At 36.3% G+C, this 144179-nt stretch overlaps 4 protein-coding genes across 6 annotated transcripts in view; 1 reads left to right on the top strand and 3 right to left on the bottom strand.

Annotated features, from left to right (window-relative positions):
* Positions 1-20365: 20365 nt before the first annotated feature.
* dgat2 (diacylglycerol O-acyltransferase 2) lies at positions 20366-42218 on the bottom strand. Its single transcript, XM_056466345.1, has 8 exons — positions 41878-42218; positions 39965-40093; positions 37284-37391; positions 37129-37199; positions 31437-31641; positions 29493-29667; positions 27044-27246; positions 20366-24874 (listed from the first exon to the last, which is right to left on the bottom strand). Exons 1-8 carry the CDS (start codon positions 41915-41917, stop codon positions 24720-24722), a joined length of 1086 nt encoding a protein of 361 aa, XP_056322320.1. The 5' UTR covers positions 41918-42218; the 3' UTR covers positions 20366-24719.
* A 7629-nt stretch (positions 42219-49847) lies between these two features.
* Positions 49848-75995, bottom strand: mogat2 (monoacylglycerol O-acyltransferase 2). The gene is made up of 6 exons (XM_056467059.1): positions 75768-75995; positions 67009-67187; positions 58291-58495; positions 57609-57783; positions 55770-55969; positions 49848-52067 (listed from the first exon to the last, which is right to left on the bottom strand). The coding sequence occupies exons 1-6, from the start codon at positions 75958-75960 to the stop codon at positions 51913-51915; spliced, it is 1107 nt and encodes a 368-aa protein (XP_056323034.1). The 5' UTR covers positions 75961-75995; the 3' UTR covers positions 49848-51912.
* Positions 75996-79076: 3081 nt separating this feature from the next.
* map6a (microtubule-associated protein 6a) lies at positions 79077-116673 on the top strand. 3 transcript variants are annotated; one of them, XM_056466883.1, is made up of 5 exons: positions 79077-80078; positions 94694-94907; positions 97943-98157; positions 112680-112790; positions 116195-116673. In XM_056466883.1, exons 1-5 carry the CDS (start codon positions 79393-79395, stop codon positions 116325-116327), a joined length of 1359 nt encoding a protein of 452 aa, XP_056322858.1. In that variant the 5' UTR covers positions 79077-79392; the 3' UTR covers positions 116328-116673. The 3 variants fall into 3 exon arrangements, with proteins under 3 accessions (XP_056322858.1, XP_056322859.1, XP_056322860.1); XM_056466884.1 differs by lacking the exon at positions 112680-112790; XM_056466885.1 differs by lacking the exon at positions 112680-112790 and having other exon boundaries at positions 97943-98120.
* Positions 116674-125506: 8833 nt separating this feature from the next.
* The window catches only part of umodl1 (uromodulin-like 1), a 29909-nt gene continuing 11236 nt past the window's right edge, over positions 125507-144179 (bottom strand). Inside the window, exons 9-17 of the mRNA XM_056467269.1 lie at positions 143546-143658; positions 141179-141398; positions 140538-140675; positions 137787-138190; positions 135868-136004; positions 131243-131482; positions 127358-127517; positions 125807-125891; positions 125507-125714 (exon numbers count right to left, since the gene is read on the bottom strand). Coding sequence (XP_056323244.1) covers positions 125527-125714; positions 125807-125891; positions 127358-127517; positions 131243-131482; positions 135868-136004; positions 137787-138190; positions 140538-140675; positions 141179-141398; positions 143546-143658 — 1685 coding nt within the window. The 3' untranslated portion in view covers positions 125507-125526. The remainder of the gene's footprint in view (positions 125715-125806; positions 125892-127357; positions 127518-131242; positions 131483-135867; positions 136005-137786; positions 138191-140537; positions 140676-141178; positions 141399-143545; positions 143659-144179) is intronic.

A 144179-nucleotide genomic window follows, 5' to 3' on the forward strand; every position in this document is an offset into this window, starting at 1 on the left:
TTGGAGGTTGGGCTGTCAAGGTCTGACGAGGATTCGAACCCGCTCGCTCCCTCCGGGACTTTGAGCGCGGCGTCGAATCCAGAAGCAGACTTTGCGGCTGTGCTTCCCCAGGCTGCTTCGGCCGTGGTTCTGGAGATGGTTTATCCCCCAGCTCCGCGGCCGGACCGATTAGAGGGGTGTGATGTGGAGGATGAAGGCAAGACCTTCTAAGCCTCCCCATCCCCTTCTTCCTGGATGGGCACAGTAGGCTCACGCAGTGTGCTGCGTGCGCCTTCCCCCTCGCCATGCACGCTATGGCCACCTACCAGCGCTACCAAGCGCAGGCGCTGGCCCGGCTGCGCGAGGATGGTTCTGACCCAGGACTGAGCATGCGCTCCGCACCGCAACCGACTATGCTCTTACAAAAAAAAAAAAAAAAAAAAAAAAAAAAGTCGGCTGTGTGTGCCCTGGGAAGGACGATGATCACATCCGTGATCCAGGAATGCCACCTCAGGCTAAACCTGGTGATGTGCGTGACGTTGACAAAGTTCGCTTTCTTAACTCACCCATATCCCAGGCTGGCCTGTTCGGCGACACTGGCGGTGAATTCGCCCAGGAATTCACGCCGGTGATAGAGCAGTCGGAGGCGATGGGCGAGGTCTCTATCGGCGGGATTGTATGACCGCTCCCCCCCCGCCGAGCCATCCACATCCACTGCTTTTTCGCCGAGGACGCCCGCCCGCAGCTTTGCTTCGCCGCCCCCGCCTGCGCCTCCGGCCACGCGGCTGCGCCGAGCATCGCGCCGGCAACCAGCGTCCCCCGCCCAGGGCGCCGCTAAGTTCGGTAAAACGGACCGCGAAGCGTCCCTGAGGCGGGCCATCTGGGGAGGAGGGAATTTGCTCTTTCCCCGCTGGAGGGCGGGGCACGTTATTTAAAGGTGTAAAAAAAAAAAAAAAAAAAAACGCCATCAAAATCCTCAGTGAAAGAGCACTTTTCCCCTCCTCCGGATGTGACAGCCCGAACACTGCCAGTCTGGGACGCTATGCCTTCCAGCTTGCAGGATCGGTGCATTTCGCCAATGGCTCATGGAGCACGAGAGAACGGTCTCCTTTCTCTCCACTCCCAGCCCCTCTCCTGGAGTTTGAGTGCGAGACGAGAACATCTCCTCTCCTGCTCTCCTGTGGGACCCCAGCGCTCCCCGGATGAGCCCACTCACTCCACGCTGCCCCGCCGCTGGCACGTCAGCGATCGTGCGGGTGGGACCATTTGCGGGGGCTCTGCCTGCCTGGTTAGCGCGGGCCAGCCCATCGCAATGGCTCATCCATACGACCAGACTCGGCTATGCGATTCAGTTCGCTAAACGGCCTCCCAGGTTCACGGGCGACCAGGGTCAGTCCTGCGTCCGCCCCTGTCTTGCGAGAGGAGATTGCTGTCCTCCTGGCGAAGGATGCAATCGAGCCGGCCCTCCAGCCGAGATGGAGCGCGGGTTTTACAGCCCGCACTTCATCGTGCCCCAAAAAAAAAAAAAAAAAAAAAAAAAAAAAAAAAGCGGTGGGCTATGGCTAATCCTATATCTGCACATTTTGAACCGCTGCCTTCACAGGCTGCGCTTCGGAATGCTTACGCAGATGCGCATCACGCGATGCATTCGTCCTCAGGATTGGTTTGCAGCAATAGATCTGAAGGACGCGTATTTTCATATCTCCACACTTCCACGCCACCGGCAGTTTCTGCGGTTTGCGTTTGAAGGTCGAGCATGGCAATACAAGGTCCTCCCCTTCGGGCTCTCTCTGTCTTCGCGAGTTTTCACCAAGCTCGCAGGGGGTGCCCTCGCGCCCCTTCGGCTCGCCGGCATCCGCACGCTCAATTATTTCGATGACTGGCTGATTTTTAGCCCACTCTCGGGAGCAATTGATTATGCACAGAGACAAGGTGCTCCGGCACCTCCGCCCGTTGGGGTTTCAGGTCAACCGAGAAAAGAGCAAGCTCGCCCCCGTGCAGAGCATCTCCTTTCTCGGGTTGGAGCTGGACTCGATCACTATGGAGGCGTGCCTCTCACGAGAGCGCGTCGAGGTAATGCTGAACTGTCTGAGAGAGTTCGACAGAAAAAAAGTGGTCCCCCTGAAATTATTTCAGAGGCTCCTGGGGCATATGGCATCCGTAGCCGCGGCCACGCCGCTCGGATTGCTCCATATGAGACCACTACAGCATTGGCTTCACGATCGGGTCCCCAGACGCGCATGGCACGCGGGCCCACACCGAGTGACTGTCACTGCGCTGTGTCACCGCACCCGCACCCCCTGGAAAGGACCCCTCCTTCCTACGGGCCAGTGTGCCCCTAGGTCAGGCGTCCAGGCAGGCTGTCGTTTCGGCAGATGCCTCCAGTATGGGGTGGGGGGGGCCGTGTGTAGCGGGCATGCTGCTGCGGACCTGTGGAGGGGAACCCAGCTGCATTGGCATATCAACTGCCTAGAGCTGTTGGCAGTGTTTCTCGCTCAGCGCCGCTTTTTACCGGTGACTGAGGGGGCAACACGTGCTGGTCAGGACGGACAGCACGGCCGCGGTAGCGTATTCCATCCGGATGGGGGGGTATACGCTCCCGCTGCATGTCTCAGCTCGCTCGCCGTCTGCTCCTCTGGAGTCATACGCGGCTGAAGTCGCTGCTTGCTATTCACACCCCGGATGGGCTCAACCGTGCGGCCAACAGGCTCTCACGGCAGCTCCTTCCCTGGGAGAATGGCGACTCCACCCCGAGTCATGCGTAAGTATGCACTCCCCCCAGTGAGCCTACTCGCGCAGTTTCTGTGCAAGGTCAGGGAGGACGAGGGGCAGGTCTTGCTAGTTGCGCCCCTGGCCCAACCGGACCTGGATATCAGAACTCTCCCTCCTCGCGACGCCCCCCCTGGCGAGTCCCTTTGAGAGAGGACCTACTCTCTCAGGGACAGGGCACCATCTGGCACCCTCGCTTAGTTCTGTGGAACCTCCACGTGGGGTCCATAAGACGCGACGAGGAAGACTTAGGTAACCTACCGGTGGCGGTGGTTAATACCATCACTCAGGCTAGTGCACCCTCTACGAGGCATGCCTACGCCCTGGAGTGGAGTCTATTCACTGAGTGGTGCGCTTCTCGCCGAGAAGACCCCCGATCTTGCCAGATCAGTGTTGTGCTTTCTTTCCTTCAGGACAGGTGGAGCGAAGGCTGTCGCGCTCCACACTGAGGGTTTACGTGGCCACCATCTCCGCTCATCATGATGCGTGGATGGCGGCACCGTGGGGAGGCATAACCTCATCATCCAGTTCCTCAGAGATGCGAGGCGGATGTTTTCCCCCGCCCCCCTCTCATACCCTCTTGAGATCTCGCGGTAGTGCTACGAGCCTACGTGGGGATCCCTTCGAACCACTCGACTCAGTATCCTTGAGATTTCTGTCCTTGAAGACAGCTCTGCTGGTCGTGTTGGCATCGGTTAAGAGGGTTAGGTACCTGGAGGCATTTTCGGTCAGTGACTCGTGCCTAGAATTCGGGCCGGCCTACTCTCACGTTGTCCTGAGACCCCGGCCCGGCTATGTGCCCAAGGTTCCTACCACGCCGTTTAACAATCAGGTAGTGAGCCTGCAAGCGCTGCCCGCGGAGGAGGCAGACCCAGCCCTTTCATTGTTGTGTCCTGTTCGCGCTTTGCGAATATATGGGGACCACACTCAGAGCCTTAGATCCTCTGACCAGCTCTTTGTCCATTACAGTGGTCGGCAGATGGGAAGTGCCGTATCTAAACAGAGGTTGGCCCACTGGGTAGTGGATGCCATCTCCCTCGCCTTTGGGCCAGGGTGAGCCGTCCTCCTGGGCGTTAGCACGCGGCGCCTCTCTGACAGACATTTGTAGAGCTACGGGTTGGGTGACACCCAATACATTTGCAAGGTTACAATCTGCGAGTGGAGCCGGTTTCCTCAAGGGTATTAGGCAACCCTTGGTGATTGAGGAAACGATTCGGTTGAGGTGTCGAAACACGCTTGCTGCGCCACTCTCCCTAACCCGGAGATACGTGCGCTTTTTCAGCTTTGTCAGTTTAGTTCCCCATTTCTTTGGCGAACCCTGCAGAGTTCCTCCGAGGCCCCCAGCACCTGACTCAGCGGAGGAGTCAGGTGTTGGCCCGTTACGTTGTCGGCATGCCTGCTGGTCAGCCCGCGTTCTGGGTATAGGTGCCTGCTATGTGTGATCCCCGCTGGCGATCCCATACGTTCACACAGCCACGGTATAGTCCCCCCTTCTAGGGCAGGCTCGTGTCTTCCCTCCCCGCTAACCATCCTTATGCTAGGACCCCCCCATCTCTGGGCTGGTCCATAGATTGTCACCAGGTCTCCCCTCTGGGTAGCAGGTGAGCTCCGCAGCGTCCTCCCTATCGGGACTGAACGCTTTCCCAACGTACTGTCGTATCAAAACCTTTTTACAGGGTTATTGCGACTCCCCGAAAAATATAACAGTTTCTGAACAGGTAAGTGAGGGCCAGGGGACACGTTGGAAGACTGTGTCTCGGGGCGTTGTAGGTGCGCTTGCTCTACTGCGTGGCACACCCTTCGCCAGGGGCGCAGTAAGGTTCTTTCGTTGTGGCGTTTTCCATAGATTTCCCCATAGTGGAAGTTTCCACATAGCATTGGAGTTCCCCATCCGAAGGGGAACGCTACGGTTACTAAAGTAACCCTTCGTTCCCCGAGGGGGGGAACGGAAATGCTATGTTCCTTCGCCACAACGATTGTCCCTTAGCTGTTGAGCGTGAAAGTCTCTTCAGCTAGAAAAGGATGTCGAGCATGGCACTGGCTGCGTCTTTATAGCATGACTGATTGTCATTGACGCCAGCTGTGCACGCTGACGCTGCCAACTCATTGGCATTTCATTGGCCCGTTTTTATACTCTTTCAGATGATTGGATTCTGACGAAATCCCCATAGTGGAAGTTTCCACATAGCATTTCCGTTCCCCCCCTCGGGGAACGAAGGGTTACTTTAGTAACCGTAGCGTTCTCCACTTAACAACTGACAGTGAACGGGAGCGAACACAAAGACACAAAACATCATTGTGAGTCTCACATCACTATAAAGCCAAGTCCTTCTGACTGAAACATGACATCACACAGGCTGCACATCGAGCACAAATCCACCACTCTGAAGAAGCCAAGGGAAAATAGTTGCTGGAATAGGATGGAAATATTTACTTTTTTCATGTTTATCTTCATTCGTTATCATGTGTACATCGTTGACCACTTCACGTGGGGTGCACTTGACTTAAAACTTTCTATACAGTCTGCATGAGCTGGAAGTTTCTGAGACTTTTATTTCAGTATGTTGATGTACTTCCAACTGAAATTGAATATTGAATAGGGGGAGGGGCTTTCTTCTTGCACATCATTCCCTAATAGCAAACTAACGATAAGAGGGAGGCGGTTAAGAAAAGTGTCTGAAGCCATCAAACTGACGTCAACAGAGAAGGATTGCTACTACAAACGCGAAAAGACATGGTCAGATTTTGACTGAAGATTACCAAAACAAGTATTATATTTCAGTGGATTAACTCACTTTTATGTTGGATTGTTCACCAAACTTGTTCCTGGAGGTCCGGTATCCTGCAGATTTTAGCTCCAACCCTAATCAAACACACCTGAACACACTAATCAAGGTCTTACTATACTTTAAACACCCAGGCAGGTATGTTAAGGCAAGTTGTAGCTAAACCCTGCAGGGCACCGGACCTCCAGGAATGAGATTGGTGACCCCTGACCTAAAGAATAACAATAAGCACAAGCCAAATAAAGGTTGTTTGTTTTGATTTCACTGACTTTATGCAAATGGTTTTGCAGGCTTTTAAAATGACAGTTCACCAAAAAAGGAAAACATGCAGTTAATCTATCATCCTCATTCAGGTCATCCAAGACGTTTTTTTTTCTTGAACATACTATTAGAGGGCCATGAAACCTCCCTCTTTCGGTTCAAGTTTTTACCATTTTTATTATTTGTTTTTATTTCTCTTATACTCGTTTCTTTTATTCCTGTTTATGTAAAGCACTTTGAATAGCCACTGTGTATGAAATGTGCTATATAAATAAACTTGCCTTGCCTTGCCTAAATGTGATTTTCACATGCTTTCACATGTAGCAGCAACACAAAGTCTTGGAAACAGCTGTCTTGATTGGAGAAAATTATCTTGTATTTCACTAATAGCCTGATTAAATAACCTTGATTATAAATACATTATTGCGTAGCTTGTCAGTGAACAACGAATTAGTGTAGTAAATGATGCTCCATCTGAAAGCAAGTGCTAGCGACGTCATGCTGATTACAGAACTGGATTTATGGACAAAATGCACAACATTCATTCAATTTCCTTCGGCTTAATCCCTAATTTATCAGCAGAATCACCACAGCGAATCAACCGCCAACTATTCCAGCATATGTTTTACGCAGCGGATGCCTTTCCAGCCACAATCCAGTACTGAGAAACACCCATACACTCTCACATTCACACCCAAATTTAGTTCATCCAATTCACCTATAGCGCGTGTCTTTAGACTGTGGGGGAAACCGGAGCACCCAGAGGAAACCCACACGAACACAGGAAGAACATGCAAACTCCACACAGAAATGCCAACTGACCCAGCCGGGACTCAAACCAGCGATGTTCTTGCTGTGAGGCAAACAGTGCTAACTACTGAGCCACCGTGTCGCCCAAATGCACAACAATCGCCTTCAATTAACCGTAATTGTTTTTAGTCAGAATACAAACAAACACAGTAAAAACATTACTACTGATGTACTAATGCCTACTTGTGGCTCCTGAAGATATATTGAGGTCTTATGAAGTGAAAGAAACCGAAGTCTGTGCAAGAAACCCATTGACTTTATTGAAATAAATAAATTCAGAAATAGCAACTCTCTAGAACATGAGATGGAGAGAAAACAAGAGCCAGATTTAAGGCACAAAGCCACCGCCGTTTCAATGAAACACTTCATCTACAAGACTTCAGCACACTAAAGTCTTCACCTGACCAGCTTTCATCACGACCAGCCACAGAGAGTTTCCAGCGCCGCCCGTGAGGCATTAATTAAATACTAAATCTAAGTCATGGGATGCCCCACAGGATTATTGCAGCAGCAGAAACAACACCACACTTTGTTCAGTTTCCCCCCCATTTCTGTCTTATTTCAAGCAACAACAAAAAAACTCTGTGGAACATTCAGAGTATATTCAGTCCCATAGAGATTGAGTAGTGAAGTTTAGTGGGTTAACAGGCTACTTAACAAGCACAGGAACAAATAAAGCATAGCTAGTATATGATGCATTATCCCTTATTAGGCATTTTAAACAACTAAATGAAACCAAAACACTAAATCAAGCATGAATTCACCCTTAAGTCAATGAATCATATCACTCTGAACCAAAAACAAAACAACTCTTCTTTCTTTAATGCAAATGAATGGCATTTAATGGTTAGCTAGAGGTCATCTATGGTACATAATCCTCCTTTAAGACTCATAAAAGCAGAGTGTCACAAGTGACTGCCATCATAATCATTCTCAGTAAAATAATTCAGACAGGTGTTACAAGCTCTGTCAAGCACATGTCATGTGATAATGGGGACTTCACATTTGGTTTCACATCTCAGCTTTTTTTTTTTTTGGTAATGGCATCTTCTATTTTTACCAGAAGCAGAACAGAATATTAGTATCATGACAGCTAAAATATCACATCTATAATATCAAAAGTGGAGCTTTGATGGCTTTCAACCCAAGTCTAGCTTAAGGTTTGAAACAGACTGCAGTTAATCTGCAGCGTAAGATCCGAGTTGATCCATTGGCCACACAGTTAGGCAGGCGTGTGACCTCAGGATAGACTTCAAAGATTAACCATTACAAATGAAAGATTGACATACACAAAAAAAATTGCTGCTTGGTCAAAGTACTTATATATAAGGAGCTAAATAATCACAATTATTGCAATTTTTTGGGATAATTTCATTGTTTTATGTTCAATCCACTTCAATTTGTAAGAACAATTAAGTCGATTTGTGTTTGAATGAATGTATTGTGTGGAAGCCTGCATATACATATATTTTTACAGTGTATTGAACCCCATTTTCATCACAGGATGTATCTGATGTCCCTGTAATTGTGAGTTGGGATGTTATTCCACAATTTGAACTTTCAGAGGAACGATAAGTCTGAATTGTAAGATTTGCAAGCTTTAGGCTTTAATAATAAGTGATGTAATTGTACTACACAACAAATAACTTTGTTTAAATTTTAAAGCTTTTAAAAGTGCTTGGTTTTTAAGTATCTAAGTATTATAAGTTGATGCATGCAGCATTTTTAATTGCCCTGAAACTATTTCACAATTCTGTTTTATTTTCAATTGGCCATAAAACCAACTAAGCATATGGATATTCCAAGCATTTTGACAGCACCTGTGTCACTATAATAAACAGCAGAAGTAGATGGACATATTGTAAAATATATCACATAATAGGGCTGAATCATTTCAAAATTCATATTATGCTGCTCTATCATTTATTTGGTGGTGCTACAAAAACATTGTTCTTGGTAATACTTTTCCATTATTTATATGAGTGCAATATTACACGCTATTACAGGGATGCAAGCTCGCTTACAGGCGCGAGCTCGCTTTACCTGCACATCAGCGGCAAGCAAAGTGCACCAGACAAAAACAACGAACTGTGTGCAAATAGTGCAAAAAGACGTTTGCTTACACTAACAGAACAACGAATATGATGCAGCACAGTGAAAAACTACTGTCACAGATGTCTATACGCAAAAAACTATTATTAAGCCAAACCACGCTGACCGGATGATTTGCTGTTCCGCTTTCTCCTACGAGTGCTACAGAGATCACACACTGCATTTTCAGTGAATGCGTGAAGATGTTTTTTTTTTCAGACTGAAAGAGAAAGTTGTTCTGTTACAGAACCAGGTATTAGATCCTTTATCTGGATCAGAGGGCCTATTGACCACCTTGGTACACAGCTCTCTGCTTTAGGAAAGTCTTTCCTCTCCACACCAGCCATCTCAGTCACCAGTGAAACAGTTTTTTTCATTGTAAATGTGCAAAGATCTCAGCTTATGCCAAAAAACAGAGATATGCTGATATTTCTTTTAAAAAACATGTAAAATCTCAGCACAGTCACAGTTTTAGTTTGTTTGTATCAATGGCTTGTATTATTCTTTTTTGGGGGAATTTTTTTTTTAAATAGCAATTTAGTTATGGCAGAAAAGATTTAATATTTATCAAAAAATGTCAAAATTAAAGGGCTCTTCACCTTAAATTTGATTCAAATAATTTTGTTTAAAAAAAAACGTGAATCGTATCGAATCGTGAGTCAGGTGAATCATTACATCCCTAAGAGAAATGGTACTATATATTTATATAGTATATATATCTATTTATTTATTATCATAATATGAGATGACATATCGTGATATGAGATTTTTGTCATATCGCCAAGCCCTACTACATAGTAGACAATATAATATAAACTACTGCAGTTTATACCAGTAAACATTTTATATAAAACAACAATACATAATGTATTAACTGTAATAAACATTTAATAAATGACATATTCCTAAAAATTATTTCATTAAAAATAAAATAACTTGTATCTAAGGCTGCACGGCACTGGAAAGATATGCGATATGCAATATTGCTGATGAGTATTGCGATTTATTACAATTTAGCATTTCCCTTGAAAATATTAGCTATGTCATCAAATCATTTAATGACATTAAAAAAAAGAGGGTAAAATATATTTTTCATATCTAATTAATTCTAAAACTAAATTGTAAGATTAATTCAGACTAAAAAACATTGTGCAAACATTTAGTCTTTAATACACTATGAATGCGTGAAAACCTGCGCAGATATACTGACTCTGAATGGCTGTTGTTATTTTTTCTCTTGTCTCGACTCCCACAATTATTTACCAGTATTTATTTTCAGCTCCAGCCAATACCAAAACAGCAACTATATATGGAGAGGCAGGTATGAACATATTAAGGCCTTATAAGATCTAATTTAAATCATTTAGACAGATGCATAAAATAAATGTAATTTACGATAAGTATATTGCATACACTATCGCAATAACTATCATGTTGTGATCTATTGAGCAGCCTACTTATATCTATATAATATCATGCAAATTCAAAGTGCGTTCCTGCCGTTTACATAAAGCCATGACACAACACATCTCCAGCATAATGTTTGCAGCATTAGGCCAACATTTCTCCACAGAGAACGCCAAGTCATCAACAGACACCGCTTAACAGAAAAACCTGCGATCCCCAAAACACTGCAGGAACCAGTGATGCGATTTAACAGACGACTGCTGCAGGACATGACTATCATTCCACATAACTGAGGTCTACACTTTCGGTTAGGACAGAATCAGGGCAAGCATGTGCGCATTACAACAGTGCAATAGTTACAACACACACAAAATCACATCTACTCTCTAATGTCAATCTCAAGTATTACATCAGCTACAGTACATTCAACGTCTGCCTAAAATGCCACGTTTCAAAAGCTGTACTTGCAAAGATTTTTAATAAAGTAAAAAAATTATAATAAGGAAATGTCCCATTCTGGTATGTGAGCAATGTGATTTTTTTTGTGATGTGATAGATGTGACATTGCAGTAAAAACTTAAAACAGAGAAACTTATATGTTAACAATATATTGAAACTTCTGTTTATATTTTTCAAAACAACTAACCAAGAGTAATAGGATAAGAATAATATTAATCTGTAAAAAAATTTTATATATTCAATGAGGAACATAAACATGTGTTATGGATCATGTGACCAAAAAAGTTTGCGAGTTCACAGTATACAACATACTTTGCAGAAATTCTGTGAATTAAACAGCACAACCCAAAAGACAGCGCTAATCTATAAAAACCCTTGATAAGAAATCAGCTCAATTTCACCATTGTTCAATATTAAAGAAATATAACCTGCTTAGTTCGGAAAATTGTATTAAATATGTACATATCTGTTTAATGTTTAAGACTTTACATAACCTGACTTCACCACTAAATCAGTTTGTGAATATTAGAACGACTGCTCACCGACCTACTAGAGGTGGTGAAAGAGGGGATTGTATTATTTCTCTCAAAAAAAGTCAATTTCGTCAGTCAGTATTTTCAGTGAAAGCGAATGGAACTCCATCCCACCAACAATTAGAAGATCACTTACTTTTTGTTCTTATCAGTCTCTTGTTAAAAATTGGTTAGTGACAAATCAGCATTAGTACTGTTTTCTTGACACCTTTTGTCCTTTTCTGCTGCCATCAGTCTGTTGTTTTTTTACTTTTTAATTGTATTTTATATATCAAAATGTATTTTATGTTATTTATTCTGTGCTTCTATTTTAGGTGTGACTTCTTAACATTCTGTAAGGGGTCTACAGATGAAAAATAGCCATTCTTGGCTAATTCTGGCATATTTTATAGTAACGTTTATTAATGTGCATTGACCCTGTAAACAAATAAACTAAACTAAATCAAAAGCATAGGAGTTGGTTGTCTATAGAACAAACATGATTGATTTTATTTTAGTTTACATTTTTGCATTTATGAGGAAAAATCTCCGTTATGGATGTGACAGATGTGAAATTGGTACTTGTGTGATTCTGGTCAATCAAATATAATTGTTTCAATTTGAAAACCTTGACTGAGACTTTTTTTCAGTACTGTAAAACACAAGCCCAAAAAATGTTCGCTATTTATTTATTAATAAATATTAGCATTTCGCTACTTATGTGAAAACTTTATCTTTTTCATGGCAAGTTGACATTTGCATCAAATTAAGGGGATTTTTTAAAGTGTCTGTTTCGGATATCATTTGTTAAAATAAAAAATGCAAAAAAGTATGGTTGAAATTATACCACATTGTTATTCAGAATAACATATATTTTCATGTGTGTGTAAAAATAAACAGCATACTTGTTCTGATCTCTACTTTTTAAAATGAATAAAATAATGAGTGACCATAAGTGACCATACTTTAAAGGGCACCTATGATGAAAATCATCTTTTGTAAGCTGTTTGAACAGGACTGTGTGTAGTTATAGTGTGTCCACAGTCATATTGGAGTGATTGAAACACAATAAGTCTCTTCTTTTTAATTTTTTGATGTTAAAATAGGATCCAAATCCCTCCCATTTTGAGGCCGACAGCAATGTGATGTAGGAGTGCGGTTTCCCCGCCCACTGAATTGATTGACAGCTGCGTCTCAGCATTTCTCTGTAGTAATGCGTATAATCATATCAACAAGGAAAGAGCCCACAAAGAAACCGGGATTAAAAGATCTGTTCAGCCCTCTGTGATCATCAATCATCATCGAATGTGATCAGGAATTAGTTTTAAAGGTTAAAACGTTTTTAAAATAGTGCATGTTTGTAATGAATTGCAGCGATCTTATCATCTTTACTTCATCACCACAGTCGCATGTCAATACAGTTATAAAAGAAGACGCTTCAATCCCGCTTTGTGGATGTTAAAACAGGTTCATTTTTTATAACATTATATATTTTTTTTATATAACATTTTTTTATTACATTAACATAATGGATGCATGCGGTCACATTTGCTGTGCAAAAACAGTGCAAAGTTAAATGTGCACGCGTGTGTGTCTGCTCTGTATGTTTGTGTGTGAACTTTGTAATGACATTGTGTGTGACTTGTTGCAAAAAGGCTTAAATTAACTCCACAATAAATACATCAAATAGTCATTGGGAAAGTTCTTACTGTATTTTCCACAAACGTTACATGAGATCTGCTTCCTTCATGTCTGTCACTGTGCTGTTTATCTGAAGCAGCCGAGGCATGGTGGGCCTGGAGAACTAGCAATAAAGGCACAGGCAACAAAAAAAGCTATGTTGTGTTCAGAGCAGAAAATTCCAATATTCTGAAAGGTTCCATAAATAATCTGATGGGTGTTTTGAGCTGAAACTTTACAGACACATTCTGGAGACACAAAAGACTTATCTTAAATCTTGAAAAAGGGGTAAAATAGGTACCCTTTAATACATTTTATTATTTTTATATCATTACAAACTGGCAAATGTTACAATTAATCAGTATTTATGTTCATACATATTACATTATGACAATGTCTATTTTAAATATATAAACTAATGTTATCCTTAATAATATATTGGTTGATGTCTTCTGTAATCAGGATAAATGATTTACAACTTGCATTACTCAAAGATACTTGATAAAACCGGATATATTTTAACAAAAATTTAAGCTGTAATACGCTTTCATTGTTTTGATGTAGAAAAACAGCTTTTCTTCTGTGACCCTTAAACTTATTCCACTACAAAATATAAAAAACACCAATAATATAAATATAGGGACACTTACAATAAGGTTGTTTTTATATATATATATATATATATATATATATATATATATATATATATATATATATATAGTTGAAGTCAGAATTATTAGCCCCCCTGTTTATTTTTTTCACATTTGATCAGTGACAACTTGTGACATGCTCCCTATATATTGTTTACCATGGTACTTTGAATATTTGGTCTGAAAATCTCAAGTAAGTATGACTTGAAAACAACTATTTCTTTGACTGTGAACAATGTTGTATGTTCGGCAAATGTTTGATAGTCATTGGGCTAATGTGCTAATATGATTTCACCATTTAGAATAAGCTGAATATTTTGAAATTTTATTATTAGGGAGGGGTGACAAGGTGGCTCAGTGGTTAGAAGTTCACTGGTTCATATCCCAGCTGGGTCAGCTGGCATTTCTGTGTGGAGTTTGCATGTTCTCCCCGTGTTCGGCATGGGTTTCCTCCGGGTGCTCCGGTTTCCCCCACAGTCCAAAGACATGCACTATAGGTGAACTGAATAAACGTGTGTGTATGTGTGAATGAATGTGTATAGATGTTTCCCACTATTGGGTTGCAGCTGGAAGGGCATCCGCTATGTAAAACATATGCTGGATAAGTTGGCGGTTCATTCCGCTGTGGTGACCACTGATGAATAAAGGATTAAGCCAAAGGAAAATGAATGAACGAATATTATTATGGAGTATTATTATGGATATTATTATGAACTTTACTTCAATCAATGACATCATTTACCGCCATTCACGTCAATGCTGTCAAAAAAACTGCAGTTTACGCTATAGGACAGCAGCACTAACACCTTGCCAAACAGTTTTAAACATGAATACCAAACATTACTAAGCTCTGTTGTCTTATTTATACGTGTATGTTTATTTTTACACCCATAATAACAAGACCAAGCAATAACAAGCCAAACATTGCTTCTATAAACCCACACTAGCATATCAAGCAAACAACCCAGCGCTTTATTATGAACACAATGCTTCGGAAATAAACCTCATAAATGCTGACCTGAGCTGGACTGGACATGGAGGCCCAGTGTTATGATGATCATCATCCGGTGACATGTGACACATGCACGCACAGAGCCGCTGCACATTTACACATTATAAGCGCGCGTAAAAAAAAGAAATTACATGATGCTGCAGGTGTACCTGTTGTGATGTGAGCTCCACATGCAGGACTCTGGAAGATGTCGCTCCGGGGTTGCTGCTGACCGATCCCGCGGACACCGAGAGATCCCGACCGGCGATGGAGTTCATCCTTTTACGGTACTACGGGCTAACCCGTCATTCAGTCAACACAGCTCAGCCCAATAGGCAACTTAACAGTATGCTGTCCCAGTCCGAATATGCTTCCCAAATCTGTAAAGGTCTACTAAAAAGCACTATAACCACGCGTAAATGCGACTGCTTGTGTCCCAACGGCGGTATAAACAAAGTAAGTCCTGCCTAGGAAGCCATTACCGCGACCTTGATCGGCAAACCCTCGCGCGACGCCTATTGGCTGAGGAGGCTGTCAATAAAAGAGATGTTTGGGGACGTTGAGGGATAATCTCATTCGATTGGTGCTGGGCTTGTCGATCACAGGGAAAGGGGCGGGTGGAGGCCTTTAGAAACTCACGCTGCGCTGTGTTCGTACAAATATGAGGAAGTAAGGGGGACGTGTTTGAGTAACGTGATCTTAACGGGCGGGTTGTTGAATATAAACTGTTTTCATTATTTTGCCAATATTGGGGATGATGAGCATATTATTGATACGAGCGTAAAATGTGTGATGTGATGTAAGACTGTTCACTGTGAGTTACTTAAACGAAAGCAGCATGGTTCGCTGAACAAAGAAAGTAGTTTTAATTGATATAACCATGCTAATTAGTGAGTATATAGTTTTATATCACGTTATTAGTAGTAGTAATAGTAGTTAATTAAATAAATAAAATATTAATTAAAAATAAAAAGAATCTCTATACCACAAGAGAGCGCCATTGCCTAAGCTTTTTTTTTTTTTTTTAGATTAGCCGTCTATGGCATGAATTTTTGTTTTAGGGTGAAAAAAAAAATTCACCCTATTTTTGGGGTGCTTGGGGGTCTTTTATAATGAATCAGTCCTCCAGAGTTCGATCACCCTCCTTCAATGGACCTTCGATCCAGATGCACATCAAACTCAGTTACTGGAGGGCTGCAGCCCTGCAGAGTTTTGTTCCCTGCTTTAACACACTTAGCTACATGTAGGTTTCAAGTAAACCTGAAGAATTTATTTAGTTTAATCAGGTTTGTTTAATCAGGGTTAAATATACACTGTGCTTAACTTTGGCTTTTTGAAAGTTTAATTTGCATCTTTTAATGGAAACATACTGTAGCTAATGTGACTCTTCAAGCTGTCTGTCAGATGGAATGAACCTAACTACTCAATCTTGTTCTTTACCTGCATAAAATTTGAGTAATAGTGTACAGTGAAGAAAAAATATATAGAGGGTTTATACACATTTTTACCACAAAAATTCCATAAATTTTCCAGGAATTTCAAGTAAATTTTCATGACTTAATTAATGTCCATGTGGTAAATCATAAACGTTTTTTCACTAATAATGTGAGAAAAGAAAAGTAAAAACAACTAACCTCCATTCCAATATACAGATATTTGTCAAACTAATTTTACAAAATCTTATTAGTTTGTTAAACTAGTAATAAAACTACTTCTATGATAAAACCGTGGTCACACTGCACCTTTCGCTCCATAGACTTCCATTCATAGGCATGTGAATGTGGCAGACCAGAAACGCAAAGCACGGGTTTCGCATTTCACTGCATTCGAAAGTTCAAGCTTGATGAATTCTTATCTGCGAAATCACATCAGGTAATTGCGTGTGACCAATAGAAGATGATTTAAAATAAGAAATTAAAAATATGGAGCAATCGCTCACTTAAACAAATTGTTTAACCCCGCCCCTTTTTGCACACTCTACGACAGAATTTTGCAAGCACAAGCTCTAGTGCAGGGGTCACCAATCTCGGTCATGGAGGGCCAGTGTCCCTGCAGGGTTTAGCTCCAACTTGCCTCAACACACCTGCCTGGATGTTTCAAATACACCTAGTAAGACCTTGATTAGCTTGATCAGGTGTGTTTGATTAGGGTTGGAGCTAAAATCTGCAGGACACCGGCCCTCCAGGAACAAGTTTGGTGACCACTGCTCTAGTGACCACAGCTTAAGTCACTTTGGACATAAATGTCTGCTAAATGACTAAATGTAAATGTAATTTCCATGACTTTTCCAAAACCTTGTGGATTTTTCTGTTTTGTCAAAACTTTTTCAGGCCTGGAAAATGCTATGTCAACATTCCATGACTTTTCCAGGTTTTCCATGACCGTATGAACCATGTATATATATTATTGTGATAACTATACATTTCTGCACATTTCCTTCTATATGATGTTATTACAAAAGTGGTCTTAACTAATGGTGCCCTGTGGCAACAAATGAAAAACTACCATCTTAGAACATGGATAATAACAAAAAGTGTCTTTTCTCAATCAAATATGCTCCTTCACATATCTATGTACATCACACATATTGTCAATATAAAGATATTTAAATTTAAACATGTTAAAAAGTGAAATCTAGCTTACGTTCTGATAGCAGTGTGCTCAAGCAGGCTATAGTCCAAAAATGGCTCTTTTATCCCAAAAAGAAATGTCAAACCCACACCCACCTCAAATTTCATTGGTCACCAACTTATTATTAGACTTTTTTGTGATATTTTACATAAAAAAAAAAATTTAAAGGAGGGTTTTGCCTGAGGGCAACAACATGCCATAGAGGGTTGGATTAGATTCAAGGCAATGAAATGCAGTTTAGGTCTAACCAGGAGTGCAATAGCAGCAAGTGCAGAATATAGGTTAGTTATAAAGTGCAGTTATACAAAAACTATGGTGATATTTACAGATGGATATACTATGAACATTATATAGTACAGGTTGTATTCATGTTACGAAGTACAGGGTGTTTGGGGGGTACTGACCCCCCAATTAACACTTGATCCCCCTGAAGGACATCAAAACAAGATGTACCCTGTATGGGGGGTCAGTGCTTTAAAAGTAAGAAATAGCTTTCTCTGATCTGTATCTTAAATATTAATAATTAAAAATGTATAATATAACTAAATACACATTTGACCCCCCTACAGTTTATACCATTGTGAATGCATAATCCACCAATCAATGCTAGTAAAAATATCATTCAACAATCTGAAACTGGCAGTTCTAAAGCACCGGTAGACATCCTAAATATTCACAAAACATGTTTCTTGTAAAATAGGTGTTTATATTTGCATGTAGCCTAAAAAAATAAACATTCGACACTTAATTTGAATAGTCTGATCGACAGTAACCTCTAAAATAGTTACTAAATATCCCTCAAAACACTGAAATGTATGCATTTTATTAATAAATGAGATGTAATTTAAATAAATTCGTAAATTTGACTCGCTGAAGCATGTATTACCAAACTACTACTAAAAATTTGACCTTCTACCATACCCCCGATTTCGTTTAAGACGAAATGCAGCCATCTGTAGCTACATAATTTGCGATCTCCAGAAATGTATATAGGGCTACGTTTTCAGAATGAGCCTAAAGTATGTTGGTTTTTTTTGGATGTCCTGCATGGCTTGAAGTGGGGTTCCTGTGATGTGTTTTCACCACCCACTGCAGTGCCGTATGCTCAGAAACAGAGCAGCTGTGCAAGTGGTATGGAAGCAGCGGGGTGGATGGGGGGGGGGGATATGTCCCCCTCACTTTTAGAGGCAGACCATTTAGAAACGGGTGATTAATAATTATATGAACGTAAACCTTTGGATCTCATACAGCTGTCCTCCCCACTTTTAAAATGTCCACTACATCCCTGCATACCAGACTGACGCAGTTGGTTAGGATGCTCTCTATTGCGCAGCGATAGTAGTTCACCAAGATGGCTGAGGACAGCTGGCTCTTAAGTTGCCTTAAGAAAAAGAGACACTGGTGAGCCTTCTTGACCAGGCTGAAGGTGTTGGTGGTACAAGACAGCACCTTTGAGATGTGGGTCCCCAGGAACTTAAAGGATGAGACAGGCTCAACAGCCATCCCATTGATGGGAATGGGATCATGTAAGCTTATTCGTCCCTTCCTGAAATCCACAATGAGCTCCTTGGTCTTAGTCGTGTTAAGGAGGAAATTATTGTCTGTGCACCAAGTGGCCAGATGCTGTATCTCCTCACTGTAGGCAGTCTAAAAGTCCTTACTTTTCTGTCTTGTTAAAAAAACCTGTAATTACGTCACATAATTAAATTTAATATAATGTAATGCAGTCTATATATTTAGCAAAAATAATTGTAAATGTAAAATGTGCATATGCAAAAACATATTAAATAAAATCATTTGATTAAATAAAGTAAACTAAAATTAATACTTATTATTATTATTTTATATATCTAATATATAAATCAAAAGTTGCAAATTATATAATATTCAATTCATCTTTATTTGTATAGCACTTTTACAATGTAGATTGTGTCAAAGCAGCTTCACATAGAAGAGATTATAGTGAATTGAAACAGTGTAGTTCAGTTTTCAGAGTTTAAGTTCAGTTCAGTTTAGATTAGTTCAGTTCAGTGTGTTTTAATATTTACTGCTGAGAGTCCAAACACTGAAGAGTAATCCATCAATGTCCAGCTCTACAAGCCCCGAACTATGAAGGCCAGTAGCGAGGAAAAAAAACTTCACCAATGGGCGAAAGTGAAGGAAAAAAAACTCAGGAGAAACCTGGCTCAGTTGGGCACCACCGTTTCTCATATGGCAAAACGTCTTGTGGAGAGCTGCAGTCTAGGCGCCGGAGTTTGGAGAAGGCAGGACGTCAGCGAAGACTCGGCGGTCCCTGGAGTCTCACAGGAATCAATCTCAGGCTCTCTACTTCTCCATGACCACCACAGCAGCTGCTACGGCCTGGTCCGGGGAATGTGGAAACCTTGGGATAATCTCTTCACAGGTCTTGGATCGATTCAGTGGCACTGCAGAATCTCTGGGGGCCTCGGGATGAGTATTCCCAGGTGGAATATACATTTTAACATAATATTTGTAATATTTTAGTAAATAATAATCACAAAATTGCACACTATACTGCGTGAAGGATTCACTATGAAGAGTGCCATCTGAAATTTTCTTCTAAAATTAGCATTTTTCTCAGGCTCCTGTCTTGATTCAGTAATTTCACTTTTATGGCAAAGAATAGGTTATTTTCATCGATTTTAACATGAAATGACGTAATTTAAACATGAGGCAGAGAAAACTGCTCATTGTAGAAGAAAATTCAGCATCTGAACTCTTCATATGTACTGTATACCAGCATGAAATCTGTAAATAATAAAATCTTCAAGTATACATATTACACAATCATTCTTTTTACAGAATTTGATATTTGTGAAAGAAATATTTTAGCATAAGTCAGCAATCAGTGACCCACATCTTTCATTCATGCCCGTTTTAACCACCTCACCGATATAAGCCAATCAAATAAGAGCTTTCTGTTACACCTCTATTTCTGGGCCCCAGATATTGATTTCTGTACACACTATGAGCACAGGTTGATTTGTTAAAAAGGCCTACGAATATAGCTACATAAATCTGTAATAAATCTTATAATGTGTCTAAAAGGCATATTATTTGTATTTTCAAAGGTATATTTGAACATATTTAAATTTTATAGCCGCTATTTGATTTTGTGGCCTTATCTATTGATTAATTGTAACACATCTTACATGACCCATGAACTTTGGACTAATAATCTGTAACTGTTGCATAAATCTAAGTCAAAATCTAAAATCTCAATCTAATCAAAAACTATGACTGCATTTAAATATACAGAGTAAGCAAACATTAGCTGTTGTGTCAAGGAAAGTAACTCAAAAAAAGACAAGCACATCATACTTTTCCATAAACATTTATTCAGAAAATATATAAAAGTTTCATTTAAAGAATCAGGATTTGAAAGAAGGCTGATATCAGAGACACACACTGCGGCATTTATTGCATATTCACACAACATTAAAGGCAATAAGTCATAATCCACAGTAAATGTCAGCATGTAATTGCTTATGATCCACCAATAAAGAGCTGCAGATCTCCTGAATCCTCTTAAATACATATTCAACATATCAACAATTGATTCTCTCAGGTTAAACATAAGATCGCATATATACATTTTGGCACTTGAATTCAGGTTATTTGTTATTTAACCCAAAAAGGCTTGTTTGATTTGGCATTCTATTTAAAAATAAGGCCGAACCGAATGTCATGTAAGGAAATACTGTGAAAAAAATGAAATATTACTTGACAGTAGCTGAACAAAGCCTGCATGTGCAACTTACAGACACAAAATTAATACTTCTGTGGTAAATTATCGATTCACTTACCGAAAAAAATGACCAGCATTTATTAACATTCTGATAATACCATCACACAAATATTCTTCATTTTCACCTTCTGTTTTACCTTCAAGTTATGATCAAATTCATTTTCTTAAAAACTAAACACCCAGTCAAAATCACTTTGGCTTTTTACAACAACTGAATCACGCTTTGTTTTTAGAAGGCCAAAAGTCACTCTTTGGTTCCACTTTTCAGTGAAGCAAAACACAATAATTGCATTGCTTGTGCATTTTAAAATATATAATGGGGCAAACAAAAAATTTCTTTTATCTACATTTCATTTAAACCCTAAATACATTAATTGTAAATACATATCAAGTAGGGGTGTGCGATATTGACAATAAAATATCTATCTAATAATTACAATTGAATAATATTTAGCAGAGTGTTTTTGTGCTTGTACTTTGTCTGGTTTAGGCATCTTGTGGGTCAATAAATATCACAATAAAACTGCCAGTAGGTGGCGACAAGATCCTATCTTAATGAGGGATTTACTAAATCACTGATTCAAATGATTCATTACAAACAGCTGCATCTATGTCTATATTCTTACTATATGCGATATTAAAACAACCTCAATATTTTTGGAGGGAATTGTTTATAGAACAATATTTAGCAATGTTTTTGTGCTGGTACTTTGGCTGGTTAAGGCATGTTCTGGATTTATAAATATCACAATAAAACTGCCAATAGGTGGCGACAAGTTCTTATTTTAATGAGTGATTTACTAAATCACCGATTCAAATGATTCGTTCAAAAGAACTGTTTCATAAAGACTCAAAGCAACGGTGCATGCAAAATAACATACTTCCCTACTACATATGTCCCTACTTCCCTACTAAGTATGTCGCAATTCATAGTATTTGAAGATTCTGAGGTGAGCACCTAACTGACTCTTTACTATTTCATGACACCACAGGAGAAGATTTATGAATGGGAGTGAATGACGCAACTGACCCAAGTAGGTCATGTGATATTGATAAATGTTTGAATGTTCTACGTCTAAATTCTTACTATATGCGATACAAAAAAAACTCTGTATTTTTGGAGGGAATTGTTATTAATAATGATAAACAATATTTAGCAGAGTGTGTTTTTGTGCTGGCACTTTGGCTGTTTAGGCCCTTTGTGGATAAAGAAATATCACAATAAAACCACCAGTAGGTGGCGACAAACTCCTAACGAGTGATTCACTAACTCACTGATTCAAATGATTCATTCAAAACAGCTGTTTCATAAAGACTCAAAACAACGGTGCATCCAAAAATCACATACTTCCCTACTATATAGTATTTGGGTAAAGTATGTCGCATTTCATAGTATTCGAAGATTCTGAAGTGCAAATCTAAATTGACACTTTACTATTTCATGATGCCACAGGAGAGGATTTATAAAGAAGAGTGAACGACGCAACTGACGTGGACAGGTCATGTCATAAATGTTGGAATGTTCTAGATCTGAATTCTATTCGTACTACACACATTCATACTATATGCAATACTGACAAATAACTCAATATTTTTGGAGGGAATTGTTTTCAATAATGATTATTGAACAATATTCAGCAGAGAATGTTTATGGTGCGGGTACTTTGGCTGGTTTAGGATAAATAAATATCACAATAAACCCACCAGTAGGTGGCGGCAAGCTCCTAACAAGTGATTCACTAAATCGCTGATTCAAATGATTCATTCAAAACAGCTAATTCATACAGACTCATTAAAAAAAACAATAAAAATGTTAAATATTTTGGGGGAATTTTTGTCAATAATGATACTTGAACAATATTTATCAGAGTTCGTTTTTGTGCTTGTACTTTGGCAGGTTTAGGCATTTTCTGAATCAATAAATATAACAAATTGCCAGTAGGTGGCGACATTTTCTATCTAAATGAGTGATTTACTAAATCACTCATTCAAATGATTCGTTCAAAACAGCTGATTCCAGCAAGAATTTGGTGTGTGCATCCAATGGACACTTTACTATTTCATGAGTTCACAGGAAAGGATTTATGAATGGGAGTGAATGACGCAACTGACATGGGTCATGTGATATTGATAAATATTAGAATGTTTTACATCTGGACTTAAAGTATAAGCGATATAAAAAAAACTCAATAAAAACTCAAGCTCCTAATGAGTGATTCACTAAAGCACTGATTCAAATGATTCATTCAAAACAGCTGATTCATAAAGACTCAAAGCAATGGTCCGTTTAAAATCACATACTTTGTATGTGCAAATATCCATGCTAAAGATTTCTTAAGTGATCTAATCTTAGCATATCACTTCAGTTGTGTCTGTACATTGTTTTCCAATTACATTTAGTAATAATTTCTGTTATTTATTTAGAATAATAATTGTATACTAATAATAATAATTGTTTTAATTTGTAATAAATATATTTCTAAAAGTATCTATTTATATTTATTTTTATTAAATAGTTAAAATATCTGTTTGGGGTAGAGGTGGCGATATAATTGATGACTTTGCAGCAAAAAAGGCAAGAAAGGTCCAGATGTAGAGAAACATTAGTAACATTTCAGTTTGTTTGTATGCTGTCTGAATTGTTTGTTTGACACAATTACATGTGTTCCAATGGGAGTAATAAAAAGTCAACCACATAGTTTCTATATGGTGCTTTTTTTGGGGTGGGGTAGATATAGGTATATATTTTTAAAACGGTTATAAAGTAACTTAAAATACAAATGTAGAACCTCCTCGAGTAGTATGCAACTTTGGACAATCAATGAATGATTGACTCACTCAGTTTGTTCACTAACAGATTCATTTAAAAACAAAATGGCGTTGCTCTGACTTTGCGGAAAGAATAAAAAGTCAAAATTAACATCTTATTTGTTGGACTGCTGTGTAAGATCACGTCTGTCTGCTGATATTTGTAATAATGGCACTCTTGCTTATGCGATGTCACATTACTGTATCATATATAAATTAAAATCCAAACAGGAATATATCTGCTTTCTTTAACTTCATTATGGGGTCGTTCTAACTGGAAAATAACAACAAAGATATTTTCGTCAATGATAAATTTCACACACCCCTAATATTAAAGAATATACATTATCCACCAGCTGTGAAATCTAGACTGTCCACCTTTTTCCATACACTAATATTGCATTTCAGATTATGGGTTGCACTTCCCGGTTCTGGGAACTTCCTTTCAAATGATAATAAGAATTTTGATTATTAAAATTGTGCTACAAAAAAATCCACATTAATAGTGAAAGTGAGTGAGATTAGATCTGTGCTTTATTTTTATGCTTCATGAAAATAATGTTAGGCTTGGTATTTTAAAGTAACATTAGCATCACAAGCATATCTGTGGCCAAAGCTCTTGTGATTCACTGTGTTTTGTTCCTCAAGGTTATTTTCTCTTTGTATTCTCTACAGTACAGTAATATTCAGTTCTGTAATATCCAGTTATAATATTTCTGTGGAAAGTTTTTGGAGTTTTTGGGGTCATTCATGGTCTGCTGAAAGTAGTTTGATAATGTTACTATTTAATATTTAATGGGTGTAATGTGAGGACACCTCATTGTACAAAGTTTAAATAAAAAATACTTAAAAAAATAGCTGATTATTTACAGTTTAGCAGAAGTTCCTCCGATAATTCATGCAAAGCATCATGGGGCGTAAGAAAAAGGTGGATATTTGGCATCAGTCTGTGCAATAATTAGCAGAAGTAGCAGAAGTGACGTAGACTGAAATCACTGCAGCAAATTTCAGTAGAGTTACAGTATTGAATGAAGAGAAACAGCACCTTCTTTGAATGGGCATTTGAGTTGGCTGAATGATATTCCAGGGTGTTCTTTGGACAGTTAACATCATTCCTCATTGAATGATAAGAGTATCGCTCTCATTCAGACCAAAGCGGGTCTTGTAATTGTCAAAGAGAGATTTGAGGGACCTGATGTACATGGCGTGGTACATGTCTATGACATCCTGAGTCGGCTCCTCTATCTTTGGCACAGTGATAGGTTCACCAACTGAAGAAAAGAAAAAAATATTATTATTATTTTTTTTTTCAGTACTGGGTTGTGGCTGGCTCGCTGTGTAATACAAATGCCGGAAAAGTCAGCGGTTCATTCCGCTGTGGCGACATCTGATGAATCAGAGACTAAGCTGAAGGAAAAAAAATGAATGAGGATTATTATTTTTATTAATGTTAATATTATTATTATTATTATTATTATTCATTCATTTTCTTTTCGGCTTAGTCCCTTTATTAATCAGGGGTCGACACAGTAAAATGATCCGCCATTATTATTATTATTATTTTAAACAATATATTATTGTTAATAATAATAATTATATATATATATATATATATATATATATATATATATATATATATATATATATATATATATATATATATATATATATATATATATATATATATATCCCTAAACCTAATAATAATAATAGTATAATAATAATAATCAAGAAAATGAATGAATGAATATATATACATTTATGTTTATTATATATTCTAATTATTTTAATATATTAAAAAAATGAAATATATATTATATATTATTAATAATATATCTTTATTATTATATTTATTTATATATAGCAGTATTACATATGGTGAAACAGCAGAAGAAAACAGAGAAATACTATATTTTTACATATATGTTTATTATATATTGTAAATATTATTATTATTATAAATTTGATCATATATTATTAATAATATGTTCTTTTTTATTATTGTATGTGTTTTTATATAATTTTATAGTTTTTGGCTGTAAAAAAACACAGAATGCATAGATCTAATTCATTAATAAAATAATTCTAACAAAGTATTGTAACAGACGTATTACACAAACAGCAGGTATATATAGTGATAAAGAGGAAAAAAGAGAAAAGTCCATCCCAGAACACTACTTAAACCAAGATCATGTCAACAAAAGACTAAATTTTAACCATTGATGTGGATTTGATGTCAGCAGATATCGAGCGTATACTGAAAGAGCTGCTCTTTAAACACAGACCCTGTCCTTGAACTGATTTTCACAAAATTTTGGCTTTCTGTTTTCAGACAGTTTCCAGCTAGGAGGACTGGATGTAAATAAGTGTAAAGGTTTTAAATGCTGTAAACATTATATTGAAATATATAAAAATTGTTGACATTATGTATTATACACACAAACTCTTCAAAAATACATATACATATATACTGTATACTGATTTTTTTTTTATATATATAATTTTATATAATTATGTATTTGTAAATTATATATATTTTTAATTATTTATTTAAGAAGTAAAGTCTTCATGATCTATTTGATAATATAATATTAATATTTCCGTTATAACATGTATTTTTAAAAATATATTGATGCAAAAACAATTTATTGTGCAGCCCTAATACACTGTAAAACCCCAAAAGTTAAGGTAACTCAAACCGTTTGAGGAAACCGATTGCAACAAACCATTTAAGCTCAAAAACTAATCCTAATGAGTACTGTGAACTTAATGCATTTGAGTAAACGAAGCAATTTGAGCACAGTGAAACTCAATAAATGAAGAGAACTCAAACCAACTGAGCACTGTAAAACCCAACAATTTAAGGCAACTAAAACCGTTTGAGGAAATCGATTGTTACAAACCATTTGAGCTAAAAAACTAATCTATATGAGTACTGTGAACTTACTCCATTTAAACTGAAGTATTGAGGTATTTAATTAACTCATTACCTTCATCACTGAGTTCAAAACTCTTTTCAAATCAGTAGAATTAGCTTTCAGTAAAATTGAGTTAACTACACTCATTGCATTTGATACAGTTGGCTGTTAGGTTTTACAGTGTACATATATAAGGTATTTATTAATATATACTACATTCATTCATTCATTTTCTTTTCGGCTTAGTCCCTTTTTTAATCCGGGGTCACCACAGTATGAACCGGCAACTTATCCAGCACATGTTTTGCGCAACGGATGCCCTTCCAGCCACAACCCATTACTGGGAATACTAGATACATACTGTTTATTTATATCATTTATTTTACTAGATATTTTATTCATTTTCTTGTGTTTTTTTTTTATTTTTTGTTTGTATTTTATTAAATGGCTAACAAAAAAAGATTAAGAAAAAACATCATGGCCATAACAGTTCAGGTTGGAGGCAAATATGTCGTTACTCACCAACAGTAGTGATGGGTTTGCAGTAAGGCACCAGACCCCAGGACTCTGGGAAAAACAGTCCACAGCCGTGAAACAAACAAGGGGCAAAGCCCAAAATCTTCTGAAGCTTCCTCTGAATTGTACGCCACCAAGACCCTTCTTCAAAAATCAACTGTTTGTAAACCTCATTCTCCCCAAAGGAGTAAACGGGCACCAGATCAGCACTGAGAGGGAGACAAGACGTTGAGAAGTTAATAAAATAACAAACATTTGAACAAAAATAGTTACCACCACACTTCCCCAGTTGAATTAAGGATTGTAAGCCCTTTTTGTTTGACACTTTGAACAAAATGTTGTTTAAATATGCAAACGAGGTCTTATTTCCTTAAATAAGTGCTAATTTGCATATACTTCTAGCACAAAAATCTAAATATTGCATGAAGTAAGATTCAAAATTATTATATTTTTGACATTCATTCATTTTCCCTCAGCTTAGTCCCTTTATTAATCAGGGTTCGCCACAGCAGAATGAACCACCAACTTATCCAGCATATGTTTTACACAGCTGAAGCCCTTCCAGCTGCAATGCAGTACTTGGAACCACCCATACACTCTTACATTCACACACATTCACTACAGCCAGTTTAATTGACTTAATTCACCTATAGCTCATGTCTTTGGACTCCGGGAAACAGTACCACGCGGAGGAAACCCATGAGAACACAAGGAGAGCTACACAGAAATGCCAACTGACCCTGCCGGGGCTCGAACCAGCGACAGTGTTAGCCACTGAGCCACTGTGCTGCCTTATTTTGACATATTAGAGTCAAATATTTTTATAGAGGGGTTTTGAAAATTCTACAGCAAGCGGAATATAATGTAGCATATATGTTGTATTCAGTCATGCATATTGTGTATGAACATATCCTTCAGTAAAAACCTTTATAATATTGATATGAATATAACTGTGAAGTCTGGTGTATAAATGCTGCTGACATTGAAAATTATGGAGACAAAAAAACTCTGAGAAAACGATCTTTAAAAAAAGTAATATAATCGAAAACTTCAGACACAGATTGATAAGTGTATTTAGTATTTACATTAAATTGAAAAGCATAAAATCAGGTGCATTAAAAATCAATCTTTGCTTGTCTTGCCTTCCACTACACTGTTAACGACTTGGCAACATGGTGGCTCAGTGGTTAGCACTGTCGCCTCACAGCAAGAAGGTCACTGGTTTGAGTCCAGGTTGGGCCAGTTGGCATTTCCGTGTGGAGTTTGCATGTTCTCCCAAACTCCCTGTGTTCATGTGGGTTTCCTCCGGGTGTTTCCCCCACAAGTCCAAAGACATGCGCTATAGGTGAATTGAATAAACTAAATTGTCTATAGTGTATGTGTGTGAATGAGTGTGTATGGATGTTTTCCAGTACTGGGTTGCAACTGGAAGGGCATCCGCTGTGTAAAACATATGCTGGCTAAGTTGGCGGTTCATTCCGCTGTGGCGACCTCTCGTGAATAAAGGGACTAAACTGAAGGAAAATTAATAAATGCATATTAACGATTTTTTGTAAAATACACAATATTTACTGTAATATGAATTGTATTTTACTGTAGGACAGTTATGCAATATATTTAAGTATATATTATATATTAAAGCTTCTCAATAGTCAACATTGCGAAAGCTAGGCTTTATGATATTGTTGTGGTGTTTTTTTGTTGTTCATTTGAGTATTGGTTTTTAATTTTAATTTGTATTTTATTAGTATGACCTTTAACATCTTACTAAGAGACCACCAATGAAAAACAGTCTTTGGGTTAATATGGATACATTTTCATTCTGGGGAACAATGCTTAAATGCACATTGTCCCTTGTTGTCAAATAAATAAACAAATAAATAAACAAATGCAGTATGTTACTGTATTTTAAAGTTGCATTGTGAAAATTACTGTAAGGATATACAACACTGTTAAAATATAGCAGCCAGATACATTGTGCTGTAAATGTAAACACTGTTTTTTTACTTTTTAACAATGTAAATCTTGTGAGAGGCAGGTCACACTTCAAGAATGTGTTCAGAAGTGTTCGTTTATCCTGTAAGCTTCTTTGAGATTAGAATAGTTGAGGATTTTCTGTGTATTACAATTGCTTTGTAATGATGCAGCTCTACTCTGAACAAAGCTATGGGCAGAATTTATGTTGTTTCTCCACATCGTTTTGTTTCTCACAAAATACAGGCTTAATACTCCAACACAGCCTTATTTCTGAAGGCTTTGTGTTGCTTCACTTGCAAAAGTCCTGTTACTGCAGGCCAAGAAAACCTAGACAGAACTAAAGGCTTTCAGGAAAGACAATCTAACATTACAGCACTGAACTTCATTGATTGGTTTAGTGGAGTAAAGCAAGAGGGCTCAAGCAAACAGTGCTTGTGAAGTGGTCAGGGAAATACTGTAATCGTTACGGTTTTCTCACCCTTGCTTCAGAGCCAGTTTCACAAAGCCTTTGCGTTTTTTCAGCATGACAGAGTTTCTTCCTGGCGCACAGTCCAGAGATTCTGCAGCTCCTCCGATCACGATGACCACAGCGTTGCCTGTACCATTTCTTGAGAGGAGGTAGTCAATGGAGTTTTGGTTTACTGGGCAGATTCCTGACAAACAGAAGGCCACAGGGTCAGAAATGTGGTCAATAGTTGTGATGGAGTCTATGAATAGGTCCTAGAAATCAGATAGTTGGCAATATATGTAAATTTCACGGGTTCACACTTACAGATGTTTGAAGAACATATTTGCCGTGCTGTCCAGGGGGAGGGCTCTGAGCTCGGGAAAGACACCCCAATTCATGTTATTCCCCTTGTCAGGAAAAGGAGAGATATTGGGGTTCGAGTGAAGTGTCTAGCCCGGCCCCAGAACGCCACCCCCTAGGGTAGATAGTGTTTAAGAGGTGAGGTGTCAGTGTGGTGGAGGGATGCTAAAGTCGTGAGATAATGCAGGTAGGACACTTTGGTATTTTTGGGTGTTTGTTCTAATGCTGATTTGATAATGGAATGATTATCAGTGATGTGTTAGAATTGTTGAAACATCTGCGCATCCTCCCAAAATTTGTTTACAAAATATCACTATATATATGAAATACAGTATAAGATCATATTTGGGTTATATATATATAAACTATATATTATATATGCAACGTAAATTTTGAAAAATTGCAAAAAAATGGCTGTTTAAATATTTTCCAACCATTGGAATTACAAACAAATATATGATTAAATATAGACCATTTCGTTGGCTCATAAACATTTCCTGCTATATAGTATTTCATAACTGTAACGAGGCAATTCAATCATCACTTAATGTTAAAACAGCTATCATAACATTATCTATCATATGTGGCTCTTTTTGTATTCTTGGAAGCTATACAAATAAAAAATGTAAAACAGGAAATATGGTGGGACCATTGCTTTTGTTTACATCCCTCAAAATGGTTTATATATTAGCTATAGTTTATTATATATATATATATATATATATATATATATATATATATATATATATACATTTTTTAAACTTTATTTTAATTTATTTAGCTTTAATTTATTTTTATTTTATTTTACTTTATTTTATTTTATTTTTTTGTATTTAGTGTAATTTAAATGACTTTTATTTGTTTTATTTTATTTTTTTTTATTTTATTTTATTTTATTTAGTTAAATTTTTTTAATTTAGTTTTATTTTATTTTATTTTATTTTTTAGTATTTAGTGTTATTTAAATTACTTTTATTTTGTTTTATTTTATTTTATGTTTTTTTGTGTGTTTTATTTAATTAACCTTTATTATATATTTTATTTTATTTAGTTTTATTTTATTTATTTATTTTTTTTGTTTTATTTAATTAACGTTTATTATATATTTTATTTTATTTCGTTTTATTTTATTTATTTATTTATTTTGTTTTATTTAATTAACGTTTATTATATATTTTATTTTATTTAGTTTTATTTTATTTTATTTAGTATTTTATTTTGTTTTGTTTTGTTTTATTTTGTTTTATTTAAAATATTTCTATGATAGTGAGATTAGAGTCAAAAATATTGGCGTTTGTTTCTTAAAAGAGACTCAAAGAAAAGCCTATCAATTGAGTCTCTCGATCAGCAGGTACAAAGGGCAGGTTTCAACACAGGCTCTTCACAAAATATTGACATCAGCACATGCAGGGCTGTGTCTCTCTTCTGCACAACAGGACAAAGCTCAGAGGTCTTTGATAGGATTCTTATCTACACACTGGACAAGCGTGCTCCTTTTTTTGAAAATCAGCCAAAAATGAACTTCATGCATTGAGTCAGTTTGCTCCTTCCTCAATGATGCAACTGCAGGCAATGTAACTTCGTAAAAAGGAACAAATATGAAGTTATAGGTACCTCCGCACATCAGATATTCCCTGAACATTGGCAAGCGAAAGTTCCCAGCCAATGTGGCCAGAGATGGCTTGATTCCTGGGAAAACCTTGGTGAATCCTGTGGCCTCTGTGCCAAAGTTACAAAAAGCCCCAAAACATAAGATACCATGAGGGTGGTAGCCAAAAATGTAGTTTCGGCTGGGAAGCAGGTTATGCGTCTTGATAAGCTGCAAATAAGCAGAGAGGAGAGGAGATTATTTCAACTGTGAAAATAATTAAATTAATAAAATTAAATATTTTCAGTATAATTATATGATGTAGCGCAAAATTAAACAACTTAAAGGAACAATTTAGCCAAAAAAAAAATATTATTTCATCATTTACTCACCCTCCACTTGTTCTTTTAGTTTTTTTTTTCTTAAGCTGAACACAAAATAATAAGATATTTTGAAAAATGTTGGAAACCAGTAACCATTGACTTCCATAGTATTTTTTTAAAAAACTTCTACAATGGATGTCAATGTTCCCTGATTATCAACATTCTTCAAAACATCTTCTTTTTTGTTCAAAAGGATAAAGAAAACCATAAATGTTTGGAGTAAATAGTGAGCAAATGTTCGTTTTTTGGATGAACTATCCCTTTAATTTGAACTAACAGCTATAGTATTCCAATTCCAAATTTTCTCAATTTAATTCCCTCATTAGACAGTCATTGCATTACTTTACTACAAAGTAAAGTCAATAAACCTGTGCATACATTAATTCATTAAGCACTTATCTGCTATCCGAATATATACAGTATTCTTTCCAGGAGATAATCAGGGTCAGAAAAAGGCCGGAAGAAGATATTACAATGGGGCAACAGTTAGCAGCTCAAAAGGAAGCAGATGCACTCCTGTGAGTATCCTGTGTACATAAGAGCAGCTAATCAAACAGGCCGGTGTTGCATAATTACACTGATAGATGAAAAACAAAGGGTTTAAGATGCTGCATCAGCTGGGATGACATAACCATCTGAAGTGTTGTGAGGGGTTGCCTGGACATTGCGTTCACATAAGGGAAATTTTAAAGGTTAATAATGAAGTCAGTGGTGTTGCATTGTCTTTATGCTGGGTTCACACTAAGTGCAAATGTATGAACCACCAACTTATCCAGCACATGTTTTACGCAGCGGATGCCCTTCCAAGTGCAACCCAACACGAGGAAATCCGGGCAAGTATATTACATCCTAATTCAATGCTAATGCATGGATAGAGGAAAATTAATGGCAGGTGTTAATGGAAGAAATTAAGTGGCCTCAATCTCGTCTTCTGCGCATACAAGTAAAAAAAATTACTTAAACAGAAACTTTTTGGGGCAAAAAAAACATCCCGTGAGTAATCTAGAGCAAGTAATGTGATTCTTCATGTCTGGTGTGAACAGAGAAAAGCTACTTCATATTTTTGCTTTTTGTTAGTCAACACGACCAAAATTCATGACCAAATTGAACATGTACACTACCTGACAAAAGTCTTGTCGCCTATCCAAGCTTTAGGAACAACAAATAATAACTTGACTTCTAGTTGATCACTTGGTATCAGACGTGGGTTATATGAAAGGCAGAGGCCTCTACATTATGCTTATTTTACCTAAATAAAATCATGCCTTGATTATTTTATTTTATAATTTAATTAGAACAGTAAGGTCTGACTTTGCTTAGACAAACGTCTTGTCACCTAACAGAAATAATGTCCAGTATAGAATATAAAGTCATGGTGCAGTGGAAAAATAATTAATATTGTGTTTGACTCCCATAAGTTTGGAGGACTGCATCCATACATCTCTGTAATGACTCAAATAACTTATTAATAAAGTCATCTGGAATGGCAAGAAAGCAATCTTGCAGGACTCCCAGAGTTCATCAAGATTCTTTGAATTCACCTTCAATGCATCCTTCTTCATCTTACCCCAGACATGCTCAATAATGTTCATGTCTGGTGACTGGGCTGGCCAATCCTGGAGCATCTTGACCTTCTTTGCCTTTAGAAACTGTGATGTGGAGGCTGAAATATGAAAGGAGCGCTATCCTGCTGAAGAATTTGCCCTCTCCTGTGGTTTGTAATGTAATGGGCAGCAGAAATATGTCACTTTTCCAAATGATCAACTAGAAGTCAAGTTATTATTTGTTGCTCCTCCAACTGGGATCGACGACAAGATTTTTTGTCAGGTAGTGTGGTGAAAAATTTGTGTTGATAATTATCTGAAGTCAGCATGAAACATAAACTGCAGTAGAATTTTTCTCAATATTTCCCAATAGGGATACTTTTTAAGCCTTTGTTAAAGTTTTATAAGTCAGATCAAGCTACAAGTAGAATCAAACATTCCAAACTTTGATTTAAAGCATACAAAGTATAAAATATAAGATACTTTGTATAATATTCAACTCTATTCAGAGCAATGGTCTCAAAATCAATATTGTTATTTGTGGGATATTACATGACCTTTTAACCTTTATTTTTACTTATTTTTCATTTATTTTATATACTTTATATATTGGACTCATGGTTACTTGCCCAATAAAGGGTTTAAAAATAAAACTAAATGGAAAGTTAAGGGGTTTTATAATGCAGGGCATCCTCAATGATATTTAGAGCATTTCTTTGTGGTCGGGCTGTTGCTAGGTGTTTCCCTCAATTGAAATTAACTATAATATTTAACTATAATATATTGTAAATAAATTATCTGATTTGAACTGTATCAAGTTCTTTTTTCCTCCATAAATAAGTCTGATTGCACTCATTCTTACACCTTCCAACTCTTCAACAAGACAATTAATCACACTGACCTTATAGTTCTACTCAGACTTATCAGAACACAGCTGGCACATCATACACTGTATCACTAGGCAAAGTGATGATCTTATCATGATAATAAATGTACTACGTGTACTGTAAGGTAAACGTCCAAGCCAACGAGCAAACACAGACAATTCCTTTGTGAAAATCCACTGTTTTATCATGCAGATATTAGTTCTATTCTAATCTGCATATGATAGTAATGTGCTCATGAAGTTCCTGTTTCACCTAGATGTTGTACTCTGGTTGAATATCAGAGAAAAGACCACAAGATAAACAGACAACAGAACAGCGCTCTGAGATTAACCGTCTACTGATCAGGATGAGCAAAGTCTACTAGTTCACGTACAACACATATCGAGATCCACCCAACCCAACTGGAACATTATCAATGCTTATTAACACATTTTTATATCAGCCGGAATATGGAAAGTCCTGTTGAAATGTTTGGGGGTCAAAAGATTTTTATTCATAAAACTATTATTCAGATAAACAGATGCACTGAATTGATCCAAAGTTACAGTAAATACTTTGATATTGTTATAAAAAGTCAAATTAATGATGTAATGTTTATAGTAAAAGGTCACAATTTACAATAAGGTTTCATTAGTTCCTAAGTATGTAACAATGCTCATACAGAATTTATTAATCATACTTCAACATTTACTAATGGCTTATTAAAGTCCAAAGTCATGCTAGTTAACATTAGTCAATGCACTGTGAGTTAACAAGAATTAAAACTGACAACTGCTAACGGTAACACTTCAGTTTAGGTCACAATTCACAATTTTAACAAACCATTAACTAACACTACTATAGTTTATTAAACTACTGATTAGCTGTTTATTTATAGTTAGTAAGGTAGAAGTTGGGTTTGGGTTTTGGGTAGGATTAGGAATGCAGAATAAAATCATACTTTATTACTGCTAATGAACAGTTAATAACTTAATAATGGGCAGGTAGTAAGCCAGTAGTTAATAGCATTAATTGTGACCTAAACTAAAGTGTTACCCTATTAACTAATGTTAACTAACATGAACAAATACAACTCCATTGTAATGTGTTATAATAAAATAATACATAGATAATCACAAGAATTTGTTTCTTTAGCAAAATGAGAGTTTTATAATCAATACTGAGTAATAATCACAGAATAAAATTCCATTTTAAAATATTTAGAAATAGGAAATATGTTTTAAATTGTAAACTGTAGTAACATTTCAGAACATTTGTGTTTTTCTGTATTTTTACAAAAGAAATGTCCAAAAACATAAAAATATGAACTATTTAGTTTATATATATATATATATATATATATATATATATATATATATATATATATATATATATATATATATATATATTGTTTTATTATTGTTATATTATATGTTTTAGGACATTTATTTAAAAAAATGTCCATTTTGGTCACATTTGTTCCCCACAAGTGAGGAATACAAGGTACACACTAGAGTTGGGTCAATAGGCGATGCCATCGTCTATTGCTGATAGCCGATAGACATCACGATGAGCTGGCATCGTGATCCTCCGCCCCTACTCCGTCGCAGCAGCAACCCACTTGTGAAAAATACACACTCAGACCCCTTTTACACTAATACGTCTTAGTTTTAAAATGGCATTTTAGAACGAAAACGATCTACGTCCACACTGATGTTTCATCTAGCATCTCCGTCCACACTATAACGCTGAATCGCACATCACAAGACCACACACACACTCTGGCATTCGCTGCAGCATATGCGCACGTCTGAGCTCCAGGCAGTCAGCGGGTGCTTTGAGCACAAAACCCCAGAGAGCAGTGCACAATGGACAGTTTATCAAGGATGTACAACTGGATGACATCTCACTATTGTTGTTAGAGGTGATATTTAATTAATCTTGTCTCTCTCTATTGACTCTTCTGTCTTTTGAATCTATCAGGTGACATGTCACAGCATCAGTACACTGCTTCAATCTTTCACTTTCACGCTTGTACTAATTTTAGTGAAAACCTCAGATACTGTAGGTTGGTTGCTGTTCGTTGCGCACCTTTTTTACCAGCCAAGTTTGTCAACGCCATTATAATGACACAGATCATTCTGCCTATTCATGCCAAAGTCCCGCAGAAAAAGTAATTGACAGGTGGTAAATTGTGTGTAACTTATCTTTATTTATTTATGATTTGGTTATGGGTCAAACAAAGACCATGTGGGTAAGATAGTTGAAATGGTAGAATTAATTTGGAATTAATTAATTATTCATAAATAATTAAATTAACACCGCTTACGACGACAATGTCATCGTCCATCGTGATGTTACATATTAGACATCGTACGATGCCAAATTAGTTGATATCACCCAACCCTAGTTAGCACACACAAAATTATTATGTGTTTATTTACAGAATATTTGTGTGTGTGTGTGTGTGTGTGTGTGTGCCTTGTATTTCTTACGTTGTTACCAAATGTGACCAAAATGGACATTTTTTGGTCCCCATTAGAAAAACGGCTCATAAAATCACACAGAATGCAAGTATTTTGCAAGTATTTTCATAAGTATTCAAGTATTTTGAAGTAAAATGCTGATTATTTCCTGTAAGGATTGGGTTTAGGGGTAGGAAGATAGAATATACAGTCTCTATACTCTTTAAGAATCATTACATCTATGGGAAGTCCCCATAAAGATACCTCTACAAGTGTGTATCTCTTTAAATCTATACATAAACACTGTAGGACTCTGCACCTTCAGATTAGCAAAGTCCATACATTTCATAATTCTATATTGAGGATAATCTTCATATTTACATAACTATTAGCTATTCAGTGACTAAGCCTTCAGTGTTTGTATATCTTTAAGTGATTGTATAAGCAGTAAGTCACTCACTCTTATGGGAAAATAGTCTCTCATGTATTTCCACACAGTCCAGTCTCTCACCCAGGTCGATCTGCGGCCTCCTGAGATAAAGATGTATGAATATTAACACAAATGCACATGCAAAAGCAGAAACAACAAGCACCCTAGATGAAGAGATGATTTACCTTGTACAGGGGTGTTCCAGTCATAGATAAGCCAGGCAACGTAAAGCACAGAAATGACCCAGAAGTCTGTGCAAAACATGTACATCAGCAGCAAAGAGCAGGCAATGCCTAGAAGAGCAAAACAGAGGATTTAGAAGAATGAAGATGATCATGAATGGGACAGGTTTATCCAAATATGAGTATTGTCATCATTTACTCAATCCAAAAACTGTTGTGCGTTCACCTTTTGAACATTAATGAAGACTTTTTTATTTAAATCAGAGAGAGAGATGCTATTCCCTCAACTCAGACTATTGGCATAAATCTCTGATGGTTCTAAAAGGAGATTTAAAGGTCCCATGAAATTAAAATAAAGTTTTTTAGATGTTAGTACTATTCGTTTTTAAAATGTCTATAAGCTAGTGTGCTCCTAAACAGTGACAAAATTTGTGTTTAGAAGATATAAAACTCATATACACATTTAAAGTTAGTAATTTGTCACTTCCGCCTGAATGGATCAACGATTTTATTCACGTCAACCCGAACTACAGTTTATCACATCATAACCAATCAAATGCTCTCTAGTATCTGACATGCCCCGCCCCTTTTAAGTCGCTTCTCATTTGCTTCTCATTTGATGCGCTTGATCTTAACCACTCTCACTGGTAGAGTGTGAGAAAACGAAACGCTATTAGTGTCTTTTAAGGGGAGGAGCTACACTATGTCCCACCCTCTCTTCGTGTTTCGGTTGAGATTACGTCAAACATCGAATAAAAATGCACATTTCAAAGCACTTCACAAGATTTCTGCAGCTTAATCCAAGTCTTTTTTTCTGTTTTATAATAATTTTTTAGGGGTTTTCACCTTTATTGTATAGGACAGTAGAGACTATTGACAGGAAAGCATGGGGAGCAGAGAGAAGGGAAGGATCGGCATAGGACTGCGAAGCAGGAATCAAACTCAAGTTGCCGTGAGCACCGGAGTGCATGTGTCGATGCACTAACCACTACACCACTGGCGCCGACAATCCAAGTCTTTTGAATCATGATTGTCAGATTTAATTCATGCATTCACACTAAAAATAATATAATAAGTGCACTATAAATACCTGGATGATGCACTTATTCAACAAATACAAAGAAGTGTGGAAGTTTAAGCAATTCACACACTCAGCAGTCATAGATTTACTCACATGACAGATGAGGAGGTTTTATTACTTTATATATTTTGGATTGTAAGCAAAATTATCTAAAGGAGAATGTGGTTGTATGACAAGTATTATGTGTTAGTTTGGTACCTTATTGGTCTAATTTGGCAAATGTTCAAGATTTAAAAGATTTTAAACTCAACTCAAAACCCCCATCAGATTATTTATTAGACCTTTCAGAATATTGGAATTTTCTGCTCTGAAAAACCATGTAGCTGTTTTTTTGCCTGTGCCTTTAATGCTAGTTCTCCCCACCCACTGTTCCCAACTGACTGTCAGATTGTGCCTCAATCTCCGCCTCGGCTGAGATTCTCATGTAACGTCATGAAGCAGATCTCATGTAACGTTGTGAGAAATACTACAGTAAGAACTATACGACTGATTATTTGATGTATTTCACAACGATGTCATTCCAAAGTTCACACACACAGCGCGCACATTTAACTTTAAACTGTTTTTGCACAGCTAATGTGACAGGATACACGTTAATATACACTGCTGTATGGATATCAGTTATGTTAATGTACAAAATAAACCTGATTTAACGTGCTGCTGTGGTGATAAAGACGGTAAAATCGCTGTAATTCATTACAAACATGCACTGTTTTAAAAACATTTTAAACTTGTAAAACTCATTCTTAATCACATTTGATGGTGATTGATGATCACAGAGAGCTGAACAGATCTTTTAATCCCAGCTGCTTTACGCAAGTCCTGTCTTGTTGATTTCATTATACGCGTTACTACGGAGACATGTTAATACACGGCTGTCAATCAAATCGGTGGGTGGGGAAACCACACTCCTACATCACGTTCTGGTGGGTTTCAAAATGGGAGGGATTTGGATTCTAGTTTAACATCAGGAAATTTAAAAATAGATTATTGTGTTTATATCACTCCTATATGACTGTGGACACACTATACCTACACACAGTTCTGTCCAAACAGCGTCCAAACGATGATTTTCATCATAAGTGCACTGTTTTGTGTTTGTGTCCAATCTACTTAAATTTGTAAAAACTATTATGTTAACTTATTTGATTTGTGTTGGGACAGCATCAAGAAATTGTATAGAACCCAGTATTTTTTATAGTGTACTTGTCTAGTTTATTCTTGGTTGCTAGGTTACCAATACTACAGTCAGCTGCTCTAACAACTTGATGGAAACGCACCTAAATCAAGTTTTCTTTTTCTTTTCTTTTTTGCAAACTTGAAATAGATTAACTTTAAGTAAGGAGGAAAAATATATAATGCACATACATGAATAAAAGACGTTTATCGGAGTGATAATGCCTCTTTAGAAGCCTTGATTTATTTTAAAGCATTTATCTTCGTTTTTGATATAGCAAATAAGATGAATGAAAGCCTTATGGGTCTGACATGAGTGAGTAAATGATGACATTTCATTTTGGGATGAACTAATCCTTTAGCAATCATAACCGTTGAAATCAAGTGGAGCGTATTGAACTGTAAATTCTCCGAGCCTTCCACTCACCCATGGTAAGAAATGTCATGATAAACTGCAGCACGGAGATGACCTGCAGATGCTTCACCATTTTGGATCGGGTCAGCCACGGGACGGTGGGCAGGTCGTGTAAGGCAGAGAGGATGCTGGAGCCCGAGCCTACAAAGGATTTAAAGGAGAACTGGAATTAGCCAGCTTAATGTTACAGGAATGCTTGTCCTCAACACTAAGGTCTGTCTGAAACCAGAAATAATGTCATGCATACTGTGACTATATCGATGTCTATCAGAGAGTTATGTCTTTGATAATGTGACCCATTGACGTACATGTATTAAGTAATTACAACAAACAACTTTGAGCTTGCATTTTCGACAGAAAAAATCTTGGATTAATCAGAAACCATTTCCAACATGATACCTCGAATTCATTATTCATGAAACCCAAGCACATTTTACACAGTCTAAGTAGCCGATCAGAAAATATAAGGCATGAAGTACTGAAGCAGACAGACTTCAGATCACAAGACAAACTTAATCCCATCTTAACTGACTCAAAATAACAACAAACATTGCTGCAAAGTCAGACGCTGATGCTCATGTAACGCTATTTTCTCTCCCATTCATTCGATCAGGAATGAGCAGTAACCGTAACACTGCTCTGACTCTCACTCAAGTCTGAAGAAGTTCTTTCTAATAAAAAAAGAAAGACAAAACATTTATTTACTTAGAATTTAAGTATCTCTGGACTCTGAACTGTTTGGTAATTTTTTTTTTGTTTCATTCTGTATACTGATTTAAATTTAAACTCGAATTTCACACTTTATTCTATATTAATTAACATAATTGTTTTTGTTTTACTTCAGAAGAGTTAAAAATGCAATATTTGGTGGAATAATGCAGATTTTAAAATATATATTTAAAAGAAATGTTATCAGACAATTAAAGTAATACAAATAATAACTTTTTACTCAAACAAACATTAATAAATGCACTAAATACGGATATATATTCAAGTGGTCTCTTCATTTATTCCATATAATTGATGATTTCATACTATATTATTAAATATATTAAATCAAATATTACAAATGCATACACAAACACACAAGTATGACTGAACTCTTTGAGTAAAACTTTTTTGTTTTATTCTGTACTATAGTAATTAAAATTTAAACTCGAATTTCACACTTTATTTTTAATCAACATAATTTTTTTTTTACTTCAGAAGAGTTTAAAATGCAATATTTGGTGGAATACCGCTGGTTATTTTTAAAAACACAAATATAAACAATTGCTATTCTGACCGATTGGCTTTTAGTTAAAAATAAATCCTCTAAATGAAACTTTTTGTCATTTAAATTTAAAGAAAATGTCTAATCAGACAATTAGACTAAAAATAATAACTTTTTACTCAAACAAACATTAATAAATGCACTAAATGCAGAAATATTTCAAGTGATCTCTTCATTTATTCCATATAATTAATTGTTTCATCCTATATTTATGTGATATATTAAATCACATATTACAAATGTACATATGATGTACGAAAGAATAAACAGAAAATGCAATGCTAATGATCAATGTTGAGGAAAAAGTAATATATTACAATCTTAAATAACTTTTTTTAACTAACTAAACACTGAGTAAGCAGTAAGATAGGCTTAAACTTGGGTCACACTTTATTTTGATGCTCCGTTATTTGAATTTAAGTTTACATTGCATCTACATGCCAACTAATTCTCACTAGATTTTAAGTAGACTGTTAGGTTGGGTTTAGGGTCAGGGTTAGTGTACTTCCAAAGTTTCTTATAGTCAGTTAAATGTCTGTTGAAGGAGCAGTATCAACAGATAATAAGCAGACAGTGTACTAATACTAATACTTTTTAACCAACGCTGCTAATGATGATATAACACAACTATTTCACAAAATATCTTACTCACCCTTTTTGACACCGGAATATGCAGCGAGTATGGTCTTCATGGTTGAGGCACGAATATTAAATTAAGGTAAAGTAAATAAATGTGTGCTGAAAGTTCAGCTGCTCTACAGCATCTCTCTCTGTACTGGCGACGGCCGCGAGCTCACAGACGCGCGCCTGCCATTTAAGCACCTCTAGGGGAGGAGCGTAAAACACGCTGTCAGTTAAACAGCAAACGCCTGTTAAAAGAGCTATTGTCGGACTTTATTAAAAAAAGGCTATTCTGTCTGACAGATTTCTGTCTGCAGCAGCTGACTGGATGTAGTCACGGTTATGCCTGACGCTGTGGGCTCTGACTGCTTATCGCATCATCTGATCAGAAGGTTTTAAAGGTTTGTGAAGGTAAACTGGGCGCTCTGCCAATCAGATAGAGAATACTATAGCCCCTCCCACAGGATTTTTTTCGACAAACACTGATTATCTGTGTCCACTCTTCATAAAAAAACAAGAATTGCTCCGTCCCTTTATTAACTTATTTTAAATTAATGTAGTCTAGAATTAAATACTTTAAATTAATAAAGAATAAATCACATGACCTTTATACATTTTTCTTGAGTCTTGAGAGCAGTTCCAGAATTGAGAAACGAAGGGCAAAAAGTGAAATTGAATATCCATTAGGGACATTAGCTGTTTCATAATGTCCCAATTTTTCTTTTTCCCAAAGCCAAGGCCAGTGTTGCTACTGCAGTGACCTTCATTACCCTGTTCTTCATGCCAGGCTTGGCCAGCGGTCAGATGGCAGACACCGCTTACCTTTACTGCTGTCCGGTCTTCAGCTCTGTTATTTATTAACAATAGCCTATATTGAATATAATATGCTATACAGTATACTCTCTCAGACATAAAGCAAAGCTAGCTGTCACTGGGACAGTACCTTTTCAAAAAGAATACCTTTGTACAAAATACTGTTTAAAAAATGTAGGTTCATATTAGTTCCTTAATGGTACCTTAAGTTAAATTTAAACTTTATGGCCTGTTTGGGTTCTAATATGGACCTTTTTTTGACCTAACGCAATTATTATTATTACTCTTTCATTCATTAATAAATTTTCTTTTCAGCTTTATTAACCAGGGGTCACCACAGCGGAAAGAACCGGCAACTTATCCAGCATATGTTTTACGCAGCGGATGCCCTTCCAGCTGCAACCCATCACTGGGAAACACCCATACACTCTCATTCACACACACATACACTACAGACAATTTAGCTTCCCCAATTCACCTATAGTGCACGACTTTGGACTTGTGGGGGAAGCTCCACACAAAAATGCCAACTGACCCAGTCAAGGCTCAAACCAGCGAACCCACTGCGCCACCACGCTGCCCTTATACTCACTTGGCTTAATCCTTGCTTTATCAGGTGTCTTTGCTTTATCAGGTGTCACCACAGCAATTACTCTGGCAATTGTTTTGCCTGTGGATGCCAAGATGTGCAACCCTCAGTGCTGGGAAACTCCCATACACTTTTCCTTTCACACACTACGGCAAATTTCGTTTATCCAGTTTACCTATTCCTCATTTGGACAGTATGGGAAACTGGAGCACCTGGAGGAAACCCACACGAACACAGACAGAACATGCGAACTCCACAAAGACCTTGTCTAACAGGGACTTGAGCCAGCAACCTTCTTGCTGTGAGGTGACATTAACAACTTAGCCACCGTGCCAATAATAAAATTTTATTTATTGAAAAAAAAATTATTATGTATTTTACATTGTGCTGCAGTTGTGTGCTACTTTGGCTATTTGGCTACTTTTGTTTTTTTTAGGCCAGTAGGTGGCAACATGTCCTTGTGTTTTACATTTGATGCGTTGAATACTGCAGATTTTTTAGAAATGAAGCACGTGACTGTCTTTTGTAATAGCCCTTTTGTTGTTTTCCATTAAAAAACAGAAGAATTTTGCAACAAAACATCACAGTGTTGCTCTGAAACCCATACATTTGTCATTCCTCCATGTCCACATACACATTGTTTAAATGACAATTATTACAATAATTACCACACACCCCTTGCAGTTTTTCTTTTTTCTTCTCCAGGGCAACTATAAGGGAACCTTTGAGGTTTTCATGTGAAAACTCATCCAATATCACGTTAATGTATATAATTTGAGCAACTAAATGAAATCTTTTTGTGCTAGATAGCATTGAATAGTTTACCATATATTAACTCGATTTCTTTCAGTTTTCACCGCAGATAAAAACTGATGATGAGCATTTCTATTTGATTCCTATCCAACTTAAATGAGGAAATAAATTCAGTCTAGACGGTGAATTGCACAAGCTGACTGTAATTTGTACAGTATCAAAATCAAAGGATCATTTGGCTGAAATAATTTAGCTGGCCTTTGTACTTTGGTCTACATTAGACAAATGCTCATTTGCTGTCATTACCTATTGATCGTTTTTTATTATAATAAACCCTTGTAATTTAACATGTCAGTCATAATCTGAATGTAAAGTTAAGATCATATAAAGATAATGTGTTTGCTAGTGTAAATGTTTTTCTTTTGTTCCTTTATGGTGCACTACATCAGCACAAGTAGAAATAACAATAGTATACTTAGAAGTGTGGATGGTGTTTGTGTCCTATATGCAACAATCATCCACACTGCATGCTTAACCCACTGCTGTCAGGTACAGATAAGGTGTTTTTGAATTGATAAAAGGTCTGCTAAGTATCTGTCTGTTTTGTACTTTGCTCCTTGGTCTGTAAAATATGTCTGATACTATCAGATATCTCGTAACTAGATTTTGATTAAGCTAAAAAACAAGATATTGTTGCCTAAATATGCAACTGTGCTCTGGATGCTCTGGATAGGAAACACCTCAAAAACTGCATGAAGATTAAAACAAAATGTTTGTCAAGACGGACTTTCATATTGGTTTGAGAAAGCTTGACTGTTTGAAGAAATTTTAAAGTCTTAAATATACACTCACTGGCCTCTTTATTAGAGTGGGGAGATTCACATCATGAATGTGCAGCTGGCAAATCTGCAGCAACTGCATGATGCTGTCATGTTTATATAATAAGGAATATTTCCAGTACCTTGTTGAATCAATCCCACAAAGGATTAAGGCAGTTCTGAAGGCAAAAGTAGGTCCAACCTACTAATAAGGTGTACCTAATAAAGTGACCAGTGTTATGTGGTGGGATTGCTAGTCTAGCCAGTATGTTTTTTTTCCTGCTGCTACCATGTTAGTAGCCTGTTTTAGCATGTGGCTATCAAGTTTTGTGATAGTATAAGAATGTTTAAGCAAATTGCTAATATGTGCTATTACTAATTTCCTAGAGCTAACATGTTTTATCTTGTTTAAAGCATGTTAATAGCATGTTTACAGGATGCTAGCATGTTTCTAGCCTGTTGATGGGACTTTCTCATAATTGCTAGTATGTTTCATCATAGCATGTTTTTTTCTTTTTTTGTTAGCATGTGAACAGAAGATTTTAAAGTCTAAAAGATAGGCTAGATGTTATGTGGTAGGATTGCTAGTATAGCCAGTATGTTTTTTCCTGCTGCTATCATGCATGTGGCTTTAGCATGTGGCTATCATGTTTTGTAAAAAATGTGCAGATGTTTTAGCAAATTGCTAACATGAGCTATTAATTGCCCATATCTAGCATGTTTTACCTTGTTTTTAACAGGTTTATAGCATGTTTACATGCAGCTAGCATGTTTCTAGCCCGTTGATTGCACTTTCTCATAATTGCTAGCGTGTTTCATCGAATTAATAACACTTTGCTAGGATGTTTTTTTTTTCTTTTTTTGCTACCTTGTTAACAGCTTGTTTTAGTGTGCCTCTTTTAGTACAAAATGTTAAACACATTGCTATCATGTTTCTAGCCTGTTGTTGGCACTTTTTCATAATTGCTAGCTTGTTTCAGCACTTTTGTTAGCATGTTTAAAGCATTTTTTGGCATGCATGTTTTAGTACTGTATGAGAATGTCTAAATGCATTGCTAGCATGTTTCTAGCCTGTTGTTACTTTCTCATCATTACCAATGTGTTTCATCACAATAATAGCATTTTGTTAGCATGTTTTTCCTTGCTGCTAACTTGTAGGTAGCATGATTCAGTACATTGTAAGGCCATTTTTACACATTGCTAACATGTTTCTTGCCTGTTGTTGACCTTTCTCATAATTGCTAGCGTGTTTCATCAAATTAACAGCACTTTGCTAGCATGTTTTTTTTTCTTTTTGCTAACATGCTAACAGCTTGTTTTAGTTTGCCTTTTAGTACATTATAAAAATGTTTAAATACATTGCTTGCATGTTTATAGCCTGTTGGAACTTTCTCATCATTACTAACCTGTTTCCTCACATTAATAGCACATTGTAAGCATGTTTTTCCTTGTTGCTAACTTGTAAGTAGCATGTTTCAGTACATTGTAAGGATGATTAGCAGATTGCTAACGTGTTTCATCATGTCAATAAAACATTTCCAGTGATTTAACACATTGCTAGCATTTTTCTTGCCTGTTGTTGGAGTTATCTCATAATAATGTTTCATTATGTAAATAGCATGTTTCATTATGTAAATAGTATGTTTCTAGCATGTCTTAGCACATTACTAGCATGTTTCTGACATGTTTCAGTCTCATGGGTAGCATGAATAATACAATATTGTTGCCATTTTTTTAAATGATCCATAGTATGTGATATGGGAGACTCGTACACCTTAATAAATCAGTTCTAATAGGTTAAACCAGATGTTACACAACTGTTTTCCTTGAAGATCAAAATAAGGATCATAACAGGCTCAAAGTACAGAAATCTCCCATTGTCTCAAAACACCAACTTGTTTGTAGACATCCACACCCTGACATAAACATGCATGGAGCTATATATACAACATGTCCCCTACCCTACATTCAGTACACACACAGATCAAGATAAACACAACGATACCACACACAGTTCCTATCAAGAATTTTGTCCTTGAACAATGCTGTCTTTGCTATTCGACCAATGTCCTGACAACTACAGCTCAAAAAGGGACATGCAGATAGCGAAGATAAGATTGTATGAAAATCTGTATGTTAATGCTTTAGTGTTCTCTCATAAAACAGCTGCAAATCCCGGAGAAACTTTGCTTTTACTATCAAAACAAAAAGATTCTAAACAAAAGATTGGAGAAAAGTCCAGTGCTAGGGAACAGTTTCTTGGGGAAATTATTTAGTTTTGTATGAGAACAAAAATGTTTGTGAATGGACCACATCTTTTGTCGAACAAACTGAAAAACATTGAAAAACACTGCAATAAATGCTAGGTTCCACACAATTGCTTCATGTTGTCCCAACACAAATTGCTTAAGTTAACTTAATCGTTTTTACAAATTGAAGTAGATTGAACATAAAACAATTAACGTCCACTACTCAACTGTGTGGGTGGATGATTTGCTGCGTATCGATGGATTTGCTCTTCAGTGTTTGGACTTTCTGCAGTGAAATTTAAATCACACTGAACTGAACTAATTTGAACTCTGAAAACTGGACTGACACAGTTTCCATTTACTAGTTAAGTGTAAATTGAACAACTTCTATGTTATTTACAACTTCTATGTTAAGCTGCTTTGACACAATCTACATTGTAAAAGCACTATAGAAATAAACGTGAATTGAATTGAATTTGTTTTGCTCTGTGGAAAATAAGGATTTAATTAATGCTTCTTTGTAGTTGTTGTATCACAAACCTCTGTCATATATTTGCTAACTTTTTAATATTTCATTATTTTAAAGATTATGCCTTGAGCATCTGTGATTTTTCGTTGGATTTTTCTTTGGTGCTGATGTGCTTTCATTTTCTCCGTCTCACTCGTGGCAAGTTCAGGCGAGGTAGTGTTTAATAAGCAACCCTGGCAGGAAAATATACATTTAGATTTTAAAGAAAATATATTGATATTAAAAAGGAATCATAAGTTTGATCCTATCAGTGTCATAACGAATGCCTTTAAATAATTTAGTTATGTTGTCAGCAAGCGTCATTGTTTATTGAGATTGAAATAAGATTAAAAAAATGTAAATTGAAATAAGAAAAACTGTTATAGCAACACTTGTGACTGCTTTGGGAAATAACGCTCGTCGTAGTCGTCACGGAATGACTGATCGTGAAGGGATGTGTAGTCAGGCACATTTGCTACCCACGAAAAGTCAAGATCTTATTAAGACAAAAATCGCATAATCTGATATAGTGACTTTCATAACGACAATAAAATCTTGTGATCTGTACCGGGCTCAAGTTGTCCCAAAAAAAAACCTTCAGAATTGTGTTGTTTCAACTGATTTTAAATAAGTAGTTTGAACAAGCAGCAACAGTCATTTTTTGAGGGTACAATGTTGGCTTTTTTCTTCGCCATGTTTGCTTTAATATATATCAAATTTTTAAAATAGCCAAATTTCTCCAAATCAGACTTTATTTTTAAGTTGCGAGAACTAAATTTGTTACTGTCAAGTTATATTGTCGATTTATTCTCACAATTCTGATTTTATATTTCAAAATTATTTTTAAACCTAAAAAAATGCATTCTGAAAAGAAAAAAGAAGAGATAAAAAGAAATCAGCAATTCTCATTCAATTGACAATTAGCTTCCTTATATAAAGCTCTACAATCCAATCTCAAATGGAAAATACAACAATTTGATGTTTTGGTGAATGTAAATGATTCAAATAATTTCATTTGTATATAAACATACACATACTTGACTCCTGAGAGCTTTGGAAAGTCTAACCATACAAATTTGTGTTGGACAAGTTGAACTTTTGGCAATCTTTAAATAGCCTTTGGGATGTTATGACATGGCATGAGACATTATTTAATGCATGTTCACCTTGTCAGTCTGAGAGCCAAAAGCTGCCAGTGCCAGGTTAGCGAAACACCCCCTTACCGCCCTGTTAAACCCACCATTCACGAAGTCCTGTTTCATTTTGTGCTATAATAACCCACCTCTGAGTCAATCATAGGAGTACTTGTGACAATATTCACATGCATTTCATATCTGCACTACATTTGAACCAATGATACAGCAATTTCCATGTCTTCAATATCTGACCTTCAGAAATAATGTCTGTTTCTGGCACTTCTCTCTGCACGTCTGTCCCTTACCCTGTCCAAGTGCAATGGTCAAAGCTTGATTACTGCACAGCCTGTGGCAACTGTTAGTTGTGAGGAAATTTTTGCTTTTTGGCATGATAAAGTCTTTAAACCAGCATGCATTGTGAAACGGCACTGTCATGGTGCAAGCTTCTAACCAGAGAACAGAAATAGCCTCAGGGGAGAGGGATGCAACTGTCTGTCTATCCATCTGACGTCAAGACTTTCATCTTTTATAATGAGTTTCATCTTAACTTTGGCTCACTACGTGCTGAAACTGTCTTCTGGGATTCGGTGGAGAAACTGTAGCGGTTCTGTGTGTTCAGAGTCATTCAAACAGACAAGAAGCATGTAGTTAAAGTGGAGAAGATTTATTTTAGACATTTGTGGAGTTTTAAAGCACATCTATAGAGGAACATATGCTAAAATATATTACTTTTGTAGGTGAAATGTCACCTAATGTCACCTGAAATGTTTAAGGTTATGTCATCTTTTACTCAGCCTTTACTTGTTCCAAACGAGTTGGAGCATTTCTTTATAGAGATGTATTGAAGAATGCTGGAAACCTGTAACCTTTGACTTCCATAGTAGGAAAAACAAATACTATGGAAGTAACTCAAACTGGTACGGAAAAAGTCATAGATATTTACATTAGATGTCGCCTACGCTGTTGTTGTCTATTGGAAGGAATGCGTCAATAGAGCCGCCATTTTAATACAGGGTAGCGATCCCTTTAAATTAACCCAAGACCAAGGTGTAGTGGAGGACTGGCCATCGCGAGCCCAAGATATGTAAACATTTATACATACATCTATGATCAGGAGATTTCCCGGTGGTCAGTATGCAAATATTTTTTTTAATTATGAAAATATTATCGCACAGGCATTCCCGACAGAGAGCGTGTGTTTGTGTGGTAGGAAATGTATTATCCTCCCTCCCTGTTAAATTTGATCTAATCCATGAAACACACCCCCTCTCCGGCTTTCACTTCTCATTCTAACGGAAGGAGCAATTCGTTTGTGAATGAATCCCCGTTATGAACGACTCGTTTACTTAGCCGACAATAATACAAGTTTCTAGCACCGCAGGATCTTGTTGTCATATTTCATCTACATTGTTTACTGATTTTAGCCAAGAATTTAGTTTAAGTTGGTGCCACTTTGACTATGGTCAGTGCAGTAAGAGACTGTATTATCATCAATAACGTTACTTGTTTAACATACAAAAAAAAAAGTTTGTAACATACAAAAACGTAAAAAACAATCTTACCAATAAATTTGTTCTGCATTTGTGCTTTGTTTTTTTTAGTTCCTCGTTACTACACCCGTATGCCGCACTACAGTCAAACATCTTCAGATTTGCTTTAATCTTGACTAGTGCGGTTGAATGACTTTTGTCCTGGGAGCACTGTACAAATGTGGCGCCGCTACTGACGCATGCTCAGGGTTCGTATGCGATATCTAGTGTGTATATATCTATGGGAAAAAGTAAACGTGAGTAAATGTTGACCAAATTTAGTATTTTGGATGAACTATCCTTTTAAATAAGTCAGACTGCATCAGACAGATGTGACTAAAACCTGTTAAGTATATCCAAAGTATGACTGTAACTGTAATTCAGTCATTTATCAGGAAATAAAATGTTGATGGTACATTCAACAGTTGATATATCTACAAAAATAATCATGGTTTAAAAGCTGGCAATAAACTATACACACATGCACAAACTTGTACAGCTACAGTGCATCCGGAAAGTATTCATAGCACTTCACTTTTTCCAAATTGTTTATGTTACAGGTTACAGAAACATTTCTGCTGCTCTTAAAGTTCCAATGAGCACAGTGGCCTCCATCATCCGTAAGTGGAAGATGTTTGGAACCACCAGGACTCTTGAAGAAAACCAGGCACCGCTTATTACCAGGCTAATACCATCCCTACAGTGAAGCCTGATGGTGGCAGCATCATGCTGTTAGGGATGTTTTTCAGCAGCAGGAACTGCAAGACTAGTCAGGATAGAGAGAAAGATGAATGCAGCAATGTACAGAGACATCCTGAATGAAAACCTGCTTCAGAGTGTTCTTGACCCCAGACTGGGGCGAAGGTTCATCTTCCAGCAGGACAATGACCCAAAGCACACCGCCAAAATAACAATGGAGTGGCTTCACAACAACTCTGTGAATGTCCTTGAGTGGCCCAGCCAGAGCCCACGTCTAAATCCTATTGAACATCTCTGGAGTGATCTGAAAATGGCTGTACACCGTCGCTTTCCATTCAACCTGATAGAGCTTGAGAGGTACTGCAAAGAGGAATGAGCAAAAATGCCCAAAGACAGGTGTGCCAAGCTTGTGGCGTCATATTCTAAAACACTTGAGACTGTAATTGCTGCCAAAAGTGCATCAACAAAGAATTGAGCAAAGGCTGTGAATACTTATGTACATCTGATTTTTTTTTCAGGTTTTTTATTTAATAAATTTGTAAGAATTTCAAATAATCTTTTTTCACATTGTCATTATGGGGTATTGTGTGTAGAATTGAGGAAATAAATTAATATAATCCATTTTAGAATAAGGCTGTAACAAAAAAATGTGAAAAAGTGAAGCGCTATGAATACTTCCCGGATGCACTGTATCTTTATGGAGACTTCCGATAGATGTAATGATCTTTATACTGTGTATATTTTATCCCCCTACCCCTAAACCCAACCCTCACAGGAAACAATCTGCATTTTGACATTTTCAAAATACTCAATTCTGTGTGATTTTCCACATTGGAACCAAACAAATGTCCCCACAAGGTCAAATGTGATGGTATTGCTATACATCTGGGGACATTTGATTCCTCACAATGTAAGAAATGCAAGGTACAAACACAAACACACACACACTCATCATCATCATTAGTGAACATCTCACTGGAACACCAGATGAGTGTCTTCAGGTACTCCATAATTTCCTTTGTGGTCCTCGAAGAGCCGTGCCAGTTCATCCATATAGCGCTGATGATAGACGTCCAATTCTTCTGCTGTTGGTTTCTCATTTTTCTCCACTGGAATTGGCCTACCCACTGTAAAATACAGAAGAGACCATTCAAAATTGAGCTTTAGAGCTGAAACACAAAAATAAGTGGAAAGGCAGACAGAGATAGATCAGCCTCATGATGAAATGTAACTAGTTTACAAATTGTCAGAAAAGTGCCAGAAATTAGCCATCTTTCCTACAATATGCAAACTAGTAATAACAATTACATACATATGAAAACCTAACGATTCATTAAGGGATAAGCAAATCTTACTACAGTTTTTCTCAACTGCTTTGGCTCAATTCTCGATTGAAATTTAGATTTTTCAAAACAATACGTTTGAATCTCTGAACAATTAGCTTATTGTTTACATCAGATCGGCATTTCTTACTGATTTAAGCAAATTGCAAATGCTTTAGCGCATGTGTGTCCAACAGTAAGTCCAATTGTCTGTAGTTTGGACAAAAACTAATTGCATATGGCCTGTTGATCAAAACTGATGAGTCGGTCTCATTTAAACTGTCGAGTCGATTCTCATTTAAACTGTCAAACTCTTCAAATTTCTCAATCATTGTTCATTGTGTAAGCCAGCACACTCAAAAGTGTTTATTGAATTATCAAGTCATTTGTATATGCACGTTTACACCATTAACATCTGATATTGACATGGTTTGTAATGTCTGCTAAATTGGTAAATGACCTCAAGTTGCAATACAATTTGCGCAAATCTATTATCATATATGATATCAAACTATATATATAAAATATATAGGCACTGTAAAACCCAACAGTCAACTTTATCAAATGAAATGAGTGTAATTAACTCAAAATTTACTGAAAGTTAATTCTACTTATTTGAAAAGAGTTTTGAACTCAGTGTTAAAGGTAATGAGGTAATTAAATACCTCATTACTTCAACTTAAATGGAGTTAGTTCACAGTACTCATATAGATTAGTTTTTTTAGCTCAAATGGTTTGTTGCAATCGGTTTCGACAAATGGTTTTGAGTTACCTTAACTTATTGGGTTTTACAGTGCTCAGTTGGTTTGAGTTCTCTTCATTTATCGGGTTTTACTGTGCTCAAATTGCTCCGTTTACTCAAATGGATTAAGTTCACAGTACTCATTAGGATTAGCTTTTGAACTTACAGTTTTTCTCAGTGGCTTTGGTGCATTTCTCACAACACTATTTACATTTACACAACAGTTAATGCATTTCTCAAAACAATTAGTCATTTGTGCATGTAGCAGTTTCTCATTCCTTCCAACAAATTGCAAATGCTTTTGGACATGCATCAATTGCTTTCATACAACTCTCTGCTGTTTTATAACATTATCATTTGCTTGTGTCATGTCAGTCAAAATGAACTAAACTTGTGAATGCTGAATAGTCATTCCATATAAAAATAATAGTCCTCATTTCATTACTCATTACATACAAGTCATTACATACAAAAATGTTGAACTAGTTGTCAAAACTCTGTCAAGCAAATATTATAACATTTTTTTTTAATCTTTTTTTTTCTGAAAATGTCTTCTAAATTGAACAGTTTCATGAATAATTTACAAACCTGTGTATGTTGTAAGTTCAGTTCCAATATGTACTGCAGTATTGTTTACAGTTGTGCACAGCTCTACCCAAAGGAAGTTTATGTTTGTTGTAAATAAGGGCATATTTATTCTTTTACATAATGCTGTGAATAAATTAGAATTTCAAAGAGCAAATGCAGTAAAAATGTGAAACATACTTATTCAATGTCTTGTACTCAGATACCTCACTAAATGCAGTGATGTCTAACTTTACTGTAGATTTCAAATGGCTGTACAAATAGTATATAGTGCTGTCTTGAACATTTTCTGGAAGTGTCACCAAAAAAATAGCAGAGTAAACTGTCAAAATGAAAACATGACAAAGCCATTTGACTATCTTGTTCATAAACAATGGTGTCAAGACTTTTCAACATGATGACGCTGACACTTTCATTGACATGGATACTTGCTTTTGAGGAATGAGCTATCCATTATGAGCAAGTGACACGCTTTTGCAGGTTATCAACTAGGTTTTGCAGTTTGTACTAATTGTTTTGAGAAATGCATTAACTGTTGTTCAAATGTAAATAGTGTTGTGAGAAATGCACCAAAGCGACTGAGAAAAACTGTAAATGGTTTGTTGCAATCGGTTTCCTTAAATGGTTTGAGCTACCTTAACTTTTTGGGTTTTACAGTGTACATATAGACAAACAATCACTACATTCACAATCCTGAACTGCAGTAACATGTTGTGGAAGAGCAATTGGAAGAAGTGTCTTCTCTGGCAAGGCCAACAAGAGCGACAGGATGTTCACCAAGAATTATTTTGTGGTTTTCTGTGTGTATCTGTGGTACCTTAGGAAATATACAATAGAGTAATTGGACAAGCACGATTACACTTTGCATGCAATACATTTGTACACAAATAAAAGTATTGTATAATTACACATGTTCATTTATTTTGTATTTTTTCTATGTACTATTCACTCTTCTCAACAAATACCAGCTTTTTAAACCTTAATTTTTAATTTTCATGACTGTCATGGTGAAAAAACTACTAATCATTTTGAGCAGTGTGGCTCACACAATGACAACTACAGTTTATGTTTTGATGGCCTTGGCCAAATTACTGACATGATAACTAGGTTTTGAAGCATAAAGTAAATGTTTTGGGTGATGAACTAGATTTCTCAGACATGCAATTAAGTTCTGACGTTCCAGTAAATCGTTTTGACATTTGCACTCACAGTTTAGAGAATGTTAGAACAGTTTCAGTCCTACAATTTAATTTGAATTAGCCACTACATCAAAAAGTTACAAATTGCCATGAGATTGCCTTGATTTGTTAGTTGGATGGATGGATGGATGGATGTATAGATAGGTAGATAGAGAGATAGATGGATGGGCGGATGGGTGGGTGAATGGGTGGTTGAGTGGGTAAATAGATGCGTGCGTGGGGGGGGGGGGGTATATGGATGGATGGGTGGATGGATGGATGGATGAATGAATGAAAAGATAGAGTGGATGGATGGATGGATGGATGGATGGATGGATGGATGGATGGATGGATGGATGGATGGATGGATGGACAAACGGACAGACAGACAAACAGATAGACAGACAGATCAACACAATCTCATGGCAATTCGTAACTTTTTGATTTAGTGGCTAATTCGTACGAACTCAGATGATCTAATTCGTACAATTTAGTACGATTTGTTCATCCCCCAATGACAGTTGGGTTTAGGGGTGGGATTAGGTGCCACGCCTCCTTTTTAAAATCGTACAATTTCGTAGGACTGAACTAGCCACCAAACTGACAAAACGTAAAATACTTACGTTTTCTCGTGAGATAGATAGATAGATAGATAGATAGATAGATAGATAGATAGATAGATAGATAGATAGATAGATAGATAGATAGATAGATAGATAGATAGATAGATAGATAGATAGATAGATAGATAGATAGATAAACCAAATATAAGCATATATATAAGCAAATAAGCATATATAAGCAAATATATAAGCAAATATAAACCATGCAGCATTTGCAAGAGTTTGGTTAAAAGTGGTAACAGATAAGATTAAGCATTGCCACAATATAACAAATACATGACTCAGAAAACTGAAAGAGGTCATTCCATCTGTATACCATGACAAAAGGTCATTTGAAATTAGTCTTCATAAAATTTCTCTAATGTTTGATTGTACTCACCCACAGTGTTGATGGGCTTTCTGTAGGGCATTAGGCCGAAGGTGTACTGGAAAACTCCCCGCGCATGAAAGAGAGGCAGAGAAACACCCATGATGCGCTGCAGGCGCTCTTGAATGTATCGCAGCCATGTGCCACGAGGATTCTGCACCTGGTCAAACACCTCGTTCTCTCCGAACGAATATATAGGAACCAAATCTGCACTACAGTTAGAATAAAATAAGGTAGTTTTGATTAAAAACAGAAACGGGAGAGGAAAATAATGTCTACAGCAACAAAATGGAAAAAAGAAAGAGACATGAAACATTTCAGATTTAACATATGAAAAATACCTGACAGTAGAATGTCAGAATCAGATTTGCAAACAAAAATCTAATGCAGCTGTGAATGTTGACATAGAAATTATATGTCATTTGTACAATGTATAGTTTGTTAAATGATTCACCCAAAATTCTGTTAATAATTACTCACTGTCATGTTGTTTCAATCCCCTGAGACCCTCGTTCATCTTTAGAACACAAATCACTATAATTTAAATGAAATGCTTATTTTAGATGACCCTCCATTAGACAGCAGACGTTCAAAGTTCAGAAAAGGAAGCAAACCCTTCGTCAAGCTCCAAGAACTCTATTTTCATACCAAATAAAGAAAAACAGTGAATCTCTTTTGCAAACACGGTCTTATTTACAGATTTTTGTCACACAAAAGTTTTATTTTTGGAGTTTTATAGGATCACAGTTGAACCATCGAAGTTATATGGAACTTTTGATACTCTGGACCACTGATGTCTATGGAGGAAGAGAGAGCTCCTGGATTTAATTTAAAATATCTCAATTTGTGAACTTGGACCACAAAGATTTATGCATTATGTGAAAATATAATGTACAAGCTTTCTATTCATAATTAATTTGTTAGAATTGGACAATATTTTGCTGAGATACACCTTTTTGTATACCACTAAGTGTTTAAAAACCTCCAAAACACAGAGCAAATCACCTTTAAAGTTGTCCAAATTCAGTTCTTAGCAATGCACATTACTTACTCTCAAGGCCATTTATATGGAAGTTGATATTTAGCTGCACCATATTGGTGTGTCGTAAAATCTAGTTTTTATGAAGTGGGTTGTTAATCCAAAGCTCAACCCCCAACCTGGAGGACCAGGACATACACACCTACACTACAGACAATTTAGCTTACCCAATTTATCTATAGCACGTCTTTGGACTGTGGGGAAAACCAGAGCACCCAGTGGAAAACCACGTGAACTGGCCCAGCCAGGGCTTGAACCAGCAGCCTTCTTGCTGTGAGACGACAGCACTACCTACAGCGCGACCGTGCCACCCCCCAGAAATGCACATTAACTAATCCAAATTTGACCTTTGATATAATTACTGTAGGGAATTTGATAAATGCATTCATGCAACTTGATTTTTACTTTAAATTCAAATGATTTTTGCCATAAAATAAGGAATTATAATTTTGACCCAAACAATAATGTACTTTTGGTTACTGCCAAAATATACCCAATTCAAAAACCAGGGTCACATCTGTGTTTTGAAGGTGAATGTTGGTCTCAGGGGTTTGGAATGACATGAGGATGAATAATAAATGTTCATTTCTGGGTGAACTAACCCTTCAAACCCTTTAGCTTTTGCCACAGAGCGTTATATAAATGTAGCACTATTGCTTTCCAATGCAAGTTGCATAAGTTTGCATTTCATAAATGAGCAACTATGGCTTTCTGGCAACAAATTACTGGCACAAATACAAGAGACTAACTCTTATGCCAACAAGAGGCAACCTATTATACCATTAAATGATCAGGAGAAAGCTCTTGCTTACCCATGCTCTATTGCAAGCTTAATGAAGCCCTTCTTATTGGCCAGATGAACAGTATAGTCACCAGGATGGGCATCCAAAGCCTCAGGAGCTCCACCGACTGCAATGACCACCACATTCCCTCCACCCTTCCTCCTGAGCAGATAACTGGCACTCTCCTTGTCTGATGGAACCAGCCCTGGAATACACACATGTGGATTTGTGTTGTTTGTTGTACAGTGTATGCAAATGCAGGCCTAGGGTTAAACTAAACTAAACTAAATGGGATGTGTATCTAAAAAGATCACTAACACTTTAGTTTAGGTCACAGTTAATGCTTTATTAACTACTGGCTTATTACCTGCCTGTTATTAAGATATGAACTGTTCACTAGTTGTTATAAAGTATGATATTATTCTGCATCCCTAATCCTATCCAAAACCTAAACCCAACTTCTGCCTTACTAACTATTAATAAACAGCTAATCAGTAGTTTATTAAGCTAGTAGTGTTACGTAGTTTGTTAATACACTCTCAGAAATCAAGGTATAAAAGCTGTCATTGGGGTGGTACTTTCAAAAGTGTGTACTGTGAATTGTCTTAAGTCTGAAAAGCCTTATGTTAATATTTTCGAGGGACTTTACCTCAGATTTAGATTTTTTTTATGATAAAGTTTGTCTTGTGGTTCAGTGCATCAAACTACCGACCTGCTGACATGATGTAGTCTCTGAAGAAGGGGGCTCTGAACCAGAGAGGCAGCATGAGAAGGTAGCTCTTCATCCCAGGGAAGACTTTGCTAAATCCTGTCGCCTCCGTGCAGAAATTTGTAAAAGCACCAGCCACGAGAATACCGTGAGGATGGAAACCCATCACATAGTTCTTCCTAGTGTCCAGGTCAGCCGTCTTCATCAGCTAATAAAACAACAAAGACAAATAAATGGGTCCCACTTCATATTAAGTGGCCTTAACTAATATGTACTTACACTGAAATTAATAATTCATTACAATGTACTTATCATGTAAATACATCTATTTACTGTGCACTTATGCTTGATTAAATACCTGTATGTAATAACATCTGTAATTAACCTCTGTAATTACATTTGTAAATACACCGTTGACCATCCCTTACACCTTAAATCACCCTTAAACCTACCCATACCACCAAACCTGTCCATAACCCTACCCCTATCCCAACTCAAGAGCAGCACAAGTGTTCTCAAATACATTATGAACACAGTAAGTAAATTGTATTTATTTTTAATGCAAGTACATAGTAGTTAAGGACACTTAATATAAAGTGGGACCAATAAGGTCATCTAACAGAAGTTCTCTTTCCTATCGTGACATATGAAACGGCTTCACGAACAAGAACAGATGGATGTTTTCTCCACAATTTTATGACATGTCAGTTTCTATGATTTTGAATGATAATAATAATAATAGTCACAGATTACACATGTCAAATAATAGTAAATATTAATGTGTTTACTAACCTGAACTAATAATGAACTTGTACAGCATTTATTAATCACAGTTCAACATTTACTTCAAATCCAATGCTTGATCAATTCAAATTCATGCTTGTTAATATTAGATAATGTAATGTGAGTTAACCATGAACAAGGTATGTAACGTTACAGGAATCAGATAGTGAAAATGAATACCTCTTGAGACATTTTTTAAGACTCTTTCCATGCATTTTAAGACCTCATAACCACTTTAGGTTTCGACCAGTAACATTGGTGATATTTTAACTTACAGTATATTTACTAAATACTAAACTAAAACATTATTCATATACTGGACAAAAACTAAGACTATAGAATACACAAGACATGTCACTCATATAGATTTGAATGTGGAAAAGTGTAAAGGTCAATATGGTGAAGGATACTACAAGTGCAAGAGCCAATCAGCGATTGCTAAAGACTGATGATTCTCCAGGAACTCGGACCAGACGTGAGTTTTTGCAGATTTCGTGTGATTCAAGCGTTTAGAAATGAAACTTAAGAGACAGTTGCTGATTAATTTAATTGGTGATTCCGAATATGGAATTTAATCTTTGGCAAGCAATTTTGGAGAATTTGATGTTTCCCCATTCAAACAGAATGCCCGAGCATACTGCCCGAGAGGTGTTTCAAAGATGGCCACCGAGAGGAATGACTTGCCTTTGATAAAAACGCTAATCCAGCAAGTGGTGCCTATAGAACTAAAGAAATAGCACTGTTGCCTTGGTTACTGCAGTAAACAAAGCAGAGTAATGTCAAAACTACCAGGGTTTTATCGATTTTAATAACTCTAATATTCACAGATTAAACTCAGGCAAACATTAGCAAACAACCATGCCAAGAGCAGATTTAACCAATAAGTGGCTACTTAGGGCCCCAGTAAATCTTGGGGGCCCCAATAATTATCTAGCAGTATAACTTATACCTATATACAGTTGCAATTAGAATTATTAGCCCCCCTTTTAATTATTTTTATTTTTCAAATATTTCCCAAATGATGTTTAACAGAGCAATGAAATTTTCACAGTATGACTGATAATTTTTTTTCTTCTGGAGAAATTTGTTTTATTTCAGCTAGAATAAAAGCAGTTTTTAATTTTTTAAAACCATTTTAAGGTCAAAATTATTAGCCCCTTTAAGATATTTTTTTTTTTCAATTGTCTACAGGGCAAACCATCGTTATACAATAACTTGCCTAATTACCCTAACCTGCCTAGTTAACCTAATTAACCTAGTTAAGCCTTTAAATGTCACTTTAAGCTGTATAGAAGTGTCTTGAAAAATATCTAGTCAAATATTATTTACTGTCATCTTGGCAAAGATAAAATAAATCAGTTATTAGAAATGAGCTATTAAAACTATTGTTTAGAAATGTGTTGAACAAATCTTCTCTCCGTTAAACAGAAATTGGGGAAAAAAATGAACGGGGGGCTAATAATTCTGACTTAAACTTTATATATAACATACACCAGCCTGATCTCACGAGAAAACGTAACTATTTTACGTTTTGTCAGTTTAGAGTTCAGTCGTACAGAAATGAATACGATTTTTAAAAGGAGGCGTGGCACCTAACCCCGCCCCTAAACAAAACCATCATTGGGTGATGAAAATTCATAAATTGTACGAATGAGATCATACGAAATCATACGAATTAGCCATGTTTTCATCATATTTTATATGGTGAGAGTCAAACAAATACATTTTCCTTATAATGTTATTATAGTAATGTTATGTGATAACAATATTATAAAATAAAATATTATTATTACATCTGCAAAAATTGTCCACCACCCGCAATCATGGCAGTCTAGCAAATTTATAAATAACATGTTTATATTCATTATCTTTATCTGTAAATTAATTTTAAGAAAATTAATCTTCTAAAATGTAGAGATTGCATTGCAGAAAAGACATTTGAGTGAAGTAAAAAAAATCTAAATAAATAAAAATTAAATAAAAGTACAAAGGGTGCAATTTAGGACTGTTAGGCCCCTTGGCTGCAATTGCTTAGGGCCCCAAATCACTAAATCCGCACCTGAACTATACATGGTACAATCGAAAATTATTAAAAATGTAATACCTTGTAAAACAGCATTTAAGACTTTTTAATACTTTTAAAGACACATATGAACCAAAGTGAACAACTTTATATACATTAACTAATGTTCACAAAGATGAATATATACTGTAATAAGTGTATTGTTCATTGTTAGTTTATGTAAATAAATACATTAATTTTATACAACCTTATGGTAAAGTGTTATATGATAATAATAATAATAATAATAATAATAATAATAATAATAATAATAGGGGGTGGCACGATGGCTCTGTGGTTATTACTGTCGCCTCACAGCAAGAAGGTCGCTGGTTCGAGCCTCGGCTGGGTCAGTTGGCATTTCTGTGTGGAGTTTGCATGTTCTCCCTGTGTTAGCGTGGGTTTCCGCCGGGTGCTCCGGTTTCCCCTACAATCCAAAGACATGCACTACAGGTGAATTGGAAGAACTAAATTGGCCATAGTGTATGAATGAGAGAGCGTATGGGTGTTCCCCAGTACTGGGTTGCGGCTGGAAGGGCATTCGCTGTGTAAAACATATGCTGGAAGAGTTGGTGATTCATTCCACTGTGGCAACCTCTGAAAAATGAATGAATAAAAGAATAATAATATTAATAAAATTAAAACTAAAAATAAATAATTATAAAATGATAACATAATAATAAAATAAATAATAATTTAATAAAAATTATCTTCTGATCTAATGGTTAATATAAGTATTTTCAAATAAGTAAAGATTCCTCCATTTTCAGAAAACAAAAAAGGGAGTTATTAAAGGTCATGATCATGTGATCATGTGTTGTTCATGTGCGGTGCAAAGGCTCTATTTTGACCTTTCACACTGATCTAGGATCAGCTAATACCAATCAGAGCTTCAACAGAATCAGCCCTAAAACTTCAGCACTCAACCAACAGCACTGTACAGACTGGTTTGTCTTTGCGGTTAGATGTTATAGCTTCAGACTGACATTAAGAAAACCAGACAATTCTGAGAACCAGTGTGAGAATTTCCAGCATATTTTCCATGAAAAAAACCATCCACCAGTGTGAAACGCGCTTTCATAGACATTCAGTGATCTTTCTATCGTAATATCCATTCAACCTATAACATCAACCAAAATCAAGGGCTGTGACTGAGAGCTTGTTCATGCCATTTTAAAAACATGACAAATGTCCATTTAAAATCACAATGGCCCTCAGAGACTCTGCTGCGGCTCCGCTTCTCACGAACATCAAGTCAAATTGTCATTGATCGTTCATTGGGTAACTCTCGTAAAAAGCTGCTGAGTTGTGAATGAAACAAAGAAGATATTTAGAGTCCTCATTTCTTGCTGTTTATTTTTAAATGGGTTAAAGAGGGAAAAGTTTGTTTTACCCATTTGTCTGAACAAGCTTTTAATCTTTCAAAATATATTTTATAGTTATATAGTTATATAGTTAATATAGTTAGTATAATCACTTATTATCTTATCTATTTAATAAGTACATGTCATTTTTACAAAAACATACAGTACACCGCATAAATCCTCTTTGGAATCGTTTATATTGATCAATCATTCAGTGAATATACACAATATATTTTTGGTGCAAACTAAATATTTTTGGTGTTTAAACAAAAGAGTTATATTTATTTTAATAAGTTATATTTATTAAATTAACACTGTGGTCACCAAACATCTACAGAAATAGAAAGGTAATACATTTACATAAAAAAATAACAAGGGTTTTTTTATTTTAATGATTGCTATCTTCATTTTTCCTCGATTAAAATTTTATCATATTTTTCCCATTAGGATATTCATTGGGGTTTACAAATTTTTGCACAGTGATATTAAGCTATTTTGTTATTGGTTTTGGTGACTATTCGAATGTGCACTACCTGACAAACGTCTTGTCATCCAAGTTTTATGATCAACAAATAATAACTTGACTTCTAGTTGATCATTTGGTATCAGAAGTGGCTTATATGAAAGGCAAAGGCCTCTAGATTACGCTTATTTAACAAAATAAAATATGATCCTGTCTTGATATTTAATTAGGACAGTAAGGTCAGATTTTGTTTAGACAAAAGTCTTGTCACTTAACAGAAATAATGTAGAGTATAGAATATAAAGTCATGGTCCAGTGGAAAAATAATGAATATTGTGTTTGACTCCCATGAGCTTGGAGGACTGCATCCATACATCTCTGCAATCACTCAAATAACTTATTAATAAAGTCATCTGGAATGACAAAGAAAAGGTTCTTGCAGGACTCCCAGAGTTCATCAAGACTCTTTGGATTTATCTTCAATGCCTCCTGCTTCATCTTACCCAAAACATGCTCAATAATGTTCATGTCTGGTGACTGGGCTGGCCAATCATGGAGCACCTTGACCTTCTTTGCCTTTAGGATCTTTGATGTGGAGACTGAAGTATGAGAAGGAGTCCATCCTGCTGAAGAATTTAGCTTCTCCTGTGGTTTGTAATGTAATGGGCAGCACAAATGTCTTGATACCTCAGGTTGTTGACTTTGCCATCCAATCTGCAGATCTCTCACACTGAATGTAACCCCAAACCCTGATTTTTCCTTCACCAAATTTGGCTAATTTCTGTGAGAATCTTGGGTCCAAGCAGGTTCTTCAGTATTTGTGATGATTGAGATGCAGTTCAACAGATGATTCATTGGAAAAATCTACCTTCTGCCACTTTTCCAAATGATCAACTAGAAGTTATTATTTGTTGCTCTTGCAACTGGGATCGACGACAAGACTTTTGTCAGGTAGTGTAGTGAGCGCAGCGGCTACATCAAAAACACACTCATTTGATTAGCAGGTAAATATTATCAGACCTTTGAAACGTTAAAGGTTATTATCTGTTCATATCAGTCCATAATGACAGTATTTTCACCCACTGAACAACAGTGAGGACATGCGGCCTCAGAAGACACAGAGTAAATCAGTAACTGTAAACAGTTTGGGGGCTTTAAACCACGAGAGTCATGGCCATGATCATGAAAAAAGCAAAAATAGACATCTCTGAAAACAACTGAAGAGGTGCGATTACTGTATAGATTTTGCGCCTAATTTAAATTTCACTTAGGTTGGTGATAGATTCAAGGCCTTATGTGAATCGTAAGAGCTCCAGCATTTACTTACAATGTTTTTTTTTTCCTGAGGAAATTCCATTTTTGTAAATTCACCGTAAAAAATCTGGGTTTGTCCAAGGATTCTCAAGGAGACAAAACATATGACTGTATGCGTCATTTGTATTAAAGGCCTCTTGCTGTCGGCTAAACAGAGCATTTGTATTCAAAGTGAGTAATTGATTAAGATGATATTTTGTGTCAACCACCGGTGAAATATTTTTCCTCATCTCCTTAAGCAGACTATAAATTTGAAAGCAGAGCTCAGATCTCGGAGTAAACACAATTTTGCTCATGGATTTTGTAAAAGGAAACAGAAGTTGTTTGATTAAATGATTAAAAAAACGTTGGTTTCTCCGTTAAATAAGTCTGAATGCTGTCATTCAATCTTAAAATCCTGATTCAACTAGATAAGGGATTTTAGTAAGTTGTTTTTTTTTGTCCTTCAAAATACATACCATTATATAGACTAATTCAACAGTTCACACTTAGATATTGCTTGATAATAATAGCAGGTTTGTCATGCTGTCCTGGGAGAGAACCCTGAGCTCTGAGATAATTGAGCCTGGTCAATGAGCATGTAAGGGGGTACGAGATAAGGTAGTTCGCAAGAGCTCCCCCTGGTAAAGGAGGAAAAGGGGGAGTTGGGGTGGATGGGGGAGTTCTTCAAAAAACTAAGATAAGGGAGTAATGCTAGACGGGCTATTTATAGTGAGTTTGGAATAATCTGATTGAACCCTAGAGATGCACTATAGGTGAATTGGGTAAGCTAAATTGCTCGTAGTGTGTGAGTGTGAATGAGTGTCAATGGATGTTTTCAAGTATTGGGTGGCAGCTGGAAGGGCATCCGCTGCATAAAACAAATGCTGGATAAGTTGGCGGTTCATTCCACTTTGGAGACCCCTGATGAATAAAGGGACTAAGCCTAGGAAAAATGAATGAATGAATGAATGAATGAATAAATTATAAATGATATACTAGACTGTCCTGGAAAAAAACAATAAAACGTTAAACAGTGTGTTAAATAAATTTGGATGAAAAACCTTACAGTGAAACATCTGTGTGTGTGTACAGTAGGAGTACTCATACATTATAAAACCAGGATTTAGAGATATCAATCATTTACACGCCTATCCTGACAAGACCATAAACGCCAGCTGTGCTATGAGAACTTCTTATACCTTTACTCTACTTTAAAAATATATGCATATTTTATATAAACTGAGACTCTTCAAAGGCAACGTTTTTCCAATCTTCTTTCGTCTAATTTTGGTGAGCCTGTGCAAATTTTAGCCTCAGTTTCCTGTTCTTAGCTGACAGGAGTGGCACCCGGTGTGATCTTCTGCTGCTGTAGCCTATCTGCCTCAAGGTTGGACGTGTTGTGCATTCAGAGATGCTCTTCTGCATACCTCGGCTGTAACGAGTGGTTATTTGAATTACTGTTGCCTTTCTACCAGCTCGAACCAGTCTGGCCATTCTCCTCTGACATCAACAAGACATTTGCACCCACAGAATTGCTGATTACTGGATATTTTCTCGTTTTTGGACCATTCTCTGTAAACCCTAGAGATAGTTGTGGCAGAAAGTTCCAGTAGATCGGCAGTTTCTGAAATACTCAGACCAGCCCGTCTGGCACCAACAACCATGCCACGTTCAAAGTCACTTAAATCACCTTTCTTCCCTATTCTGCTCAGTTTGAACTGCAGGAGATTGTCTTTACTATGTCTAAATGCCAAAACACATTGAGTTGCTGCCATGTGATTGGCTGATTAGAAATTTGCGTTAACAAAGCAGTTGGTTTTGTGTACCTAATAAAGTGGCCGGTGAGTGTGAGTTTTTGCCAGCAGTGAAAACGTGCATGGTTAACAGTCGAAAATACATTATCTTTGTGAGGGAGCACATCTACAGTGTTAGTAAAGAGTTGGTAGTGGAACAGTATTTACTTAATAAATTAACGTAATGGCTGCAGATAGACAGACCACCATCTTTCATGAGCAAAATAGTAGACACATTAATTTCACAAAAGCTGCATTTGAGTTAAAGACATCCTATTTTAGTGTCTGCATAACATTATAGCATATATTGTGATACTGTAGTAGAATGTCAATATACAGGTGAAATAATGTTCCCTCATCCTACAGCATAACAGATACAGCACACCATTTCTCTCTTTTAAATTAATACTCTCTATAGCAGGAATGCTCAAACTAGGGCCCGCGGGTCAAAGTTGGCCCACAGTAACCTTTGATTTGGCCCACCATCCCATCTGAGAAGAGAGGAAGAATAATAGGTAGGGTTTAGTGATTGTAATTTCAAATCTAATGTAACCTTGCTAATTTGTTTGTTTGTTTGTTTGTTAAAAGCTAACTGAAATTAAATGTTTCAATTAAATGCTGTAAATTAGTATTCTAAAGTCTTTGATTTTAGCAACTTTAAAATGATTAGATATTATTTATGAATTTGAATATATAATACATATATTATGAATGAACACTAGATGGCAGTATAAGATTGCAATCTCATTCTTTCAGCCTGCAAATCACTTTCTAAAATCTGACGACGTAAAAAATAAAATCTAATTAAAAACCTAATTAAAATCTCTCCTAATCAACTCGTCAATCTTCGATACAGTAGTTAATTTCACACAGTCTGTAAAAAATAGAAAAGTGAATGTGCTGAGGATGTCAACAACCAAGAGGCAGTTTTGCTGTGCTTCATTAAATCCGGCTACTCACCCTGATGGGAAAATAATCTCTCATGTACTCCCACACACGCAGTTTGCAGAGATATGGCACTTTTCTCCCTCCTCGTGAAGGTGTGTCCCAGTCGATGTACCACCAGGTGGCATAAAGCACACTGATGAGCCAGAAACGGGTGAAGAGCAGGATGAAGAACAGGAGAATACAGCAGGGCGCTGAAAGAAAAACGGCACAGATCATAAACAAGTGTATAATAATCATCTTATGTCTCATTTGAATTCCTATGTTAGTGTACAAGCACAGCTCAATGTGCAACCTTTCAAATCATGTAAGGTAAACGACAAGTCCCACAGAAGACGACAAAATGGACACACATAAAAACAAATACTGTAGTATTTAAAAATATTTTATTGTAAAAGACTATTTTAAACTATAGTGAAGGGATAAACTGTGATAAACACTGTATACTTTAGTTTTTACTATGGTATACTGTGGTGTGCTGTAGTATAATACGCCCAATGGTAATTTGTTTATATTCATTCATTTTATTTTCGGCTTAGTAACTTTATTAATTAGGGGTCACCACAGCAGAATGAACTGCCAACTTTTCCAACATATGTTGTACACAGCGGATGCCCTTCCAGCTGCATCCCATCACTGGGAAACATACACACTCTTTCACACACATAAACTACGGCTAATTTAGCTTAGTTAATTCACCTGTACCATATGTCTTTGGACTGTGGGAAAAACCAGAGCACCTGGAGGAAACCCACGGCAACATGGGGAAAACATGCAAACTCCGGGGCTCGGACCACCAACCTTCTTGCTGTGAGGCGATCGTGCTACCCACTGCGCCAACATGTTACATTATTAATTTATTCAAGTACTTTTCTATATACAGTTTAAAAAAACACAAAATTATTTACTATACTATTTTACTATAGTATTTTCCACATGGGAAGAGGAGGGGCTGTGTTATTTTAGATTAAAACAGTTGAGTGGTATGTCTGAATTTACAATACTCAAACAAAAAAACAAGAGAGAAAGAGAGAGAGAGAGAGAGAGAGAGAGAGAGAGAGAGAGAGAGAGAGAGAGGAGAGAGAGAGAAGAGAGAGAGAGAAAGAGAGAGAGAGAGAGAGAGAGAGAGAGAGAGAGAGAGAGAGAGAGAGAGAGTTCAATGAGAGTCTGATGTGTGCATTGAGCACATTACTATCCATGAGCAGAAGGTGTGTCCCAAATCTAGAATTCCTAAATCTAGAGTCTAGAATTCCGGATACATTTTCTCTACAAGATAAACCTATTTTTTTAACAATAAAATGTTTAATTAAACAGATTTGTATAACACAAATTATATCAAGTTGTCTAAAAACTTATGTTTGTATGCATATTTAGGGACATTTAAAAAAATAGTGATACCTTCTAAAACTTCCACTATACCTGATTTGATTGTGTCTCCCTCCTGAATCATGCATTCAGCTTCAATTATCATTTATCAATCCATTACCAAACCTTCGCATGAAATGTTTATTTCCAGTATTATTTGTAACAATATAAATATATACAGTTGAAGTCAGAATTATTAGCCCCCCTTTTAATTTTTTTCTTTTTTAAATATTTCCCAAAAGATGTTTAACAGAGCAAGGAATTTTTCACAGTATGTTTGACAATATTTTTTCTTCTGGAGAAAGTCTTCTTTGTTTTATTTATTTTAAAAATCATTTTAAGGTCAAAATTATTACCTAACCTGCCTAGTTAACCTAATTAACCTAGTTAAGCCTTTAAATGTCACTTTAAGCTGTATAGAAGTGTCTTGAAAAATATCTAGTCAAATATTATTTACTGTTATCATGGCAAAGAGAAAATAAATCAGTTCTTAGAAATGAGCTCTTAAAACTATTATGTGTAGAAATGTGTTGAAAAAAATCTCTCTGTTAAACAGAAATTGGAGAAAAAAATAAACAGGGGATAATAATTCTGACTTCAACTGTCTATTTTATGTTTGTGCACTTTTAACGATTTTTGTAAAATACACAATATTTAACTGTAATATGAACTGTATTTTACTGTAGGACAGTTATGCAATTATTTAAGTATATATTGTATACTATTATATATTATGGGTTCTTAATAATCAACATCGTTGTGTTATACAGTATGCTATCCATCTCAGATGCAAAAAAGCTAGCCCATGCTTTTATGACTTCAAGACTGGATTACTGTAATGCTCTGTTTGCTGGCTGCCCAACATCCTCTATTAACAAACTTCAGCTAGTACAAAATGCAGTCGCCAGAGTTCTTACCAGGTCTAGAAAATTTGATCACATCACCCCAATTTTATTCTCCTTACACTGGCTGCCTGTTAAGTTTCATATTGAATTTAAAATATTGCTTCTTACCTATAAAGCTTTAAATAATCTAGCTCCTGTTTATCTAACCAACCTTCTGTCTCGCTACAATCCAACTCGCTCTTTAAGATCTCAAAACTCAGGGCTTCTGGTAGTACCTAGAATAGCAAAGTCGAGTAGGAGGTTGAGCCTTCTCATTTATGGCTCCTAAACTCTGGAATAGCCTTCCTGATAATGTCCGAGGCTCAGACACACTCTCTCAGTTCAAAACTAGATTAAAGACTTATCTTTTTAGTAAAGCATACACTCATTGCATCACTTAGCAGTATGATACATGAATGTGCTCCACACAGGTTTCTGCATCTCGTTTATATACACTATGAACAGCAGCTACGCTAATTATTCTCTTTATTTTCTATTTCCACCGAGGGATACTCATCCCGAGGCCCTCAGACTATGCAGCACCGCTGATTCGATCCAAGACCAGCGACGAGATGATCCCAAGGTTTCCATATCCTGGACCAGGCCGTATCCTGAGCAGCTACTGTGGTGGTCATGGAGGAGTGGAGAGCATGAGACTGATTTCTGTGACGCTCCAGGGACAGACGAGTCTTCGCTGAGGTCCAGCTTCCAGCCTCCGGCGCCTTGACTGCAGCTCTGCACAAAGACGTTTGGCCAGTGGAGAAATGGTCGTGCCTAACTGAGTATGGTTTCTCTCAAGGTTTTTTAATTCTTCACTTTCGCCAATTGGTTCGGGACCTGTAGAGCTGCGGATCAATGGATTGCTTTTCAGTGTTTGTACTGTAAATAGTGATTATTAAACCACACTGAACTGAGCTAAACTGAACTGAACTTAAACACTGAAAACTGAACTGACACTGTTTCAATTTACTATGATCTTTCACGTGAAGCTGCTTTGACACAATCTACATGGTAAAAGTGCTATACAAATAAAGGTGTATTGAACTGAACTGAATATAACATTGACAGTTATCAGGGGGTGGACTTAGGGATTTAGGGGTCCTAGCATTGAAACTTGGAACATTCTCTTTCTCAATAGATATTTTTTTTCTCGACAGGTGTTTCAGCCAGACAGCAGGATTGCGGAGGTTGCTGCGTTTCATTGTTTGTCTTATTTCTACTTTTTCCCCACAAATTTCACCCTCTTGCACACTCTACCTGCCTCTAACTCAGCTCTACACTGATGATCTCTGGCAGACCGGCAGTGTCTTTGAACCACTCACACCTCGTGCATGTGCAGTATGGAAGGAACGTTCCATTATTCATGGGGCCCCCGGTTTTGAATAGAAGTAATAACGCTAAAATCTTAACGGATATAAACAGATTTATAACATATAATAGAAAATTTATAAAAGAGCTATATGATTAATATAGGCTTCTCAGCATTGGTCAGGGGCCCCATAATTCCCCAGGGCCCTAAGCAGCTGCTTTCCTTGCTTATTGGTTAAGTCCGCCCCTGATATTTATGCAGCATGGTGCTGTATTTTAAAGTTGCATTGTGAAAATTACTGTATATTTTACAGTAAATGCATACAATACTATAAATACTTATACAGCAAGATAAATGGTGCTGTAAATGTAAATACAGAATTCAGGACTGTACAAAGACTATTCGAGGAGGACTTCTGGTTTGGCGATGTAAGAGAGAGCAGCAAAGACGAGGTTCTCCCAACCAATTTACTTTTAAATATAAAAAAGCGTCTTCTTTTTCAATCTAATTACTTCACGAAATAAAATATAAGACCGATATACAGTTCAAAAAGAGAAATGAGCTACTCCAAACAGAAGCAAGGTACTGTGCCAGCAACGCGTTCAGGTGCTAACCTAGCCGGAAAGTTAGCAGTTATGGCGGCGAACGATACCGCTAGCAGCAAAGATACACCTGAAACAGTCAAAACAGATAACTTGTCAATGAGTCAGCAAGTTGGCAAAACAGAGGGCCAGTTTAAAAGAGGACATGGCAAACTTAATTCAAGATTCAGTCAAACTGCTGCAAGCTTTTCTCGATACGCTACGTGAAACGGCAAGCTCATTCCAACACCGACCCTCGTCTACTAAAGTACTGGCCGATGAAAATTTCAACTAAATCTTTGAAGGCACGAAATTAATCTCTTCTTGCCCAAATTGACAGTCTTGAGAACAGATCCAGAAGGTCTAACCTGCGTATTATTAACGGAAGGCAGTGAGGATGGAAAGTTTCTGGGCTGCTTAAAAAAACCAAAAAACACCATGGACAGGGTGTTTGACAGCCCTTCTGAACTTGAGCATGTGCACTGTGCGCTTTGCCCCAAGCCTGAACCAGGCCAATCTCCAAGACCATTCATTGTTTGCTTCCACCGTTTACAAGAAAATGAAAAGGCACTTAACTGGGCCAGGCGACATGAGTCAAAAAGTCAAACAGTGGCCTTTCGAGGGGAATGTCCTTGAAGTGATGTGCGAGGCAGGGGGAAGGTACGTTACTGTAAATTGTAAATAGTGTGCCGATACATTCTGGTCAACTCACTTACATTGGTTATAGAAGGCATAATAGTCTGTAAAGCAGTGATAGAGAAAGCAAGTGACTTGCTGCAAGTGATGTCACTTCTTGGCGGGAAACGCTGGAAGGCATTGATGCATGTCATTCTTCTTCTCTCATTAACTTATTGGAAATATGTAGAATACACCAATAATAGATTCTTTATTTCTCAACTCTGTTATTGTGATATTGAAGTGAACTTCTCAATCATTTTTAAAAAACAAATAAAGTGATAAAAATACATAAAATTCAATTATAGACATGCCATAGTGTCTGGTTTAAGGTTAGCATCTTGAGCTAAAGCACAATATAGTAAAAAACGTCAACTCAACAAAGTTTACCAACCATTAGTATCACAATCTAATGTTTTCCTATCACGCAGTGCAGTTGAACACTTCATGTACTCAACTTTCGCAGCTTTATTTATGCATCAAAGAAGGCGGAGCTTTTAGATTAATGACTAGATATCCTTATAACTTCAAACATTTCACTGTTGAGTGCATAGTACATAGTGTGTTGTAATTACTATAATATCAAGATAGCAAAACGTGATACTCTATTCTGAGGTGTGTTGAAGTTGTGGCTTTTATGACAATACCATTAACACCTAATGTAATCTTCAGCAGTTGGATGGTACAATGGTCACATGCACACGTCATAGCTATCTAACTTACAAGTTTGTAACTATGATTTGATCTGATGAACACTTTGTTAGAATCGTGTAATTACAATAAATACAACATTACACCTGTAACTGATGCAGTAAGTCACATGACAGTTATAATATGGTAAATGTAGTATTCATATTAACATAGAATGGATCTTTTAGGTATTACACTATGGGATTTTGGATGCAGCTCTTGTTCCGCCAGCTTTGAGACAATGGCACAGTCCAATGTACATAGACCACAGGTATCAATTCCAGTTCCTGGAGGGCCGCAGCCCTACACAGTTTAGTTCCAAACCTGCTTCAACACACTTACCTGTAGGTCTCAAACAAGTCTGAAGGACTCAATTAGTTTGATCAGGTGTGTTTAATTACGGTTGGACCTAAACTGTGCAGAGCTGCGGCCCTCTAGGACCTGGAATTGATATCTGTGATATAGACTAATAATGTACATAGGTCAGGGGTGTCCAAACTCTGTCCTGGAGGGTCGGTGTCCTGCAGATTTTAGCTCCAACTTGCCTCAAAACACCTGCAAGGATGTTTCTAGAAAGCCTAGTAAAAGCTTGATTAGCTAGCCCAGGTGTGTCTAATTGGGGTTGAAACTAAACTTTGCAGGACACCCGCCCTCCAGGACTGAGTTTGGACACTAGTGACATAGGGCATCATGTATACCAGGGGTGTCAAACTCAGTTCCTGGAGTGCCGCAGCTCTGCACAGTTTAGTTCCAACCCTGCTTCAACACACTTATCTGTAGGTCTAAAACAAGCCTAAAGGATTCAATTAGTTTGATCAGGAGTGTTTTATTAGGGTTGGAACTAAACTGTGCAGAGCTGCGGCCCTCTAGGACCTGGATTTGACATCTGTGGTGTAGACTAATAATGTACATAGGTCAGGGGTGTCCAAACTCAGTCCTGGAGGGCCGGTGTCCTGCAGATTTTAGCTCCAACTTGTCTCAAAACACCTGCAAGGATGTTTCTAGAAAGCCTAGTAAGAGCTTGATTAGCTAGCCCAGGTGTGTCTGATTTGGGTTGAAACTAAACTTTGCAGGACACCCGCCCTCCAGGACTGAGTTTGGACACTAGTGACATAGGTCATCATGTATACCAGGGGTGTCAAAATCAGTTCCTGGAGTGCCGCAGCTCTGCACAGTTTAGTTCCAACCCTGCTTCAACACACTTATCTGTAAGTCTTAAACAAGCCTGAAGGATTCAGTTAGTTTGATCAGGTGTGTTCAATTAGGGTTGGAACTAAACTGTGCAGAGCTGCGGCCCTCCAGGACCTGGATTTGACACCTGTGACTCAGACTAATAATGTACATAGGTAATCATGTATACCAGGGGTGTCAAACTCAGTTCCTGGAGGGCCGCCGTTCTGCACAGTTTAGTTCCAACCCTGCTTCAACACACTTACCTATAGGTCTCAAACAAGCCAGAAGTACTCATTATTATCATTATCATTATTACCCCTTTAACAAGCATCGTAACCACCTGGTCGACCTTTTATCCATAGGCTATCATTATTATTTTAATTGCTTATTACTATTTATCAGAGTTGGTTTAGTATATTATTCAATGCTAGCGTGGGCCAAATTTCTTTTTCAAGGAGTGCACCTTAAAGGGTTGAGTAAACAAACTATGTGCATGATTCTAAAAGTAAAAAGTCAATGGGTTTACTGACTTTTTAAGTACCTAGCTGATTTTTACAGTATATGCACAAGATAAACAAAACACATCAGAACAAATATATTTATAATTATGATCTTTTGAACCAAAGACTTTGACCTGGAGGTTTTGACCTTGATCTTGGTGATTTGATCACAGTCACATAAAGAACTCCCTCACTAATAAAAACCCATTTATAATGATTTTTTCCAAATACAATGATGAGTTTTCAAGCCATTTTTACAAGTTTATCTTCTTACTTTCAGCTTTTATTAACTTGAACTCATGAGAACCAATGAGCCAATCACAAATCAGCTCACAGTTCATAGGCTACATTATTGCAGATTATTGCACGCTAATTCTTTGACAGTATTAAAGTACAACACTTTATGCAAGACTAACACGCACTGGGTGTCAAACGTTTGGAATAATATTGTTTTGAATTATTATTTCAAGCTTACCAGGATCACTGTAAAAACACTTTATTATGATAGTAAGTTTGGAGTAATTTAAGTTACATTGCATCTACATGCCAACTAATTCTCATTGAATCTTAAGTAGACTGTTAGGTTGGGGTTAGGGTTAGTGTAAGTTGACATGTACTTGCAAAGTTCCTTCTAGTCAGTTAAATGTCTGTTGAAGGAGCAGTATCAACAGATATTAAGCAGACAGTATACTAATACTCACATAGACCATCAAAAAAAAAAGTGTTCCCAAATTTAATTATTTTAACTTCTTAATTATTGTTAGGGGAGCGCGGGACACAAAGTAATGCAGGGTAAAATGTAACACAGAGTTTTAAAGTATTTGCTCAAGGCTAACCATGGCATGCTTCCGAGGACTTTACCACAGTGCCTGCAGACGTCTTCCTGCCAATTATTTTAAAAGTTCGGCGAAATTTGGATGAGTGCTCATCAAAGTGCTCATTTTAGGTGTATTTTTCACTTTAAAAAAGCAGTACTGGTGAAAAGAAGAGGCTTCATTTAAAAACATGAAAGAATTGTTTGATATTGTTGATAACACTTCAGTTTAAGTCACAATTCACGATATTAACAAACCATTAACCAACACTACTAGCTTAATAAACTACTAATTTACTGATTATTAATAGTTAGTAAAGTAGAAGTTGGGTTTAGGTTTTGGGTGGAATTAGGGATACAGAATAAGACCATACTTTATAACAACTAATGAATAATTCATATCTTATTAATAGGCAGGTAATAAGCCAGTAGTTAATCACATTAATTGTGGCCTGAACTAAAGTCTTACCAAATTATTTGACTTCCATATGATTTTTTTTTCTTATATATTTGTTGATGAGAATTAACAAAGATCAGTTGTGTTGGTTCTGTTAGTTTACATCTGTTTTAATGTGAAATATTTTGGCTAGGACTCCCTGGAAGAACATACTGTATCTCAATTTGACTATTCTGGTAAAATAAGATCATATAAAATATTAAAACACTTTAGATACATTTCACTTAATACATACAATTCATACTCTAATTACATTGCATTCAAGGTCAACACTTAATGGCTTTGCAGGGCAACTAAAAATGTATAATAAAAGCACTTGCGCTTACCAAGAGCCAGGAATGAGAAGACCCATTGCAGAACGGAAGCCGTCTGGAGCCTCCGAACCAGAGGCACATCAGCCGGAGCAAACTCAATCTTCATGTCTAAACCAGGAGACGTCAGGAGCCGGCGAGAGGCCGAGGGATCAGCGCCGTGTTTCCCACTCTCTTGCTCGCGGCTACGGTCAAAGTCTGACACCATGTCTTGATCTGATCCTTTCCTTATCTGCTCATTCACTGCGAGTGATAGGATTATAGCCTGAGAGTAACTTGATTTTACACCACTGAGACTTTTGACCCCAGAGGCAAAGGGCTGTGCAAAAGTAGACCTTACAACGTGTGCGTGAAAAGATGAATGTAAAAATCTGCATTTAATGTAAATGAGACCTGCCAAGCTCACATTTATTCTGATAAAACTTTGAAGTAATTGAGAAATGCCACTTTCACATGCATTTTTAAAAAAAGAAATCAGATTTAAATCAGATCAGCACGAATGACTGATTTTTAAGCAGATAATATATGCACTGTGTTGAAGGCATACATTTTTTTTCCAAATATTTCATGAGATGTTTAACAGACCAATAAAAACTTTTACAGTACTTCCTATTTTTTTTATGTAGAAAGTCTTATTTCTTTTAGTTTTACTTGTTATAAAAAGTTTTATTATTTAAAGGGCACATATGATGAAAATCATGTTTTGTAAGCTGTTTGGACAGGACTAGTGTGTCCACAGTCATGTTGGAGTGATATAAAGACAATAAGTCTCTATTTTAAAATTTACTGACGTTAAAATAGGATCCAAATCCCTCCCATTTTGAGGCCCACCACAACGTGACGTAGGAGTGTGGTTTCTCCGCTCACCGAATTGATTGACAGCCATTTATTAACATGTCTCTGTAGTAACATGTAAAATCATATCAACAAGACAGGACATGTGCAAAGCAACTGGGATTAAAAGATCTGTTCAGCTCTCTGTGATCATCAGTCATTATCAAATGTGATCAAGAATGAGTTTTACAAGTTTAAAACGTTTTTAAAACTGTGCATGTGTGTAATGAATTACAGCGATTTTACCATCTTTACTTCATCCCCACAGCCGCATGCAGTTCAATTATCAAAGAAGATGCTTCAATCCCGGTTTGTGGATGTTTATTTGACACAGCCAAGGCGGAGATTGAGGCACACTCTGACAGCCATGTGGGAACGGTGGGTGGGGAGAACTAGCATTAAAGGCACAGGCAACAAAAACAGCTACGTTGTGTTTAGAGCAGCAAATTCCCACACAATCTCACGGCAATTCGTAACTTTTTGATTTAGTGGCTAATTCGTATGAATTCGTACAATCTAATTCGTACATTTTCGTACGCTTTGCTCATCCCCCAATGACGGTTGGGTTTAGGGGTGGGGTTAGGTGCCACGCCTCCTTTTTAAAATTATATAATTTCGTACGAATTAGCCACTAAACTGACAAAACGTAAAATACTTACGTTTTCTCGTGAGATCAGCAAATTCCAATATTTTTTTTTTTTATCATAAAAAATCTGATGGGTGGTTTGAGCTGAAGCTTTACAGACACATTCTGGAGACACAAAAGATTTATCTTAAATCTTGAAAAAGGGGTCAAATAGATACCCTTAAAAAGTAAGATACATTTTGATATGTCCAAATGCCATGTATATATATGCACAGTTGAAGTCAGAATTATTAGCCCCCCTTTGAATTTTTTGTTTTCTTTTTTCAATATTTCCCAAATTATGTTTAACAGAGCAAGGAAATTTTCACAGTATGTCTGATAATATTTTTTCTTCTGGAGAAAGTCTTATTTGTTTCATTTCGTCTAGAATAAAAGCAGTTTTTAATTTTTTAAAGCCATTTTAAGGTCAAAATTATTAGCCCCTTTAAGCTATATATTTTTTCTTGATAGTCTACAGAACAAACCATCGTTATACAATAACTTGCCTAATTACCCTAACCTGCCTGGTTATCCTAATTAACCTAGTTAAGCCTTTAAATGACACTCTAAGCTGTATAGAAGAGTCTTGAAAAATATCTAGTCAATTATTATTTACTGTCATCATGACAAAGATAAAATAAATCAGTTATTAGAAATGAGTTATTAAAACTATTATGTTTAGAAATGTGTTGAAAAATCTTCACTCCGTTAAACAGAAACTGGGAAAAAAATAAACAGGGGGCTAATAATTCTGACTTCAGCTGTATATATAATCATTCATTGAATTTCCTTTGGCTTAGTTCTTTTATTTATCAGGAGCTGCCACAGTGGAATGAACCGCTAACTATTCCAGCAGATATGTTTTATGCAGCGGATACCCTTCCAGCCGCAACCCAGCTCTGGGAAACCCATACACTCTCACACACACACACACACACACACACACACACACACACACACACACACACACACACACACACACACACGAGCACACACTTTCTACTTTTTTAATCAAATAATCACACACAATTTGGATCTTGGGCGACGCAGTGGCGCAGTAGGTAGTGCTGTCTTCTCACAGCAAGAAGGTCACTGGTTCGAGCCTCAGCTGTGTCAGTTGGCGTTTCTGTGTGGAGTTTGCATGTTCTCCCTGCATTCGCGTGGGTTTCCTCCGGGTGCTCCGGTTTCCCACACAGTCCAAGGACAGGTTAATTGGGTAGGCTAAATTGTCTGTAGTGTGTGAGTGTGTATGGATAATTACCAGAGATGGGTTGCAGCTGGAAGGGCATCCTCTGCGTAAAACATGTGCTGGATAAGTTAGCGGTTCATTCCGCTATGGCGACCCCAGATTAATAAAGGGACTAAGCCGAAAAGGAAATGAATGAATGAATGAATTTGGATTTTCATATTATATGGAAACTTCCCATAGACATAATGATTTTTAAAATGTAGACAACTGTCCTCTTACTCCAACTCTCACTGAATTTTTACAGTTTCAAAATACTTAATTCTGTGTGATTTATAAGTTTCTTTTCCACATTGGCACAAAAAAAATCATCACAAAGTCAAAACTTTCTAGGCCTATGCCACACACACACACACACACACACACACACACACACACACACACACACACACACACGCACGCACGCACGCTTAAATACATATGCAGAGTGCAACGCTTTGATCTATTTTCAGAACATCTCTCCCTCACATCGTTTGTCCACAGGGACTCTATCTACTGTATTGGGCGTGCGTGCTTGTGTGTGTGTGTGTGTGTGTGTGTGTTGTGCGTTGGCCCCGCCCACTGCAGACGCTGCGTGATGATGCGCGGGGCAGGTGATTCAGCTCCTCTGGATGGATGATGCTGAGCGGAGGAGGCGCGCAGGAGGGGCTGCTGGATCTTCACTAAATCTCGCGCTGTAACGAGCGCAAGAGGAGCAAAACCAGAACATTTCCCTGGCAAAAAAAAACCCTAAAACACCGTAATGCCTCCTATACGGTGGATTTGTGTCCTGTCATCTTTGAAAACATCGTTTTGAGGGGAAATAAACCGTGCGAATCGGACATTTTGTATTTCTCGGCTCGCGAGCGCGCTCAGTCCTACAAAGTGAATATCAAACGGCTTCTGGGAAGGGACGAGGTTGGGATAAGTGAAGGCAAGACGTCGACAAAACCACCATGGCTTGGCCCTGTATCTCCAGAGCCTGCTGTATGGCTCGGTTCTGGAGTCAGCTGGACAAGGCCGACATTGCGGTGCCGTTGGTTTTTACCAAATACTCAGACGTGTCCGAAATGCAGCATCTCCACCTGCAGCAGCCCGTGCAGAAGATCGCGATTGAAACACAGCCGCTTCATAATGACCACGACCCGGTGACCAGAGCACCTCATGCCAGCCACGACGAGCACTCCTTCGGCTCTGTGATGCGACAGGACTTTAAACACTGGAAAGTTCGTCCGGAGCCCAGCTGTAAGCCCAAGAACGAGTACCACGGCCCTGAGGTTCCCTTTAACACCGAGACCCAGTATCAGAAGGACTTCAAACCCTGGCCTATCCCAAAGAAGGGAGATCACCCATGGATCCCCAAACCCTCTCCGAGCATCTCAGCGGGCAAACACAGCAGCCCGGAGATGATGATGGACAGCGGCGTGGAGAAGAGTGAGATTGCTGATAAGGTGCCAGAGAAGGAGATTCTGTCCAGTGAAAGGAAAAAGAGGCAGGTGAAGAAAGTGGCAGTGGTTTCTGAAAACAACGCAAAGGTGAAGTTGGATGGGGATGCCAGTGCTGTGGAGGGGAAAGGAAGGGCGGCTGTGGATGCCCTCAATCAGCAGATCAAGCGAGAAGTTTCCTCTGGAAGCTCCTACAGGTATGGCTGCTTGAGGATTAATGCAATATTGTACAGAAGCTGGTTCTTAAGTGGGGGGTCCGGGACATGTCAGGGAGATCTCATGGAATTAAATTTGTTAGCATTTTTTCTTACTATAAATTATCTTTTTTCAATCATTTTAAGAACTAGAATTCCCACAACTGTAGAAAATTTGATTTGAAGTTTGATTGTAATTTATTGGCTGTGAGTATGTTAATGGAATGTTAAAAAGTCACATTATTATTATTATTATTTATTATGTTTATACTTATGCCTAGTTGTAGAAAAAGTATGGAATTTATTAATAATATAATATTAATTTCATTTTGGATCATTTTGATTGTCTTGGAATAGTTGAGAAAGCTTCTATTGAGATTTCTAAATATGAAATGTTCATAGCAATAGTTAGCAAATAATGTTAAGAACTGATGGACTTTTTGTAATAATGTTTTATAGGAAAAAAATATTTATTAGATGTTATATATTTGCTATCTGTAGACAAAATTTATTTTTATTATTCATTATTATTATAAATTCTGCAATTTATTATTAATATTATTATTATTACATATTTTGTATTGTGATTATTATTATTAGTAGTAGCATTTATAATAAAAGTAGTATTAATAATAATAACTATATAGTTGCAGAAACTGGGATCACTATATTTTGAATATTTACAGTAATAAAATATAACATTCATTAATTCATTTTCTTTTCAGCTTAGTGCCTTTATTAATCAGCTTCCAATGTTTCAGCAAGAAACCCTCACCTTTATAGTCAAAATTTGGGTGCTGGCCAAAGGTCAGCCAATTAGGTAAGAGAGAAGGGTGAGTTGATCAGGTCCACCTTCTCTCTCAGCTAGGTGCACATTATTTCTAATAGCAAAGCACAAATTTGAGGTTTGTAGTGTCAGCGTGATTATCTAGAGTCAATATACTACCTCCTGAAATTTGGAGAAAATTAACCTTAAGGGCATGAGACCCTTCTCTGGTCATTTGTTCATGCTTGAGGGTCAATATTTTACCTCATGAAATTGGAGAAAGGTGTAACCTTAAGGTCATAAGACCCTTCTCTGTTAATTTCGTTGTTTGTTGAGCACAACAGGAGAAAAAATAAATAAATTCTTACAATATAATATAAAATTGGCGACACAGTGCCGCAGTGGGTAGCGCTGTCGCCTCAAAGCAAGAAGGTCGCTGGTTCGAGTCCCAGCTGGCCTGGCATTTCTGTGAGGAGTTTGCATGTTCTCCCTGTGTTAGCATGGGTTTCCTCCGGGTGCTCCGGTTTCCCCCAGTTCTATTTTATTTATTTTTTTATTTTAAGATACAGTGATCCCTGTTTTCAAAATTGCTCAACTTTGTCAAGTAAGTACCTTTGGGACCCATTTGTCCCCAGACTGAGGCAGCACGGTAGCTCAGTGGTTAGCACTATTACTTCACAGCAAGAAGTTTGCTGGTTCGAGTCCCGGCTGGACCAGTTAGCATTTCTGTGTGGAGTTTGCATGTTCTCCCCATGTTGGCGTTCATGCTTCAGGTTTCCTCTGGGTGCTCCAGTTTACCTCACAGTCAAAGACATACACCATAGGTGAAATGAGTAAACTAAATTGGCAATAGTGAATGAGTGTGTATGGGTGTTTCCCAGTACTAGGTTGTGGCTGGAAGGGCAACCGCTGCATGAAAAAATACAAAGTACCAATTTGCGAGTGAATAGTGGAGCAGAAAAGGCTGTATAAAGCAGGTCAGCTGTGGGTTAAATCTTGCATATACTGCTGTACAAACACATACAGATGGCGGGACATGCAGGGGGCTGGAGAGAGCACTGGTGCAGAAGCTGTTTTTGGAAAACGCTTTCTTTTTCTTAAGGGTGATTTTTAGGGCAAAGCGGGGGCAAAACGGGTGTGCAGACTTATAAGTGCTCAGCAGTCGCAAGAGTTCAGATTTTTTGTTTTTATTAGTGTTGCAAGTCATAAACGTGGTTCTACTGATAACAAATGCGTTGCTTTTGTCAAATGCATTTATAGTTCCAACTCCAGATAAACCATCTGCTGTGGAAAGTGGTGTGAAATTGGCAGGTTTGTGAAATTGTTCGTTTTTAGGGCCCTAAAATGAGATTTTCAGCTCGCAAATGAAAACACTGCTTTTCTGTTTGAGTTTTTTTTTGCTTGTTTTTGTGTAAAACAGATGGAGCTGAAGTTTGTATGCTGCGCTGATGTGCTTCTTTTCTATTCAGTTCTCCGTCAATCAACGTTTTATTGCAGATAAATGGAAAGGAAAAACATTCTCCCTATTTTCAGATTTGGCTAATGGATCTCTATTCAAAACTCTGTCTTTGTCATTGTGGAGTATCTGTGTTTAATTGAGATGTAGCAATTAATTTGCCCACTCATTCACGTGTGCTTGCAAATCACTTAGTTGTTCAGCTGAAGGCAAGATTTATACATTTTTTTACTGTAGAGTTGTAATAAATTTATTGTGCAGTTGCTTTGGATGAATCTTCTCGAAAATATACACAGTATATGGTGTTAAATTTACCTTGAATTAGGGCTGAACAGTATATCCAACACAATCGCACGGCAATTCGTAACTTTTTGATTTAGTGGCTAATTCGTATGAATTCGTGCAATCTAATTGGTACGATTTGCTCATCCCCCAATGATGGTTGGGTTTAGGGGTGGGGTTAGGTGCCACGCCTCCTTTTTAAACCTTACAATTTCGTACGACTGAACTCGTACGAATTCGTACGAATTAGCCACTAAACTGTCAAAACGTAAAATACTTACGTTTTCTCTTGAGATCAGGCTGGCATATCGTATATCGATATTGCAATGTGTGTATCTGCAATAGGCACATCACAGGACTATATTATGTATTAAAGACTAAATGATATTGATTAAATATTATTTTTAAAATACGTATTTATACAAGGCGGCATGGTGGCTCAGTGGTTAACACTGTCGCCTCACAGCAAGAAGGTCGTAGGTTCGAGCCGGTTTAGAAAATCACCTGCTTTGTCATCACTTTAGACATAACACTAGAGAATCATTCAAATACTAGCTCTAAGGGACGTTGATAAAGTAGCAACGGTTTCTGCTGTTCTTACCAGCCGCAGATGTGAATGAATGGTGGAAGAAAGTAGTTCCTCATGCAAAAGGATTTTTAGACTCTCTGTATATATGAGCAATATCACACTCAAAGCAGTGCGATATGGCTGTATATCGTCACTGGTGGGACACTAAGGCACTCGGCCTGCAGCCTCCCACCAATGCCGATATACAGCCATATCGCAGTGCTTTGAGTGTGATATTGCTCGTATATATCACAGCAAATCAAAATATCGCAATGTCAGATTTTTGCAATATCAAGAAGCCCTACCTTAAATTGATTTACAGTACATTGCGTTAAGATGTAGTCTTTAGGCATCCATATATTAGACTAGGTTATTTTTTTAAGCATGTTGTGGAGCATTTTGAAAAAACACAAGACTAAAACGCGTAGTCATTATCACTTCAGTTTTGTGCAACATGTAAAACGTTTAAAATGCAGGATTAGTTTGACTTAATCTCATGTTTAGTCCTTGATTTTGCCTTTTGACTTGTCAAGCTCAAAGGCAGTGACTGGGTTTAAGCTGTATGACACAAGATGATGAAAAAATTATAATAAAAAATGATCCTCTTACTGCAAAAAGCATTCGGTAGTGTTTTATTTAGAGCTGGAGGAATCGCAGGTGTGTCTTAACAGGATGCAGTGGAGAAGAAGCTGCTCTCTCTCTCTCTCGATCGATATGTTTTGGTCTGCAGTTTATATCTTTGGGGTATATCAGTGCAGAAGATCTGTGAAGTTTAAAAACAGAAAGGTTTAAAAACGGTAGTGTTTCAAATGTATTCATAACAAAATAAGTGAAATCTAATATAAAATCTAATTCACAGTATTCATATTAAAATAGTTTAGAAGATTTGAAATAAAACAGAATATAATCATTAGATGAAAACTAATGTTACCTTGGCTACTAATTGAAATAAAATAACATTTTGTCAACATTAAACCTACTAAAGCCAACACACACAAACACAATTACGCACAAAATAACACTTTTCATTGAAAAGGAATATAATTATATGATGAATTTCACAATGTGATCTAGAGCTGCACAATATATAGTTTCAGCATCGATATCACAATGTGCACATTTACAAAAGTCACAATTATGCAATGTTGAGTCTGAATTATATTTGACCAGGAGCTACAGAGTTGTGTTTAATTACTGTATTTATACAGAATTTATATGATTTATGCAGAAAAAAGGCTTTTCATACACAGATTGTTTGTGTTGTTTGTAGTCCAAATATCTACATTTCAAAGTGAAAACTAAATTTTTTTAACTTAGCCCGCTGGCAGAAAAAAATTTATTTTGACTCTTAAATATTTCTACTGAACCTGAAAACAAAGCAATATTTTTACTTGATTTAAGATTTTTGGATATTTGGACTAGAAATGAGACCAAGCAAAGTAAGAAAAGCATTTTTTGCACTGTAAAAATGTTTGTACTTTCTGTACCTGAATACTGTCAGACTGCCCAGAAAAGTGTTGAATTGTGCTTTTCAAACTCATGAATCTCTTGAAAATGTATTCATATCGTACTTATTAAATCGCAGAAAAATACAATTTCGCAACATAAGATTTTTTCAATATCACGCAGCCCTACTGTGATCATTCACAATAGTCACATCATAGGATATGCAATGTTGAGTCTGGATTATAAATGATCATTTGCATGGGTTTTTGAGGCCTGTGACTGTATGAGGATATTAATAGCATTCAGGCCTTAGAAATTGTGCTGTTTGTTATGTATTTATTTTATTGAATTGTTTATAAAACAAAAATGTAATATTACATTACATTTGATTACTCAATTACTGAATACCTGAATGGTGTTAGACTCCTCGGAAAACAATAACTGATTATTTAATTTGTATTTGTATTTTATTGCACTTATCTTTGCTTGTAGATTGTTTATTATATTTTATGCAGATTAAATCCCTAACAGAACCATACCAATTAATCTAAAATGATTAATTCTTTCCAAATATATTCAATAAACCTGGTGAAATGGTTTATATTGCAATATACACTCATCGGCCACTTTACTAGGTAAACCTTAGTACCGGGTTGGACCCCTTTTGCAGCAGCTTGAACCAGTCTGGCCATTCTCCTCTGATCTCTGGCATCAACAAGGCATTTGCGCATACAGAACTGCCGCTCACTGGATATTTTCTCTTTTTCGGACCATTCTCTGTAAACCCTAGAGATGGTTGTGCGTGAAAATCCCAGTAGATCAGCAGTTTCTGAAATACTCAGACTAACCCGTCTGGCACCAACAACCATGCCACATTCAAAGTCACTTAAATCACCTTTCTTCCCCGTTCTGATGCTCAGTTTGAACTGCAGCAGATTGTCTTTACTATGTCTACATGCCTAAATGCATTGAGTTGCTGCCATGTGATTGGCTGATTATTAGGTACAGGTGTACATAATAAAGTGGCCGGTGAGTGTATATAACAGAAAAAGAAAATATGGCAATGCCATATTTTTCCAATATCGTAGAGCATGGATTTGCAGGACAAAATAACTTATGACTAAATAATAATATTCTTTTTTTTAATTCAATTAGCAATTTCTTATATGACGATGGCTTAATTGGCACAATATAATGTGTGCAATACATAATGTACAGCGTAATGCAGTAAACTAACATACTGCTATGTCTTTCCTCCCTTTTTGTGTATAGTGCTGCTGTAATTGAAGGCACTGTAACCATTCAAGCACTCGAATCGATAAGAAGCAGCAAAGAGAGAGAGAAATGAGAGGGAGTTTTGCCTTACAGGGCAGAATTACACCACTAATCTTATTGAGATTCATTCCGAGTCCAAAGTGAATGTCAGGAGGAATATGTCATGCTCTATGTACAGTAAAAAAGATGCTGGAGGAAACCTATCGATCTGGTCCTATTCGAGAGCAAGTCTGTTTCTAGGAAAAGAATGAAATGGAAATTAAAAATGAGCAATTGCACATCCAGTTGATTGCAGTCCAGCCAGTTTTACTGTGTTTTTGATTCAAATGCATGGTGTGTTTTTGGCAGCATCAGGCACAACACACTGAAAAAAGTTATTCAATGGATTTACTCAATTTTTTTAAGGTAAGAGGTTGCAAATAATTAATAGGGGCTAAATTTAAACAAACAAATTAAAGTTATGTTCATTCATTTGTTTAAATTCAGCTCATATAAAGTGTTTGCAACCACTAACCTTAAAATAATTGAGTAAATCCATTGAAACATTTCTTTTCAATGGAATATGTTGTCATCTGACAGGTCTAGATGCAGCAGAACAATCAGGAGGATGTTGTTTTTGTATTAGAGTAAAAAAAACTGCTTTACATGCTTGTGTTAAACAACATGTTACTCTACCCATAATGCACTGCTCTGGCGCCTCAGCACACAATTCTCTAGTGGCAGCATATCACCATAGTGACAAGGCTGTTCACAAAAGCTCAATGCCAGGGGAGAAGAAGAGGTACCAACCTCACATACAGTACCCTCCCATAATATTGGCACCCTTGATAAATATAAACTAAGAAGGCTTCATTGTTTATCCATTTTCTCAAAAAATTGCCAAAAAACAGATAATGCTTGAGTTTGTTTTTGTGTGATTGTAGAGCTTTTTTCTTGTAACCATTTCAATCAGTTTTTGTGATGTAGGATTATATTTTCGGTGACCACAAGATCCAACTTAAATCTGTAATTCTCCAGCTGAGATTGTTGGAAATTTGTTTGCCCACTCGAACTGTCATCCTAACAGACAGACATGTGTCCTCTTCCTGACTGACACTTACACTTGACTGGAATTTCTTAATGGTTTTCAGTGTTTCTGCTATTTTCTTAAAGCTAGTTCCCATTTTGTGATGCTCAGCAACCTTATGATTCAAATCACTGCTAATAATAATATTATTTTATTCATAATGTGCTTTTCTAAAACCCAAAGCTCTACAACAACAGAGAAATCAAACATGCATTAAATACAAGGATTCAACATAGAAAAATTCTAAAGTATAAACATATTATACACACATTAAACACACTACATATATGCATTCAAATGTCTGCAACCCAAAATTTGATTTTCGATTAGTAATCTTTCACTAAGCTGTTCTCCAATCACTATGCATTTGGACAGCTAACCGATCACAACACATTTTGTTTTTCATAGGAGGGCCTTCATCAAATGCGGAAACTAATCATACATCCGGCACAATAAGGTGCAATACATGTATGGCACAATTTGTTGCTATTTTGAGACCAGAGCAACCCTAATTTTCACGTTATGCGCCACGTTGTTTAAATAGCAAATCCATTTATGCCACTTTGTGGACTCATGGGTGTGCCGGTCTAAAAAGGAGGTGTGTTAAGGTGCAATGTTGGCACGGTAACAAAATTAGATTTGTCCACCTGTCGGGTTTCGGAGAAGTATGCATCAGCATATGGGTCATAAGAATAGGACGTGTGTTTAGATATAACTCAGTTTTTTGACCACACTTCATTATAATTGTTCATTTATTCATTTGCTGGAAAATAGAACTGAATTTAGAAATAGTTTTGAAACAAATCTTTGCGCTTAACAAACAAAATTAAATATGTAGGCTAATGGATATCTTCAGTGGAGTGAGTTTCCACCGCTTCCTAAAAAGTAAAGTAAAGAGTAAAAGAAAGGAGTAAGTAAAGAGGCCGAATGGATGATTCTCATTCTTTATCCTCGCGCTTCAGACTGTCTGTTTAACTGTTTTCTCACTAGTAAAGCATTCAGTTTTTCTACTTAAAAAGTCAGCCAAGTACATAGCAAACGTGCCATGGCGCGATGCAACTGACTTTTAAAGGTAATGGGAGATTCTGATTGGTTTAATACACGTTATGCTAAAAACACAACCATATCTCATTACAAAATAAGCACAACCCTGTTAGACCATGTGCTGGGGCGTAGAGCACATTTTTCCATCCTTAAAATGGCAAAAGTGGATACTAACACCCCCATAAGGATTTGCACCATGCTCTTTAGACTTTGGGCCTAGATCTTTAAAATAGAGCCCATAATGTATATTATGTGAAAATACTGTGTTTTTTGAATGAGGGCATGTTCTATTACATCCCTAAAAACAAAATCAACACTTTGTAAAAGAGCATCATAGGACCCCTTTAAACAGACATCCATGCTCATATTTACCAAGGGCACCAATATTAGTGGAGGGCACTGTATACTGATGACATTTGAAGACAACAGTTGATTAAATGTGTGAGCTCATTTGAAAAAATAATGAGTTTGTTTTCTTATACCAACACATTGAATTGTAAAAGTGTTGATGACATTTATCAAATGAAGGATTTGACAGCTGGTACCAAGCACTGATTTACAATAAACACAGTAAGCTCATTGTTTGCAGTCCTATTGTACATGCGTAACAACCTTCTCTCTCGCTCTCTCCCTCTCTCAATCTGTCTTTATGCTTTTCTCATTCTCTGTCTGTCTTTTTTTATGCTGTGTAAACTCTGCCTCCTCCCTCTCGTTCTTTCACGTTTGTCCTGTGAGTGTTTGCTGCCTGTGGCCTTGGACTTCTGGCTCCTTTGTACTGCTGTTTCAAGCTTTCTGACCGGGCTTCGTTTGTCTTACGTAACAACTTTCAATTCTTTCTCTTCACTCCCCTGTGCTCTCAGCAGGGAGAGAACTGAGAGAAGCTAAATCAAAACACTGTAATATTACTGCTCGGTTCTCAGTGCATGTTTCCCAAAAAACAATTCAGCTAAAGACTTGCGTATCAGACAGTCTATTGATAAAACAACTAACACATCTTAACTTATGTATGCATTAAATAGAAAGTGTTGAACTAAAGGCTGATTTATACTTCTGTGTTGAGTGATCAGTTTGACCCATGCCGCAAGCCTTGCCCATAGGCATGCATTTATACTTCAGCGTGAGGTTTGTTTTGCTCTGCAATTACACTCCCATACCGCTGGAAGTAGGGTTTTTTATGTTCCTCTGTGTTGAGTTTCTTCGTGGGTGTTTTGTTTTTTCTGAACGCTACAAGTAGCTAAAACGCTTTCATTCTGAGGACGGCGGACGTGCAATAACTTTAATCATAAGGTAAACTCAAAACAAAAGTTTCCATCTGGAGCTCCTTCACGGGACTCGATAGTTGTAAACACTTGCTCCATCGACAAAGTGTCCATGCTTGTCACTGCTACCAAGCCAAGCAATCACAGAGCTTGCGCTACGGTGGAGTCAGCCACAGCGAGAGCTTTGCGAAAAGAAGCTACACGAAAGCTGCGCCGGACCATACTCGTGTGCTTGGCGCAGTAGCATAAATCAGCCTTTACCGTTAACAACAACTAAATTGCTTGTTAATTGAACATGGGCTAATTCTGAAAACGTAGCCCTATATACATTTTTGGAGATCGCAAATTATGTAGCCAGAAGAACGTATGGCTGCATTTCGTCTTTAAAACCAATGTTACGGGGCGCCATGACACTGTTCAATTTCACACATCAGCTGACCGCTTACCTCCATATAGTTGACCGCGACGACAGGGTTTTAGTCTGATGAAAAACGGTTCTAGAAAGCAGATAAGACAAAAACAAAAGCCAAAAAATAAAAAAAACAAGTAAATAACTGGGTGAGAATATAGTAAAATATGAAAACACTATCGGTTGGGTTTAAGAAAGAAGGACTGTTGGTCAGTCGATCGGTTAGGCAGTCAGTCAGTCAGTCAAGAGCGGTCTCTGGTGAATTTTCGTGAAGAGGAGTCGTGAATGGCACTCTCAAAAAATGTAAACAGCGGCCTCTGGTGGATTCACAAAAACTGCAAAAAAGTACCTCCTGGGACGTATTTGGCGCTCTCCAGAAATGTAAATAGGGATATGTATTCAGAAGGAGCCTGGGTTGGAGATATCGCTTTACTTATACATGTGTGTGTCTGTGTTTTTGTTTTAATAATCAAAATCATTGAAGTTGAAGACATATTTTGTTACACAATTGCCTAAAACAACATGGAAAATGGCTAAATGGGTAAAGTACGATTGCTGCCCTCTTAAAATTAATAATAACTTTTAATTTTTTTATACTGCTAACTGGTTAGATATGAAAGCCATGCTACTTTATGTAACATATAACAAACATATGGTTTTTAAACATGGATTTCATTTTAGAAACCAAAACTGTTGACTCATCTTGTACTAACATTGCTTATCCAATCAAATGCTTTCTAGAATAAGAATGTACCACCCCCTCATTTAAACTATAAGGTGTTTGAAAAGTAGCGCTATCACCAAATATGAACATTATTGAGCATTTCTGGGGTAAGATGGAAGAAGATGAATCCATAAAATCTTGATGAACTCTGGGAGATCTGCAAGATTGCTTTCTTTGTCATTCCAGATGACTTTATTAATAAGTTATTTGAGTCATTGCTCATGACTTTATATTCTATACTGTACATTATTTCTGTTAAGTGACAAGACTTTTGTGTGAGCAAAGTCAGACCTTACTGTCCTAATTAAATAATTAAAAATCAAGACATGATCATATTTTATTTTGGTAAAATAAGCGTAATCTGGAGGCCTTTGCCTTTCACATAAGCCACTTCTGATACCAAATGATCAACTAGAAGTCAAGTTATTATTTGTTGTTCCTAAAACATGGATGACAAGACTTTTGTCAGGTAGTGTGTGTGTATATATATATATATATATATATATATATATATATATATATATATATATATATACACACATTTATAAAGTATGTGTGTGTTAATACTGTATGTGTTAAATAATGATCAACTCCAGGATCTTTTAGCTGCCGAAATCTAAAGAAACAACTGTTGATTGAAATTCACTTGTATTTAATCCAAAATGCACTGCATGGGACATTTTTCACATCCCCTGTTTTCTTCAAGGGTGTTAATGTTCTCCCACATGCTGTCCCATGACTTTGCTCGTCGGCTCAGCGGTCACAATATAACAGGCCCTTTATATTTAATATCCTTCCTCATTCTAAGCGTAAAGTAGTTTGATCCAGTAATCTTATCTAATCTCATCTCCAGTAGAACAAACTTCCTCTTTTTTAAGAGCCTAATCTTAATAATCTTGCAGAATGGTTGATTTTGTCTCAAAGCTATTGATTTGATTCCTTTTTATGCAAGCTAAAGCAGCTAATTGATGTAATGGCATGATAAACGGTTCACCCTGTCTGACATTGCTGTCTTTTTCCTGTCCTATCCGTCCTAATCAATACAGTCTGCAGTCCCGAGGCTGTAAAATTACACAACCAAAGAAATAAAGAAAAAAAAAGTGTAATGGCTATAACTACTGGAAGTTAGAATTATGTTTTGCAGTCTTCAGAAGTAATTACAATAACAAAAGTATTAAATGGTCATGACAATTTTTGACTAAATTGATAAAAACCAGTTCATAAGTCAGTAATTTCTTTTAGTTTATCTGAGATGTACATGTGTTAGATGCACTGCGGATAAGTTGCATGTTGGGTAATCTGCAATGCTCATACCCGTGAAGTATATACCATTTGTCTGTGTCAACTCAGTGAATAAAGACTCATTACTCATCCTAAAGCATTGGCCACTGCCTTAGGAAAAACTCTCCTCTGCTGAGATGCAGATGGTGGGAAGAATCTCTGCATTACCAAGGGTGTGCATCAGTCTAGATCTACAGTATATTGCAGTGTCTATATATAGTAGCGGCACAAAAATAGTTCATCTATATTCAGTCATTGTTATTTATTGTCTATATTCGTTTTATTCAGAAAGATTGCTCTGGATATGTGTGATCTCTGATTACATAAAAACGACAACATATGTGTTTGAAGCAGTGATTGTTGACCATATAGGGTTATTAAAAAATACAACATTAGATTTTAGAGGTAATCTACTATGCTAGCATACTTCTAAATGTGGACAGCATACCTTTAAGCAAATGCAAAATACGCATTTATTTTAAGGAAAACATAAAGAGGCAAAAACATTGAAGACTTGTATAGTTTATTCAATCAAATCCTCTTTAAAATGAACGTCCCACCACCACATTAAGGTTCTTAGGCTGGGTTCACACCAAATGCTGAGCATCGCATCACTTGCTCTAGTTAACCCGCGGGATGTTTTTTGCCTCATGCAAAAAACTTGAATATTACACTTGAGTTGAATTATTTGCACAGAAGTCACAGAAATGCTTAATTCTGCATTTAGTGTAAACCCAGAATTAGCTCTGAACAGTGTTGGGTAAGTTACTTTAAACAAGTAATAGATTACAAATTACTGACTACTACTAGGAAATTGTAATCTGATTACATTACTAATTACTTAATGTAAAAAGAAATCAGATTACTAATGAATTTAAAGTAACTTTTAAACATATAAAATATACCTATAAAAAATACAAAATAAACTGCAGCTCTTTCAGTAATTTAATATTCACTGAAAAACATTACAATGGGTTGATCACAGCAGCTTGACATATTCAAAAGACTTAAAGAGTTTGCCCAAAACTTAAAATTCTCTCATCATTCACTTGCTGCAAACAAGTTTGTCTTTTTTTAACACAAAAGAAGACATGAAGAAAACTGGATAACCATTGACATCCATTGACTATTCCATACAAAGCATGAAGCTGATCGGTCAGTTCTTGCTATATAACTTGTGGTTTTCAACTGGGTTCACCTGAGAAATGCAAGCACGCACAATAGTCGCTCCCAAAATAGTTAATCTACATTCAGTCATTGTTATTTATTGTCTATATTCGTTTTATTCAGAAAGATTGCTCTGGTTATGTGGTCTCTGATAACATAAAAACGACAACATATGTGTTTGAAGCAGTGATTGTTGACCATATAAAATAAAAAAAAAAATGCAACATTCGGATATGCGAATATGTTTCTCTTCACATTAAGGTATCTTCACTCCCGATCCTGCACAAAAAAAATTAATTTAGCCTGTTTAGGCTGAAGTGGACAGCTGTGTTTTTGAGCACTGGTGACCTCCTGGGTGACGAGTACTGTCGTAAAATGCTTTCTGTTCAAGTTCTTGAACAAGTTGCTGGTCAAATTACAAGCAGTCAAAAGTTCTTTAGAGGCTGGACATACACTGCATTTCACAGCAACATTTTTGTTTTTACACTCAATGAAATCAAAGTAATGTCTGTATTTCCACTTGGAAAAAGCAACCACTCTCGACAGTAACCATTTCAGCTCACATTCTCCAGCAATTTAAAAGCGCGTGCTTATTAACTGACAATGAAGCAGAAAACGTTATCTAAAAGAAGCATTTTTTTTTTTCTTCTCAAAACTATATTTATAACGCAATAACGCAATTGCATTGATTTTAGTGACTGTAATTAAATTACAGAAATTTTAAATGTAATTCGTTACATTACTGCGTTTCCCAAAAATGTAATTAAAATACAGTAATGAGTTACTGTAGAACGTGTTACACCCAACTCTGGCTCTGAAACTAAAACATTCCCATAGAGAACAAGGGTAGATATTCAAAGGAACCAAAATAATTGTCAAAAATTTTAATTATAATCAAATGAAGCTTTGTTAGGTAAAAAAAAACTGTAAAAACGTCATTGTTTGCCTGTCTTCTGCATCAGATTATAGTGTGTGTTTACTACAGGTACTACAACACTTGTGTATTGCACTGCTGTCTTTAATGGCAACACATTGTACTGCCATAGTAAACACGCACCCTGACCAATTGAAGAGAAAACATTAGTGAACAAAGCTGTCTTTACTGTTTTGATGCACAAATGTCTTAGTTTTTAAATATCTAAATAGCATGGCACCTTCTTATCTGTCAGAAATGTTAATTGAGCATCAGCCTGGTCGGTCTCTTCGGTCATCTAACCAGAGACTGTTACGCATCCCTAAGTTGAGGCTGAAATGCAGAGGTGACCGTGCCTTCGCAGTTAGCTGGTCCTAGGTTGTGGAATGCTCTGCCCCTCTGTATCAGATCTGTTTCATCCCAGTCTGTTTTTAAATCTAGGTTGAAAACTTATCTCTTTGATTTAGCATTTGATCAGTGAAAATTGTCTGTTTTAGCTATAATTTTATATATTTATTTGTTTTTATCTGTTTTGATTTGTACTGTGCAGCACATTGGTCAATCTCTGGTTGTGTTAAATAGTGCTATATAAATAAAATTGACATTGACATTGACAGTCACAAGAAATGTCTTGCTTTTTGCTTTTTCATTCAGCATTACACTAAATTGACAAAGCATACTAAATATAGAGACAGATAAATATAGATTTTGTTTTTAAATATCACTGTCTTAGTACAAACCTGGTAAAAATTAATGGTGGTCTATGAACAGAAAATAGAAAATTGTCCAAAAAATGTTTAAATTAGCCACAAATCTATCTTTAACGGTGCAATCTGGGGATAGGATTTCAGGGTTGTACTTTATATCACTTTCTGAATTGCAAGATGTGGCCTTTAAATTCAATATGTGTTGTATTAATCACAAACTTCAATAACTTGATCTTATCTGTCTCTCCATAACAGGACTGAGTTCAAAGCCTACACAGACGTGAAACCTGTGAAGCTCATCAGGGCCAAGTCTCAATATAAGCCTCCTGATGATAAGACTGACCTGGAGACCAGCTACAGCGCCACCTACAGGGCCTATCAGTCTAGTCAGCAGCCAGACGACAACAAGGCCCTGGAGAGGAGGAGGATACGCACACTGTACCACGAACCCTACAGAGAGAGCAGTAAGGTGAGAGAAAAACTACACAATATGTTGGCTCTGTTTTTTTCAATTGACTGCATTCTTCCCTAATCTTGTATGTCTGTTTACGTTCTTGTTAGTAAGTGTGTGCTCATTGCAGAAGGTAAAAAAAAATCAATTACTAGGTTCAGTAAATTTACGATGTCAGCAGTTTATGTGCTCAGTGGCTGGAAAATGTTTTTTGCTTTTTTTCTCAGCTGTAATATTTTATAACAGTTTGACATATAACTTTAGCCTCAGGCTTAGAGTGTCTTTTCTTAGCGAATCAGCATCAGCTATTTGTTTCATAATGTTGAACTGTTTTGACTAGTTGCTTTCTGGCTGGTTGATCGTTCGTCACTACAGTATACTGTATGGCTTTTGGGGGAACAAAATCGTGTGATCTAAAACATTTTTGACCACCATTGAAAGTATATTGTAGGCTTGTTCTTCAAAGGGTTTACTCTCAAGAGTGGGAGATATGAAGGGTGAAGTGGACACCCTCAAAAAAATGCTTCTAAGGCTGCATTTACACTGCAGATCTTGATGGTCAATTCCGATTTTGTAACCGTATCTGATTTTTTTGCTGACCTGCTTACATAATTTTTTAAAAGTGACTCAAATCTAGACCCACACGGAATCTGCGCGCGCAGAATTCCGCCGTTTTTCCGCAGAATTATGCAGATTTTTAGCCCATATATATTTCTTTTTTTTTTTACTTGTGTAAATGTGTGTAAATCTATATTTAATCAGTTTTTAAATTATTTACAGTAATATTGTTGACTAATATGAACGTGTTCATTTGATTTATTTACAATACAGTTTGTCAAGTAATATTTTCTGTCTTTTAGTAGATATATTATCTGAGAGACTTGCTTTGTTTACCAATTAAAGTGAATCTAATTGGATTTGCATTTTAAACATTAAATACAAGTTAAAAAGATATTATTTTTTATTTCACATATTAAGGTTTTAGTTATGACATTCCCAAAATAATTCCGCAGCAATCCGCAGAATTTTAGCTAAATTCTCCGCAGAAATAGCAAAAAATGTCCGCAGATTCCGTCTGGCCCTACTCATATCCAATTGTCCAAATTTACGCAGCACACGTCAACTTAAAATGACCAGAAAAAAAAAAAAAAAAAAAAGAGCGGGCGCTGACTGACAACTAATAATAGGAGCGCTCTTTTCTCCATTCCTTTTCTCAATTCTTTTTGACAAGTTGTTTTGCTATAGTTTATGACAGAACAGTTCTCATTTTGCCATCTTATTTTAATCTAGGTACTTTTAAACCAATAGGCATCTTAATGTAATGTCCATGGCATGATTTATGCATGTGACGTATGCCACAGTTTTAAAGTAGTTTATATTGGTTACGTGGCTGATGCTGCACGCTCTCTGGTTAACATGCTTAAATACTTAAATAGCCTTTTTACAGGGTGTCCGCAGGGTCTTGAGAAGTATTAAAAGTTGATAAATCAATGTAGAGCAATGTAAGACCCTTAAAAAGTATTAAAAAGTCTTAAACGCTATTTTACAAGGTATTACATTTTACATCATTTTTAATTATGCAATGTATGGTTGTATACTAAAGTTTGCCTGATTTAAATCTGCGATTATCAGGATGCTGTGTAGTTAATGAAATCAATAAAATCCTGCTAGATTTGACATCATGCTGCTTTGTTTATTGCAGTATCCAAGGCAACATTGTTATTCCTGCTGTTCTATAGGCACCAACCTGCTGAATTAGCTACATTTAATAGATTTATATTCAGTATATAAATAATGTTTTAGTTTTGGATTAGTTTCTAGCATCAATATTTAGTAAATATACTGTAAGTTAAAATCTCGCCAGGGTTTCCGGTTGAAATCTAAAGTGGTTATAAGGTCATAAAATGTATGGAAAGAGTCTTAATAAGGCCTTAATAAGTATTAAATTTCACTCTCTGATTCCTGTATATACTCTGTTTTAGTCCTCGTGTATGAGATTTAAGGTTTGGGCCTCTGCTGAAGTCCGTTCCGAAATGAAAGCATCAGAGTTTACGTCATTTGCTATGGTTTTTAATGATGCGCGACTCACATTGACAGGTGAAAATCCGATCTACCTGCTTACACTATAGATATGAGTGCACAGATTTATATCGGATAAATTTCCACATATGAACATGGCCTGAATCTGATTTGAGCAAATTGGAATCCATGTGTTTTTTTCCTGTTTACACGTACATGAGCCATATCCGATCTGTACTACATGGGAGAAAAATTGGAAATTGGAAAATAACAAACTTGCACGCGGAAAAAATGCGATATGTGAATGGCCCACTGCTATAGTTAATCCAGTGTGTGTGCGTATTAGTCTTGGTGTATAAGCTCGGAGCTTTAAACTAGCACACAACATAACTTTGTTTAGTTGCAGTAGTTTTGTTCCGTACATCAGAAACGCAGCGTTGAGAAACCTTTATGATTAAGTATCGGAATGTTTTCGGCTGCTCGTGCAACTCTCTGGTGTCAGGTGGCTCACGCTCTGCACAGCCTTCAACTGCAGCTTGTGCTGTATTGAACAGACGGACGTCACTTTATAACTATAGCGGCCGTTTTTCAACTGAACTAAATTTATATTTGATGTCTTGGTTACACTAATTGGAGAGCCGGAACAAATTGGCTCAGGGGCCTAGTTCGGCCTGCGGGCCGCCAATTGAATAGCCCTGGCTTAGACCATCACTGTGCCTCTCACAACCTGTTCTTATGCTTATCCACTCTCATCACCATGATTTTCAGGTATTTTAACAAATTTTTGGGGATCACAGAGCTGGTACGAATATGCTGCAGACTCGTAGACCTTCCGGGAGAGGTCATAAGGTTGAATGAGACACAAGATAGAGGCAATCACTCCACTTGTGTCACAGCAGCTCAAAACACTAGAAATACAATGGGTGCACTTGCATCTTCCTATGCTTGTAAACTCATAAACAAACACCTGCAATCGGTTTATGAGATCCATGATCGAAGCATCCCTATTAAACACCATTTCATGTCTTAAACAGGTGGAGAAAACCAGTCTTCCTCGCTCCAAACCGAAAAAGAGCTCCTCCACATCCGCCACACCTGGGAAATCTCTGAAAAAGTCCAAGGAGAAGCAGGCGACGTCGGTGCGCGGCTCCAAGAAGAAGGGCTCCGAGAACCAGCCGGAGAGCAGAGCGGCGCAGGGCGACAAGGAGAAAAGTAAAGAGATCAACAACAAACTGGCTGAGGCGAAAGAGTAAAAACCATTGCACTTCTTCTCTCATTTAATCTCTTCCTGAAAGGGTGAAAGCAGAACAAAGGCTGCAAAATTATTAAATAAGAGGTTCTCATTCCTTTATTGTTCTCTCCATTGCTGCCCCCTTTCTCTCTCTCTCTCTCTCTCTTTCTTTCTCTCTCTATCTGATGCACCTCTCGTTTTATTCTTCACTGTATATCTCCAATACCCCCACCACCTCTTTCTCTCCCTTTCTCTCTGAGAGGTCAGTGGGCTGTTTTAAGTACATTTTCAGGGTTCGATCTATTCAGAGTCTCGCTGGCGATTTCAAAGCGTTTGCATTTACTATAGCTCCACCCACTCTCCTCATCTCCACGGCGAGGTTTCCATGACAACCGCTCTACTGGTTGGCCAATGGATGCTCTTATCTTGCATGGAGCCATTGGCAAGAAGCGCTGTATGTTTCACTTCCCATCAGATGCACAGACTGGTGGATTTCATTTATCAAGGGTTTTAACAAGTTGTATCCGATAAGCCTCTTTAAAGCCTTGCTTTGGTAAATTGGGCAACATTTAAAAGCCACAAAGGCCAATTTATGATTCAGAAATCTTTGATAAATGTGCATCTTTGGTTTTAAAATGATATGGGCTGATTTCTTGCTTGCTTTGCCTGTTTTATGTTTGTCTTTTTTTTTACTGAACACTTCAATCACCCTGGTGATATGTTATGATTTCAGATCACTGATGATTTTAAAGGGGTCATCAACTGCCATTTGTGTTTATTTTGTACTGATCTATTGCACTAAAAAACAACAACATAAATACTTGGTACATAACGATCTGTAATAGCAGACATACCAATAGTGACCACATAATAAAAAAAGTGTATGTGTTTTGCCCAACATAGGCTCATTCTGAAAATGTAGCCCAATATATATTTCTGGAGATCATGGATAATGTAGCCAGAAGTACGTATGGCTGGATTTCATCCTTAAAACGAACGCTACATGGTGGACACTGTTCCTTTTCACACTTACCAGCTGACCGCTTATCTCAGTGTGGCCGGTTTTCCGCTATTACCAGTATGTCCAGTGGCTCGCCATGTACGTGGGTGGATTTGAGACATACAGAGGAGTTGACCGCAACGACGGAGTTTGAGTCTGGTGAAGAACGTTCCACAAAGCAGGTAATCAAAACCAAAAGCTGAAAAATAAAATAAACAAGTAAATAACAGGGTGAGAATGTGGTAAAATCTGAAAACGTGGTAAAAATCAAGGGGGCTTTTCTTTTTCTGGATTGCTTTTAAAAACATTATCGGTTGGGTTTAGGGAAGTAGGTGGGCGGGTCAATCTGCGATTTTGAAAACACTATCGGTTGTGTTTAGTGAAGGGGGTGGGTGGGGCTGGTCATGCCTCATTTACACTAGCAGCGACTTTGTAGCTGCCTTTCACTCTGGGTGGTGAACTGCTTCAAACGCAGCTCTGTGTAGGTATATACAGCACGAATACAACTGGCCTCGGAGCGAGCTGGGAGAGGATCACATGATCTCTGCTGGTGCTGCTATTGGCTGTCGCTTAAGAAAGTCGCTCATCATTTGCATAAAGTTAAGGGATTCTCAACTTTGTCACGTCGCTTGACACACCCACCTGTTCGCCAATGGTCGCTGTCGATCACTTAGACGGAGTTCGCCGGAAGTCGCTTACTCTCTGTTGATATGAATGGTCGCTTGTAGTGTGAATGAGGCTTCAGTCAGTCAGTCGACAGTGGCTTCTAGTGGATTTACATGAGAACAGCAGGCACGAATGGCACTCGCGAGATAAATTTGAGATATGAGAAAGTGCACACAGTGGCCTCTGGTGGATTAGCGAAAACAAAAACTGCAAAAAAAACATAGCTCCTGGGAAGTATTTGGCACTCTCCAGAAATGTATATAGGTGTATGTTTTCAAAATGAGCCTGGGTTGGTTTTGCCTGTTCTTTACATTACAATTGCGTTTTTTGAACTTAAAACATATAAATCTGAAAACAGGTTACAAAGTGGACGTTTTTGAAAATGTAGCCATTGTCTCGTCCATGTAAACAACCAAAAATGAACATATTCGAAAATGATGATATCATGCTTAGGAGAATGTAGATTAAAGGCAATCGCAAAACAAACATATACAACAATGGCGGAGTACATGGTACGTTGTAAAAAAATGTCTGTTAATGAACAGTTTCCGTATTTTGTGATTGACAAGCATTTTTCATTTATTTACGGTTGTGAATTGCATTATGGGATGTTGATTTCTTCTCTGTCAACTTTTGATGTTGAAAATTCAACACTACAGTTTAACAAAGTGACTTTTATTGACATTTTTGTTTTTTTTTAATTAAGGATTTTCAATAGTACAAACAACAAAAACAATCAGACCAACAAACAAACCCCAAGCGCTGCCAATTAAATTAAATTTACAAAGTATCTGTTTAACAAAAAAAAAAAAAAAAAAAGAAGAAGAAGAAGCCAGAACTCTCTTAAACTAATATAAAAATCTGAGCTAGAAAGATTGGAGAGGTTCCCAAAGTCTCCTGAATTTGTTCTGTTTGTGGTTGAGGTCATGTTCATTTTTCCAAAAGAAGAAAGACTGACAGCTGAGAAATCCACCTGGAAATACTTTGAATTTAGCCTGAAATGTAAGAGTTGTCATTTTAGTAGCTTAAAATAATATAATATATAAAATATATATATATATATATATGTAAACAAATAAGTATTATTACAATTATTACAGTTTTTGTACTGTAAAATACAACAAAACCCAGACAATATATTATTTTTAAATTATTAAAATGTTCATAAAAGTCACTTTTTCAAACTTTTCAAAGTTAAAAATTACAAGTTAAAAATTGTTGTAATAAAGATCAAGGTCCCATATTGAAATTCAAAAGCATAAATAAACGGAAAACTTTAAAACAAAAACATCAATCACAAAATACAGAAAACTGCTCATTTACACATATTATTTACAGTATAGTGTTGTTGCTCAAGTGTTTGTTAACACTTGAACAGCAAAGTGTGGATTTACTTCACATTACAAACAACAGCAGAGACACATGTAACACACATGGCAAATTCTGCATACACATGAAGGTCAAGCTGCCAATGCCGTGTTGTAACATCCTTACAGGTACTGTTTAAAAACAAAGTGACAATGCCGATACCAATTTAGATTATTTTGAAAGCATAAAAAGCATGAACTTCAGCTACATCAAATTGCATCAAGTTGTGCCTTCTTTGTAAACAAATCTGTGGTAAAAAAAAAAAAAATCTGTGGCAAAATCCATGTCCTGTCATTTTATCAGATTGGCTTCAATGGACTCTATATGCACAGCTAGTGTTTTTCAGCCAATGATGAACTTCCGGTGAAAGCTTTATGTGACTATTTCAAATTTCATAAGGTTCCTTTTACAGCATGGATGTTGAAATGTAATTCAAATTTAATCAGTGAAATAGACTTAAGCATCCATTTGGTTGTTAAAGCAAAAAAAGAGATGAAAGACCATTTAAACACAAGCGCCGTCATTAGCATCAGTCTAGCGCAGAAACTCCATTGAAAATACTGGGGGAAAATACATTTTAAAGACATGGCACGAAAAAAGAGAATTTAATGCAGTGCTTCTTGTTTGGTCTGATACCCACTTTATATCGTATCTCAGCCAGGCAGTGAAAAATCACAGTTTTTTTTTAAAGAAATCAGATAAGCGCAGTGATTTTGTATGGGATGACAATTCATCAGAAGCCTCTGGGCTGGCTGACTGAAAGTAAAAGTCTGTGTGCATATACCCTATTTCGGCTGTTTGTAGACCAAATAAAAAAAGACAATTAATATTACTTATAGTTTTATAGTAGGATGACATTATGCCAAAAGAACGAGCACATTTTGATTTCTCAGTTCATGACCCCTTTAATTATTGTCTTTGTGTTCCTGCTAAGTTTGAGAATCATTCCATATCACTATAGGAACCGAGCATCAAAACAAGTCTTCAGATAATTAGGCCTTGTTTCAGCTCGCTCGCTTTGTTGCCTGGCCAACCAACTGGATTACTGTAACATGATATTGCATTATGGGATGTACTGTACATTTGTCATTTGCTAGAATAGGATTTAAATGTTCACTGTGATATAAAATCAATTCATCATCAACTAAAATATGTTTTTGTATCGTTTTCCTGGGTTTTTCTATCATGAACCAGAAAATATGTAAGGACTGCATCACTAATTTGAACACTATATACTTCCCATCCCCCCTAGGGAGCCCCCGAGGTAGACAGATGGGGGATCCCAACAGTAGAGGGCACTCAAAATGTCACTGGATTAGCCAGCTTTAAAATCAAAGCCCCTCTTTATGTGAATGCAGATTCAGCTTATTAATTATTAATGTGTCTCCAGCTTTGTTTGCTCCTGCATCCCCCCTGTTGTTCAAATGACTGACATGACCTGTATTCTCCACTAATTGTTCTGTTTATTATCATGTGTTCCTTGATGTATTGGTAAGTCGAATGCAGTCTGTTCGGAATGCTGTTTGTTTAATCTCTCAAATGCATGATCATTGTCATCTTTCTTTATGGTTTTTTGGTTTGCAAAACCATGCAAAAGTAGCGTTCAGCCCTCATCACAATCCCTCAGTCGAGTGAGGTTGTGAGTTGCAAATGTAAAGGGATAGTTCACCCAAAAAAATGAAAATGTACTACTATTTGTTTACTAACCCATCATTTATTCAAATCCTATTTGAGTTTCTTCTGTTCAGCACAAAGAAGATATTTTGAAGAATGCTGGTTGTTGGCATCCACTGATTCTTTGACTCTGTTGACATATGTTAAAATATCTTATTTTTTGTACAAAAGAGACTTATAACGTTTTAAAACCACATGAGGGAGAGTAAACGATGAGGTAATATTTAAATTTTGGGGTATCTATCCCTTTATACCTAACTTAAAGGGATAGTTTACTCAATTTAAAACATTAATAATGAGAGTAAATAATGAGGAAATTTCATTTTAGGATGAACTATCCCTTTAAATCTAACTTAAAGGGACAGTTCACCCAAAAATTTTAATTTACTTACTGTTTAGTCACTTCCAATTGGTTTCAAACCTTTATAATTTCTTTATTCAGATGATCACAAAAGAAGATATTTTGAAGAATGCTGGTTGCTGGCATCCACTAACTTCCATCGTATTTTTTCCGACTATTGGTGCCAAAACATTCTTTAAAATATCTTCTTTTGTGTTCAACAGAAGAAACTCATAAACGAGTGAGAGCGAATAACGAGTGAGAGCAAATAATGAGGAAACTTTCGTTTTTGGGTGAACTATCCCTTTAAATCTAACTTAAATGCATAGTTCACCCATAAATTAAAAATTTCTTACTGTTAATTCACTTCAAACCTTTATAATTTTTTTATTCTGATAAACACAAAAGAAGATATTTTGAAGAAAGCTGAAAACCTGTAACCATTGACTTCCATAAAACAAATACTATGAAGGTCAATGGTTACAGGTTTCCAGCATTTTTCTAAATATCTTCTTTTGTGTTCAACAGAAGAAAGAAACACAAAACAGGTTTGGAACAAGTAGGGTGAGTCGATAATGAGGTCATTTTAATTTTTGGATGAACTATCCCTTCAAACCTAACTTTAAGGGATATGTCACCCATAAATAAAATTTTTCTTACTGTTTATTTACTCTCAAGTGGTTTCAAACGCTAAAGAAAATATTTTGAAGAAAGCTGAAAACCTGTAACCATTGACTTCTATAAAACAAATACTATGAAGGTCAATGGTTACAGGTTTCCAGCATTTTTCTAAATATCTTCTTTTGTGTTCAACTGATAAAAAGGAAACCAAAACCGTTTTGGAAAAAGTAGGGCAAGTCGATAATGAGGCCATTTAAATTTTGGGGGGAACTACCCCTTTAGGCCTAACTTAAAGGCATAGTTCATCCAAAAAATTTATTTACTCTCAAGTGGTTTAAAACGCTACAGAAAATATGGTGGATATAGATGGGTGAACTATCGCTTTGAAGAGATTAAAATAAAAAAAATCTGTCATCACATACTTATTCTGAAGGCCTGATGGTGTTTAGTGACTGTAACAATGATAAAGGCCAATAAACCCAGATTTTGGCTGTGGCAATGATGTAATAGGTGGGTGTGTCTTTGTGACTCCACCTACTTTGACACTGAAATTTACTTTGTTATCTCTCTCTATAGACTGTGAAGGTCAGAAGTAAACACAGATGTAAATACAGCTTTATAAAAGAAATTAATGTATTTTTAATCTGAAAGCAACCGTTTTTATTGTTAAGTACTTCAATGCTGCTTGTTTTAAAGCAAACTACAGAATGAACTGCCATATGAATTAAATTAAAGGGACATGACTTGACTGCAGAGCTTGTTCAAACATCGACAGGTGCTTTCTTAACTGCTGTTTTCATTTTAGTTGTGTGTGTATTTTGTTATGGAGAGCTAAGCGTACAGCACACATTCACCTATTCATCTAAATGCCATCGGGACATCTTAAAGGTATTTTAAATATCTTCATACCACTTTAAGAAGCACAAACACTTAGCTGTCAGTCCACATAAGGATGAGTAAATGATGACCTAATTTTCATTTGAGAATTTAGAATAATCTTTAAATCTTGGTAATACATTCACAGAGGTGTTTTATGTTGGCAGGTTTAATCGGATCATGTTACGGCACATAATCATGACCATCATTTTTCCTTGCATGTGACATGACGCTGTCACAGATTCATGTCATTAGTTTATAATGAGAGATCTGAAGATGTTGGCAGTTCATACGACCGAATTGCATTCATTTTAGTGTACTGTCTTCATCTGCTGGCATTATGAGAGTGCATTGTGTAAGATCATGCTTTGCTTTACTTTATGTCATGTACCTCCCCCCTCTGCAAATCCTCTCTCTGTCTCTGGTCTCATCCGTTGAGGTCGTCTTCATTTTTCAGTATGTCAAGTATGTGATCTCATTGTCATGTTTGCGCAATCAGTGCACAGTAAGTCTGTGATCTATATCCAGGTTGAATAATTTACTTAAAGCCTGTATATATAATGCATATTAAAAGTTGGGCAGCACGGTGGCTCAGTGATTAGCACTGTTGCCTCACAGCAAGAAGGTCGCTGGTTCGAATGGTTCGTGGGTTTCCTCTGGGTGCTCCAGTCTCCCCCACAGTCCAAAGACATGCAATATAGATGAAATAAGGCCGTAGTGTATGAGTGTGTGTGAATGAGTGCGTATGGGTGTTTCCCAGTACTGGGTTTCAGCTGGAAGGGCATCCGCTGTGTAAAACATATGCTGGATAAGTTGGCGGTTCATTCCACTGTGGCAACCCCTTATGAATAAAGGGACTAAGCCGAAGGAACATGAATGAATGATCGGACAGTGTAGCGATGCAAGTGAGGAAGGAGAGACAGGACAGTGATCGTGATGACTGACTAGCATTGAAAACACTGCACTTAACATTAGGTTACATGTGTTTATTGGGTTTGGATGTAATTAGAATATTTCTACATTTGTATGTTTTCATTAGTGAAAGGAAATTACAAATTTACAAATGCAAAACGCCTTTTAATTATGCAGTTTGACTGGATGCATATGAAGTCATCGCAGAGTTTGAGTCTTTCTAGAGTGCATGCATCATACAGTTGTGTTCGTCACAGTATGAAATGGAATAGATAATAAAAGGCTGTTTCCGAATGTATACATCCAAGAAAAAAAGTGTATATTTTTAACAGTACTTTAAAAGTTCTGGAATTATCTAGTGCTGCAATTGATCCACTGGGATGCTATTTTTTATTCTGTCCAACAACGAAATACTTTAAGGCCTTAGAGTTATAATTACGACTTAATAGCAGGTTATAATAACTTAATAGTGAGCTTCTTATAACATATGAAGTTATCAGAAGTCGTATATGCTAGAGTTGTCCAAATGTGGGTGATTTTTAATTACTTTAAACAATCTCTCATTGAATTACACTCAATTACACAAAAATATTATTGCTGCCTTATTTTTTTTAGTTGCATCAAATTAACATTTTTAGTCATCTCAACTTATATCAATCAAACTGACTTAAAATATTAAGTTAAACTTTGCAGAAGTTAAAAAAAATGTAGTTGAAACCCGATTGGTATTTTTCATCATAGGTTGTCCCTGGGGCATTGTTGCCATCTTGTGGACAAATAAATAGTTAGAGAAGGAAGGAAGGAAAGAAAGAAAGAAAGAAAGAAAGAAAGAAGAAAAGAGAGAAAAGAAAGAAAGAAAGAAAGAAAAAAGAAAGAGAGAAAAGAAAGAAAGAAAAGAAAAAGAAAGAAAGAAAGAAAGAAAGAAAGAAAGAAAGAAAGAAAGAAAGAAAGAAAGAAAGAAAGAAAGAAAGAAAGATTGATTGATTTCACTTGGCCTTTTGAAAACTTTATTTAGGAAAGTCCATTAGTCCAGTGTTTCCCAACTCTGTTCCTAAAGGCACACCAACAGAACAGATTTTCAACCTTCCTAATGAAACACACCTGAATCAACTCGTCAGAACATTACAAGACACTCCAATGAAATGAATGAGTCATCTAAAATATGTACTGTTGGTGTGCCTTCAGGAACAGGGTTGGGAAACACTGCATTAGTCAATGATGTTCGTCATGAAGTGATTAGTTTAATGATGGATCAAAACCTTTCATCAAAGTTTTCCTAAACTATTTTGACTACTTCAAATGTTGACTGTTGTATACTGTATTTTAAGTCGTTGTGAATACAGTCAGTGTATTAAATACAGGCTTTAAGTCCAGAGTCATAGACTGTCATTGCTGGTAACTTGTTGAAATTGACACAAAGCTATAGAATTGGTAATGAATGAATTGCTCTAGATCACATTCTTCTCTGTGCTCTGAAACTGACTACGCCACACACAAGGTGAGGGCCTTTTCTTGTGTTTTGCAGCCTTTGGGGACTCCATAAAGGTGTTCATTTAATGTGGGAATTAAGGGAAGGTGTTTCGGGGAGACAGAGGAGGAAAAGCTAGCGGGGTTGTACATGTACTGTGTGTGTGCGCGTATCATAGGTGCTATCTAGTCCATGCGTGCAGAAAAATGAGAGAAAAAAAACAATGTTATGTGAAAGGGCCTCAGACTGAACTGTGATGATGTGAATTGTGATTTCTCTCTTGCTTGCTCATATTTATTGAACTGAATAAATGCAAACGCAGAAACAGAGGTGTCGTGGTTCATTTTGTTGAGCTGTGGGAGGGTTTGGGGACTCAGTATAGGTGCATCCTGCCCTGTCCTTCTGTCTGTCTTTCTGTCTCTGTCTTGGATGTTACATAGAATCCACATGGAAGAGAACTATTGCGATGTTTATGCTTTAGATTTGGTTTTGCGATTCTCCTATTTTGTGTGTGACAGGCTCTGGAATAAGTTCTGGCATCTTTTAGGCTGTGCATATTGGCGCTCAGCTGAGAGTTGAGAAATATATGTTTGCATCCTGAGTGAATCTGATATATTTCAGTGTCTTATATGTGCAAGGTAATAAAAGATGCAAAGTCTCCTATTCCAGGACCCAATGTTGAAAATGTTAACTATCTCATCCTACTTTAGTACTTGAAGGATCAATTTGTGTTAGATAATGATTGGCTTTAATGATGTGATCTTTGATTTTATGCTTTGGGAGTTAAAGGTGTAGTTCACTCAAAAACAAATGTTATTTACTGACTCTCATGTTGTTCCAAACCTATGGAAGCTTGTTTTTGCCACAGAATAAATTCAATCAATAAATAAAAACATCTCTGAATAAAAATAAAAGTTCCTGACAATTCAGACACTATCCTAAAACGTTGAGTTTATATTTACATCCTGCAGTTCTTAGAATAAAAGTCAGTAAAGTGTGTAAAGCAATTCTGAAAGTCAGAAATTATAAGAAAAAAAGAGAAAAGATTGAAATCAGAATTGAAAAAAGGTAGAATTGCGAGAAAGACTACAAACTTAATTGCATTTGCTAGAAAAAGCTTTACGCGCACTATTACGCCTCAAGTTTAGGGGAAAACAACATGGGCATAATAAACTAAAAAGGTTGTGGGTGGTGGATTTCCCAAACAAACAAACAAAAAACTCGTGCAAAAGGTTCCCTTCAGTCGACAACCAAATGTGAACACTCAGTTGAGAGTAATTGAAGGAGATATATCCAGCTGCAGACCCACACACGTTTCAGGCTAACACAATCTAGCACACACTAGGCAAACCATATATGGTTAATGACGGATTAGACTTCTTTTTTTTTTTTTTTTTTAACAACGACTAACTGCTTAGAAGCATTATCGCCACCTACTGAATTTCACAAATATGGCGATCAAGACCGCTCGTGTTACGACTGCCATCATTAGACTGTGAACAGTTTATAGTTTCCCATTTCAGTTATTATTTCATTATTATATCGTAACAATTATTTTAACATCTGTAGAGTATTGGAACTCAAATTATAAATAAAAAAAGAATAGTTAAAACTCTTATGACTTTATTCACGTATCCACATAGACAAAGAAAACATAATAGACCGTCTAATTGTAGGATTAATTGTAATAAACAAATTCAGGATTTTAATGTTGTCATAGTTAAATCATTATGTAGTAAAATAAAAAATAATGTGTCACATTAAAATGAATTACTAAAGTTAATAATTTAGAAATAATATAGTTATAAACAGATAAACTACTTAATCTTTTACTAAACTGTAGCAACTGTTATATACATATATCTATATATATTTTTTTTAATGATCATTATTATTATTATTAACAGTTATATAATAAAATAATAAAGATGATAATACATATAAAGATGTACTATAACCTATACATATTAACTTGCTATTATTTCCTTCATTATAATTAATCCATTAAATTAAACCTGTCCAATTTAGATTGTTTATATATCTCTAAAAAAATGTTTCAGTAAGACCTGCAAACGAGTATCTGCTATATTGACTCTGTCAGATAATAATGACTGATCATTTATGATGACTGATAAAAAACTGTTCAGGCTTTTATATTGAATGGCGATCGGAAGCAATGTTCCCCATTCGCCCATCTCGATCGCCATATTTGTGAAATAGTATACCCTATTGTTTATTCTGTACCATATTTGTTAACAATATATATCAAATATATTGATGACGATGTTCGAGAAGACGTTAATAACATTAACATCCGTCGTAAACATATATAGTTTGCCTAGATGCTGGATTGTGTGTGCCTGAAATGTTTGTGGGTCCACGGGTCTGCAGCTGGATATTATTGAATTGAAGAGCATCTCTTCAAAATAACAAACAAAAGAATCTGCAAAGTAAATATCCTAAACTACCTGTTAATCTTTAAAGAAAAATACAAGAAGCTTGTCTTCCTCCCTAAACATAAACATAGTCAAAAGTAAATAAATAGGCAGACCACCCCTACAAGCTCAAACTCTCAAAAAGTTGCAAGCATACATAGACATTTGTACAAGAATAAAGTTTGGTCGTCGGCTGGAGGGGTAGGGAAATCCAGGAGCTCTCCACTCCCAGCAACCATTGCATCAAAAATGAGCTCACCAAACTTTTATCACCAAACCCTTTTATAGCTCTCCGCGACCAGCAGCCAATCATAACCTTGACCATATTAAAAAAGGAGCCTATTGGATAGCAAAAAAAAAAAAAAAAAAAAACACAAGAAGGCGGGACAATGAAAAAGACACATGCAATGCATTAGCATAAAAAGTGATAAACATATTATCATATTATTATTTTATAACATATTATTATACAATTAGAAAGTCAGAGTTTTAAGATGCAAACTTCAAAAAGTGAACAAAGTCAGAACTTTTTGCTTTTAAAAACTCAGATCTGTGAGAAAACTGACAGTATTACCCTAAAAGTGCACAAAATAATTACAGCTCTGATAGTTAAGATTATGATTTATAAACTTAGAATAATGAAGGCAAGATACAAACACAAATTTGTGAAAAATAAAGTCAGAAATGTGAGATGTTAAGTGCAAAGATCTGTGAAAAGTCAGAATTGCCTCTACCTCCCAACTGTAAGAAATAGCCAATCCTGAAAGTAATCCAGCAGGCACACAACGTCATAAGATGTTAATATTATGTGAGATTTTGGTCGTGATGTCGGGTGACCAAAATTTAATGTACATTATTTTGACGTCCTATAAATATGTCAAATGACTTTGACATTTGGTTGATTTTAGGTTGTGTTGGAAAGTGAACAAAATCCAGCGTTGAGCCAACATCTTAAACCAACGTCATAATGACGACAAATACTGACATTTATTCTTCATGTATGCCAACCAAAATCCAACGTCTAATAGACGTCATAGTGGTAACGTCCACACAACGTCAAGCTGTAACATCTTTAGACATTGATATTTGGTTATTTTTAGGTTCTGTTGGAAAGTGACCAGCAACGTCTGTCCAACATTGGGCACTGACGTCTGATGTTAATTCGGATGTCAACCTGATTTTCATTTCCACCCAAAATGCAACGTCCCAAGGTGTTGGGATACAACGTCAATCTGACATCATATTGACGTCCTGTGCCTGCTGGGCAGATTTACAAGATATAAACTCAGCATTATCAGAAAAGTCAGAATTGTGCAGAATAAATTGTTTTGCAAAACACCTATAAGCTCGCTATCACAACATTAAAATTGACTTAGCAATATTTACAACGTGTCTAAACAAAACAGACACAAAAAGATTGCAGTGATAATCAATATGGATGCCCAAATTAGATGCGAAATGACAAAAACATTTCAATACCAGCAGAATAGTATCTCCTATAGAGCACACTCCCATCCAAAAGGACGCGTTTATAATCTAATTTATAAATATTAAACCACTTTAACTCTATCAAAAGTACACAGTGACTGAGATTGTTTTGTAACTTACACGGCATGTTTCAACTATGTCTGCTAGTCATTTTATTTTCAAGATCTGAGGGAAACTATCTACTGGTGCTTTCAGTATGGCAATAAATGTCACTTAAAATGCGATTGAAAATGTAACGCTGAATAAAGCACATAATCAGCACCTGAGGTGATCGTTGTTTATTGACGTCACAGAAATAGAAACTGTTTCTAAAATAGAAACCTTGTGCGTCACGTCACAGATGGTTAGGACAAACACATTTTCCTTTTAACATGGAAAATGTAGCTTTTATCGCATTATACAGTCACATCTACTATAGATAGGACTGTGTTAAAGAACTGAAAGATAGCAAACGTAATGAGGGAAAAGTGTCAGAACTTTAAGAATCAAAACTCAGCTGTGTTAAATAAAGTGAGTTTATATCTCACAATTCAGATAAAAGTTGTCATTTTCTGGTGGCGAAAACAGACTTCCATAAACAACCTGTATGACTTTCTTCCAAAAAGGAGTTTTGACAAAGATTAACAAAATATAAAAGTGGTAAAGTACATCCAGGCAGTTGTTATCACAGAATAAAGCCAGACAGGCTTATCTGGAAATATATTAATTTAATCTATTAAAAACAACCGACTGGATATACTTTATCCTGCTTATTACACAGCTGCTTGCTACAAAATGTACAAATTAGACACAAAACTTTGTTCTTGAGCTATAATAATTCATTCATTCTTTAATTAAACACAAAGTTGACTGAAACAAAAACAGCTAAATGGAGAATACACTAGCCTATATGTATTATTCATTCACACGTTAGCACCAAATGCCATAAACAATCAAAAACAGCAGACTAGCATATAAATATAAATGTGGATGAATGTGAATGTGTTCTATGAGAATCAAGATGAGTGAAAGTACCCAGATGAGCCTGTGTTATTAGTAGTGTTGTCACGATACTGGAATTCGATACCACTAGGTACTGAAATTTTAAAAACGTCCATTTCCCGCAAACATTTAAGCGCTGTTGAACACGTTCTGAAACAGCACTGATTTACCATTCTGTTCACGTGCTAAACAGAAAAGCACCAAAACTTACCGAACTAAAAAAAGTTCACCAAACTTACCGCTGTTTACTATGTGTAAGCACAGATACAGGGACACTGCAGCATTTTAATGCTACGATTCATAAGCGGATCGCTTGTATGTCAGCTTATAGACAAACTAGCTGATCGACGTGACCTTAAAATGCTCCAGTGTCCCTGTATCTGTGGTTACACTTGGTAAACAGTTCCGCGAACTGATGACCTTCATGGCCAATCATCAATTGATATCGAATTCCAGTATCATGACAACCCCAGTTATTAGTTTCAGAGGTTGTTATCTGGGAATAACATCTTGTAATGTTGTGAGTGACAGATCAAATCAAGTATTCCAGAGAGCCGTGTAATAAATAGTTATGACAGAAGAAAGTCACACAGATCTGACACTACATGCGGATCAGTAAATAATCCCAGAACTTACTTTCTTTCTTTTTTGCGTGAACTACCCCTTTAGTTTAATGTTCAGCTAACGAGTGATCTTGTCGTTCGTTTGAAGGGTTATGCTAAAACAGTACCACTACATTCAGCTCTGTCAGCCCATCCGCGATATTGGTTGGGTGCAGACACTAAAGCAACACCTGTGGCGCTGTGCACTGCCCGACCCAAGGTAATCCTCGTCCTCAGATTAGCAAAACTTCTATCGCCTTCATTCGTGCTTCAGCAGCACAGTTACTACCACACTAAGGCAAACTGTAGCGTTGCTAATGCTTCAAACTCTATAGTGTTTCCATATCTGTTCAATGTTCTTCATGTTTTGATTTGCTCCCATTCGTATTCTCTTCCATATGGAAAGTGTTGGGCCAAAGGAGGTTGAATAGGACAGTTTTGACTGCTCAAGTAATGTATGTTGTTTTCTAGAGGACGTCGAGCGCTAGTGATATTTTTAATGCATGTTTTTAATGTGTATTAACATCATGCACAAGCTTGTTACTGTGTTATTGGTCAAACAAGTAGTTTATCACGGCAATTTCTTTTTTTGGTACTTCTAATTCAATGTACCATCAATCTTTTGGTCTTTTTGGTCTTTTTTGCTGGAACAATCCATTTACAGTGAACTTTAAATGTCACTCATAGATTAATTTCTTTCTTTCTTTTTTTTCACTCAGGAGATTAATGCTATTGAACAGGTTGATATTTAGCTCATCTTTGGTGTTAGAACAGCACATTGCATTGTTCTTTAGTGGTGTCTGTCTTCTTGTTCTCATGCTGGGTTTTATTTCTAGACTTTTCCTTTGAACAACCTGAGATCACAGTCATAATTCTGTTTATGTGTAGGGAATGCAATGTGGGAGACCACTACTGAACATATATATTTCATTAGGTGTACAGCAACACTATAAACATACACTTTTCATTTATTTATTTAATTTTAGTTCATTTGAATTCCAAATTTTGCAACACTACCTCATGGCAATTTGTAAATATTTTATATTTTGGCAAATTATTAGTAGTTAACTCGTCAAAATGTATTTAAATAATGTTCATTTATTTATTTTTTATCAGAAAAATTTTATATTAACTCATAAACAAGCACAAAATACCAAACAGACCTACGCATTTTTGTCAATTGTCTGAATTCAAGTAAAAATGTAATATGTTAAAACATGTTATTAACAGCTAAAATCTGTTAAAAAGGGTAGTGACATGCCAAACATGTTATCAACATCCAAATTCATGAGAGAAAAAATTAGTAAAAAATGTGCTGGATACATGCTAATTCATGGTAGCAATGTGCTAACCATCCTATAAACATACTAACATCATGTTCATGAGTTTTATGTCAAAAACGTTAACATGCTCAAAATGCTAGAAACACAACATACCAATATGTATACTCATGCTAGCATCTTGTAAAACATGCTATTCGCAACATGCTAAGTAAAGCAACATGCGAATTCATACCATCAATGTGCTGAACATTCTATCAACTTGCTAATTCATGTTAACAACCTGTTATACATGACATGCAAGAATTATGCTAATGTGTTTGGAAACATTCTTCCAAGATAAAACATGTTAGTCTAAATGATAATGCTAAACATGCAAACAAACATGTTCGAAAACATAAATTATCCTTGAAATATGCTAATCACACTGGAAGCATGTCAACAACATGCAATTGTTAATTAACAAAGAAATATGTTAGCAACAATCTAATTTATTTGAACAACATACTAAAAGCATTGTAGCAAGATAAAACATATTAGCCTAAATAATGACAACATGTCAATTCAACCTAGTAACATGTTAAACATGCAAACTAAAAACATGTTAGAATAGAAAACAAATTATGCTAACAATGTGCTAACCATGCGAGAAGTACGTGAACAAAATGTAATTGTCAATTTATCATAGAAACATGCTAAGTCATGTTGATAACCTGCTGAACATGATATGCCAGAAACATGCTAACAACATGCTAATTGGTTTGAAAAACATACTAAAATATTTGGTTTAAAAAAAAAAAAAAACATCGAACTAAAACATGTTAGCCTTAATGACAACATCATGTCAATCCAGCAACATATTATACATGATAACAAACATGTTATGAAACATAAATTATGCTCCCAATGTGCTAAACATGTAGCATTCAAACTACAGCATCATGTGAAAAATAATGTGCTAAAAACGTGCCAAAAGAAGCTTGTCCGTAACATGTTAATCAATGATAGAAACATGTTAACAACTTGCAAAGCTATAGTCCAATAATACCAATTCAAGCTATAGCAACATGTGAAAATATGATGTGCTAAAAACATGTTAAAAGAAGCACGTCAGTAACATGTCAATTGATGTTAGAAACATGTTAGCAACTTGCTAAGCTATAGTCCAATAGTCCAAATTCATGCTATAGCAACATGAAAATGCGATGTGCTAAAAAATGGTAAGCACATCAGTAACATGTTAATTGATGTTAAAAGCATGCTAGCAACTTGCTAAGCTAAAGTCCAATAGTCCCAATTCAAGCTATAGCATCATGTGAAAATGTGATGTGCTAAAAACATGCTAAAAGAAGCACATCAGTAACATGTTAATGTTACAAACATGTTAGCAACTTGCTAAGCTATAGTCAAAGTCCAAATTTAAGCAATAGCAACACATGAAAATCTGATGTGCTAAAAACCTGCTAAAAGAAGCTCGTCAGTAACATGTTAATGAATGTTAGAAACACGCTAACAACTTGCAAAGCTAAAATCCAATAATCCTAATTCAAGCTATAGGAACATGTGACAAAACTTTAGCAACAAAATGTGATGTGCTAACAACATGCTAAAAGAAGCACATCAGTAACATGTTAATTGATGTTAGAAACATACTAGCAACTTGCTAAGCTATAGTCCAATAGTCCCAATTCAAGCTATAGCAACAAAAAAATGTGACGTGCTAAAAACATGCTAATAGAAGCACGTCAGTAACATGTTACTTGATGTTAGAAACATGCTAGGGACTTGCTAAGTCATGCAAAAAAAATGCTGGAATGTTAATTACATGCTAATTTATTATAAAAACATGCTAGAAATATGCTAGAAACATGTTAAATCATTATAACAATGTTAATTCATGAATCCTTTCATGTCTACCCTTCTAGGAAATGTCTGACTCAAGTGCAATGGCTATAAGTTTTCACAAGCTAGATTTAAGCTAGTTCCTGCTAATAATGAGCTGGTTTTGCTGGTTATGTGAGCCATTTTGTTAGCAATGTGTAAAATTCTATCTACAATCCTTTGTTTATATTTGATAGCAGGATAATAACTTTCCTTGAGGCCTCAAAAGGCTAACTGAGGCATTAGCCTGATCAATTATCAACACGTACCATCAGTCTTACCGTAAATTAAACCTCCATAAACAGAAAGCGTGAATATAAAGTGTTCTCAGAATGCTCAAGGGCTCATTTAAATCTTTTAAGTGTGCACTGCTATCTACCTCATGTTGTGTCTCTGTCTCTCTTTCTCTCCCTCTGTCGCCCTCGCGCTCCTCCTTTGGCAATAACACTGTGCTGCTCCTTAGAGAATGTGAGTCTGGCGTCGGACGAGTCAGCGATTATTATTCCGCGGGTACCTCTGGAGGAGAACCACTGGTGGAACGACCAGAACCACGGAGTCGGGGAGTAGTTCGCTTCGCTCCGGACGTCAAGTACTGACACCAAAAAAAGCACACCAGACAGACCAGGGCAGGCAGCTATAGACAACAACAATGAAGTCATATTTTAGGACATATTTTTGCAGACTGAGAGAAATGTGTGGAGTTTAAACAAAGTACTGTATGTGTAAATATATAGATGTCATAGATTATTATGACTGAATTCTGAGCTTCCCAAATGAGATGAACACCCATGAACGAAAAGTACCTGCGCTCCCAGACTGTTTGCGACCACTGAAACGGTGCTATAAATGTATTTTCTGTTTCATGCTCTTTCTCCAAACGTACAATGTTGCCATGATGATCATCTAGAGTAGCAAATATCATGTCATTAAGTGCTTCCTTAAACTATAACAGTTTGAAAGTCTAATAAATGTAATCAAATTACTGTTTACCTGGTTGATTCGTGTGCTTTCTTGCTTGTATTTGTTTCTTTCGGTATTTTTATTTTGGATTTATTATGATATATATAGCGGCGCAGGGGGTAGTGCTGTAGCCTCAAATCAAAAAGGTCGCTGGTTCGAGCCGCAGCTGGGACAGTTGGCATTTCTGTGTGGAGTTTGCATGTTCCCCCCTGGTTTCCTCCAGGTGCTCTGGTTTCCTCCACAAGTCCAAAGACATGAGCTATAGGCAAATTGGGTAAGCTAAACTGGCCGTAGTGTATGTGTGTGAATGAGAGTATATGGGTGTTTCCCAGTTATGGGTTGCAGCTGTAAAGGTATCTGCTGCATAAAACATATGCTGGATAAGTTGGCGGTTCATTCCGCTGTGGCGACCCCAGATTAATAAAGGGACTAAGCCTAAAAGAAAATGAATGAATGAATGAATAGGAGATATAGATATAGATAGATAGATATATATATATATATATATATATATATATATATATATATATATATATATATATATATATATATATAGTTAGTTACTAGCTATTGTTATTAGTTATATTGTCTTGCTATTGTAAAATGGATAATAGCAATAAGCGTTGTCCATTCATTCATTTTCCTTCGGCTTAGTCCCTTATTTATCAGGGGTCACCATAGCAGAATGAATCGCCAAATTATCCAGCATATATTTTACAAAGCGGACGCCCTGCCAGCTGCAACCCAAAACTGGGAAACATCCATACACAGTCATTTACACTCATACACTACAAACAATTTTAGCTTACCCAATTCACCTATACCACATGTCTTTGTGTGGGAAACCAGAGCACCCGGAGGAAACCCACACAAACACAGGAAGAACATGCAAACTCTACACAGAAACCCCAACTGACCCAGCCAGGGCTCGAACCAGTGATCTTCTTACTGTGAGGCGACAGTGCTAAGCACTGAGCCACCGTGCGGCAGCAATAAGCATTGTATAAAATAAAATTGTATAATTCCCACATAGCAAAATATCTCTGGCCCAGCTCTGGCCCACACAATCAGCTTTTGGTTGGCCCACAAGTGAATTACGGTACATGATTGGACCAAGTTTGGCTTCCATACGAGGGCCAAACATGGACAATATCTGGGCCAAGTCTCAGCCAATTTAATAACCCATAACTGGGCCAGATATGTTGGTGTGTTACGACTGCAATGAATTTGATAAACCAATGAAGCATTGCGCTTTATGGCCACGCTTCTTCTCAAAACGACGCAGTTGGTAGAATTTTTTCTATACTCAAAAATAATTGAAATGCATTTTAAAAGTGGGTCAAGATAGGCCAAACTTACGTGGCCCACATATACATTTTGACATCTAGGCCAAATACTACATTTGATCTGGCCCAAGTCTTGTGTGCCGCCTTAAAGACGGTGCCACCTTTGCCAAACACGAGCCATGTTTGGCCCACATATGCCAGTGCCAGACAAACGCCTGCTGTGCCAGATTTATGCCAAATCTGGGCCAGAATTCTACCTGTGTTGTTGATATGTTTTTCTTATTGTCACTTTATAATAAGGTTATATTAGCTAATGCTATTTAATGTGTTTACTAATATGAACAAACATTAACCAATACATTTAGTACAGTATTTATTGATCATTGTAAAATTAAGTAATGAAAATTATGTTGTTCATTGTTAGTCCAAGTTAAATATATAGTGGATAAACTAATATTAATAAGCACAAATTTGGATTTTAATAGGGGCGGCTTGGTGGCTCAGTGGTTAGCACTGTTGCCTCACAGCAAGAAGGTCGCTGGTTCAAGTCCCAGCTGGGTCAGTTGGCATTTCTGTGCGGAGTGTGCATGTTCTCCCCGCACTAAGAAGAAATGGATTGGAAATAGCTGTCGTTTCCCATTTTCCAACTCAGCAATCCTCTAAATAATTCAACGTTTTAGAGACCTAATGAAAATTGACAAATGAAGAGGAAAAACATTGTGGCTAATAATCGTCAGCTAATTTAACAAGCATCCACCAGCTAACCAGAAGCAAACTAAAGGATATTTATAAGCTGGCCGTTTCTAAAGGGATCGCAAATTAATGAACAGTAAGCTTTGTGTTATTCAGGAAACTCTTGAAACTCTGAGATAAAGCCTTGAGCTGGACTACACAGACAGAAGGAGGAGGAAGATTAGATGGAACTAAACATGGCCTTTTGTTCAAATTGACAGCACTAATGCTTCAGCTGCAGCCTTATAATTGTGTTTACTGGAATAAAAGACATTAGCTTTGTGTCCTTCCTATTGACAGCTCATCTGGCTTTCTAATAAACACTTGATGAGTGCGTCACGACAGAGTCATTCAATTACACACTCTCTTTAATACTCAACCATAATAAAAATAAAGACTTTATAATAATGTTATACTAATTTAAATCCCTATATCGTTTAGAGTAGCAAATGTAATGTGATTACGTGCTTCCTTAAACAGTTTGAAAGTCTAATAAATGTTATTAGAGTGTTTATCTAGTTGTGTTTGTGACTTCTTGTATATTTTTTCCTTGCAGTTGTTTGTTGAATTTTCTTAAGTCATATTTATTTGCCCTCCAAACATTTCTAAATGATGTTTAACAGAGAATGGAATTTTTCACAGTATTCCCTATATTTTTTCCTCTGGAGAATCTCTTTTGCATAAATCTGTTAATAAACCTCAGTCCTGATCAAAACTACTAAATTGATTAGAAAATAACAGGATTTTTACTCTTCAATTGGCAAGTTTACAAATTATGTCCCTGAATTGGTGAAAAAAAAAACACACACACACAAAATGACGTATTTTCAATATAAAGGTAATTGTGGACTGGATTTTTATTATTCCTGTTATCACAGTCTTGGACATGCAAACGATTAGTAACAACATTGGCTTTGATGCATTGTTAGATTTTCAATTTTTTCTGCCTAATTTACTGTCGGTGGCTGTTTTTGCCCCATTGACTTCCATTATAACCACATTTGATGGTGCATAAATACACAGTCTTTGTTTACTCCATGTAGTTCTGACACATCAAGGTAAGTGCAGAAAGGTCACTCTCACACACTCACATACACACGCTTTAATTTGCTGTTATTCTTTATATAAAATCCAGAAACTAAGCTTATACAGGCCTATCTAAAGGATTAATAGTGCCAATCGATGATCAACAGTAAAAATGACTAATTTTAGCTCTTCCCAACAGGGAAAACCACCAACAATCAAAAAAACATGATTAGATGGTGTCATGGCTTTGGTAATAAAAAAAATGTGGTTATAATGGAAGTCAATGGGGCAAAAACAGCCACCAGCAGTAAAACAATGCATTAAAGGCAACGTCAACAAAAATTATTCTGCTAGCTGAAACAAAAAAAAGTTATGGCCAAATTAAGACTCAAAATTATAACATCCCCAACAGCACATAAGGGTTAAAAAAACATTTTAAGGTCAATATTATTAGCCCCCTTATTTTTTCAATTATCTACAGAACAAATCATTCTACAATTATTATATTATATTTAACATCATAGTACTTTTTAATTTATAGATTTTATTCTTTTATTTAATTAAACCATCCTGCTTTTGATTTGGTGTCATTTTTTTATTTCATTTTTTAATTTTTACTGTATATAGGGCTGCACGAAATTGGAAAAAATTGACATTGCAATATTGAGTTTTTCAGCGATAAGCATTGCAATATGGATCACCAGATGGATTGAATAACACTTTTTTTATGAAGAATTGACCATTTTAGAACATTTATGGGTGATTTTATTGTGGAAGGTATGTACATATTTTATTAAAGTTCACTTTAAACTGGATTTTTTTTTTTAATGTTTGCCTGGTAAGTCTTAATTGCAGTTGGACACAAATATAAAAACAAAAATCTAATGTAAACTGACACTTGGCAGTCTTCACTATAAAAATGTAATTTAATTAGTCTTTGAAAAAGCAAAACTAAATGTTATCACTCGATTGAATGGGTGGTAACAGTGGTTATCAGATGGTCAGTAGGGGCCTTCTAATTCAAGTCAAATCAAATCAGGCCTTTATTTGTCACATACACTTTCATATAGTGAAATAGTATAGTGTGGTTTGCTGATCAAATGAAAAACAAAAGACGGGGAGGAGGTGAATTCTGCTGCCATTTTCATATCAAATTTAAAGGGGACTGAGGTGATAATTTAGTGTACAGTTTATAAGCTAATCCCAAAAGTTTTAGGGGGGCTGAGTAGAAATATAGGGGGGTGCACCCATAAAATAGGCCTAGCAACGCCCATGCCACTACACCAACCGTCACAGTAACGTTAAAACAGATCTGGATCTGACGTCTTCTCTATTAGTATAGCTGATTAACCACGCAAATTATTTATATTATTTATTAAATTTACCATTAGTTGTATTTTATTAACGTCTACCCCTACCCCAACCCTAAACCCAACCGTCACAGTAATGTAAAAACAGATCTGGATCTGGCGTCTTCTCTATTAGTATAGCTGATTAACCACGAGAATTATTTATATTATTTATTAAATTTACCATTAGTTGTATTTTATTAACGTCTACCCCTACCCCAACCCTAAACCCAACCGTCACAGTAATGTAAAAACAGATCTGGAGTCTTCTCTATTAGTATAGCTGATTAACCACGTGGGTGGATAGATGATAACAGCCTTTAGCTTTGAAGAAGATGTTTTTATTCTTTAAAAGTGTGCAATGAACATGTCAACTTATATAACCATCTAGAGATGTATAGACATGTATTTTGAGCAATAACTGGAGGTGGATTTTGAGAGGAAAGTTGACAACTAATGGTCTGCGTAGAACGTGTGTTCTGCTGAGGAGTGTGTGAGGTCACTATTGTTTAGAGCTGCAGGAGATTGAGTTTATATGTAAAACATTGATTGTATATGTAAAACACACATATGAAGTTATATCTGTGAGAGGTTTTCAGGAGAATAAGTTACATATTATAAAATGAATGTTCCATCATGGCAATGTATGTAAACACTCAGAAGAGATTTAATCTATGGAGAGAGAACTCTGGTGTGAAAACAGGTGTTTGCATTGCACGGGACAGGGCCCAAAATAACATGACCACCTAAAGATATACGAAACCTCTCAGTAAAGAGATAACATCCTAAAATGGTCAGAGTTAAAACAGAATGACCTAGAGGTGGGGAGGATAAAAAAAAAACTGTATAAAGTTTGTAAAGAAGACAGAGACTTCCGTATTCATGAGACTGAGATTGGAAAATATTCCAAGTATATTCTTCTGATATTCATAACCTGCAGACTAAATCTGATTCGTTAAAAGAATAGCTGGAATCCATGACACCTTCTGAGCCTACCAGTAGGTGCAGAAGGCCCCTACTGGCCCATATCTGTCAGCTGATAACCACTGATAAACCCATTCAATCGAGTGATAACATTCGAAACGGGTGCAGCCAGAATGCTTTAAACTCACTTGATATGTTTAAGAGGAAACAAAACAAATGCAATTAATAAACTTTATATCCACAATAGTTCAACTTTGTTATTAATCTACAAGCTCCTAATCAACAATACGCATACTTGACATTACAGATCCAGCGATGTGACTATTGTGGATGCGCACGTTGCGATATCGATGCTGAAATGATATATTGTGCAGCCCTAGTGTTTAACCATTGAAGTTGTTCTATGATTTGTAAATCTATTTAAATTGTGCAGCTCATTTCTTCCAGAAGATCATTAAGTATGCTTCTGTGACTGTGCAGTCATTGCTGGAAGGAGTTTTTACTAATTAAGAAGCAGACGGAAGCAGTAATTAAGATATCATTCAGCTTTTCCGATTAGCTGATGTACATCTTGATCTTGGTGCAGAAAAAATCTGCATATTTGACATGCTTGTTTAATGCACACACGCACGCACACGAAAACATAAGCACAAAACTACACAACTGTGCAGCTCCTGTAGGAAAGCCGAAATGTTGCCCCGGATATTTCTACTTTTAGCTTCTGAATGTTATATATTTATTTGAGTCTTCACACTGGAGCTGCACAGTTGCTGTACTCGTGTGTTTATGTTTTCAAGTGCGTGTGGGTGGATTTGTTTGTGTTGGTGAACTGAAGGTGTGTATGATTCCTCCATTTCTGAAATGTATAGCATAGCTTACTTACAAAAAAATCCAGCTCTGGAGAACTCAAAAGATCCAGGTATGATTTGTTTACTTATTCCCACACATGCTCCACCGATGAACAAGTCAGCTCTGGGTCATTTTGAACCAAGCGCACACCTGCAACATCCGTATTTGCATATTCGGGTTATCAGTGCCATTGATTGGACGAACGCAGCACGCGACCTGACGCACTAGCGTCGTGCATTCCAGAAGAGTTCAATCGAGTGTTTTTTTTTTTTTTTTTTTACTTATGGACTATTCTTACTATTAACGTATCATTTATTGTTATAATAGATTTAGTAATATAACTGGTAAGGTAGTTTTCTCCTGTTAAAATGCTGTGAGGCACCGTTTTAGCGTGAAGTGAATGAGGCACGGTGTTGTTTTTTTTGGCTGTATTTATGTAACGTAATGCTTACAAATATATAAATTAATACAAAATTATAGTTAAAGGTCCTAAAATGAGTGATTATTATCTGCTACAATGTTTTATAAAATAAATACAGTGTGGTTGAACTTGAAGTATAATCTTTAACCCCATGCTATTTGCATTTTACAGGCGTATGGCTTCACGAAAAAGTAACGGAGCACTACATGAAACACGGTATTTTAGGTATTTACTGTGGTGATTACTTTGAATTTAATAAGATAATTTCATTTAAACGTTACTGTGGGCCTGAATTGTAATGTACAGTGCCAATAAATATTATGCATCCAACAGACCTGCTAATTCAGACATAAAAGAGGGGAAATGGGAATACAAAACAATGTTACTTATATGAAAAAAAACATGTAATTTTACTGCTAATTTCAGGCTAAAAACCTGCTAAAAAATTATATTGGCTTCAAAGGATTCAACATTTAATATGTAAACGCATCTAACGGTAGTGTTTTATTCAAGTTAGCATCCCATGTGCAGAATAAGCTAAATGTTAAAAATAAAATTACAAATATGAACAAATAAAGACGTTTTTTGTGATAGTTTTCTAATATCTTAAGCATTTGCACCATTTCCAATGGTGAGAGAGAATGATTTTCTAATTTGTGGAGGTCGAGGTCAACTATATCATCTTATTTTTAAATTATTATTATTTTTAAAGATTGTCTGCATCGTTTTCTTAAGAAATATTACGTTACATGCCTTTTTTTAACTCCAAAGTATTAAGATTAAATTACTAAAGTAATCTAACAACAATATTATACATTCAAAAATGAGATTTTTATTCTTAATTAGGATATGAGCAGTTTTAAACATTCATTTGATAGATTCTTTAATGGACAGATAAAGTATATAGACTTAAAAATATATATCATTAGTTCAAATATATACTGTTCTGTACACACACAGCACAAAACTGATGTCAAAGAGTACAACTAATACAACAGCGCCATCTGGTGGCGTATTTGAAAGGGTAGCAGAACCGTCGATTTTGTTTTTAAAACGGTATTTAAAGGGATAGTTCACTCAAAGATGAAGATTTACTCAGCCTCAAATGTTTCCAAACCTTTATTGGTTTCTTTATTCAGTAGAACACAAAAGAAGATATTTTGAAGAAAGCTATAAACCTGTAACCATTGATATCCATAAAAGAAAAACAATGGTTATCAATGTAAATCAATGGTTACTGATTTACAACATTTTCCAAAATATCTTCTTTTGTGTTCAACAGAAGAAAGAAATAAGTAAAGGTTTGAAACAAGTAAAGGGTGCATAAATGAAGACAGAATTTTCATTTTTGGGTGAACTATCCCTTTAAGTAACACAATCAGCCAGTTTAATAATCTAGAAAGTATGGGTTTCCATTTGTGCCAAAATTCCCTTGCCTGCTTTCTGCTTTGTACTTCACATTTGTCTTCGTCTACTCTCATTGCCCACATGTTCAGGAAAATCAGCATTGTTGACGTACATGTTGTCTGTTGATGTCGTCTTAATCTGTCGTCCTGTCGGTTTTTCTGTTTTGTACTGTCATATTCTATGGGGTATTGTGTCATCTGATCTGTTGTCCTTATTGTTGTCTATTCATCTTTACTGTCATCCTTACCATTGTATATGCTGTCGTCTTTATGGTCGTCTGTTCTGTCATCCTAACCATCATCTATGCTGTTGTTTATTCTGTCATCCTTACCCTAGTCTTTGCTGACATTTGTTCTGTCATCCATACTGTCATCTATGCTGTTATTTATACTGTCATCCTTACTGTTGTCTATACTGTCATCCTTACTGTCGTCTATGCTGTCAATAATACTGTCATTCTTACTGTCGTCTATGCTGTCGATTATACTTTAAGGTAAACAGATCAGATGACAAAATACCCCATAGAATATTAAGACAGATTAAGACGACATCAACAGACAACATGTACGTCAATAACGCTGATTTTCCTGAACATGTGGGCAATGAGAGTAGATGAAGACAAATGTGAAGTACAAAGCAGAAAGCAGGCAAGGGAATTTTGGCACAAATGAAACCCCATCATAAAGTGCTGAAAAGAAAAAAAAACTAAGACCGACAGTAGATCACATGTAAGTTTTAAGTATAAAAATATAATCAAATTAGACCATTTTCAATACATTATGCCTAATAGTAATAACCAATAATAAGATTTATCCCTCTATTAGTGGCTAAAGTGAGAAGGTTACGTGTTGAAAACATTATAGGTGAAGTTTTCCGGCTGTGGTCTGACATGGAAGTTGTAGTTCCCGATTTTTCTTTTCTGATACAGCAATCCTGCAATGACAGTGAGCGAAAGCAGAAATACACCGACACCGAGCAGAACAAATCCGACAGTCTGCACAGTATTTGATGTGTCGCTTTGGAAAGTTGCTTTAAGAAAATGAAAGAGAAAGAGTTAGTGATGCTAACTGATATCATGTAAGGGTATAGATATTCACATGCATTAAATAAGAAGCATTTACTTGTATGTAATCTGTTTAAGGGTCCAACGGATCGTGTCAGTCCAAATAATTTAGAAGACCTGACACTTAGAAGACGGTCACAAGCCTACAAAGAAATATACAAAAAAATAATAAGAAAAGGGGCTTTTATTATGTCATATACATTATAATTGCTACATTGTCTGAGTAATCTGATTTAATATCAATTTGGTGTTTATTTAATCTATCCATAAAATAGATGTAATAAAATAATTAAAAAGAATAAGAAAATATAAATATAAAAACATTTTTGTAAAATAGGTATTACTGCATTTATTCATTCATCCATTCATTCGTCCGTTTGTTTGTTTATTCATACATTTGTTCAGTCATTCTTTTGTTCATTCATTCGTTCGTTCACTCGTTCATTCATTCATTCATTCATTCATTCATTCATTCATTTGTTTGATCATTCATTTGTTCGTTCGTTCATTCGTTTGTTCCTTCATTTATTCGTTCATTCTTTTGTTCATTCATTCATTCATTTACTCGTTCATTCATTCATTCGTTCATTCATTTATTTGTTGATTCATTCGTCAATTAATTCGTTTGTTCATTCATTCGTTAATTCATTCATTCTTTATTCGTTCATTCATTCATTTGTTCATTCATTGTTCGTCCATTCATTCGTTTGTTTATTCATTCATTCGTTCAATTGTCTTTCCATTCATTTATTCATTCATTTATTCGTTCGTTCGTTCCTTCAGTCATTCATCCATTTATTCATTCATTCGTTTGTTCATTCATTTGTTTGATCATTCATTTGTTCGTTTGTTCCTTCATTCACTCGTTCAGTCTTTTGTTTGTTTATTCATTCATTCATTCGTTCATTCGTTCGTTCGTTCATTCATTTGTTTGATCATTCATTAGTTAATTCATTCATTTGTTTGTTCGTTCATTTGTTCATTTATTCATTCTTCATTCGTTTGTTCGTTCATTCATTCATTCATTCATTCGTTCATTTATTCATTTGTTTGTTTATTCATTCATTCGTTCATTTTTTATTTAATAGTTCATTCATTCGTTCATTCGTTTATTTGTTTATTCATTTGTTCGTTCGTTCGTTCATTTATTCATTCATTCGTTCATTCATTCATTTGTTTGATCATTCACTTGTTTGTTTGTTCGTTCATTCCTTCCTTCCTTCATTTATTCGTTCATTCTTTTGTTTGTTCATTCTTTCATTCATTCATTTATTCATTCATTTGTTCATTGATTCGTTCGTTCGTTCATTCATTCATTTGTTCATTTATTCGTTCATTCTTTCATTAATTCATTTGTATGTTCATTAATTTGTTTATGTGTGTATTTATGGTTGTTTATTTCTAACATTTCATTCCACTGTATGTCCACACATACAGTTAAACGACAAAAAAGCTCAACTTAACTTTATCAAATATGCAACAGCAATGATTGTTTTCAGTTGCAGCTTTAAATGATTATTTCCATAAATGCTTTAATGTGACTTTGGTGTCCAAATGATTTGTAGGGCCAGTGTATGGTAACATAATAAAAGGAAAGCTCTGAACTCACAGGTATGCATGAACTGTCCTGAAATGCGATACAGATCTGAATTTCACAGTGCAGGAACACAAAGTCCAGATTCACAACTGAGAAGATCTGCACCGCCACCAAAGACACGGTGCCATTTCCATTCTGAAGAACATTTGTGTGTTTTTCTGGCACAGGACATCTAAAGAGCAGAGAGGAATGTGTGAATACTGAGCTTTTCTAATAACAGTGCAGTTAAAGGTGCAGTTCACCCAAACTGATACTTCTCTCATTATTTACTAACCCTTCTCAAACTTGTTTTGAGTTTCTTTCTTCTGTTGAACACAAGGAAACCTGTAACAATTGACTTCCATAGAATTAGTTTTTCCTACTATGAAAACCAATGGTTACCAGTTTCCAGGTTATTCAAAGTATCTTCTTTTAGATTCTGCAGAAACTAAAAGTACATTTTTTGGATGAACTACACTGTAAAAAATGCAGGGTTCCACACAATTCGTTTATGTTGTCCCAACACAAATTGATTCAGTAAATATAACAAATTTAAGTGGATTAAATATAATAAAATCTCCAGAATTGTGTTGCTTAAGCTCATTTTAAATATGTAGTTTGAACAAGCAGTAAAAATAATTGTGTATCTCTTTATATGACTACAGAATGATTTGAAATCTGCAAGTGTGATTCACGTAAAGCAGCCAGTGCAAAAATGATAACTGAAGCACATTATTCAGTCAGGAAATGTAGGCAAAATCAAACAGAATACAGCAATAATCAGAAATATATTTCGGTATCTGCATCTGGGCAGCACTGTGCCGTAGTGGGTAGCACAATCATCTCACTGCAAGAAGGTCGCTGGTTCAAGCCCCGGCTGGGTCAGTTGCATTTCTGTGTGAAGTTTGCATGTTCTCCCGGTGTTGGCGTGGGTTTCCTCCGGGTGCTCCGGTTTCCCCCACAGTCCAAAGACATGTGGTATTGGTGAATTGGGTAAGCTAAATTGTCCGTAGTGTATTGTGTGTGAATGGGTGTGTATGGATGTTTCCCAGTGTTGGGTTGTGGATGGAAGGGCATCCGTTGCATAAAACATATGCTGGATAAGTTAGCGCTTCATTCCACTGTGGCGAACCCTGATAAATAAAGGGACTAAGCCGAAATAAATGAATGAATGAATGAATATTATTAAGTTCTAGTGTATTTCATAAGGGTGAGTGGGCTTGACAAACCACCTATAGGATAAACTCCTTCCTCTCTTATGGACCAGGCACTATGTTAGAAAAGCTTCCACGTTTCTGTTTGTACATGGCTCTTTTATATATTTTTATACTTTGCACTTTTTTCTACAGCCACATACACTCAGCAGCAACTTTACTTGGTACACCTTGCTAGTAACGGGTTGGACCCCCTTTTGCCTTCAGAACTGCCTTAATCCTTTGTGGCAAAGATTCAACAAGGTACTGAAAATATTATTCAGATTTTGGTCCATATTGACATGATATTGTCACTCTGTTGCTGCAGATTTGTTGGCTGCTCATCCATAATGCGAATCCCCCGTTCCACCACATCCCAAAGGTGCTCTATTGGTGCTCTATTGGATTGAGCTCTGGTGACTGGGGAGGCCATTTAAGTACAGTGAACACATTGTCATGTTCAAGAAACCAGTATGAGATGAATCACGCTTTATGACATCTTGCGTTATCCTGCTGGAAGTAGCCATCAGAAGATGGGTAAACTGTGGTTATAAAGAGATGGACATGGTCAGCAACAATACTCAGGTAGGCTGTGGAGTTGATACGATGCTCAATTGGTACTAATGGGCCCAAAGTGTGCCAAGAAAATATCCCCCACACCATTACACCACCACCACCAGCCTGAACTGTTGATACTATACAACACAGGATGGATCCATGCTTTCATGTTGTTGATGCCAAATTCTGACCCTACAATCTGAATGTCACAGCAGAAATTGAGACTCATCAGACCAGGCAACGTTTGTCCAATCTTCTGTTGTCCAATTTTGGTGAACCTGTGTGAATTGTAGCCTCAGTTTCCTGTTCTTAGCTGACAGGAGTGGCACCCGGTGTGATCTTCTGCTGCTGTAGTCCATCTGCCTCAAGGTTGGATGTGTTGTACGTTTAGAGATGCTCTTCTGCATACCTCAGCTGTAACAAGTGGTTATTTGAGTTTACTGTTGCCTTTCTATCAGCTCAAACCAGTCTGGCCATTCTCTTCTGACCTCTGACAAGGCATTTGCGCCCACAGAACTGCCGCTCACTGGAAATTTTCTCTTTTTCAGACCATTCTCTGCAAACCCTAGAGATGGTTGTGCATGAAAATCCCAGTAGATCAGCAGTTTCTGAATTACTTAAAAATACAACCATGCCATGTTCAAAGTCACTTATTTCACCTTTCTTCCCCATTCTGATGCTCAGTTTGAACAGCAGCAGATCGTCCTGATCATGTCAACATGCCTAAATGCGTTGAGTTGCTGCCATGTGATTGGCTGATTAGAAATTTTTGTTAATGAGCAATTGGACAGGAGTACCTAATAAAGTGGCCGGTTAGTGTACTCTATATCGAAAGTCTTTAAATATTTTATATTTGCTTTTCTATTCTATTGCAAAACTATTTTTCTCCACAAATTTAGATTCTGTTGTTGTTATTATTATTATTATTATTATTATTATTATTACAATAGGTAGTGCTGTCGCCTCACAGCAAGAAGGTCTCTGGTTCGTGCCTCGGCTGGGTCAGTTGGTATTTCTGTGTGGAGTTTGCATGTTCTCCCTGTGTGGGTTTCTCCGGGTGCTCCGGTTTCCCCCATAGTCCAAAGACATGCGGTACAGGTGAATTGGGTAGGCTAAATTGTCCACAATGTATGAGTGTGAATAAGTGTGCATGGATGTTTCCCAGAGATGGGTTGCAGCTGGAAGGGCATCTGCTGCGTAAAACAAATGCCGGATAAGTTGGCGGTTCATTCCGCTGTGGCGACCTCAGATTAATAAAGGGACAAAGCCGAAAAGAAAATGAATGAATGAATTATTATTATAGTTATTTTATTTTGTTGTTATTGTTGTTACTATCTCAAGGTCACGAGTGGTTGAGTAAGCATGTCACTGCATATCATTCTATGACTCTGTGTGTGACAAATAAAATGTGAAATTTGAAACGAAGAGCTTGCAATTATTATGATCATTTTTAAATGCAGGGCAGGTGGTGGCGCAGTGGGTAGCACAATTGCCTCACAGCAAAAGGTCGCAGGTCGAGCCCCGGCTGGGTAAGTTGGCATTTCTGTGTGAAGTGTGTATGTTCTCCCTGTGTTCGCGTGGGTTTCCCCCACAAGTCCAAAAACATGTGGTATAGATGAATTGGGTAAGCTCAATCGTTCGTAGTGTATGAGTGTGTATGGATGTTTCCCAGTCATAGGTTGCAGCTGGAAGGGCATCCGCTGCATAAAACATATGCTGGATAAGTTGGCGGTTCATTCCACTGTGGCGACCCCAGATTGATAAAGGGACTAAGCCGAAAAGAAAATGAATGAATTTTTAATTGCAGCAGATTTCTCACAGATTTTGAGTAGCCTTAGACACGTCACCTAAATTAGACTACATTTCAGAAGGTGACTGTGACAATTTGAGCACAAATCTAAATCATTTGTATTTTCACAATACTAAAGCTGACTACTTAAATAAATTGCATATGATTATAATTAATTGCTCTAAATCCCATTATAAACTTTCTTTAGTCACATAATATTTAAAGGTCCCATAATAGAAATGTGCAGTTTTGCTTGATCTGTTGCGGTATATCGACTGACACATGAAGACAGCAATTTTGGGAAAAGTTAGTTCATTTTAGGCCCCTAAAAATCTGAAAAAATGTCCCAAAATGGACTCATTTTTGAGCTGCACTCACCCGTTGTCCAGAAACACATCATTGGAGGGCTGTGATGAATCGCTGCTGGATGTTGCCCAACATTTGTTGATGACAGTTTTGATTTGGGAGATGGTAGTGTTGACCCCGACCTCCACATAGATATTCTCATTTTGTGATATAGTGTAATTCTCTGGTAAAGGATGCGTCCCGTTCAGCAGCCGCATGAGAACCTCAAAACTGCCCCATCCATTCACCGGGTCATTGATCATGTCAAAATACCTGCAAAATACAAGGTCTGATAAGGGTCATCTAAGACATCCATGATGAAATAAGATCAAATCAAATAAAACAAAACATATTTAGCTTGTTTTATGCGAGGTGTTCATGCTTCAATTGAATACACGGCCAGCCAGTGTTGCCAACTTAGTGGCGTTTCATATAAATAATATTATTTCATAATAATATTCAAATCTAATCACAAAAATATCTAATTAATTGTACATGGGGGTGCCCAGACTCGGTGCTGGAGGGCTGGTGTCCTGCAAAGGTTAGTTCCAACCCCAAATAAACACACCTGGGATAAGCTTTCTAGAAACATCCGTGCAGGCGTGTTGAGACAAGTTTGAGCCCAAATCCGGAGGACACAGGACATCCAGGACCGAGTCTGGACAACCCTGATGTACATAGTTTGTGAACTTGTTTTTTTATTGTTAATTTATTGCTTTTAATTTTACATGAGGAAGTTAAAGGTTCATTTAAATATTAAAATGTATAAATAAACTTTAAATATTCTCTCTCTCTCTCTCTCTCTCTCTCTCTCTCTCTCTCTCTCTCTCTCTCTCTCTCTCTCTATATATATATATATATATATATATATATATATATATATATATATATATATATATATATACATATATACAGTTGAAGTCAGAAATATTAGCCTCCCTAAATTATTAGCCCTTGTTTTTTTCCCCCAATTTCTGTTTAACGGCGAGAAGATTTTTTTCAACACATTTCTAAACATAAAAGTTTCAATAACTCATTTCTAATAACTGATTTATTTTATCTTTGCCATGATGACAGTAAATAATATTTGACTAGATATTTTTCAAGACACTTCTATACAGCTTAAAGTGACATTTAAAGGCTTAACTAGGTTAATTAGGTTAACTAGGCAGGTTAGGGTAATTAGGCAAGTTATTTATAACGATGGTTTGTTCTGTAGACTATCAAAAAAATTATAGCTTAAAGGGGCTAATAATTTTGACCTTAAAATGTTTTTAAAAAAATTTTAAACGGCTTTTATTCTAGAAAATGTCCTTGCTCTGTTAAACATCATTTGGGAAATATTGAAAAAAGAATCAATTATTCTGACTTCAACTGTATATATATATATATATATATATATATATATATATATATATATATATTTAAAAAAATGCTAGGGCCCCATACCTAGAATTCAGGGTGAATTCAGGTTCATACCCTTTGTTATAAAATAGTGTCTCACAGACAGTACTTTGGGTTAAGTTACTTGAAGACCGATATGTCCCTTACAAAAAAATTGCTGCAGTTAAATTTAAAGAATTCTGCAGTTTTAGTTCACTTCTGAAAAGTGCAGTTTTTGGACAGAAAAAAATTGCATTATTTAAGTATATTGCAGTATTTCTGCAATACAACTGAAGTACTACTACAGTACAACTGCAGTACATCTACTGCAATACAACTAAAGTACTACTACAGTACAAATGCAGTACATCTACTGCAATACAACTAAGTACTACTACAGTACAAATGCAGTACAACTACTGCAATACAACTAAAGTACTACTACAGTACAAATGCAGTACAACTACTGCAATACAACTAAAGTACTACTACAGTACAAATGCAGTACAACTACTGCAATACAACTAAAGTACTACTACAGTACAAATGCAGTACATCTACTGCAATAGTACTGAAGTGATACTACTACTATAATGGAGTACAACTACTGCAATGGTACTGAAGAACTACTACAGTACAACTGCCATACCGCTATTGCAATACAACTGAAGTACTTCTACTATACAACTGCAGAACAACCACTACTCTTTCTCCTTGGTTTCCAAATGAGGTTTCAGTGCTTCAGTTGTATTGCTGAAGTACAACCACAATATATTGTATTGCACTTTTTAGAAGTGTAACTAACTACAGGAATACATCTACAACACTGCAATACATAATAAACTAAAGTGCATATTTAATCCTCATGTACCTAAGTGCAATAAATTATATAGCAAATCACTAAATTGCCCCTCTTATTATATTTGTTGTACTGCAGATTTTACTGCTGTTGAACTTTATTGTATTGTAGTTGAACTGTGTTTATACCTCATTATACTGCAGTTTTGCAGTGGCATTGAATTTTGCCAGTTATCCTTGTATATGGGCTACTGCTGTTGTACTGTTCAGTTCACTGCATTTATTTTTTATTATTTGTTTTTGCAAATAAACTCTTAACATTCTAATTAGAAAACTAGAATATAAAGTTCGTAGACAAACTTTATGGTGGCTTGAGAAAGCCTCGTCTGAAAGTTTGAAGTTGTTTAAAAATTAAATAATTGAAGTAGTTTTAAGACGTTTGAAATAGTCGCCATAGACAAATAACTGCATTGCTAGGGCGTTGCTAGGCGGTTGCTAAGGCATTGCTAAGTGGTTGCTAGGCGGTTGCTAAGGTGTTGCTAGGCGGTTACTAAGGTGTTGCTAGGCGGTTGCTAAGGTGTTGCTAGGTCATTGCTAAGGTGTTCTAGGGCGTTACTAATGTGTTGCTAGGTGATCGCTAGGGTGTTCTCATTGGTTGCTAGGCTGTTGCTAAGTCGTTGCTAGGTGGATTTTAAGGTATTGCTAGGTGGTTGTAGGGTGTTGCTAGGCAGTTGCTAAGGTGTTCTAGGTCATTGCTAAGGTGCTGCTAGGTGGCTGCTAGGGTATTCTGATTGGTTGCTGGGAAGTTGCTAAAGCATTGCTAGGTGGTTGCTAAGGCATTGCTAGGTGGTTGCTAAGGTGTTGCTTGGCGGTTGCTAAGGTGTTCTAGGTCATTGATAAGGTGTTGATTGGTGGTTGTTAGGATGTTCTGAGCTATTGCTAGGTAGTAGCTAAGGCGGTGCTAGGTGGTTGATAAGGTCTTGCTAGGTGGTTTCTAAGGTCTTGCTAGGCAGTTGGGGTGTTCTAAGTAGTTGCTAGGCAGTTGCTAACATAAATTAGCATGGTTCTAGTTTGAATTAGCATGTTGCTAACATGTTTCTAACATAAATTGCCACGTTGTTAGCATGAATTTTGTATGAATTAGCATGTTGCTAGTATGTTTATAATATAAATTAGCATGTTGCTAGCATGTTTCTAGCATAAATAAGCATGTTGTTAGCATGAATTTAGTATGAATTAGCATGTTGCTAGTATGTTTATAGTATGAATTACCATGTCACTAGTGTGATTAGCATGTTAGCATGTTTCTATGGATTAGCATATCACTAGTATGGTTTAGCAAGTGTGTCCAATGTAAAATCAATGGCAGTTTTTGAAAACAGAAGTCTATGGGACAGTTGCTAGGGTGCCGTAAGTGCTTGCTAGGGTGTGGCTAGTAAGTTGAAAGGTCATCAGTGATTGGCAGATTGGTAGTCTGTGTTAAATGAGCCCAAACTTAAGTCTGTATGACCGTCTGGCGCAAAGTTATGAGGTCAGAAAGTTTGGTCCAATGTTAAGTCAATGGGACTTTTCCAAATGTTCCAGGTCAGTTTTGGGAAAACCGCAAGTCGGATCAGTTGGAAAAGATAGAGCAACTTACTTCAGTATAGTTTGGAGGTTTGGTGTTAGTTTGGTGGTTGTAGTATGAACGGTCTAGGAGGAGAAGAGTTTTTAATATAGTCTAAGAAGAAGACGGAAGAATAATATGTTTATGTAGTAGAACAGTATGTTGGCTTTCTCAAGCCACCAATTACTTAAATCCTAAAAACATCCCTGAAAAAAGTACAAAATATACTTAGAAGATGTTGAAAAACAAACCCCTTGGAACAGAAGTGCAGTACAGTTCTTACCACACTATTGGCATATTAGACTACAGCGCCACAAGTGCAGTAAAGATGGAGTTTATTTGTTTTTACTCCAGTTTACTGTAACTTATACTGCTGTTGAACTTTATTGTACTGTATTTGAACTGTGTTTATACTTCATTGTATTGCAATTTTGCAATTGTACTTAATTTTACTGCAGTTATACTTCTATATGCTGCTGTTGTACTGCAGTTATTCTTTGTAAGGGGTTAACATTGATGCTGAGAAACTGCACTATTCACTGTCTTCCATAAAGTCTTCTCCCCATAAGAACTTTAGTCAACTTACTTATTTTATGTATTAGAGTAATCTAAGAACGATTACAGCAAAATCAAAAAACATTTTTTCCCAAATTGTTTTCCGCCCACCACAATCATCAGCCAATTTAATAACTGAAGTTTCCATTCCTAATCTAAATACCTGCGTCTCAGTTTGATCTCTGACTTTAGGAAAATATGTGTTGCTTTACATGTGCGCTGACATAACTAACAGTGGAGATGTTTCTCCATGACAGGAGATGGCGAGAGAAAAACATGCTCTATGGAGACTGTGGTTGCTGTGGAAGCAGTGTACCCTGCAGGAGCGTATCCCATGGAGATGATGACACTGCGGGGGTACGTGCAGGTGACAGGCACTTTTAGATGCGTCGTAGGCTGTGAGCCGCTCACATTGTTGAACAGAGTCACACTGACTGAATTGTGGGTGTTGTTCTGAAAGACAGAGAGCATTGGTTACGTGATACTCTATAGACCAGTTTATACACTAAACAGCTGAAACTTAAAAAATAAAGCCACTGCACGTTAGTAGGGTAAACAATTATCATAATAGTAATAGTAATTCAATTTTCCAAGCTGGAATTGCACTTTTTTTTGTGTATTAGAAGTTTTTTAAAAATCATTTTCATTATATTTCATTATGTAAAATGATGATATATTATTTATATTATTAATTATATTATTAATTAAGCTTATTTGCATAGATTTCTAGATCAAAATTTAAACAAGAGGTTTTTTATACAGATCACAATATATGGATATGTATAAAACTCTGAAGTCTGGTTTATGTAAGTGCTGATGAAGTGGAGATTAAAAAAATTATATTTACTAGTATTTTATTCATTCCATGTATTTTATTTATGCACACTGTGATATGCTGATTGCGTGTACATTATTGTTGTGTTCATACCCTTTCAAAACAACAGTATTAACAACAAGTTGATAGGATAAAATTATTCATTAAAATAAAACTGTAAAAAAAAAGAAATAAATAAAATAAAATAAGATATATATATATACAGTTGAAGTCAGAATTATTAGCCCCCCTGTTTAATAGAGATTTTTTTAACACATTTCTAAACATAATAGTTTTAATTACTCATCTCTAGTAACTGATTTCTTTCATCTTGCTATGATGACAGTAAATAATATTTTACTAGACATTTTCAGCTTAAGGGAGCTGATAATATTGACCTTAAAATGCATTCCAGCCAGAAGAAAAAATATTTCAGGAAATACTGTGAAACATTCCTTGGTAAAAAGCAGCAGATTTATTAAACAGATATATTTATTAAAATAATATTTCAGTCACCAAACATATTTAGAAATTGAAAGACAATTCAATTAAATTCAAGCAAAATATTGGAAAAAATTACAAACTACAAAATTTCAACAACTCTTTGTACATTTTTTTGCTTCTCTCTCTCTCTTTTCTTTTTAAGTTTGTATCTAATATTTTTCTATAACATATAAATTTGGGTGTACTTGTTTTTGAATCGTTATCATAACCAATATTTTGTTAGATAAGCTTCAGATTTGGTTTCAGTACTGACTAATCTTTTATATAAGCACAAATATAATATAATATTATATATATTGAACATATATTGTTTTATATGTTATGTATATGTATATTATATGTTATATATATATGTTTTATATGTAACATTTTTTTTTCTGCATATACATATATATATATGTGCAGAAAAAAAAACGTTTAGAAAAAACAGCCTTTAAAACATAAAAGAAACACATAAAAGTGTATTGTCGAATTATTTTGCATTAGGTCGAAAAATAAATTTCCAAGAGGCCATAAAGCATAAAATCTCAGAACGAGTGTATTGAAACCAGATTTAATATTAGGGGCAGTGATATAAACATAAACTGATAATTAACCTAAAAATGAAACTACTTTCACCATTAAATCACTCACAACTTGTTATAATCTGTTTGACCTTTTAAACACAAAAGAAGATAATTTGTAGAATGTCGGAAACTGGTCGCCATTGACTTCCATATTATCTTTTGCTCCTGCTTTGGATGCCGAAATCCAATAGTGGTTTCCAACATTCTTCAAAATACTTCTTTTTTTGTTCAACAGAAACAAGAAACTTTAAAAAAAAATCAAAACCACATGAGGTTGAGTCAAATTAGATTTTATAAGATAGATAGATAAATTAGATTAGATCTCTTTAATTTAAACACTGGAGGACTTACATGATCTAATGTAGTGCCGCACTTATCCCAAGCTGTGATGAGCCACAAATAAGAATCATCAAACCCAGCGGGCCCACATTCAGGATTTCCAAGATACAAGGAGGTCTCAGAGATGTTATTGGCCTTGAGGTAATCTCGCCTTATGTCGACTTTTATAATCCAGGGGCTGCATTCAACAGTTATACAGGAGACAGAGTGGCAATTAATGTTGAGTGTAGTTGCAGGAATGATGGCCTGGATCAGTCTGTTAGCATACGTGGAGGAAGCTGAAGACACTGTTGTTGTTGTGAGGTTGCTCTGAACATTAGTCCTGCTCACAGATGGGTTGCCAGTTATTGCAGGGCTTGATAGTTCAGTATAGTTTGTGGTTGGATGAACGGTTGATGTTGTAGCATTAGATGAAGCTGTGGTTATGAGCAGAAACAAACAGATGCGATAGCAGAACAGAGATATCAGAGGAAAATTGCTTGCTGTCATTTAACCTTTATAATCATGACATGACACACTTATAACAACTGTCATTAAGTGTCATTTGCTCATTTTAAATGCAAAGATGACATTGTTTGTAATGTGTACAGCGCATTTATTGTGTATGGCCATACAAGCACTTCACAATTATGAGGGGGGTCTCTCCACACCACCACCAGTGTGCAGCATCCACTTGGATGATGCGACGGCAGCCACAGGACAACGGCGCCGGTGCGCTCACCACACACCAGCTGTTGGTGTACAGTGATAGAGCCAATTCTGTGGATGGGGATGATTGGGAGGCCATGATGTGCAAAGGCCGATGGAGGGAATTTAGCCATGACACCGGGGATACACTTCTACTCTTTACAAGAAGTTCCATGAGATTTTTAATGACCACAGAGGATCAGGTTAGCTTTGTACGCTGGAGGAAGGACGACACCATGGCTGAAGTATTTCTGTTAGACAGGTAATGTTTTGTTTTAAAACTCTTTTAGTCACGCAGAGCTGATGTAGATTGTGTTGTTACTAATAGGTTATATGCACAGAAGTGTTGTTCAGCCACTGAAATCTTCCGACGAAGGATTGATGTGACTATATTTCTATCTTTGGCTGATTCCTGGCACCCGGTTGACTTCCATAGTGGCATAAAAAAATTAGGTAACACTTTATAATAACTACACACTATGAATCATCTGTTAAGCATTAACTCTACATTAATAAACATTAGTAAGCAGTTTATACAGCTACAAACTCTGTATTCTAGACATTTATAATGTGCTTAATGACTGTGTTTTCATACATTGTTACGTATAATTGTTCATTACTAAATTTAGCATTGGATTATGTACAAACCATTTGTCTTTAAGAGTAGTTGTTGGCTTTTAGAATAACTCAGAATGAGTTAGTAAACGAATAATAAACTATTAAAATCAAAACTTATATATTTTATCATTCAGGCATATAGTAATGATTACTATTTATGTTAATAAAGGCTTTATTAACTCCACTTCATGCAGTTTTGTGACCTAATCTAAAGTAAGGTCTAGTTATGCTTTGAAAATCCTTTATAAATGACAATGAAAGGTTTAGTATCAAATGATTATTGTATTTCTAACTATTAGAAATAAATACAATCAAATACATTTGGATAGCACAACAACAATATAATGATTTAACTATATATTATGATACAACATTTCAATGTCTTTTAGCTATGTTTAAACTGTAATTTTATTTTACATAAGATTGCAAAGATTTTTTTTTATTTGATACAGTTTCATTTGTGTGTCTTCAAATGATTAAAAATTTATGAATTAGTTTATTTGTTTATCCTGTGTAGAATATAACCGAGCCTTTAATTGTCATTTATGAGTGATTTATAAAGCATAAATAGTCCTCACTTTAGATATGGTCACAAAACTGGATTAGGTTGAGTTAATAAAGCATTTATTAACATACAAATTAACTGTTAGTATATGACTGAATATATACATGGTCATTTAAATAGTTTATTATTCATTTACGTATGCATTCTGAACAATCCTAAAATAGCACCAACACTGAAAAAATTATTCAAAGATGATTTCTTGGATTTACTCAATTTTTGTACGTTAAGTGGATGTAAATAATTTATTTGGGCTGAATTTAAACAAACAAATTAAGTTGAACATTGCTCAATGTATGTTGTTTGTTTAAATACAACACAAATAAATAGTTTGCAACAGTTTTGCATGCAACACTTTTTTCAGTGAACTATTCTTAAATAACTGGTTTCTAAATGATGCAATATTTAATTTACTAATGAAAAAATAATCATTAACAGAGTATGAAAATACAATCATTAAGCATATTATAAATGTGGGTGTAAGTCAAGAATACAGCATTTGTAGCTGTATTTATAAACTGCTTACTAACGTCTATTAATGCAGAGTTAACGCTTAACAAATAATAAACTCACTATTTGCTGATGCTTAATAAATGATTCATAGTGTGTAGTTATTATAAAGTGTAACCAAAAATTACTATGGAACAGCATTCTTCAAAATATCTTCTTTTGTGTTCAACTGAAGAAACTAAAGTGAACGCTGAGTAAATGATAACAGAGTTTTTGGGTGAGTGAAATATTCCTTTAAGTGACATCAAAACTCATTTTTAGTCACTATCTTTAAAAAACCCACACCTTACACATGTATCTGTGTGTGATCAACAGCTACTTGTCTCTATTAAAAGTGTGTGCCAGTCTAATGAAATCTCCACAGTAGCGTTCTACACAGTGTGTACCTGCACAGCTGCGTCCCGGTCTTCTGGGGTTCAAGTCTATGTATCCAGACCAACAGTCACAGCTGTACGAGCCCTCAGTGTTTATACAGCGAGCCCATAGAGAGCAGTCCGCCTCAGCCAGCAAACACTCATTTAAATCTATAAATAACAAGAGGCCAATCACATCTCGAGTCAACATATCACATCATTAACACCGATGGAAACAGTTCATATTATGTCAACTCATTCAGTCATTTTCCTTCAGCTTAGTCTCTTATATATCAGGGATCGCCACAGCGGAATGAACCACCGACTATTCCAGCAGATGTTTTACGCAGCGGATGCCCTTCCGGCCACAACCCAGTATTGGGAAACATGCATACACACCCATTCACATACTTATACACTATGAACAATTTAGTTTATTCAATTCACCTACAGCGCATGACTGTGGGGGAAACCGGAGCACCCAGGAGAAACGCACATAAACAGGGGGAGGACATGTAAACTCCACACAGAAATGCCAACTGGCCCAGCCGGGACTCGATTCAGCGTCATTCTTACTGTGAGGTGACAATGCTAACCACTGAGCCACCGTCCAACCCATGTAAACTCATAATTTTTTAAAAATTATATAACAATGCATAAACACAATAGAGTACCTGATATAAGTATACTACTCATGTCGATAACATATTTAGTGCTGTTCTTTAGAGAAAGCATCAGGGCGTTGGAGATGTTCCTGATGTCCAGGTTGCTGCCGGGTTGAAATATGATGGTGAAGTTGACGATGACGCTGCCAGGTGAGATGGATGTTATCTGAAGGATGAGCTTTCGAGACAGGAGTAGTTCAAGGATCTCTGGCGGCAAGGACAAATGAGTCTGGGGGAACATTTGAAATAGAAAGTGGTTTTGTTTATGATGAATCAGAGATCATACAATGAAAATGCATGTGTGTATTGTTGGAAAATGTTGTAATTGTCTATATGCAAAACACACTAAAATATGTTGGGTTCCACACAATCAATTTGTGTTTGGACAACATGAAGAAATTAAGTTCAATTATTGGTTTTTACAAATTTAAGTGGATTAAATATCAAATAATTCAACTTAATAACTTAACAGTTTGAACAAACAGCAATCATCCTCTTTCGAGGGCACTACAATGTTGCAAGTGGTTGCTTTGAGTTTTGCTGTGTAGTTGATAAGGGGACTGCATGGGTTTTAATTCAACCAAACAGAATCTGCTGACTTTTACTATTTCTGTGCTTTGTTTTAAAATAAAGAAAATTGGTGGAATTCTTTTGACTGTATAGGAGCTGAAAATATATGCGACACAATGGCTAAGTGGTTAACACAGCCTCACAGGAAGAAGGTCGCTGGTTTGAGTTCCAGCTGGAGTCTTTGGAGTTTGCATGTTGTTTGCGTGGGTTTCCTCCGGGTGCTCCAGTTTCCCCCACAGTCCAAAGACATGCGCTATAGGTAAATTGAATAAACTAAATTGGCTGTAGTGTGTGAGTGGGAGAGTGTGTGTACTCTCAGTGCTGGGCTGTGGCTGGAAGAGCATCAGTTGTGTAAAACAATTGACAGAATAATTGGCGGTCCATTCTGCTGTGGCAAACCCTGATAAAGCAGGGAATAAGCCGAAGGAAATTTAGGAGCTGAAAATGTAAATAAAAAATTTAAAAATATATTTGTTTATTTAAGGTTTACAATGCAAATCCAATCAGAGCTACTTATTTGGTAAACAATGCTACAGCAGGTCTCCACTAAGAGATATACAGTAAACATTACATTATAAATTGTATTGTACACAAGTTATCTAGACATTTGTATGTTATTTGTTAATATACCTGAAATAATTATAACAACAGAATAAATATAAATGTAAACATATTTACATTAAAAAAGCAAGAATGACAGAATCTACAAACTGCAGAAATCTGCAGAGTTTTGTGTGAAGTTTTGTGTGGATTTCTGCGGGCGAAGTTTACATGTGGCAGGTTTGGTACTAGACTTGTCTGGGGGGAAATCCCAAGTTGTGACAGAGATGCATTTTTAGGGGGTAATTATATATATAAGTAGCCCCCCTATAAGTAGCCCCCCTTTTTTTCCCTTTTTAAATATTACAAAATAATGTTTAACAGAGCAAGGAAATTTTCACAGTATGTCTGATAATATTTTTTCTTCTGGAGAAAGTCTTATTTGTTTTCTTTTGGCTGGAATAAAAGCAGTTTTATATTTTTTAAAAACCATTTTAAGGTCAAAATTATTAGCCCCTTTAAGCTACATATTTTTTTCGATAGTCTAAAGAACAAATCATTGTTATACAATAACTTGCCTAATTACCCTACTCCTAATTAACATAGTTAAGCCTTTAAATGTCACTTTAAGCTGCATAGAAGTGTCTTAAAATATCTAGTAAAATATTATTTACTGTCATCATGGGAAAGATAAAAATTAGTTATCAGAGATAAGTTATTAAAACTATTATGTTTAGAAAACTTTTTTTTTCCTTAACGTTTTGTTTTGCCATTTTATTCTGTCTTAAATGAGACAAACCTGTGAAAAGCACTTTTTGGTCATAACAATGTATAGTTTTTACCCCATATAGATACAGTTATTGGCACCCTTGATAAATGTGACTGAAGAAAGCTGTGAAAAGACATTTTTTATTGTTTATCTTTTTTATAATTAATTCATAAAAAAAAATCACAAAACTAGCATTTTATTAAAATAAAACACATGAAAATGAGTAACTTGTTATAAAATATATTTTTCTCGAATACATGCTGGTCAAATTTGTATAACCATTGTTTTATTCTGTGCTTTTTAAAACCTCAATTTGCCGAGAAAATCAACAACTCTAAATCTCCTTTAATGCCTAAAAAAGAGATTATCAATCTACAAATCTATACATTTAAAAAATCTAAATCTGATCACTTACAAGTAGTCCCACACTTGCCACGCTGGACATATTAGACTGACACATTTCTTACTCTTCTTACTGAATACAGAATCTATCAAACCTCATTTATGAAGCTGTCACAGAACTCCTTATATGCAGCAGAATTTGGGTCGCTCAAGGCCTCGGTGTAAGCAGTGTTTGTCAAACGCACTGTAGCTCCAAGTAACTGTCCATCTAAAGAAATCAGAGCAAGTATTACTTAAATGTGAACGCATTTAATCATGCTGAAACCATAATACACAGCTGAAGTCAAAATTATTCGCCCTCTTCTAAATTCTGGTTTTCTTTTCTCAATATTTCACAAATAATAACAGAGCAAGGAAATTTTCACAATATTCGCTATAACGTTTTTTCTTCTGGAGAAAGTCTTATTAGTTTTATTTCAACTAGAATAAAAGCAGTTTTTAATGTTTTAAAACCATTTTAAGGTTAATATTATTGTTCCCCTTAAGCAATATTATTTTTGAAGGTCTACAGAACAAACCATCATTATAAAATGATTTGCCTAATTACCCTAACCGGCCTAGTTAACCTAATTACCCTAGTTAGTTAAGCCTTTAAATGTCACTTTAAGCTGTATAGAAGTGTCTTGAAATATATATAGTCAAATATTATTTACTGTCATCATGGCAAAGAAAAAATAAGTCAGTTATTAGAAATGAGTTATTAAAACTATTATGTTTAGAAATGTGTTG

This window comes from Danio aesculapii, chromosome 10, assembly GCF_903798145.1.
Source record: "Danio aesculapii chromosome 10, fDanAes4.1, whole genome shotgun sequence".
Classification (NCBI taxonomy): Eukaryota; Metazoa; Chordata; class Actinopteri; order Cypriniformes; family Danionidae; genus Danio; species Danio aesculapii.

Bases quoted from the DNA above. Each gene is read 5' to 3' on its own strand.
- map6a (XM_056466883.1), top strand. From the start codon at position 79,393: ATGGCTTGGCCCTGTATCTCCAGAGCCTGCTGTATGGCTCGGTTCTGG. The intron at 80,079-94,693 runs GTATGGCTGCTT...TCTCCATAACAG, and splicing joins TCCTCTGGAAGCTCCTACAG to GACTGAGTTCAAAGCCTACA. The intron at 98,158-112,679 runs GTAAAAACCATT...GTTCGTTTGAAG, and splicing joins AAACTGGCTGAGGCGAAAGA to GGTTATGCTAAAACAGTACC.
- mogat2 (XM_056467059.1), bottom strand. From the start codon at position 75,960: ATGGTGTCAGACTTTGACCGTAGCCGCGAGCAAGAGAGTGGGAAACAC. The intron at 67,188-75,767 runs GTAAGCGCAAGT...TTTTTCTTTCAG, and splicing joins CTTCTCATTCCTGGCTCTTG to CGCCCTGCTGTATTCTCCTG. The intron at 52,068-55,769 runs GTGAGTACAATC...TGTATTTTACAG, and splicing joins AAAGCCCATCAACACTGTGG to TGGGTAGGCCAATTCCAGTG.
- dgat2 (XM_056466345.1), bottom strand. From the start codon at position 41,917: ATGAAGACCATACTCGCTGCATATTCCGGTGTCAAAAAGG. The intron at 37,392-39,964 runs GTGAGTGGAAGG...TTGCTCTTCTAG, and splicing joins CATGACATTTCTTACCATGG to GCATTGCCTGCTCTTTGCTG. The intron at 37,200-37,283 runs GTAAATCATCTC...TCTTTATCTCAG, and splicing joins CTGGAACACCCCTGTACAAG to GAGGCCGCAGATCGACCTGG.